The sequence below is a fragment of the Pelecanus crispus genome, chromosome 5, assembly GCF_030463565.1.
Source record: "Pelecanus crispus isolate bPelCri1 chromosome 5, bPelCri1.pri, whole genome shotgun sequence".
Lineage (NCBI taxonomy): Eukaryota > Metazoa > Chordata > Aves > Pelecaniformes > Pelecanidae > Pelecanus > Pelecanus crispus.
This window is the reverse complement of record NC_134647.1, coordinates 1,546,406-1,689,382: the sequence shown is the minus strand read 5'-3', so window position 1 is coordinate 1,689,382 and position 142,977 is coordinate 1,546,406. Positions and strand designations below refer to the sequence as shown.

Here is a 142,977-nt window from a genome sequence, read left to right as displayed (position 1 = left end):
AACATTGTGCTGTTACCGACACAAGCGTGCTCAAAAACGGTTCCAGAGAAACCTCTATGAACCCTACGTCAAAGCGGTTGGGATGGAGGGTGTTTCCATGTGTCGCACACCGCTACGGAGAAGTCGCCCAATGTAAAATGCCTTGCGACACTAACTGGCTCTGGGAACCATCCTGGCAGGCGTCTCCTGAGCTGGGTGTGTTGGTGCTGATCTTTCCTGGCAAGGCGGTGGGGAGATTTGCCGTTCTCTCGTGTCGAGTGGGTCTCCGTGAAGAGCCACGCTGAGCAGCAAAGTCGCCAGACAGAGCGAAAGCTTTGTGCTTTGCGCTGGGAAAAAAAATGGGATCCGGCGTTTGGAAAAGCAGCAAAACTGAGCAAAGACTGCACTCAGAAGCTGAAATTAAATCAAATGAGGCGACAGCAAAAGAGGCTGGAACAATGTTAAGAAGGAGCAGCAACACGCGTGGGTAACTCGGACCGATGCAGATTGAAATGTCCTCTGCAGTGGGAAGAGAAAGGGCTGGGGCTGACACCTGGGGAGCTGCAGGGGGGTTGCAGGTGGAGGTACCAAAAACTGAGACCGCTGGAGACTGGGAGTTGGTCTGGACTCGATCCCTAGCTGCTACCCTTAAGCATTAGTATATACCTGCATCCTGTATAGGACACAGACGAGAGCTTCATCCGTGGATCCCCTACGGACAGAGGATAAAACTGGATCGACTCTGAGTTCTTGCTTCGATAGCGATGACAGATGCTTATTTATATTTTTAATAATTTTGTGGCTTAATCATTTTGTTAGCGTGGTTATTAAAAATGTGCTGATGGGACGCAGTCGTGTCGGAGGCGTTGTGGGAACTGATGCTGTGGCGGCCCACGGTGGGGTGTGGGGAAGGGTCCTGTACGTACAGGTGACATTTCCTATATGTACTGGTGACGTTTCCTTCAGTGACCCCAGCAGCACGTGCTCCCCAAAATGCATCTGTGGCACGGCGGGCTGGGCTGGGTTTTCGGCACTCATCTAGCTTCCCATTGCCTAGAGGGTTCAAGAGACCTAAATCACAGGGCAGCAGCCGCAGCGTGATTTCAGCACGGGTAAGTGGTGAAATGGTTTCCCGTTATTTCACTCACAGTTCCTCAAAAGGTCTGTTTATGCACTAGGTCATTAAAAATGACAATATTTTCTGTATAATGCTCTGGTTGTTATGGATTAATAGTGGCATATATATGTACGTATTATAAATTTATAGATCATCCATATTTTCTCGACGCACATCATTAAATGACAAATACGAGGGTATTAAATTGGAAAAGTGATTGCTGTGCATGCATGGGAGCTAGAGTGTCACAGACTAACTCAGACTGGAAGCTCACCTGGTCCAGCCTTCCTGCTTAAAGCAGGGTCAAACACTGCCAGTTCTCATCTTCAAATCGCCACAAAAGTATACAATACGGCTTAAAAGCTAGCAAAACAGGAGAAGGCTGTAGTTCTCCTTCACAGGAAGAGCATGCAAACATTGCAAACAAATCTAAACACCAGTCTCCATGCAGAAAAAAAATTAATAAATTGTTTCTTCATCTCCTTTCCAAGGGTTTTTGCCACATGAACAGCCACTCAGGCTGGTAGGTCACGTGTCCAGGCACATGGCTTTTGCGTGTCATTGCAAAAGTCAATGTTGTGGAAGGTCTGGCAGCCTCCAGGAGCGTTAGGAGAGGGCAGCTGGTGGTGCCGGCGCTCCTGGGTGCCTCCAGTCTTGCTTATGAAGCAGCCTGGCCGCGAAGGGTGAAGGCTGCCAAGCCTCCTGCACCGCCCTGTCCAGACCACGAGGTCTTCTTGACGTCGTAGCTGGAAGGCGATGGCAAGGTGCAATCGGTGTGCAACTGGCTGGGCTTGAAGTGCAATCTCAAAAACAGGTCAAGAAAAGAATATTTGTCCCCTTAGAATTACTATACAGGTTAATATTCTTGTGGAGTGTGTAATCCCTTGACTAAGATAGCAAGCTTGCGGTGTTTGGGTATGGTTGGTGCCTGCACTGCTGTGTCCCTGCTTGGGGGAGAAAAGAAGGGAAATGCCTCCGTGTTTGTACTTACTCAGGGGCACGTATGCACATCCCTCATTGCTGTACGTCTTCTGCACGCTAGCAGGATGGCCTGACATCTAGAAATTATCCTCAGACGTAGAAAAAAGCACTGAAGTACCTGTGTAACTTCAGTCACGGCGAGTATTTCCATGGGCTTCAAGGGGCCGGATCCTGGATTTACCTCCTGGGTAAGGATACAGAAACCCCATGAGTCTGACTGCAGAGGATTTTCACAGAATCTTAGAATCGTTTAGGTTGGCAAAGACCTTTAAGATCATCCAGTCCAACCATTAACCTACACTGCCAAGTCCACCACTAAACCAGTTCAGGGGAGAGGAATAATTAATTGCATGTTGCCTGGCTTGCTGGCTGCATTAGTTTTTAATGAAAGTAAAAACTAGGAATCATTAAGGTTGGAAAGGAGCTCTAAGATCATCAGCCCAACCATCAACCCAACACCCCCATGCCCACTAAACCATGTCCCCAAGTGCCACCTCTGCCCGTTTTTTGAACCCCTCCAGGGCTGGGGACTCCCCCACCTCTCTGGGCAGCCTGTTCCAACGGTGACCGCTCTTTCTGTGAAGAAATTTCTCCCAATATCCAACCTAAACCTCCCCTGGCGCAGCTTGAGCCCATTTCGCCCAAAGCCTCATTCATGGAGAGTGAGGCGGTGATGGTGAGCGTGCCTCCAATGCTGATGCAGCATCAGCGATGGCCAGTGATGGGGTTTAAAGAATGAATGTGAGTTCCTGCGCGCTTGGACCCCTGCCCTTCCTCCTGCCACTGAGTTCAGGTGTTGCCTTGACAAGTCGTTTGGGCTGAAGTCATTTAAAATAGCTCCATCGGTTGCCTCTGCTGGTGAGGGTCTAAAGTTCGGTGCCCACAAATGGACCACAGCCCAAAAACATCAGCTGGTCCTTGTTTCCCTGTTTATAAAAGGTCTCAGAAAGGTGTCGGGAGCGTTGACTTCTGTTTGTGCAATGTGTTTAAAATATAAAGAACTCCACCAATGCAGAATACTTACTGCTTTCGCTGGAAAAGTGTTGGTGGTTCTGATATTTTTTTAAGACTTGCCTTGGTGGAATGAGAGCGAGCTGTGATGCAGGGTGGCATCAGCGCAGGGAACGTTTTGGGAAGCGGAACAGTAAATGCTGTGAAAAGCTGTGTTCCTTTTTATCTCCCGGTGCCTTCTGGCGATGCACGGAGGCAGGGGAAGCCAGGGACAGCCCCGGAACTGAAATAGGCTTTCGGATCAGCCGGCCTGGGTGGGTTTCCGTACCGATGCGCATTTCCCAGTCGCTAGGAGAATTTATGCATTTGTTGCACTCGAACGTGAATAGTGCTTTGAAGAAAAGCTGCAAAACTCCACGTTCTGATTTGGTTTTTTAGTTGAAAGCAGAGCTCTTGCCTGATCCCGTGCCCTTGGGCTGCATCTCGCGTGGGGCAGAGCCTGACACGAGGCAATTCTGGTAAAGTCAGAGCTGTTGAACAGCTGGGAACGATCAGGGGAGATCCGGAGGAGCCGGGCAGTGCCGGGGCGTGCCACAGCCCGCCGTGCCGGTCTGCATTTTCTGTTGGGTAGCTGACCGCCTGCCCGCATCCCCTGTGCACAGCTGGTGAGACTACCCCACGCGTAACCTGCTACGAACTACGAGCTGCTGTATGACCGGCGGTGTTGGATGAGCACCAGCGATGTGTTTTAATGCTTCCGTGGCTTTCCGTGTCCGTGCGTATTCTCCAGCGTGCAATGACGTCCAGCCAGAACCGTTGCTCCCGTATGTAGCCGCCCCCGTCTTATTTTATTTTTTTTCTCTCTGCGAGCACATATTCAGGACAGCTCGGTAAGCGATGCCTTGCGAAAAGGCCCCGGTGCTCTGAGGCGATACAAAGTTTATTTGAAAGAATGTTGGAATTCTGCTCGGTATTTTCCGAAGCAGGGAAAAAAAAAAAAAAAAAAAAAATGAGGTGTGGTGGTTTGGAGGACGCGCTTACAAAGGCTCCTGAATCAGTGCTGGGAACACAGATTTAAATTAAATTTATAAAAGTAGATTGTGGATAAAGAATTGCACATTTTAAATGTTGTAACGGTTATTAAATGGTATACTGGTACTCTTTGCTGTACAGTTAAATATTTATACATTTTTGTAGAATTAAAATATACTGGTTTAGTTTTCTTCTGGTGCGTTTTGTCTTTTTTCTGAACGTCCTTGGTTTTTAATACGATAAAAAAAAACAGGCTCTCCGCTACAACCCCTGTATTTTTAGATCCTTTATTTACAGGTCCACCTCCAGAAATTGGCTGGAGAGCTTTTCCCGCTGCGGTGGGGGTGGTGGAGAGGTGGCCGTACGCGAGGGGCGGCGGGGCAGGTCGGCACGCGCGCGTTCGGCTGTCCTTCCGTCGGCGTTTTTAGGCTCAATTTTCCAGGCATCCCCTGGAAAACATCGTCCCGTGAGAAAGCCAAGCTCGGCCACGCGTCCGAGCGCGAGGAAGGAGCCCGCGGTCCGCGTCTCACGCTTGAACCCCTGGGGTTTGCCCTGCTGTGCTCAGTGTCGCCCGCACGCTGCATTAACCGGCTGTGTTTCGGAAACAAAAAAAAAATAATAATTCAGTGGGAAAGACGTAGTGTCCGCATTAACGCTGCTTCAGTTCTCCCTGCAGCGGTTGCACAGCCACGTATCCGGAGTCCCCGGTTATGGAGCTGCGAGGCAAATAAAGAATCTGGCTGTGTGTTACAGGCAGCGTGTGTCGGTAACGGAGCTTTAGCCTTGTTTTGGCCGTCGGAGGATTTTCCTAAGTCCCATCTTGAATCCTGGAGCGGCTGGGTAAGTTCTGGTAAGAAGGGAAGAGGGAGAATGTTTTAAAAACCAAAGGATTTATAAATATAAAGGAAAATTAATCCTCGGGAGACTGAGAGGGAGAGACCGGTTCGTGTCATCGCTGTAGTGGAAGTGATTCCCGAGAAATCTTAGCACAGATAATAGCATGCCAATATTGAATTATTTCAGATTTTACTGTTAAACTGCTGGACAAAATCCAGCCTTTTTGTTACTAGCCTTACAAAAAGGTAGGCAAGGTGGTAAGAGTGTTATAAATGATTATAACATTTATGTATGTAGCCTTCATCTACGTTACGTCAGAGTTACTGACAAAGAAATGATGACATTGAAGATGATAAAAAAAAGATTTTTGTATAATAGCAATTTTAGTTTCCTAATTCATCCTTCCACACTGTTGCAGTGTCTTTGATCAACTCATTTACAGAAGTGCTACCGGTTAACGTCTCCTTTAACAAGATCACGTCCTTCCACAGTTGCGTCCTTGCTCATGCAACTACAGAGAAAAAAAAAAAAAATTAAAGCCTTTTTATCAAGGTTTACCTGCTTCAGGTTGCCTTCAGGGCAATATGCATTTGTGTATTTGTTTCTGATGAGCCGCAGTTTATGTAAAACATTCATCGCATATGTGCGATTAAAAAAAATGACTGTCAGGTTTCTACTCTGATTATTAAACTATTTTCCAAAGATGCAATTAGCTGTAGAGCTCGTGTTAATTATAGTATGTGAATCATTTAAATGAATCGTAAAATAATCTCGTCGTGAGTAATGAATGCAGACATAGAGGTAATTTTTTCTTTTTTTTTTCTTTTTATTTTTTTTTTTTGCATTTCGCAGAAATGTTAATAATTAGGACTGATTATAGAGCTGAAATTACAGGGAGGGAAACAACCTCCATCTCATTTGCCTTAAAAAGCTGTACGTGTGTTCACCCCTTGAGGCGTTAGGGAGGAGCCTGGGGGTCTCACCGTGGGTTAAGGACGGGGCAATGCCGCCCGCTCAAACCGGCATCTCGAACCTGAGCTGGAAAGCATTTTTTGCGGAGTAAAGACGGCAGGATCCGCCCTAAAATCCGTATTCAGGCAGCTTGCAAGCCAGGGGGACTGGATGACACAAGTTTGGGGACCATTCCCGTAAATTCGGGGCATGAATAAACAGCTTCCTCACTTTGTCACCAGCTCACCCTGCTTCTCAGCCGCGCGGTTCCCCGCGTACCTGCGGCACGTGAGCCGCGTGCCGTGATGCTTCCAGCTGTTGAAATTCAGTGACTGCAGGTGCTACGTGGAAATAGGCAGAACAGCTCCAGGGGCGACTACGAGGCGAGGTTGAATTGAGCCAAACCCGAACCCCTGCCCGTCCCCGACCCCGGAGCGCCGAGCTGCAGGCCAGGCTGCTTATTCTTCCAGGAACCGAGGGGTTAAAATGAAAATACCTCCATCCCTACCTGTAATACGCACGCTTACGCATCATCACCCACGGGCTTTTCTCCGGGCTGTTGCTGGCGATGTCTTGGATCGTGGGGTGGGCAGGCAGGGAAACGCCACACGTAACATTCTCTTGGCAGGGAATATGAAGTTTGGGTTTGAGTTAATTACATTTCTGTTGGCTCTTTAACCTTGACAGTTCCAAAGCTTCTGCTTCTCCCACTTCGATATGAGCGTTTTAGATTCTCACCAATATAAACTCAATTGGAAGAACGCATTTTATTTCATTTTCTCCCAAAAGGTTATTTTCTTTCTTCATTTTTTTCCAGGCCATTCCATTCGCAGTACGTACGGAGGAATAATGTTAATTATCGTTACATTAAGCTGTGAATGAAACCTTTAAGGACCACATCTGAACACCCTTCTGCGTGTGACTTGCACCACGGTGCGTTTTAATGGGCGCAGATCTCTCCGCACCTGCAGCCGTGGGGCGGGCAGAGCCGGGGCTGGCGGCGGGGAGGTGCCCGTGGGGGAGTTGGGTGTTTGGCCAGGGGCTGGCAGGGAGCTGCAGCCGCGCCTCATCCCCCCCTTCTCCCTGGGCACTTGCGTGTTTATCTCTCTTCTCTGCCTACGCTACAGATCGTTACTCCTGCCTACCGTGCGCCTTCTCGGCCGCTCACCCCGGGACCTTCCAGGACAGCTAATAATCACAGGATCATAGCATCCTGGGATCGTTTAGGTTGGAAAAGACCTTTAAGATCATCCAGTCCAACCATTGACCTAACACTGCCAAGTCCACCACTAAACTAATTAAGGGGAGAGTAGCAACCCCACACCTCCTGGCTTGGTGGCTGGATCATTTTTAATGAAAGTAAAAACTGGGAATCATTAAGGTTGGAAAGGACCTCCAAGATCATCAGTCCAACCACCAACCCAACACCCCCATGCCCACTAAACCATGTCCCCAAGTGCCACCTCTGCCCGTTTTTTGAACCCCTCCAGGGCTGGGGACTCCCCCACCTCTCTGGGCAGCCTGTTCCAATGCTTGACCACCCTTTCCGTGAAGAAATTTTTCCTAATTTCCAATCTAAACCTCCCCTGGTGCAGCTTGAGCCCATTTCCTCTCATCCTATCGCTGTTCCTCGGGAGCAGAGCCCAGCACCCCCTCCCTGCCCCCTCCTGCCAGGAGCTGCAGAGCGATCAGGTCTCCCCTCAGCCTCCTCTTCTCCAGGCTGAACACCCCCAGCTCCCTCAGCCGCTCCCCACCAGCCCTGTGCTCCACACCCTGCCCCAGCTCTGTTGCCCTTAATAATAATAAAATAATAAATTGTGGGAGCGCTAAACAGCGTTGGTAGCGTCACAGCTCATCGATTTGGGGCCGCTCATGGGGTTCCCTTGCTCGGCGCTGGACCTTCGATGGAGCGGGGCCAGGAGGCAGCGCGAGGAAAGCATGCTTCGTGTACTGCCAGCTGCACCCTGCGAGGCTACCGCCCGTAACAGGAACAGAGACCATTGGAAAGTGAGATGCATCTCCAGGTGCTGTAAATTTTAGCCCTGGGTTTTTTTACTTTCAAAGAAGCCGGCAGAGAAAAGGTGATCCTTTTCTTGGCGAGCGAATGGCACTTGGACGTACCACCGGCTGCAAGGTGCGCGTGGGCAGCCAGGCGTTCTGCCGGGAAATCAGGCAAACTGCTAAGAAAGAGCAAGGGTTTCCTGCGCCGGGGAAAGCGCGGGGCTCCCTGCGGTCCCCTCGGCTGGCAGGGGCTGCTTGAATCCAAGCTTAATTACAAAGCTCGTTGGCGTTAAGTTGCTGGTGCAAAGATAGGTTATTAAAAGGGTGCGTTGGGACAGAACTTACGTCGACTACCCACGCAGTGACCAAGGATCTCATGAGGATGGAAGCCTCTTGAGAAAGGGCACACACGGACGTAACAGGGAAAGGGAGTCCAGGTTCTGCGGAAGCAGCTGTCCCATATGGATTTGCCTCTTTTTGCCCACAAACGCTGATAACATTGGGCGTTTTGTTGGCTAGGAATGCATCAGTAATAGGTTTGGTCCTGCACATCCAACGTATTTTATCTGCTTGAAGGTCTTAGGCACTGAACAGGAAGAATTCAGTTCAGCTCTGCTCTTATCATGGTAATATCGCCTTCGTAGTCTGCGGGGTTGGATCTGCCACAAGGCTTGAGTCATACTTGGAAGTGATTAAATTGCTGCTCTATAATTCAACTTTCATTAATACCGAGAAGTTTTTCCTTTAACCATTATCCTTTCATTGTATAAATAGATCTTGATAATATATTATGTGCTGCCTGCTGCAGAGTGAACGTGGGAGTTTCAATATAAAGCTGCCAGCGGGGAGTTACAGCGGCGGGGGAGGCAGAGCCCTGGTGACGGAGCAGCTGGACGGGCAGCAAACCGCGGGTTCCGCCGCTCTTCCCAGCATGCTTCCCACGGTCTCTGCCCAGCCTGGGGTTTGCCAGCTGATACGAGGTGCTTTTATCCACGGCGGCGCACGCTGCCAACTCCTGTAAGCGGGTCATCGCTGGTGATAAATCCGCGACGGGGCAGCGACACATGCCAAGAGAATGACTCCGGGGTGAACTGAAATTCCTGATTGTGTCTAAGCCCCTTCTCTCTTGCCACAACAACCACTGAAGTTTTATGGTTAAGTCCCAGGCAGTGCTGGCAGGAAAAGAAAAACAAAAACTGGAAGTTAGCATCCAGCCCAGAAAACCTTGCATTTCAAATAAGAATATTTGTTGGCTTCGGTTATAAACCAAACTGGAGTAACTTGTTCTGCTCTGTGCATATTAAGGTCCTAATTTTGGTGTGAGCCCTCACGTTTAAGGGGCAAATACTCTCTGTATGATCTTTCTGTGGATTTGGGGCTGGCACGTGTGAGGAGCTGCCAAAGTGTTTATGGCACAACGCCACAGGACGTTTCAGCTATTTCTGCTGATGAGTTGGAGGTAAGAATCCACAGCGTCTTTAGGAGATGTGTCCGGGGGTAGGCAGGGGCACTGTGGCCCTGCGTGGGGATTTCAGCTCATCGGAGCCCTTGTGCCCCATCTCACACCCTTTCCGCTCTCCGTGCCCATGTCCACGCTCTCCTGCTCCCGGCAGACCCCCTGCCCCATCCAGTCGCCACAAAATGCAAACGAGAGAGGACTTAGAATCATAGAATCACAGAATTGTTTAGGTTGGAAAAGACCTTTAAGATCATCCAGTCCAACCGTTAACCTACCACTGCCAAGTCCACCACTAAACCAATTAAGGGGAGAGTAATCATTAATTGCATGTTGCCTGGCTGGATTATTTTTTCATTATAATAAAAACTAGGAATCATTAGGGTTGGAAAGGCCCTCTAAGATCATCAGTCCAACCATCAACCCAACACCCCCATGCCCACTAAACCATGTCCCAAAGTGCCACATCTACCTGTTTTTTGAACACTTCTAGGCATGAATAGCACAATAATACAATCATAGAATCCTAGAATTGTTTAGGTTGGAAAAGCCCTTTAAGATCGTCCAGTCCAACCATTAACCTACACTACCAAGTCCACACTAACCCAATTAAGGGTAGACCAGACTGAACCATGTCCCGATAATAGCACTTAAGAGCACAATAATAATATTAGTTTCCAGCAAGCATGTGTATCTAAGTTTGCTAGCAAGTTTCTTCTGTCTTGTTTTGATACTCAATTGGATTTGCTCAAAATCCTATCGCTTACCCCCGCAAGCACCATACAGCAGCCTGCCGGCCCTGAGGGCTTCAGGCAGAACTCAAGCTTACCTGAGCAATCAGGTAAGACATCGGGTCAAGTCCCTTTGATGGGATGCTGTTATTGAAAAGTGTTTTAATTTTCCTATCTGGCAAGGATTATACCAAGTTTTTTATTATTAAAGACACAAATCTTCTCACCTAGGATATAAAAATTTAGAGAGAAATAAATCCAGGGTGAGCGGGAGGTTGGACTTGGTGACCTCCTGAGGTCCTGCCCGACTTGAGTTGTTGTACGAGGCTGTAAAAAAAGCTACAAAAAGTGGTGTTGAGGAGGCTGATTTTATTTAATGACAACTCTCCGTGCCCTGGTCAAGGGCATTCTCCTGTAGCATAAGGAGCTTTCTTTACAAAAAGCTGTCCTTGCTAGCAACTTACTTACTGCAACTGCTCAATGTTGTCAGCATTATTTATTTAAATGATCAACTTAAAATACTGATGTGAGCCCGGAGAGGCTCGGTGGGAGCTAGCAGAGCATTACAGCATTGCATGCATTTTTTTTTCTGTGTGTGTCTGTGTCTGTAAATAACTGCCTTTACCAAATCCTGCAGTTTTCCAACCCAGTGAGGCACCTGCGCCTGCACCCAGAGCTGTGCAGGGAGCCCCACACCGATCCCGGGGTGTCGTGGGTATGTCACCTCTGTCCCCAAGCTGGATGGTGAGGGCACCCCGAGGGACCCCAGTCAAATCCACGCACCCCATTTCCCAAGTGAGAGGCTGTTTTGGAGAGGCTGGGGACTCATTCTCCAGCAAGCACAGGCATGTTGATAGGATGAGAGGAAATGGGCTCAAGCTGCACCAGGGGAGGGTTAGATTGGATATTAGGAAAAATTTCTTCACGGAAAGGGTGGCCAAGCATTGGAACAGGCTGCCCAGAGAGGTGGGGGAGTCCCCATCCCTGGAGGGGTTCAAAAAACGGGCAGAGGTGGCACTTGGGGACATAGTTTAGTGGGCATGGGGGTGTTGGGTTGATGGCTGGACTGATGATCTTGGAGGTCCTTTTCAACCTTAATGATTCCCAGTTTTACTTTCATTAAAACTAATCCAGCCAGCAAGCCAGGCAACATGCAATTAATTATGACTCTCCTCTTAATTGGTTTAGTGGTGGACTTGGCAGTGGTAGGTTAATGGTTGGACTGGATGATCTTAAAGGTCTTTGCCAACCTAAACAATTCTATGATTCTATAAATTTACATTTTGAGCAATTTCTTGGCTGTCCCCACGTGCCGCTGACGGGTGGCGGAGGAGTGCTTCTCGCTGCTCGCTCACGCGGTGGTTTGCTTTGTTGCTCTTCCAATAGACCACATGGTATTTCTGTCTGCGGGCAAAGGGTGAAGATGTGTCCAGCATCTCCCGAGAACTGTGCCGTGTCTCCCTTGTGCAGAGTTTCTGGGCAGCGCTGAGGTCCAACGTGCGGATTTCAGACGCTAAATGGGAACCAAAGTCTTCGGAGATGGCACTTGGTTTTAACCCCTAGGACTGATCTTTCAAAATCCTGGTACTCGGAGTTTCTTTTTCTAAAAACCAAATGGATAGACACAACTTCCCGCACTCTGGGGCTGGTTTTAGGGCTGTGAGGGCGAGCGGACCTCCAGCAGGAGCAGGAGCCTCAGCCGGTTTCCCTCCCGGGCCGATGCCGCAGCGTTTGGGCGCTGCCGTGTGCCTGGGGCTGGAACACAGCCGGAGCAGCCCAGGTCCACCCTGCCCTCCCCCGGCAGCTAGCAGGGAGCAGCGGGTACAGAGGTTTCTGCTTTTTGAATTTTCTGAGCTTTGCACTTAAAACAGACAGGTCTTACAGCACTGTCCCTTCCCAAAGTGCTCCACAGTGAATGTTAAAGAATCATGTAATTAAAGGCAATAGAAAGGTGTCTTATTAGATTAACCTACGTATTTGCAATATCTTTAATCTCTTGTGGTGCCTCGTGTTGAGACGCAGCCCACAGCCGGGGGAGAGGCCAGAGCATCGCTCTTCATCCCATGCAAGGCAAGAAATACAGCACCTTAGCAAGATGCTTATCGGTGAAAGGGGGTTTATTCATACCGAATTGTTGTTCTTCCTGAAGGAACTGTGGTTAGAATCTGTTTCTTTCGGAAATGACGATCATTTTGCTCTTTGCCTTTGTCCTGGTTTGGGCTGGGATAGAGTTAATTTTCTTCCCAGTAGCAGGCACAGTGCTGTGGTTTGGATTTAGGAGGAGAATAACGCTGATAACACACTGATGGTTCAGTTGTTGCTCAGTGCTGCTTATGCCAGTCAAGGACTTTGCAGCTTCCCATGCTCTGCCAGGGGCACAAGGAGCTGGGAGGGGGCACAGCCAGAAGAGTTGATCCCAACTGCCCCAAGGGCCATTCCATACCATACGGCGTCATGGGCAGTATGGAAACTGGGGGGGTTGGCCGGGGAGCAGCGATCGCTGCTGGGAACTGGCTGGGCATCGGTCGGCGGGTGGGGAGCAATTGCATTGGGCATCACTTGCTTTGGATATTGTTATTATCATTATTATATTGTTATTATTATCATTACTATTTTACCTTATTTCAATGATTAACCTGTTCTTATCTCACCCCAGGAGTGTTTCTCACTCTCACTCCTCCGATTCTCTCCCCCATCCCACCGGGGCAGGGGCAGCGAGCGATGGCTGCGTGGTGCTGAGCTGCTGCCTGGGGCTGAGCCACGACACCTTTCATGTGCTTTGCCACGCTGCAGCTGGCGAGACGTTGCGGTGCGCCTGCACGGGATATTCCTGCTGCCAAGCAGCTAAAGCTGCAAGAATCGGGAATGTGTCAAACTGACTTTGCACAACCGTGTTTCGCTAAGTTTGTAAGTCCCGTCTCCACTCCCACACACGTTATGTGTTTTTCCAGAAAAAAATCAGTATCAGCCTCTCCTCATTATGTTGTAACTGAGCGTCAGAGCCCTCACATGCCAAAGCAGGATGTTTAAAAATAAGCTAGTTACAAGTGCAGATTTTAATCTCTACATAAATGGTTTCTAGCCAAAACCGCAAAGACAACTTTTTGTGTAGTCTATCAATGAAAGCATGCTTTATTTACCACTTTTCAGATTCTGAACTATCTTTCTATGACACAGAAAAAAGCCTAAGCAGCAGTAGTGCTGCTGGCCCGGCTCCTGAGGTGACATGCGTTAATTTGGATATACGGCAGCGTCCCACCGCATCGTGGAGAAGGCTCCTTGGCTGCAGCGAGGGGGTGAGAAGGTCTCCGAAGAAACTGAAAAGGCCATTTTACCAGGTAAGTGCTTCACTCGGTTTTTTGCACCTGCTGGGCAGATGTAAAAAGACAGAAATAGAGAAAATGTGAGAGAAGAGGGGGAAAAAAAGTACTAAGGAGATGCTAGGGTTGGAAAATGGCTGGTGAGTTTTGTAGAATGGCATCATCTTCTGGCAAAAAATATGGAAAGGCTTTGACAACTGGGTTGGAAAAATATACTGCAGGGAGCTTTTAAATTTGTGAAGTAGATGAACTGAATAACCTCATAGAGCTCTCTGTCTCTAGTAAATGTGTCTATATATTATATACGTAGGTGGATATATACGTGTATATATGCACATATGTCTGTATATTTAAATGATGCTACTTTGAGCAGATCCTAATGGACCTGTTGCAGATTGCTCCAGGCTAAAGCTTGGCTTAAGACATTTTCAGACCAAGAAAGAAGAGGCTGCTCTTCACCGAGTTACAGCTGGTAACGTTTTATATTTTTGTTAGCAAAAGGGAGAAAGTGCAAGGTATCGCCACAGTGTTAAGATTAGCGAGTTTGTTTTGAGATTTTTGAAATCTCTTTTCTTTATACCCGTCATGTATAAAGAAAAGATTCTGATGGCTAGCTCCTTAGAAGCATTAGTAACATACTCGTTAACTGTTTTTAATGCTTACAATATTGCTTAATGAAGACTATGATCAGATTTATATCCCAGTAAATTGCAGTTCCTTAGGATGGGAAATGTGTTGGAAAGTAATATTCAATGGGAAATCCTGTTCTCAGAGGGATCCTAGTCTACCCTTGATTGGTTTAGAGTAGACTTGGCAGTGTAGGTTAATGGTTGGACTAGATGATCTTAAAGGGCTTTTCCAACCTCAACGATTCTAGGATTCTATGATTCTATGGTATATTTAATTTTACAAAATCTGGTTTGGTTTTTTTTTTCCTGATACCCTGGCATTTCTTCACCACGTAAGAGAAGGCAGAATTCAGCCATGCAAATAGTGCTGTTTGTCATAAGCATATTTTAAACCCTTCTGCTCGGGGCTGGGATGTGGGAAGCGGGCACCTCTTGCCGAGCCCTTGCCACTCTTCTGCAAGGAAATGCACATTGTGCTCCCTCAGATGCTTTGCTGCTCCAGCTCTCCGTCTCCCCACGCGAGAACCGGGACAGGACTTTGATGTATAAAAGTGGGACTTTGGCAGGATTTGGCTGCAAAATAGTGGTCTTGCAGAGCAGCGTGAGGGTTGTAACCTCACCCGTCTGGGCTGGACGGTGCTGCTCCCCGCTGAAGGATCTTTTCTGTATGGAAAAGAAAGCTCATGGGACAGGAAATCCATATGGAGATGGAACCCATCTCTCTACCAGATCAAGTGCAGCTTGTCCTGCGTAGGCAAGTTTATATATTAATAAAGCAATACATTTTTGTCAGCTTTTATGGTGGTACCAGTTGTTTCTCAACAGCTCAGTGCCGTTCCCAGAACATCAGCGGTTAGAGCACGCGACTGCGTAATAAAGTGCCCTTAACGTTAGAAGTGCGTCCTTGGCCGCGTTAGAGCCAGCTCTTGGGGAGAGAAGCGCAAGAACCTGGACCAGCGAGCATGAAAGCCTCCTGCATGAGAAAGTAAATGAGTTATTGTATGTCTGAGACTATTTGTCCACAAATGTCCTTTTTTTTGATTGCCCTGGCTTTAAGTGTGTGGTTTTGTTAATCCGTTGAACAAGCCTTCCCCCGGCACAGCCATGAGCCCCAGGGCACGGGCGGGTTTGGGTGAAGAGGGTGGGTGGTGTGTCTGCGGGGTCCCTGGAGCGGGGGCAGCGGGACCCCCGTGCCGGCACTGCCCTGCTGCTCTCTGCGTGATGGTGGGGTTCCCCATGGGGAAAACAGCCAAGACCCAACACTACCTTTTTTTTTTTTTTTACCTCCAAAGTTTGCTGTAATTTCATCTGACAATGAAATTTCTTTGATGATGTCAAAGGAGCTGGAGTCCAGTGTGGGAATTGCAGCAGATGAGCAAGTGATTTCACGGGTTTCTCTGGCACGGTGGGGAGCACCCCATACGTGAGCAGGGGCCCAAAGACCTCGGTGCTGTCACTGTCCACCTCGCTTAACCCCACGTTTCATAGAATGATAGAATCACAGAATCATTGAGGTTGGAAAAGCCCTTTAAGATCATCCAGTCCAACCATTAACCCAACACTACCAAGTCTACCACTAAGCCAATTAAGGGGAGAGTCATAATTAATTTCAAGTTTCCTGGCTTGGTGGCTGGATTATTTTTTAATAAAAGTAAAAACTAGGAATCATTAAGGTTAGAAAGGATCCTAAGATCATCAGCCCAACCGTCAACCCAACACCCCCATGCCCACCAAACCATGTCCCAAAGTGCCACCTCTGCCCGTCTACCATTTTATCATTGGATTTAATGCGATCCACGTTTCAGCACTGGGAAGCGTCTGAGAAAAAATTGCCCTTTTAATCTGTTACTAAAGCTGGATATACAATTTGCATATGCTGAAAATATAGGCCTAAATTCAAACCCTGCTGTCACTCTGGGGTGACACTGAATTTGACGTGAGGAAGCAGTGTTACCAGCGTGCTTGGTGCGGGGGAAATCAGGCGCTGCAGCAATGGCTTGGAAAAGATCAACACAAAAGGACAAGAATTTCCCTAAATAACCATATATTGCAACAGTGCTGGCACCAGGCAGACTTGGAGGATCTAACTAGCAAAGATAAGTGATGGGGGATTTTTCATGTTTGTATTTTTAACTTTTTTTTAATTTATTTTTCTTTTTTTTTTATTTTTTTGCATCTCCTCTCTGGTCTCTCTTTCTGTCCTACACACCCTTTGCTGTTGGGTGTCACAAGCTGCCCTGTGTGGTTTGGGAGGGCCACGGCACCGCGGTGCGTGGAATATCCTTGGTACGCACATGTCTAAAGTCGCCCAAAGCTTTTAAAAAATGCAAAGCTGTCCTGGGCACCAGTGACCTCTCATCAGGCAGACCAGAAGCGCTTGAACTAGTGAGTGTTTTGCTCTGGAGTCAGTAGTTCAACGTGGTAACACAGGTTTTGAATAAATGTGAATATGAATAAATCTGAGCAAGTCATGTTAAAAAAACCAAACCAAACCAAAACAAAAAAACCCCAAACCCAATTTCTCAATAAGTTTGAAAGGAAAAGGGAGAAATTCTGTATGAGAAGGCTGGCAGAGCCAAAGAGCTGGTTGCACGCATCGGTTTGAAGTTTCCAGACTAACGCCAGCAGGTGAGCTGAGCAAACGCGGAGGCACCCCTCTTCCAAATGCACGTGTGCTGCTCTGCGGACAGAAATGCCAGGTCGCCTCGGGTGCAGCCTTTGGTTTTCACACCAAAGTTAGCCTCTCATCTAATCTGTTCACGCATTCCTAATTCCTGCTTCGCCGTAATAGCTAGTGGCTATTTATTTTATCTTAAAAAAAGTGTTATTTCTTTGCAAAGACAGCCTGAATATTAAATAGAGGGATTGTATGTCTCTGGCAAGTAAATTAATTCAACTCCAGGTTCATCCATGAAGGACGGAGTCCTGCTGCCCCTGCTCAAACCCTGGGCAAACTGGAACAAACGCAGGCATCAATTCACCGCAGGCTTGCTTGATTTATGGTGTATTTCCATGCAACAAAAAAACCTGTTCTCCATTTACTTCCCTCTCTCAGGGTCTCCTGGAGAAGTAGTGGCTTTGGGACCAGTATTGCTGAGGGCCGTCGGACGGTTCGCATATCCCCCCTGCCCGGTTTGAAGGGCTTTCTGCATCAGGTAGAGCCTCTGATTCGGGTGCTCAGAAATGACTGTGACCACAGCCGTACCCACTCCATGCTATTTCCTCTGTTACTTACGTTGTGCTTTCTTCTGTCCTGAAAAAGAGAAAGGGGATAGAATCACAGAATCATAGAATCGTTGAGGTTGGAAAAGCCCTTTAAGATCATCCAGTCCAACCATTAACCTACACTGCCAAGTCCACACTAAACCAATCAAGGGTAGACCAGACTGAACCATGTCCCCAAGTGCCACCTCTGCCCGTTTTTTGAACCCCTCCAGGGATGGGGACTCCCCCACCTCTCTGGGCAGCCTGTTCCAATGCTTGGCCACCCTTTCCATGAAGAAATTTTTCCTAATTTCCAACCTAAACCTCCTCTGGCGCAGCTTGAGCCCATTTCCTCTCGTCCTATCACTAACTACATGGGAGAAGATGTGCACCATAATTAAAGGTGATTAGCCCCATGTAATGTAAACAAAAGAAAAACGTTGAAAGCGTCAAGTGAGGTTGCACAGAATTTGTCTTTTGCAACGCCTTACCCCTGGTTACAACAGAAAAGTCCTTTATGGGTCTGGGGTCCTTTGATTCTTCCTGATGGGAGTCAGAGCATTAATCATGTTTTGTATTCATGTTTTATTCTTTATACACGCCGGCATTATTCGCTGGAATTTATTTTGGAGGTCAAACTAAAGCTGAGGGAATCTGCTAATGTAACTGTTGCCGGTGACTCGCTTTGCTTTCAGCAAATTCAGAGATAAGTGGTCTTATGAATATTGCATGAAAACACCTCTGGTAATGGCTTTTAAATGATCTAATTTTGAAAAACAGCAGAGTTTAGCAGAAGAACGGTGTTATCTACACAGGGAGCCAACGCAGCAGCGCGGGACCCTGGGTCATGGTGCTCTCGCAGCCGCAGTGCAGCAGCCCCCGGGGCAGGGGTACAGCAGGGCACCCCTCCCCGCAGGACCAGCTGCTCGTCACCCGGGGCTTTGCCATCCAGATCCAGTAGATAACGATTTAATGTCTGGAAAGCCTTTTCCTCCCAAGGAAAGAGCTGTTAATACGTGAAGATTCATACTAAGTTTGCATAACTCGGTGTCCTGGTTTCGGCTGGGATAGAGTTAATTTTCTTCCCAGTAGCAGGCACAGTGCTGTGGTTTGGATTTAGGAGGAGAAGAATGTTGATAACACGCTGATGGTTCAGTTGTTGCTGAGCAGCGCTTACACTAAGTCAAGGACTTTGCAGCTTCCCCTGCTCTGCCAGGGGCACAAGAAGCTGGGAGGGGGCACAGCCAGAAGAGTTGACCCAAACTGCCCCAAGGGCCATTCCATACCATACGGCGTCATGGGCAGTATGGAAACTGGGGGGGTTGGCCGGGGAGCAGCGATCGCTGCTGGGAACTGGCTGGGCATCGGTCGGTGGGAGGTGAGCAATTGCATTGGGCATCACTTGCTTTGGATATTATTGTTATTATTTTATTGTTACTATTATCATTACTATTTTACTTTATTTCAATGGTTAAACTGTTCTTATCTCAGCCCAGGAGTGTTTCTCACTCCCACTCCTCCGATTCTCTCCCCCATCCCACCGGGGCAGGGGCAGCGAGCGATGGCTGCGTGGTGCTGAGCTGCTGCCTGGGGCTGAGCCATGACACTCGGGTTGCAAAGACCACCAGTCCCGAGCCCAGCCGCAGTGCTGGTCGTACGCTCATTTGGCAATGTTCGGCTTCGAGCTGTTCCCTTTCCATTTAGGCCTGTAGTGCAGCATTAACGAAGAGAAATAAATCACATATTTGGTCTGGCACCGACTCGCAAATTCCCATTAAATATTGCTCTTGGCATTTGAGTGATTCGCATTAGCGCAGCGCGCACCGGCTGGGACCCAGGCTTTGGAGACGGATCCGCCGGCGCTGGGTCCGCCTTTGCAGCTGCCGGGTTGAGCCTGAGCAGCACCCTGGGCGTCTCGGCCGTGTGCCCGGCTGCTAAAAGCAAACGGTAGTGCCGCCTTCCTGCAGAGACTCACGGATTTTTAGCCAAGAAGGGATCATTATAGTAAAAGTCAGGCTAGCTAGTATAGTCTAGGCTGGAGGGCGTCAGCCCATTTTTCCTGTGTTTGGGTAAAATGCATCTTTAAGAAGGAATCAGCTCTTGATTTGCAGAACTCCAGCACTTCAGTTGGAAGACTTTTCCGTAACGAATCGCCCGCAGTCCTGCAGGTGAGCTTATTCACTGCAGTCGTGCTCTTCTAAACGCTGCTTATGAAAAGCCCTGCCTCGGCATGTAATACTCCGAAACTCTTCTTGCAACAGATCAGTGCGTTTTAAATTACACTCCCCTCATTTGTGTGGAGGCTGTGCAGAGAGGCTTTTTTACTTTTTTCCCCTCCCTTTGTGTTTGCAAGTGATTTGGTGACAGTCCAAAAGTCTCTAACTCCCGAGTCCCTGTGTCCCGCTCAGTTGAGTTGCTTCTGAGCACTTACAAACCTTCACGTGGTTATGCCACTATAACAAGCTAAGTGAAAAGTTCCTTCTTTTGTCAAAGAAGTGCTGAGACTCCATTTAAATGGATTTAAAGCCAGCTTAGGCAGTCCCGGTCCCCCCGGTCGGAGCGGAGGTCGCTCAGCAGCCTGGGTTTCCTCCCTGTTGAGCCCAGCCCTCCTCGGTCCATGTGCGGAGGAGGTGGGGATGCTCTGCGAGTACCGCTCGGCTTTACGGGGCTGCGCTTTCGTGGTGGTGGTCATAAAAGATGCATGCAGCGGTGTGATTCAGGGCGGCTGGTGCTAAAACGGGAGCGGGGAGCGGCGAGGAGCAGCCCGCGGTACACGACATTCCCCTTTACTGTCCCGAGCGGCTTGCCCAGCTCTTCCTTGCTCGGGGTGAGGCGTGTTTCTTTGAAAAAAAGTTCAAGCAAATGAAAATGCTGGGTCTCTTCCTTCTGCCAGAGGCAGCAGCAAGAGCAAATCGTCACACTGATTGAAGGGCCTGAGCGGACACCCGCTGCTCGCTTCAAGGAGGGCTGCAAGCCCCTCGACGTTTATACATCGCCGCGCTGGGGTTCCCCCAGGCGCTTTGGGGTCTGTCTTTTGTTTCCTATTCCCTGGCCGTATTCCCCTCCAGCGGTTCCTCCTGCAGCCCCGGGAGCTCACCACGGCATCCTGGAGAGCCGGGCATCCCCCGGGCTGCACGCACGGGCCACGGCTCGACCAGCTTCAGCGTGCCGCTGACCTGCGGGACTCCGGCCGCTCCTTTCCAGCGGCGGAGGGACTCGGGGTGCAGCCCCACGGGAGCGGATCCTGCTGAACTCACAAAAAGGCATTGCCCAGATCTCACCTTTTTTCTCCCGTGAGCAAAACAGAGCTGCACCACGCAGCGCGCGTCAGGTAGCGCAACACCGGCGACGTGCTTGGTGCACGCTTCTGAACGGGAGACAGCGTTGCGATTGCAGGTCTCCACTGAGATAAATGGAACCAGGATGGAAACATAAGTTCGATTTCAAATCTGTGATAAAGGCTTCCAACAGACTGTTAATTATTTTAATGTTAGAAAGTCACAGAATCCTAGAATCGTTTAGGTTGGAAAAGCCCTTTAAGATCATCCAGTCCAACCATTCACCTACACTGCCAAGTCCACCACTAAACCAATCAAGGGCAGAGCAGTAATTAATTTCATGTTGCCTGGCTTGGTGGCTGGATTAGTTTTTAATGAAAGTAAAACTAGAACAGAATCACTAAGGTTGGAAAGGCCCTCTAAGATCATCAGTCCAGCCATCAACCCAACACCCCCATGCCCACTAAACCCTGTCCCAAAGTGCCACCTCTGCCCCTTTTTTTTGAACCCCTCCAGGGATGGGGACTCCCCCACCTCTCTGGGCAGCCTGTTCCAATGCTTGACCACCCTTTCCGTGAAGAAATTTTTCCTAATATCCAATCTAAACCTCCCCTGGCGCAGCTTGAGCCCATTTCCTCTCATCCTATCGCTGTTCCTTGGGAGCAGAGCCCAGCACCCCCTCCCTGCCCCCTCCTGCCAGGAGCTGCAGAGCGATCAGGTCTCCCCTCAGCCTCCTCTTCTCCAGGCTGAACACCCCCAGCTCCCTCAGCCGCTCCCCACCAGCCCTGTGCTCCACACCCTGCCCCAGCTCCGCTGCCCTGCTCTGGACACGCTCCAGCACCCCAATGTCCTTCTTGTGCCGAGGGGCCCAAAACTGGACACAGCATTCCAGGTGCGGCCTCACCAGCGCCGAGCACAGGGGCACAATCACCTCCCTGCTCCTGCTGGTTACACTATTCCTGACACAAGCCAGGATGCTGTTGGAAACGTCTGCAGGAATATTTTGAGCAGCCTAGGTCTATGCGGGAGGAGAGAGGCTTTTGCACAGTCGCAAGGAAACGCTCGCTAAGATCAGTAATGAAGCTCCTCCGCAATGCCTTAAGAAAGTGGCAGCTTCAATACAATTTCTTGCACAGCCAGTGACTGCCAGCAGATAAGCCCCACTACTTTTCAGCTGGTAAACTGAGGCACGGTGTGTAAGATTCGCTGCGTTCTGTAGGCTTTAGGAATTGCATCCCAAAGGTGTTACCCGGGGAGCCTGCCAGGCTGAGAAATGCTGAAAAATTCCTATTAGATATAAATTAAACACGGGAGGCTTAAGTTGAAGCATTGCTATTATGCTAAACTGAGCGCAATCCGGAGGGAAGCCGTGCCTTGAATCCGATAAAATGGAAATGGGCAGCTTCTCTGTCTCAAATTAAGTCGCTAAGATTAGTACAGATATCCGCTAACCAGCGCCGGCCCGCGCTCTTTCTCAAGCTGCTCTAAAATCAGATTTTTCAACCACGTTTAGCCTGACCGATTTTTCTGGCTATTTGGATTCTGTTCCTGATCCTGACTTAAGACCGGAACAGAGGAGATCAGGGACGGGGCGGTGGCGGAGCAGGCAGGTTACAGCCTGGGTGCATCAATGCTGGGAAAGATGTAGAGAAGTAGAATAAAGACTTTTCTGCAAAAAAGGATGACCCCTCCTCTTCCCCCCCGCACAGCAGTTTTGGTCCCAGGACAGAGAAGAATACATGAAGAAAATTTTTTTTTTTTTTTAATGTTTTTGTGGGTGCAGTATGTGTGCCTAACTTCCTCCACAAAGCTCAGGCTTTTTTTTTTTCCCTCCTCCCCGCAAACTTAGGGAAGAAGCCTGACCCGTGCCCAGATTCACATCCACTTCTCTCCCAGATTTCAGGAGCAAATAAAACTTCCCTCCAGAAAGGAGACCTAGGCTAGTTTATTTAAGATGCGATGGGAAGGGAATAATTTCCAGACCTGTCTGCACTGACATTTCAAGCAGAAATAATTGGGTATATTTTTAGCTACCTACATTCCAGCAGAAACAGAACTAACTGCACATTTTCGCAGGGTGTGAGTTTATTCGGGGAAGAATTAATGATTTGAGACATCAAATAGGAAGCTCATAAAAGCCTACAAATGACCTAGGGTCGACTCTCTGGCACTGTAACTTTGAAAAAACGTTTATAAAGGAAGTCAAAGAGCTGGAAACACACACACTTTTTTCTCTCTTTTAGCCTGCGTGGATCCTTTTGTTCTGTCAGATGTCACCGCTGCATCTTGCAAACTTTAGTACGAGCGGTGGAAGGGTTGAAAGGGAGGGCAGGAGTCGAACCGCCGCAGCAGGAAGAGGAGGGATGACAGAGAGATCGAAAATAACAGTCCTCACAGCCTGGTGCGGTTATATATTGGATGGGGTTTGTTGTTGAGGACACAGATTTTAGGCTTTAATTTAAAGAGCTGGTGTATTGGGAATCAAGGCGGCTCAGACTGGGAATAATAGCGGGTAGCACACCGGCACGTCCTTGGGGCCCTCGGTATGGAGGGCTGGTGGTGGGTCAATGGAAACGAGAACGCGTATCTGCTTCCCAAGGCGTTCCTCACTTGCCGATCCCAACCTCAGAACCACCTTCTCATCCCCGTGCCTCAGCCCATCCGCGCAAACGTCCGTATGGCCCGCACAGGCCTGTGCGCAGCCCCTGCAGCGCCCGCCGTAAAGCCCTGCCCTTGGTGGCATCCATTCCCTGCCCCGAACCATACTGGTGCGTGCGGTTCAGGAGTCCAGACTGGAGGGCTGGAAGAAACCCTGTTTAGGTATGTATTTCATACGGAGTTGTGTATGTGGGTGTGCGTAGGTTGGGTACATACCTTAAACACGGCTGGAGAATGAAACAAATCCAGCTTTCCACATGTATTTAGTTGTCAAAAAGAGGTACATATGTAGAATCATAGAATCGTTGAGGTTGGCAAAGACCTTTAAGATCATCCAGTCCAACCATTACCCTAACACGGCCAAGTCCACACTAAACCAGTCAAGGGGAGAGTCATCATTTCATGTTTCCTGGCTTGCTGGCTGGATTAGTTTTTAATGAAAGTAAAACTAGAACAGAATCATTAAGGTTGGAAAGGATGTCTAAGATCATCAGTCCAACCACCAACCCAACACCCCCATGCCCACTAAACCATGTCCCCAAGTGCCACCTCTGCCCGTTTTTTGAACCCCTCCAGGGATGGGGACTCCCCCACCTCTCTGGGCAGCCTGTTCCAATGCTTGGCCACCCTTTCCGTGAAGAAATTTTTCCTAATATCCAATCTAACCCTCCCCTGGTGCAGCTTGAGCCCATTTCCTCTCGTCCCATCGCTGTTCCTTGGGAGCAGAGCCCAACACCCCCTCCCTGCCCCTTCCTGCCAGGAGCTGCAGAGCGATCAGGTCTCCCCTCAGCCTCCTCTTCTCCAGGCTGAACACCCCCAGCTCCCTCAGCCGCTCCCCATAGGACTTGTCCTCCAACAGTGTGTAAGCTCATGTCTGGAAAAAAGGACAGATGACCCAAAGCGGTGGGACTAATGGTAAGGATGAGGTTACTCATGCAGGACAGCCCGACTCACTCGGGAAACCGGGGCCTGTAGGAACCAAATGCATTTTTATTTGGCTAAATAGAAAAATCGCATTTGGAAATGAGGGGTGTGGGAAATGCCTGCAGACCGAGAGCAGGGCTCAACACTGCCACACAAACTGGGCGACGGGTGTCACACTGCTCAAAGGGCCCGAGACGCCTGGGCAGCAGTGGGCTGCTGGTCTGCACCCGCTGAAGGGGATTACGTGTGCTGTAACAGAAATCGGTGATATTTGTGGAGGTCGATCGCGCTCCTCCTTCTTTAATGCCATCCAAGCTCTTGTAATACACTCTTCTTAGTATGGCTTTAAAATATTCCAATCATATTTAATCTCATGCAAATTGAGGCTACGTAGCCCTTCTTTTTCCCGCGAGCGGCTGTTCACCGAATGATCTAATTTGGCGGATGGGGTGTAATAGCGAATTACCATTCAGGCTGCTGTCTGCACTCCTGTGCTCGGGTCAAGCCCCAGGGATAATTCGAGGCAGTTCCTGACCTCGGGGCTCGGAGCCGTGCTATTGCATGGGAGAAAAGCAGATACTGCTTTACGTGGGAGAAAAGCAGATACTGTTTCGGCGTTCTCTCATTCATTACCCAGCGGAGCCGTGTGCTGTACCACTGGATTTGATGTTCTGGAGGAATGCAGAGCCCTCTTTATTAGACTGGGATCGCTTCTTTTACTGCCAGGCTGGAGATATCTCAGCCGAGCGTTAAAAACAAAAGCCTTGCAGTAGGGTGTATCCTTCCAGGTCTCCTGGATGTTTGGTGAATAGCAGAATACAAATTAACCTTGCGGAATTTGAAAAGAAGGAAGCAGGGCAAGGGAAGGCTGGTGCTGATGTTGCTGATAGAAACTGTCCAGAAGTGGATCACGCTTTTAAAAAAAATAAAAATAATCGATAGCTGCAGTTGCCAATCTCTATTAATGGTGACAGTTTGTCTTAGCTTTTCCTCTTTCACCTGATTCACTGCAAGAGCTTTTGCTCTAATACTAGAACAAGTTATTTTTTCCATTCTTGTCTTCGCCGCAGTATGTTGATTTAATGATTGTATTTTTTTCAAGATTTGGTGGCGGAAGGAGAGAAGACAAGCTGAAACGCTGGCATGGGGCAGACCTCTCTCATTCATTCTGGGGATAAGTACAATACAAAGCAGGCAGTAGGACATTTTGGTTTCTTTCATTAAGACTAATTTACTGGAAGAAAAATACGCAGCACAGTGACTGCTGCCACACTGCTCGGGGCTCCCGTCCTCCCCCAGGAGCAGAGACCCTGATATCGCCTTCTCACACCATTTCTTGTATCCAGGGTCCCATAAGCATCTCCCAGGCTCTTCTCGTTGCCTGTGCGCTCCCCTGCATCTTGAGGTCTCCTCAAGGTTGCTTGTCTTCGCACCAAAACTGAAACCATGAAAACACATAAAAATGGAATGGAATGGAATGGAATGGAATAGAATAGAATGGAATGGAATGGAATGGAATGGAATGGAATGGAATGGAATGGAATGGAATGGAATGAAATAGAATGGAATGGAATGGAATGGAATGGAATGGTTCAGTTGGAAGCGACCTACAATGATCATCTAGTCCAACTGCCTGACCAGTTCAAGTCAAAATACTAAAATAGTTTCGGCTGTTTTTTTTTTAAACTCATCATCACATCTTTGGAACAGGGAAAGAACAATCTCCAGAGGGTTTTTGTTGACTTTTGTAGGTTTTTTTGTTTGTTTGTTTGTTCGTTTGTTCGTTTGGTTGGTTGGTTGGTTGGGGGTTTTTTGCTTTCTACTGGAGGCTTTTTTTTCCTAAGGAAAATCCAGGTATTTCTTTACTAAGTTACTTCCTCTATTTTTTCTGCCTCTGCCAGGACTGGTTTTCTGCCTGGGGAGGAGAGCGAGCTGAAAGCAGGGATGTTGCCAGCCGTCACTGAGCGATGGACCGGCTGCTGGGGCTGGCAGGGGCAGGGGGGCGCAGCCGCTAGCAGGGCAGGGGCTGCTCCAGGTGCCCGTCCAGCCGGGTCCCATCTTTGGGACCTTCTTTATGATAGGAAGGAAAGAGAGCAGCATGAAAAGAAACGGGATTCCTGGTTATCTGCTGGCGAGACCCTTCCCGCAGGTGTGTTCCCAGGAGCCGGGCCGCTGCCCTTGCCCACGGGCAGCACCGCAGGGTTTATTCACGACCCGGGCACGTCGATGCTTTTTGCTGAGCTGCAGCTTGCCCATCGGACTACAGGAGGGAAAATGTTTTCCAGCCCCAGTAACAATTTCTTACAGCAACATAATTTTTTGTCATGATTTACAATTCTTTTATAGGAAAAATGGGGGAAAATGCTAGTTTGCTAATAGCACAGATGGAAAATTTAGAGATGACTTGAGTGCTTGTCTTCAGCTAATAGCCATTTATTCTCCGTAGAAAAAGACGTTTGCTGCATTTCTGTTTTAACTGTTTATCTGAAATGAAGCTTGATTTCATTTTCTGATCAACACAGCCATATTTTTCTATAACTTGCTAGCTTTACCTGTGCCTTTTGGTGAACTATTGTTCTAAACTTGAGTTAGTTGTAAGTGTATGCCATGCTGTCTCTCTTTTACGGGACTACTGTAGTCACTCTTCCCTTTCACTGTGTCGGTTTGAAGGTGATTATTCCTCCCCATGTCTAGTACTTTGAATTTCTCCTTATTGAGTTGTACTCTTTTTTGAAAATTCCAAATTATTATTTCAGTTTGCCAAAACATTTTAAATTCTAGTTTTGTCCTCACTCTTCTTCCACTGCCTCTGCATTTGGTATTGTCTGTAAATTTAATAACCCTGCTTATACCTTCTTCACCCATGGCTTGACCTGGAACCAAGAGAAGCTGCTGCAGACACTCGGTTACCAATCTCTCCAGTCCAGCCCTAAGCCTCTAAATCCTGGCAGAGACCCGGCTGCAGCTTTTCAAGAACTTGCACAATAGACACTGCACTTTTTACAGGAAAGAAAATATTTCAGAAACCATGATGGCTGTCAAAAATTCAGTGGCTGGTATTGTAATTTTGGTCTACGAGGGAGGTGAAGCACAGTGCACTGGAAGAAATGCAGCTCTGGTGATGCTTTCTGGTAATTAGCATACGTACATCCAGCGCAGCATCTTCACAGAGCAATTCCATCTTATTCCTCAGTGAGCGTTGTTCTGGCACCAGAACTATTTTGAGCTAAAAATGTGAAAAAAAAAAGCATCTATGTGAGACTCGCATATGTCAGGGCAGGACATGGCAGTTCCTACCTCTGGGCACCCTGTGCTCTCGTTGGGTTAATACTCGTATGCAGGTAGGAGTGGGAGAAACGGGATTTGGTGACAGTTCTCCCAAAAGCTGATAGAACATCCAGCCCTTGTGCCTTGGGGCACCGACTGGAGATGGTGTCCGTGTGCCCACTCCTCCGGGATAGCTCTTCCTTGAAATTCCCCTGTTGCTTATTGAGCCCAGGTATATTTTTAGCTTCCCTGATACCTTGTGAGGAGTCCCACAGGGCAGAAAGGGTCGGCACATGCAGCATGTGAAGCAGTGAAGCAACACTTCATTTTAATTTTTTTTCCCCTTTGGATGTCGGTCTATGCCTGACCTCACAAGAGCAAAGCAGCAAATGGGCATCGATCATTACAGCAGAGGTTCCTAGGTGCCAACGCAAATGCACGTGCTGCAATCAAATCAATAGCTCTGACGATCTATTCAGGGCAACCTAATGCCTCCTCCAGCCAAATAACGCTGCCCTCTTAATGGAGGAAACCCATCCTCGGCGAGGGGAGCCTCGGCACAGCCAGCAGCTCATTTAAAACCTGGAAAAAAAGAAAAAAAAGCATGGAAGCAGCATGGATGGGGAAAAAACCTCCACAATGGAAAAAGTACTCTTTTGGTCAAGACCATCTTTTGAGCAATATTTTTACCATATTGGTCAAGACAAGTTTTTAGGGTTTTTTTCTTGTTAAAAGTGAGATGGAGGGAATACTGGACTGCGACACGTGTACGTGGGCCATGCTGGGGTTGTGCTGGGAGCGCTGGTGAGAGCTGTGGGACATCTCTGGTCTTCTCCAGTGGCCACAGCGGTCTTCTCCGCACGCCCACTCCTGCTGCTGGGCTCCCTGCCTTGTCCATTTGCCAGCTGTTAGCTTCTGCCTTCCAAAAGGAAAATTCAAGGAGTAAGTTTGGACTGGATGATCTTAAAGGTCTTTCTCAACCTAAACGATTCTGTGATTCTAAGTAAACCAGACCCAAGCACGATGCACAGGCAGCAACAGCCATCGTGTCAGACAGCCTGTGTTTTTCAGTAAAATGTTTCATTTGGCTTCTCAGCCCAGCAGAAACAGGATTAAAAATATTCTAAATTTGGAAAGCGAATACAAAGCATTCTGAATTTGCCAGGTTTTACCAGTAATCATAAAACTGACGTTAGCTTCAGAACAGCAGGGGAAAAAAAAAAATAATGTTTGTGTCCATTTGCATTTGACAGCTCAAAGTTTTGAAGCCTGTTGTTGCTACAAGTTAGATGGGCATAAATCAGGAGTAGTTCCTCTGAAGTCAGCAGAATTACAAGTGCCTGAAAGCAGCGCGGGTGGCTGGGGGCTTTGCATGCCGTCAGGGCAGCATGGTCCTGCCGGGCCCCTGAGAATAACTCCCTGCCTCTCCAAAATGGACCATGTAGCAAATAATGTGAATTAATGTTAGCTGTGATTTATACTTTAGAAGATAAGGAGATGTTGATCGAACTCGCTGTGCCACGACTGCAGTTCCTGGTTTGTGAGCCCTGCTGCAAACGAGTTCATTTGCCGTCTTTCTGCTGTCACGCGGCGGTGTAAGCAAAATGGTTTCATTTACTGCCATGCTGCTGGTACAGTGGTTTTCTGGCTCATGGGGGAGAAGTGAGAGATAAAGTGCAGTGCCTGCCCTGAAGAGAAGACTCAGAAACGTGGCCCTGGGCGGCAGCTGGAGATGCCAGCGGCAGGGGAATATCCTGCCCCTTCCCTGAGCTCTTTAAGAACCAGCAATACACAGCTCCTTCGGCATTTTCCTGCTGCGGGTGAACCTTCCTGGCTGCAGTCAGTGGCCTTGGACTGCAAAAGCGTCACAGCTTCACTTCCAGTTTTCCTTCTCAGCCTTCAGATATACCAAATGTTCAAACAGATGAACGTGACCGCACGGTACGATTGTGGCCGTGTGGTTAAGTGGAACACCCCAGTCCAGAAGGGTCTTCTTAGGTAGACCACGGTAATATTTCAGAATGCTTGCCCTTGTATTTGACATTCTCTTTCACCGCATGGGTTTTCTTTGGATTTACCCAGTACAAGAAGGACATTGGGGTGCTGGAGCGTGTCCAGGGAAGGGCAGCGGAGCTGGGGCAGGGTCTGGGGCACAGGGCTGGTGGGGAGCGGCTGAGGGAGCTGGGGGTGTTCAGCCTGGAGAAGAGGAGGCTGAGGGGAGACCTGATCGCTCTGCAGCTCCTGGCAGGAGGGGGCAGGGAGGGCGTGCTGGGCTCTGCTCCCAAGGAACAGCGATAGGACCAGAGGAAATGGGCTCAAGCTGCGCCAGGGGAGGTTTAGGTTGGATATTAGGAAGAATTTCTTTACGGAAAGGGTGGTCAGGCATTGGAACAGGCTGCCCAGAGAGGTGGGGGAGTCCCCATCCCTGGAGGGGTTCAAAAAACGGGCAGAGGTGGCACTTGGGGACATGGTTTAGTGGGCATGGGGGTGTTGGGTTGATGGTTGGACTGATGATCTTAGAGCTCCTTTCCAACCTTAATGATTCCTAGTTTTTACTTTCATTAAAAAAAAAAGCCAGCCACCAAGGCAGGAAGCATGAAATTAATTATTACTGTACCCTTAATTGTTTTAGTGGTGGACTTGGCAGTGTTAGGTTAACGGTTGGACTGGATGATCTTAAAGGTCTTTTCCAACCTAAACAATTCTAGGATTCCTGCAAAAATGGAAGCAAATTCATTAGTGCAGTGCAGTGCTGCAAAATGCCGCCCCTGCAGCAGGGGGTCTGGGACCACGTCCCATGTGTCTGCTGCAGGTGCACCCCACTGTGGTTAGCAGGCGTTTAGATTCGTGACTTTGATCTTCAGGTGAGAGGCAGAGGTAAAGGTTGTTTATGCTGGCAGAGAGCGCGCCGGGAGGGCAGGGGGCACTTGCTGCGGTTGTAGCGATCCACAGAAACGTAAAGGCTCTAAGATCACTAGCGTTGACCCCTAACATAACCCCTGCTGAGCTCTGCCATAACTCCTAGTGACACAGGACATGGCAGTCTGTCCAGTCCGTCCCTGGTCACCCTGAGGTGTAGCTACGTTGCCACTCGGGATGCAGAAATTCAGCCAACCACGCAGTTCGTTAGCCACGTTTCTGATTTTGGTGTGCATTTGCCTATGAACTGCTTTGATGAGTCACGGTGGAATTTTCTGTTCTGCAACCCAAGAACATTCAGAACCTCAATTTGAATTTGAATTGGAAATCCCCACATGGGTTTCCTGAGTGGCTTTGCATCCAAATAAGCGTTTCATTGCACTGCCAGGCACCATTGCCTCCCCCCGTCCCGGTGGCAGGACTGTTTGTATCAATGGCACACCTAATTGCTGGGAAAAAAAATCAGTCGGCTTGTGGTTTGGATGGCGAGAAGAGTGTCCTGGGCTTTTCCTTCCTGACTCTGTAGCTGCTGAGGTCTGGACCGAATCGAGGAGCAGGCGTGAAGTGCATAGCGTCACGGACATCAGGAGGAATTAGAGGTTGAGACACAGTTGGCTCCTGGGTGTTTTCGCTTTGTCCTGCAGCTACGGCGTAATGAAATTAGCAGGGACTTCCATCAGTTTTGGGCTCCTGGCTGGGAGAAAATAACTCCTTCCAGGGCGTTCTTGAGAGCAGAGTGTTCTTGTCACCAAGATCATTCATATGACGGAGGATTTTTTTTTTTTTTTAATGTCTATCATTTTCCTTTCCACTAGCATTATTTCCTTACCTCACTGTGGATGACAGAACAAGTACCTTGTCAATCTGCTTGTCTCCCCAAAAGCAATAATAATTTTGATTTTGATTTCAGTAATTAGAAGGAAATAGCTCCCCTTAGACTATTGTAGTTCTGCAACCGTAACATTGTGATTAATAACGTAAAATCTTTGCCTACTTCCAGCCTACAGATGGGAGAGAAGAGGCGAGATTGGCCGGTCTGGGAAAGCAGGGAGGGCTGCAGGAAATAAAAAGAAATACCTGAGCACAGGGGAGGGGAAGCTGGAGAGGCCAGCGGGAGCACCGGAGGGTTCTGGTCGCGTAACCCTGCGTAGCTGTAGCTCGGGATGAGCTTTACCCAGCTTTGGTATGAAGTGTGGGGGGAAGGTGAACAGACAGCAGGCACTGCAGGAAGAAAAGTAAGGGAGGGGACCTGAGAGGTTAAGCATGTGAATAGGAAACAGCAAAGGAAGGCTCGTTTCGGTGAAAGTAAATTCATTTTGCAACAAAAACATAACCTGAAACATATATGTGGTGGCAGTGAATCATAGAATCATAGAATACTAGAATTGTTTAGGTTGGGAAAGCCCTTTAAGATCATCCAGTCCAACCATTAACCTACACTGCCAAGTCTACACTAAACCAGTCAAGGGCAGACCAGACTGAACCATGTCCCCAAGTGCCACCTCTGCCCATTTTTTGAACGCTTCCAGGGATGGGGACTCCCCCACCTCTCTGGGCAGCCTGTTCCAATGCTTGACCACCCTTTCCGTAAAGAAATTTTTCCTAATTTCCAACCTGAACCTCCCCTGGCGCAGCTTGAGCCCATTTCCTCTCGTCCTAATCATGGAATCACAGAACGGTTTGGGTTGGGAGGGACCTTTCAAGGTCATCTGGTCCAAACCCCTGCAGTGCCAGGGACAGCTTTAACCAGCCCAGGGTGCTCAGAGCCCCGTCCAGCCTGGCCTGGGATGGTGCCAGGGATGGGGCCTCCACCGCCTCTCTGGGCAACCTGGGCCAGCGCCTCACCACCCTCAGCGTAAAACATTTCTTCCTTATAGCCAGTCTAAATCTATTCTTCTGTAGTTTAAACCCATCACTCCCTGTCCTGTCCCAACAGGCCTTGCTAAAAGCTTGCCCCCCCCTTCCTGCAGCCCCTCTCAGCACTGCCAGGCCGCACTCAGGCCTCCCCGCAGCCCCCTCCTCTCCAGGCTGAGCACCCCCAGCCCCCCCAGCCTGGCCCCGCAGCAGAGGGGCTCCGGCCCTCGGGGCATTTCTGTGGCCTCCCCTGGCCCCGCTCCAGCAGCTCCACGTTTTATCGTGGAAAGGGCCGGAAATTAATGCTGAAGAAGGTGAAGCGGTAACAGTTAGAAAATTTAACATTTTTAATTTATTGTTTTTAATATTTTATTTTAATATTTAATTTAATTTTCTAATTTAACAATTAGAAAATTAGAGGAATGGGCTTGACAACACGACTGACGGCGGACAATGCAAATTTGCTCCCCGTAGCCTCTTGGTGCAGCGTCCGGGAGCAGGCAGCCGGCGCGGGCGGGCGCCCGGCCCCGGAGCACCGGGAGGAGGAGCAGGTGAGGAGCCAGGACGTCGGGGATTCGGAGAATCGCCAGGACGCACCGCAAGGAGAAAACACAAACGGTTTCTCGGCAGGAAAATGGAAAGGTTGTCAGGGAAACACAACGGCAGCACGGATTGTCGAAGAAAAAAATATCAGGTGGAAAAACATTGTTAGGTTTGCATAAGCTGTTATAAAACTTTATTAAAGCTATTGCAGAAAAGAAATGTGAGAAAGAGCCAGAATAGTTAAGTGCATTGCAAACGGCCAGACAGTAATGAGGGTGATGGACATCCCCGGTCTCCCCTCCTGGTAAAAGCCACCCGTTTGGGCTACTGCAGCAGGGTTTACACCAGGGCACGGGTAACGAGCAGTAGGGACCGAGCGCTCAACCAGCGCCCAGGCACGGGCACGGTGCCTTCGCCTTCCCCAGCGCATGCCCTGCCGCTCGCCCGGCAGCGTCGCCCCATGCCGTGGAGTGACGGGCTTTTCTTTTTCACTTAGCCTCATGAGCTGACTGTTTGAATCTTTTTCCGTGACTGCTCATTAACAGGGAGCTGCTAAGTCCGTCTGTCCTGGCTAGCTGGCAGCTCAGACACCAGGCAAGCTGAACCGCACCAAGGTCTAGGTAGTGCTTACACCATATAAGTTCTCATTGAGTATTTCTGCAAGGTAATTTCATAAAACCCCCTTGAAATCGAACATTCAAACTGCATTTTAGATTGGATATTAGGAAAAATTTCTTTGCAGAAAGGGTAGTCAAGCATTGGAACAGGCTGCCCAGGGAGGTGGGGGAGTCCCCAGCCCTGGAGGGGTTCAAAAAACGGGCAGAGGTGGCACTTGGGGACATGGTTTAGTGGGCATGGGGGTGTTGGGTTGATGGTTGGGCTGATGATCTCAGAGCTCCTTTCCAACCTTAATGATTCCCAGTTGTACTTTCATCAAAAACTAATCCAGCCAGCAAGCCAGGCAACATGCAATTAATTATGACTCTCCCGTTAATTGGTTTAGTGGTGGACTTGGTAGCGTTGGGTTAATGGTTGGACTGGATGATCTTAAAGGTCTTTCCCAACCTCAACGCTTCCATGATTCTATGATCCTGTGATCATTCTAAGCTTGCTCAGCGTGCCACCTTTTCAAACGCACCAGCTGCGTGTTGCTGAACGAAGGTAACTTCCCGCACGTCGCTGGTGAGGGCTCGGAGCCCGGCCGGTGCCACGTCGAGCCGATCGCCGTGACCTGCTGCTGGCCCTGCTGCATAATCAGGACTGCGCTGACCTCAATCGCTTCGCCTCTGAATTAGATCATAGAATCATAGAAAGAATCATAGAATTGTTTAGGTTGGAAAAGACCTTGAAGATCACCCAGTCCAACCATTAACCTACACTGCCAAGTCTACTCTAAACCAATCAAGGGTAGACTAGACTAAACCATGTCCCCAAGTGCCACCTCTGCCCGTTTTTTGAACCCCTCCAGGGATGGGGACTCCACCACCTCTCTGGGCAGCCTGTTCCAATGCTTGACCACCCTTTCCATAAAGAAATTTTTCCTAATTTCCAACCTAAACCTCCTCTGGCGCAGCTTGAGCCCATTTCCTCTCGTCCTATCGCTAACTACGTGGGAGCAGAGCCCAACACCCAAGATTGTCCCCTTCTTTTTCTGGTTTGTTTTTGTTTGGGGTTTTTTTTTTTTTCCTAAATAATTAAAAGTCCCCAGTAGGCCAGCATCCACCATACCCTAGATACAATTTCCAGCTTTGGGTTAGTTTTTCGCTCTCGGTTTGAAAATGTGTACTTGTCTGAGTTTTTGGAGCGGGTTTTCCGCCACAGGCGAGGGCTGCGCTTTGCAGCTCTCTCCTTTCACGTGCCACCTTGCTGCTCTTTTCCCCTTCCCTCATCTCCCCATGGCTGCTCTCCAGAACCCCTCTCACCCGCACCTTTTTTCACCGATAGCTACGAGGACTGGACGCGATCTCCCGTTTGCACTCCTGTAATTGCCAAGTACAGAGATCACGATGCATTCCCGGTCCCGCTTCTGCTGTGCGTTTGTCTGCATACGGCCACCACATGACGCTTTCGGGTCACAGCTCAATTTTTAGGTATTTCTGCCCAAGTCTTTCGCAGCCCCGGGCTCCCGCGCGGTGAGAGCGACAGTGTGCCTCCGTCCCGCCTGCGCTCGCAGCCGGCTGTGTTTCACCGGTCCGCTCCTGGAACCAAAAAGCAGAGCGGGTTATTTTTACACCACGTATCTTCCGTAAAGCTGAGCTGACGGACCTCCTTTGATGCCTTACAAATAGTTACCGATGGGCTGTTCGGTTCTTTTGCTGGCCATCATCGCCCGTTGGAAAGTCTGTAACTCTCGTTTAGTGTTTGCAAATACGGGAGCTTGGTTCGCTTCTGCTCTTTATCGAAAATCTCTTTTGAAACTTACGCGGTAGTTTCAGAATTGTTAAAAATGGGTATTAGCGATCCAGAGATACTCAAATCCACCAATTTTAAAAAAAAAAAAAAAAAATTAAAATTCCCCTGAAATACCTCCAAGTGGAAAACGTGCCCTTGCCCGGTGGCACGACCGCATTGCCCAGCTTTTCCATAAACCCATCAAGAAAAAATTTTCAGCCTCCCGTGTGTCCTTTCGGCAGTGCGGTTGGCAGAATTTTCGCTCTTGCTGAGGTATGTTTTGAACCCCGATAATTGTCTTTGCTGGCGATCGGCCTTCCTTGCCCCCTCTGGTACTCTTCACAACTCTCTTCCAGGCACCGAGCCAAGTGCAGGGATGGAAGGGTGGGAAAAATAAAAAATAAAATAAAATGGAGCGCGGAGGAGCTGGGGCGGGGGGGGGGGGGGGTTCCCCGGGCTCCGCGGGAGCTGAGTGCCGCGGGCGGGGGGCAGCGGGAGAGGGCGTGGGGGAGCCCGGGTGTGGGCGAGGATGAGGAGGGTGAGGAAGAAGAGGAGCGTGCTGGGGATGCGGGGGGGGGGTGGTGCGCGGTGCGGAGCGGGGCGTGGGGGGGGGGCAGTGCGCGGAGAGGGGGGGCGGGGGGCTGAGTGGGGGGCGTTGCGGGGGGGGCAGGGGGCGAACCGAGGGGCGTTGCGCGGCTTGGGGCGGGCTGGGGGGCGGCGGGGGGGGGGCGTTGCGCGGGGTGCAGCGTTGCGCGGGGTCGAGCTGGGGGCGTTCCGCGGGGGGCGTTGCGCGGGGGGGGGCGTGGGGGGGAGTTGCGCGGGGCGGGGCAGAGCTGGGGGCGTTGCGCGGGGGGCGTTGCGTGGGGCGGTGCGGGGCGGGGGGCGTTGCGCAGAGTGTTGCGCGGAGCGGGGCGGGGGGCATTGCACGGGGCGGGGGGTTGCGGGGGGCGTTGCGCGGGGGGGTTTGCGCGGTGCGCAGCGTTGCGCGGGGGTCGTTTCGCGGGGCGTAGCGCGGGGGGCGGAGCTGTGGGCGTTGCGGGGGGCTTTGCGCGGTGCGCAGCGTTGCGCGGGGGTCGTTTCGCGGGGCGTAGCGCGGGGGGCGGAGCTGTGGGCGTTGCGGGGGGCTTTGCGCGGTGCGGAGCGTTGCGCGGTGCGGGGCGGAGCTGTGGGCGTTGCGCGGGGGGCGGAGCGGGGCGGGGGGCATTGCACGGGGCGGGGGGCGTTGCGGGCGGCGTTGCGGGGGGGGCGTTGCGCGGTGCGGAGCGTTGCGCGGGGAGGAGCGGGGGGCGCTGCGCGGTGCGGGGCGGAGCGGGGGGCGTTGCGCGGGGGGCGTTGCGCGGTGCGGGACGGAGCGGGGGGCGTTGCGTGGGGCGGAGCGGGGCGGGGGGCATTGCACGGGGCGGGGCGTTGCGGGGGGCGTTGCGCGGGGGGCGTTGCGCGGTGCGGGGCGTTGCGCGGGGGGCGTTTCGCGGAGCGTAGCGCGGGGGGAGTTGCGGGGGGCGTTGCGCGGTGCGGGGCGTTGCGGGGGGCGGGGCGGAGCTGTGCGCGTTGCGCGGGGGTCGTTTCGCGGGGCGGAGCGCGGGGGGCGGAGGGGGGGGCGTTGCGGAAGGCGTTGCGCGGTGCGGGGCGTTGCGCGGGGGGGAGCGGGGGGCACTGCGCGGTGCGGGACGGAGCGGGGGGCGTTGCGCGGGGGGCGGAGCTGTGGGCGTTGCGCGGGGGGCGTTGCGCGGGGGGCGGTGCGGGGGGCGGTGCGGTGCGGGGGGCGTTGCACGGGGCGGGGGGCGTTGCGCGGTGCGGGGCGTTGCGCGGGGGGCGTTTCGCGGAGCGTTGCGCGGGGGGCGTTGCGGGGGGCCGTGCGGGGGGCGGTGCGGGGGGCGGTGCGGGGGGCGGTGCGGGGGACGGTGCGGGGGGCGGTGCGGGGGGCGGTGCGGGGGCTCCTCGGCGGGGCCGCGCCTCCCCTGCCGCCGGCTCGGCGTGGGTGGCGGCCGCGCAGAGCGGTGCCTCCGCGCCCGCAGAGCGGCGGGGCCGGGGCCGGGGGCCCTGCGCGGAGCAGCGCGGAGCAGCGCGGAGCGGAGGCGCGGAGCGGAGCATGTCGGCGCTGCGGAGGAAGCTGGGGGACGAGTACCAGGTGGTGAGCACCTCGGCCAGCGGCGGGGGGCTGCCCCCGCCCCGGGCGGCCCCGCGGGGCAAGCGGCAGCGCTTCGTGGACAAGAACGGGCGGTGCAACGTGCAGCACGGCAACCTGGGCGGCGAGACCAGCCGCTACCTCTCGGACCTCTTCACCACGCTGGTGGACCTCAAGTGGCGCTGGAACCTCTTCATCTTCATCCTCACCTACACGGTGGCCTGGCTCTTCATGGCTTCCATGTGGTGGGTGATCGCCTACATGCGGGGCGACCTGAACAAGGCGCACGACGACAGCTACACGCCTTGCGTGGCCAACGTCTACAACTTCCCCTCCGCCTTCCTCTTCTTCATAGAGACCGAGGCCACCATCGGCTACGGGTACCGCTACATCACGGACAAATGCCCCGAGGGCATCATCCTCTTCCTCTTCCAGTCCATCCTGGGCTCCATCGTGGACGCCTTCCTCATCGGCTGCATGTTCATCAAGATGTCCCAGCCCAAGAAGAGGGCCGAGACCCTGATGTTCAGCGAGCACGCCGCCATCTCCATGCGGGACGGCAAGCTCACCCTCATGTTCAGGGTGGGCAACCTCCGCAACAGCCACATGGTCTCCGCGCAGATCCGCTGCAAGCTGCTCAAAGTAAGTGCGGTCCCGCCACGCTTGCCCCGCTGCCGGTGCCCCCGGGGACGGCCCGCCGGTCCCCTCCGCCTCCCCGGCTCTGCGCTGCCCCGGAGCTGCCGGCCTCTCCCAGCGCCTTTTCGGCAGCCGAGCTTCGCCGTCCCTCGCTCCTGCCCGGGGCCACCTCCGTGTCCCTGCGATGCTCTTCAGGCTCGGCCGTCAGGCACCAGATTTACCCTCACCCATCTGATTTACCGGCAGCCTTGTAGGATAATTTTTATATTCAGCGCTGGGTTTGCATGCATATTTATATATTTCTATCAAATGCTAGATTTCCCTGACAAGTAAATACTTCGTAGCGTGAATTCCTCGGCGTGCGTTTTAAAAGGAAGCTGTTTGCCTTTCTGGCGTATTTCTGTGCTGTCAGGCAACGGTGACTCCGGTCAGGCAGAACTTTTTTATTTACATGGTGCATGAACTTCACGGGAAGCAGAATGCCAGGGTTAGATGTTTAAAAATCGTGCTAACGGCCCTGTGTGTCTGGGGAAAATTGCGTGTCTATTTGAGACTTGCTACAGCGGCCGCATATACACAGGGGGGATGAAGTAAGCACCTCGGGGTGGGTGCTCTGCCCTTGGGGTGGGTGCTCTGCCCGGCATGTGGGTGCTGTGCAGGGGCAGGCGGGGTCCCTCTGCTTTCCTCCCCGCTTCTCTGGCTGCCCCCCATGGAGGGATGCTCGTCCCCCGGATCCGGCAAAGCACAAATGCATTTTGCTCAGAGGCTTCTGAAGAAGCACAAGTGCATTTTGCTCAGAGGCTGCTGAAGAAGCACAAATGCATTTTGCTCAGAGGCTGCTGAAGAAGCACAAGCGCGTTTTGCTCAGAGCCTTCTGAAGTTGTCGTGCTTTGGCCCCAGTATGCGTTTCCGACGGGGGTTTATGCAGGTGGCATCGTCGCTGCGGTCGGCGAGGGTTGCAGAGCCCTCGCTGCATCCCAAGCTGCGGGGGAGCCCGTGGCTAAAAGGAGGGGTCGTGCTCGCACTCAGCAAGCCGGGGAGGGGGGAAGAGGAATTTAGAGAATCTCCATAATTTCATTTGCCTCCGTCGTGCCGTGCCCAGATGGTCGCCGTAGCGGGAGACCGGCACCGGTGAAGATGCACTCGCTGCAGCTGACCTGGAGGCGTCTGTTCCCGTTCTTTCCCTTTTGAACAGTCAGCTGGCATCTCAGTTATGCTTTTCCCTGATAGGAGCTAGCCCTGATCGTTTCCTCGTGGCAGGAGTTTAGACGGGTAAATCGCATGCCGTGCAATTAGCCTGGTAAGTAATCAGCGTGTCTTTAGCGGGCACCGCCGTGACCCCTCCAACTGCTTCGTGCGACGAGGCCATCCTCGCTAGGGAGAGGTCGGGCTGGTGCGTTTAGCATCCACCTTTAATAGCTTTAAAGAAGCAAAATGAGTCATTTCCATTACAAATTTTGAAATGAGCCCCCCCTTTTTTTTTTTTTTTTTGAGGCGCCGCAGTGGGAGGAATTGTAAAAGCCGGCGCTCAAAACTTCGGCGCGGACCCAAAAAATTCCCTGAACTTTAAATACGTGAAAGAGCGGCTTCGCAGCTCGCCGTTTCTTCTGGTTTTGTGACAGCAGCGCTGGGGTCCGAGGGGTGAAGGTTTTGCAGCTGCGTAAAAAAAAAAAAAACCCAGCGAGAAACCCAGCGGAGCCCGGGCAGCCGTGCCGTAGCGGCAGCTCGAACAAAGCCAGCCGTGCTTGCGTCGCGGGGCTTCGCTTGCGCTAGGCAAAGGAGCAGGCTGTTTGCGAGGCGTGCCGCTGAGGTGGTGCTCCCCGGCCAAAAAAAAAATAAAGAGGGGAGAAAAAAAGAGGATCGCAGCAGGGAGAGCGATCTCTCTTCCGGTGGGTCCTGCCACGCACGGACGGTCTTTTGGGCTTGCGGGAGCACGAGTGTGTGGCGGGGGGGAATTGCTGCTTCGCTGCTTTGGTTTGCGTATCGCCTTTATGGCAGGCTGATTGCAAAGCCGGGGGGCAGAGCTAATTGTAGGGCTGCTCACGGATTTTCTGCTGAAACGCTTCTTTTTTGGCAAAAGGTTATTCTGCTTGCAAAGTCTATGTAAAATTGGAAATCCCAATACACTCTAATTTTTTTTCCCCTCCGGTAAGCTTAGACCATACTGGAATAAAAAACCAAATACAAAGCCTTAAAAGTGGCAAGTTAGTGCAAAGACCCCTTCACTGTAATATTCACTTTTTTAAATGAATCTCAGGGATTGCAAAGAACTTGAATGAAACTTAGAAGCCCTGTACTTTCCTCCCTACATTACCTTGAGTCAAAAAGAGTCACTCAGGGCCATCTCTTTTGACCAATGTATTGGCTGGAATAGCAAAATAGTCGATAGGACGAGTTCTGACACCCTGCCGTGGGTTGAATGCTGCCTGTAACTCAGGGGTAGCTGTAAAATAATATTTGGTTTGTCTATAACATTTCAGCTCTCAATCTTTCTCTCGATTCCCTTAGAGCAGAAGCAATCCCGCTTCATGGGTACGGCTTCACAGCTGAATAATGTAACACCTGATTTTACTGCGGCTGTAAAATAGGAGGTTTTTCTGACAGACGTGATAGATTGCCCGGGAATCCCGCGAGCTCCAGTGCAAGCGGCGGTAGCGTGACGAGCAGGGGGTGCAGCTCATGGCACCCAGCAGCAGCCCACCCATTTTTAACCTTTTTTCCCCATCCTTTCCTTCCCCCATCTGTGTTCAGGCCTCTGTCTCTGGCCTTTGCCGTGTCCCGCCAGTGCCGCGTTGTCTTTAACTCTTCTTTTTCATCACTATTCCATCTGTCAAGATGTCCATTATATAGGAATTTTTTGCAAATAATAGTTCACCCTGCTTTGTCGTCCTCTGCTGTGCATCGGTAGGGGGTTTTTTGGCTCTTTGGTTCAGGCTAAAATTTTGGGGCAGGTACCGCTGGGTATTCCCCGGATCTTGCTTGGAAAGCATCCCCGGAGAAGCACCACATAAAGCCAAAATGTTTTGGACAGTGGTAGCTGAAGTCGTAGACAGAGGAGCCAGAGCTTTTACACCCAGCCAGCCCTGTGGAGGTCTTCCCCAAACCATTAGCGTCCATAACGAAGCCTGGCGCGTGCAACCCCTAATTGCATTTCCCCGGCTCTGACCTGGGGCCACCGTTTTCCTCTCTCCCAACGCCGAGCCGGGCCGGGGGGGTCCTCGCTGTCCCCCGAGTGACGGCGTCACCCCAAAACGGGCCAGCCTTCGCCTCCCCTTGGCTGTCGCAGCATCGCAGGGGTGCGGGGTGTCTGACGGAAGCGGTCCCCTCCCTCGAGCTGCTCCGTGCCCTGCTTACGGGTGTTACTCGGTGCTCTGCATGTGTTTTCGTCTTTTTGTTGAAAAGTAGACTTCTCTCTAAAGAAAGAACAAACAAAACCCCGCAGGCAGGATATTTATGCAGATGTGCTCTAGATGTTTCTCGGCTCTGATGGCTTTATGTAAAACCGCGCGGCGTGTGCTAGGACGGGATGGCAGAGGCAGGTGTGATGAATCTGAATTTTCACACACAGAAATTAAAGCCCACTTCTTGGCCGAAACTTCAGGGCAGCGAAACACGCAATTGTTTGCTTGGGATTAGATCTCCTTCAGACCCAGCCAGCGTTCAGGGAAAATTTTAAAAATAGAAACCAAATCCTGAGCGAGGTAATCCGGTTTTGCTCTGTCTGCTGCCGTTCGCTCCGAGCCTCCCGACCGCTTCCGACCCTGGGGGGCTTGGCTGTCGCCGCACCCCTCACACCCTCGCTGGGGGCTGCCCCGGGGGCACCCAGTGTCCTCCCACCCCCCCATGGCTGCCAGCGCAGGGATTTTTTTATGGGAGGCGCGGGACTGGGTTTGTCTGGGAGCTGCTGGTGTCACTCGTAGGAGCGCTGAGAGTCCGGAGGTGACGGCTGCGCCGGTCCCCGTCCAGTGGGGCGTCTACCCCCCCAGTTACATACGTAGCACGGCAGATCATAGAATCACAGAATCCTGGAATTGTTGAGGTTGGAAAAGACCTTTAAGATCATCCAGTCCAACCATTAACCCAACACTGCCAAGTCCACCACTAAACCAATTAACGGGAGAGTCGTAATTAATTGCATGTTGCCTGGCTTGCTGGCTGGATTAGTTTTTAATGAAAGTAAAAACTGGGAATCATTAAGGTTGGAAAGGATCTCTAAGGTCATCAGCCCAACCATCAACCCAACACCCCCATGCCCACTAAACCATGGCCCCAAGTGCCACCTCTGCCCATTTTTTGAACCCCTCCAGGGATGGGGACTCCACCACCTTGAAATCTGAATAATGAGGAGAATGGAAACAGAGTTAGAGGAAAAGTTCAAGGAAAGATTACTCTTCTTCCCACAAGCCTAATCGTGCTCCCATTAAAAAAAAAAAAAAAAATCCCATTTCAAGTCAGTGGTATTGCACGATATGGGAAGTTTCGCATCAGCTCAAAATGTCGGGAATGGTGGAGGTGCATCTCAAGTAGAGATTTAACGCTGGGGTTTGGCTGCGTGCGATGAATACAACAGGTTGTACAACTTCTTTTTAAAAATCCTAAAAGCAAATAACGGAAAATAAGTTCTATAATAAATGACCAGAAAGGGCTATGGTGGTCTCTTCCTGCCTATTCATAACATAGGGAGAAGAAATAAAAAGTCGGAATAGCAGCCGGGGAGGGAGCGTTTGGGCAGGGCTGTGCTGATTACAGTGCTCCTTGGGGAGCAGGGATGCGCAGCGCAGCTTGCAGCGAGGCGCACGAGCCGGAGCGCTGAATTTGAGGTTTCAGCTCCGGGCGTGATTTTATGGACCTGTTAGGTAGCTGTTAATTCGTGGTTTATAGTGCCTTAGCAGGCAGCTTGGACCAAAGCGGTAACAGCATCCCCTTCTCCAAGCTTCTTTTGTCAAACGGACAGCGATGTAAAAACTGCCCTGGAGAGGTGTGTGCTCAGCTGTTTTGGGGCTGATGTAGGTTGTTGTTAGCCAGCGCTGGGGAACTCTCTCTTAGGGGTAAGTTGGTAATTAATTTACCCGCTGCCACTGTCTGCAAGGAGTTTCTGTTCGTGGAGGGAGCCTGGAGGTGGTTGTGAGCCCTTGCCTGGAGTCAGTGCGTCGCAGCACGGATTTTGTGAGGTTTTGAGGAGCTTCTGCTTGCCAGAGCCTCAAAGTGCGCTGGCTTCTTCTTCTCCTGGTGGGTGATGCTGCGGGTCAGTGGCAAAGCCATCGCTTGTGTCGGCGGCCGGGGTCCTTCCAGGGCTCCTGTGCTGGTGAGCCGCAGCTGTGGTAAGGTGTGCGTTAGTGTCCTGGTTTTGGCTGGGATAGAGTTAATTTTCTTCCCAGGAGCAGGCACAGTGCTGTGGTTTGGATTTAGGATGAGAAGAATGCTGATCACACGCTGATGGTTCAGTTGTTGCTCAGCGCTGCTTATGCCAGGCAAGGACTTTGCAGCTTCCCATGCTCTGCCAGGGGCACAAGGAGCTGGGAGGGGGCACAGCCAGGAGAGCTGACCCCAACTGCCCCAAGGGCCATTCCATACCATACGGCGTCATGGGCAGTATGGAAACTGGGGGGGTTGGCCGGGGAGCAGCGATCGCTGCTGGGAACTGGCTGGGCATCGGTCGGCGGGTGGTGAGCAACTGCATTGGGCATCACTTGCTTTGGATATTATTATTGTTATTATCATTATTCTATGGTTGTTATTATCATTACTATTTTACTTTATTTCAATTAGTAGACTGCCCTTATCTCAGCCCAGGAGTGTTTCTCACTCTCACTCCTCCGATTCTCTCCCCCATCGCACCGGGGCAGCGAGCGGCTGCGTGGTGCTGAGCTGCTGCCCGGGGCTGAGCCCCGACAGTCAGCAATAATTCATCCCTGCTCTGCACGGCTCTGGGTTTCCACCCGTTTCACGGCCGCGTGGCTGGAGCGGGGTTTGCCTCGTGTGCCGGGCGGCGCGGAGCGCTGGCAGAGATGCGGGATGCTGCGCGGGTGCCTCGGTGGTGGCTGCTCCAGCAGTGATGTCTGTCTTTCTGTCTCTCCCCTCGCTGCCTGTCCAGTCCCGCCAGACCCCGGAGGGCGAATTCCTCCCGCTCGATCAGCTGGAGCTGGACGTGGGCTTCAGCACGGGAGCTGACCAGCTTTTCCTCGTGTCCCCGCTCACCATCTGCCACGTGATAGACGCCAAGAGCCCCTTCTACGACCTCTCCCAGCGCAGCATGCAAACGGAGCAGTTTGAGATCGTCGTCATCCTGGAGGGCATCGTGGAAACGACGGGTGAGTAGAGAAAGCAAATGCTCGGCGAAGCAGATGTCACCCCGCAGGTCTTACCACCCGCGTTCGAAAAACCGGGTGCTTTGGATCGCCCTTTAATGCAACCACACGGTCAAATTTTGCAAATGCTTTGAGACAGCCGAAGTTGTGCTTTCCTACGAAGTGGAAGGGTTCGGGGGGATTTTTGCCAGTGCGTCTGTTTCCAAGGCGATGCGCTCCGGTGCTCCCAGCCAGGCGGAGAAACCTCGGTGGCGGTTGCCGCCGCGGCTCGGCGGTGCGGGGCAGGGGACGCGGCGGCGGGGTCGGTCGCGCTGTGCTCCCTGCGGCATCGCCCGGCAGCGACGCTGCGGCTCGGGCCAGGGCTGGGGACGGATGCTCCCGCAGCCGGCGAGCGCCTTGCTTCGCTTCCCAGGCTCGCTCCCTGCCGCAGGGGAAGTGCTTCGGGGGGATATTCAGAATATCTTTGATCATTTTTTGCGGTCCATATGCCGGCGTCGCGGTGTTTCTGTGCTGGGCTGCTTTTCCAGCGCAGGAGGCAACCTCCGAGAGCCTGAGACTGCAGTGTTCCAGTGTTGCAGGGAGGCTGGGCGCAGCAGGTGAACCGTCCGTGCCGTTCAAGAAATGCTCCCTGATATTTCCAGAAAAACTCCCTGCTATTAGCATAGCTGGCTCGTGTACGGATTTCAGGGCTGACAGGCAGACCAAAGCGCTCCAAGTTGGTTTTTCTTTTTTCTAGCAGAACCGTTTTAAAACAGAAAAGATTGAAGAAAAGGGATTTTTGTAAATAGCTCATTAGAATTTTAAAACAAAGTGGCGTGTTTGTATACTTTTGAGTTTATTTTTGTAAATATTTCAGACTTAGGCATTATACATGGAACAACAACAACAAAAAAAAGGTATTTTCTGGATCTGTAAAGCCTAACTCGTATAAACTTGCAAATTTTGTGCCCTAGTTTTATAAGGTGAGATGACTGTTGGGTAAAATAGAGCAAAATGTGCTCTACCTTGATAAAACATGGGGGGATGAAAGGGTTTTAAAGTTAAAAAAATATTTAAAAATCATAGAATCATGGAATCGTTGAGGTTGGAAAAGACCTTTAAGATCATCCAGTCCAACCATTAACCTACCACTGCCAAGTCCACCACTAAACCAATTAAGGGGAGAGTCATAATTAAGTTCATGTTTTCTGGCTTGGTGGCTGGATTAGTTTTTAATGTAAGTAAAAACTAGGAATCATTAAGGTTGGAAAGGATCTCTAAGATCATCAGTCCAACCATCAACCCAACACCCCCATGCCCACCAAACCATGTCCCCAAGTGCCATGTGCCATATGTGAGTAAATGGGAGAGGAGGAGGCTATAGAGCTGGAGGGCGGCTGGACTGGAGGAGAACCAGTATCAGCGGTGGCGAGGGCACGTAAATATGGAGATGGAGGTGCTGGAGGTGGTGGTGAGGTGGCAAAAGGCCTGGCTTCATGGCACTGCCTTTGGCACAAGCACTGGGGGGTTATTTTAAGGTGCAGCGCTTCTCACCGATGGTTTCCAGTAGGTAGCTTTTGCTGAGCCTGGTTGAGGTAAGGAAAACAAGAGCAGACGCGAAAGGAAAGGGCAATCTCATCTAAAGGATGCCCTGTTTTTTAAAGAGAGGAGGGGTGGACACTTAGTAGGTTTAAAACCTGCAGAAAGCCAGGATCCATCTCTCTATCCTGGTGCTCTTCCAGCAGATCCTTTGTTGCACTTTCCACCTCCCCTATCATTCACCTTAAAGCCAAAACGCATCTGGCAAGACAGAGGTCTTGCTGTGGGAACAGACAGGAATGCATGTACAAAAGTGTGCAATTCTTGTTTACTAATGTACATTATACATGTCAAGAAAATGGGAAAGGTTTCATATGGGCTGTGTACCTGAATACCTCTGCTAAGGTAAAAGGGATTTAATTCAGCGGCAGTTTTCTGCGTTGGGTCTGACGCTGTGAAGCGTGACCGCTGGAGCTGGGCTGACTGAAGGTCAGGAGACATCAACCTCACCACTGATAGCACGTCTCATGCAAAGTAGGTTTCTTCTCTTTGTGGAAATAATATATTGCCGAAACGTTCCATCTAAGCTGTCTTAACTTATGGTTTGCATCTAACAGCCCACAGCCACCCCAGAACAGAAGGAATAATTTGAAGGGGACTGTTCGAAATGTCACGAAATAATTTGCAGCTTAACTCTGTTGGATGTTTTGTAGATGAAGCCAGGAGGAGACTTGGTCTGTGCTTCCTTCCTCCTCGGTGTAAGGCAGCTACCTGCCCTCGCTGTAAGGCGTAAATGGTGTCAGAAGTGCAATACTGGTCTTAAATGTCTGCCGGCATGGAAAGAACAGAAATAACTTGCAGTTGTTTGGAAGCCAGGGCGCTATTTTTGGTTAGGTGTAAAAACGATGCTTGTTTTTTTTTTTTGTCTCGGAAAGTCCGTGAGTAGGTCATACATTTGAAAAAGGCTTTTCCAATTAATTTCGATTGCGTGTGGCTGGCGAGAGAGCGGTGGTGGGAGCGGGGGGGTCTCACGGGGGCTGAGCGAGCCCGACTGATCCGCGGGTAGTTCAGGGGAGCCCTGCAGTGATGAATACGCAGCCTGCGGGAAGCAGGTCGGAGGAAGATTAAATAAGCTGTGGTTGATTTGCAAATGAGCCAAAGTTACAGCTGCGAGCGTTTGAAGCGGGGAGTGATCCGAACCGAACGGGAGAGGGGTTTTGGGTCTCTTTGTGTGCCTGGTCCAGGCGACCGGAGGAGAGGAAGGCTGGGTTATGTATGGGATGACTTCTGCAGCTAGCACCAGCCCAGCTGGTCCTTCAGGCAATGCTCCTGCCTGCCTTTCAGCCCCTCCGGAGGTATGGGCAGCCTTTCTGATGGATGCTGTCTTAGCCCTCGGCTGTGATGCCTTATATTTTGAGTTCTGAAGTACAATCACAATGTTCTGTTCGCCCTACTGGGAGCGGTATTTAATTTAATTATGAGTGAAACCCCTGCAGATAGGGCAGCAGCCTCCAGGGAGCAAGTCTCTCCTACAGCCCTCTTCGTAGGACGGGTTTCTCTTGCATAGGTAACATAGATGTTCACTGCAGAGTGAAGAACCTTCTGCCTTTGTAGTGGTTATCCATTACCCTCCTATCAATTACTGCATGAAAAAAACCATCATGGCTTTGTATCATTAAATTGAATTGAAATTGAATTGGATTTTGAAACTCAGAAGACTGCATTTCGATACTGGAACGCAATGGAAATGGATGCATTTGTACAATGGTGCAGTCTTGGCATTTGGTTTATTTAAAAAGGCGAGAGGTCCAAAAGTTAAACTGAAGTCGGGTAGCGATGCGCACCCCTTCCCGTGCCGACGTCGTGCCGGCTGCGTCCCCATGCTGCTGCAGACCAAGGCAGCGCTCTCCTGGGAAACCCTGCCTGGGAACTGTTCTTTGAGTTTAAAATTGGACTCCAGCTCTAATGTTTGCCTGTGAAAACAGTTAATTTCACTTGGATGTCTTCATTCCCAGCTGGGGAGATGTGTACTGGGCAGAGTAGCCGTTTTAGGAGAAACTTTCCACCAGCGCTAGATGTGCTGCTTGGCTGCTGTGCCGTGCCTCCTGGCTTGACAACCAGTTCAGAGGATCTGATAAAATAACACAGCTTCTGCACGTAGTCATTAAGCAACCTTATAACACAGCCAATTTTCGAAAGCTGCTGTCTTCTTTTTTTTTTTTTTTTTTTTGTAAAATTGACTTGAAGAGCACCAATACCATGGAGATAAATTGTTTTCTGACCCGCTCCAGAAACGCGGCGCAGAGGAATTGTGCTATTTGCTCCCGCTGCCGAGTCCCTACAGCGTTGCGCAGCGGAGCAGCCCCTGCCTGGGCTGTTAGGAGGTTCCTACCCCGAACCTTTGCTAATGGTAATTTGTAGCATATTTAACAGAAAAGGCTTTGATATTCATCAAAGTTCTTCAACTTGCAGAGTTTAAAGGGGGAGCTAGTGCTTTCAGCCTACACTCCTGGTTTGTTTTTCAAGTAAATTATTTTCTGTGTCTGCCTGAAAAGTGCTGTGAAATTGCGCTCAGATCTACAACATCCTTTGTAAAGCAGCGAGTTGCGCGCGTCTCTGGTGTCCTGTGGAGATCTACTGGCCCCAACGTCAAGAATTAGATGTCGAGCAAATAATAATACATAACAAAAATACTTATTTCATGGTATGCTCTTAGCACTTCTTGTTGTAGTGACGTGACAGAAGCAGCCTTTAGTCTGGAACTGGAGGAGGCAGAAATATCTGTAAAAAATAAATGCAGGCTTCTTGTTCAACAAAGAAAAAATAAGAGAGAATTGAAGTCGCTGGAAGGATCAGTGGGGTGGATTCAGGGCTCTTGACGTGTTTTGACATGCTTCAGCCTTTACCTATTCTATAAATCATGATTTCAAACTATATTTAGCAATACTGTCGCATTTCTGCATTCATGTGTGATCGTAGGGTGCCATAGGACGTAGCGTTTGGGAGGCAAATCATGTCGGTCAGGTTACGCCAGGACAGCACAGTTGAAGGGAAAGTCATCTGGTGCTGCCATTTCCCATATTATTCCTGTTCCGGTCCTCCGGCATCTCCGTCTGGTGCGGGCCAGGGTGCAGGTGTCTTACACAGTATAAAAAATAGTAGTAGGTATTGAATATTTCTCTCTCTAATATAACCTTGTATTTATAATAAATAGGGATTTAGGAATCCTAATAGCATTTGATTTGAGTCAGCTCTGTCTTTTGATAGGGACTTAGAGCCTCTTGGTTTTCTTTAGCAGGTGCTTATGAAGACGTGTTTTTTTTTCTCTGACTGTTTTCTGCTTTAATCAGTTGACTTTTGATATGCAATGTTACCAAGGGATTTACAGAATTAGTAAATATATACAATAAATCTTGTTTTGACTGTCTGCGGGGACAGTAAAGATTTTTTTGAGGAGTCTAATGAGTTGTTTAAGCAGGATCTTCTTGCTTATAAATCCCATTTGGCTGATTAAAATCACCATTTCCGATGCCTTCTCTCATTAAATCATATAAAAATGATTTCTCATAGATGCCTCCCAACTTGATTAAGTTCATTTACTGCCTCGTCACTGAAATTTTAATTTCTGGAAATATAAACATTTCTTTATGCTTTCCTTACCCTGCTTAATTACAGCTTTTAGGTTGTTTAGATAATAACACGTGGAAAGCGGGAAGCGGGCCCAGCGCATCGCTAGAGGGGAGGAAGCTGGGGGTCTTCGGAGCCCTCCGGGCAGGGCTGAGCTCAGCAGAGCCCGCCCCTCCTTCCCTCCCCGAGGGGAGGTGTCCCCTTCCAGCCAGCCCTTTCTTCTAGGAATGTCGTGGCTCAGCCCCAGGCAGCAGCTCAGCACCATGCAGTGCTCGCTGCCCCTGCCCCGGCGGGATGGGGGAGAGAATCGGAGGAGTGAGAGTGAGAAACACTCCTGGGGTGAGATAAGAACAGTTTAATAATGGAAATAAAGTAAAATAGTAATGAAAATAGTAAACAATAAAATAATTATAATAATAACAATACCCAAAGCAAGTGATGCCCAATGCAATTGCTCACCACCCGCCGACCAATGCCCAGCCAGTTCCCAGCAGCGATCGCTGCTCCCCGGCCAACCCCCCCAGTTTCCATACTGCCCATGACGCCGTATGGTATGGAATGGCCCTTGGGGCAGTTTGGGTCAACTCTTCTGGCTGTGCCCCCTCCCAGCTCCTTGTGCCCCTGGCAGAGCATGGGAAGCTGCAAAGTCCTTGACTTAGTGTAAGCACTGCTCAGCAACAACTGCACCATCAGCATGTTATCAACATTCTTCTCATCCTAAATCCAAACCACAGCACTGTGCCTGCTACTGGGAAGAAAATTAACTCTATCCCAGCCGAAACCAGAGCAGCAAAATATCTCAAGTGGACAGATTTTCTTTTTTTTTAAGTCACGGGAAGGGTCATGGCCATGGATGCTTGAGGTGACCATGGGTGGCTCCTGACTCTCCTCTCTACCTCCTGCCCAACCCGCAGGCTGAAACTCATGCGTGGGGAGTGCTCTGAGGTCATCCCAACATCCCAGGAGCGTTCCCTGGGGATGCTGGAGGGTGCTCAACGCTGTGGTTTGTTTCCATTTTTCTGGAATGTCAGTCAGCAACGGGAGAGTTTCACAGCTGAGATGTTCAAATGGCTTTTCAGAAGCCAAAGATGGTTATGATTCATAAGGGTAATTGCTAATCAATTAGAGTTACTTTTGATATATATTCAACCCCTCCATTATTATGATAGCATATAATTTTGAAGAACACTCAAGCATTTATTTTCAAAACCTATTGTCCTGATTTCACATTATTGTGATGGAGAATTTTAAGCTCTGTTGTCAGCAAACCTTCCCGGTGGTGTTCGTGGGGAGAACAAGTTTTGACTCTTAGGCTGGATTCCCCTTCTGGAGCTTTGCCTCTGCATGCATTTAGGAGTACGTAGCCTTTCACAATTGCTGTATTATCCTGCGACTTACCGATAAGCTGCTGAAATGGCTAAAAAAATGAACAGTTAATAAGAACTTGAAATGTACAGAAATCTGGCAGGAATGGTATATGCATCCATTTTCAAAACTCATTAAATGTTATTTTGGAAACCTTTTAACATCATTTTCTGATTAAAGAAATCAAACAGCCTGCCAGGCTTTTTAATTAAATAAATAGAGATGGAATCAAAGGCTTATTCCACTGGTTTTACTTTTAAAAACATGAATATCTTCAATTATGAAACTGTGGGCCTCCCTAGGAAGGTTTCTCTCAGAAACAGATACACGGGAATGATTTCAAAGCCGAAACAACTTGGGTGAACAAAGAACTGTAATACAGATCTGAAAGCTAATGTGATTTAGAGACTTTCTAGGGCTATTTAAAAATGTTTTTCCTCTGCATTATTCTCAAGGTCGCTTAGCTTCAAAGAAACCCCAGTACAAAATTAGCAGCTTTAAAGGTGGAACATAAAATATATTTATTCTGGTTTTATCTTGCCATTTGGATGTGGGGGGGGTTGTGCAGATGTGGGAAAAGTGTTGTGGGCAGAGAAGAGGGGGAAAATACTCTGGAGTTAATGGAAGAGCTAACCAGAATCAAAGCATTGCATCACTTGATAGTTGGTAGACTTCATAAAATATACCTTGTTCATCCTCTCGCTCTCCTCCACTGTCTTACAGTAGTTTTTGTGACCAGATCTTGCTGTTCATTAGGTGTCATCAATCTCATTGTGTTGACAGGATGGAAATTCGGATAGAGAGGTAGAGCGAGGAGCTCAAGGTCCAGAGCAGACTTTTGCGCAGCACCGGGCACGCCGGCATTGCTCCACCGTTGATGGCTCTTGGCTTGCTCTGGGTTTGCCTGGCTGCACCAGGATGGCATGAAGCTTTCGGTGGCTTGGGTTTGGTGGAGTATGGACCTGCACATGTGTCGTGGACCTATTCGTCATGGTCTTTGGCAAGGGATGAGGGGAGTCCTCGCCTTCTGCATCGGTGGGAGGGGACCAGGGTCTTGGGGAGCCCAAGCCAGCTTTTACCAGGGATAACTCAATGGCTGAACTCGCTTAGAAATCATCTCTCCGAACCACTTCTCTGCAAAATATCACAGAATCACCAACAGTTGAGGTTGGAAGGGACCTCTGGAGGTCATCTGCTCCAACCCCAAAGCTCAAGCAGGGCCAGCCAGAGCTGGTTGCCCAGGACCGTGTCCAGACAGCTTTTGAATATCTCTAGGGAGGGAGACTCCACCACTGTTTTAGTACCGAGACATCAGTATGGTGACAGGAAAAGAACAGTTCAGCAGTTCTACATCATGAAAGTGGCTTTTTTTTTTGGCTTTTTTTTTTCTAAGCATAACCTAAACATGATAAAACAGCCATTTAATATCTCGTGGTCTTAGCAGTTCAGCGAATCTTTTTCCAGTGCTACCATTATATAAAATCTGTTAGTGGAAAAAGCAATATTTGTTGGTCATGCAGGCAAACACGTTTGTCACTGTCAAAGCGAGGATGTGCTGAAATTGGGACTTTCATCGCCCGGCTTCCCTCTGCCCCTCCTGCAGCTGCTGCTCAGGTGCAGCACAGCCAAAGGGCTCAGCTGGACCAGAAAAGGGGGAAAAAAAAGCATTTTTTATAATGCTAATGAAAAGGTTTAAGGTTCTGGGAAAAATGTAGCAGAAGTGTATGGGTTTGCGTGCTAGTTCTAAGGAGGCACAACTGGGAGGGAACGGTTTTGGTAAGTGCATCCCTTACATAACTCGCAGCCGTTGCGTAAGGCAGCAATTCCCCAAAGTACTGAATTTCACTGCATAAAGCTTCGTGGCTCCTTCTCCTTTTTTCCTTTAGATCTCTTTGGAGATACAGGAGAGAAAAACGATAGTGGTTTTAATCTGGAGCTCTGCAGGAGCTTTCCTTTCACCATATATAATCTGAATAACCGGTGATTCATCAGAAGTCATGTCTTTGCAAAAAATACTTGTTCACGCTTAATCAAACAGAATACATTCTCCTTGAACAAGCCTTCTTGTGCTGATCTTGCGCTGCGTGTGCTGGCACAGGCGGACCTTGTGCCATCAGTCTACGCATCTAGTTCCATTTTTTTCCATGAATAAGTATTGGAGGGCTGAGCATGAGCTAGTAATCTCTGGGGGAGTGACATGTGCAATCATCCAGAAAACTCAGGAGCACTAAAACTTGATCTCTGATATCAATCTGCACCACGCCTCTGATAGCACTCTGCACCATGCCTACAGGAAATCGAACGTATCTGAGAAGAAAAATAGGAATACCCGGTTCCCTGCGAGCGTGCGAGCTACGTCCCTTCTGCAGCTGGAGGCATTTGGGTTTGGTTATGGGGGTGCTGGGGGGCAGGATCTCCCCGGTGGGGCTGGAGCCCGTGCCGAGCCCTGGCAGGCCGGAGCTGTTGCCCAAGCGCTGGTTGGAAACGCGTGGAAGGCGAAGAGCTTGGATTTCTCGTGCAGCGAACGCGATGTGGTTGCGAGGGGTGTTGCTTTCTCCTGCTGCAGCGCTGGGCAGGGAATACTTTGCTCCTGGAAACCCACCAGCAGGCAGGGACGTGGAGATGCTGCTTGCTAAATATAGACCCGAATTGCTCCTCTCTGAGAAATTCATAAACGAATTAAGAAAACCCTACACTGCTCAAATTGTGCTGTTCCTCGCCTAGTGTTTTTTTCAGTTAATAAGCATAAATTGGAGGTCTTAATTTTATTCCTGTCCTGTTACCATCACTGCCTCTCCTACTGAGTTGTATAAATGATTTAGCGATTTTTCGTGTTTCTGGACAGAAAAAAAGCTTTGGCTACAACAGCCCCGGTATTGGAGTCACAAGGCTGCTGTTGTGGATGGCTTAAAGACGGACTTAAAGACCTGTTCAACTCGCACGTCAGGGTTGTGCCAGGATCTGAATTTGAGCCACCGTGAATCTGAGGGACGTTTTATTTGCCCAGATCTGGAAGCGGGGCGCAGCATATCCTGAATAAGAAAGTTCCTGCAAAATAGTTTGAACAAAGAATGAAAATACTCATCTGAGGATGGCTAATTTTATCTTAATTCAGGAAGCATTTTAATTGCTGATGCAATTTGAATGACTGGCTTTGCCGTGTCCGTATTTTCTAGAGTAGCTCTTTTCGTGGTAGCTCTGCTTGGGGTTGTCCCCAAATCTCCTTTCAGTTCTGAGCAGTTTTGCCCCAAAAAGAGCAGCTCCCCCCGACCCAAGTTTGGGTGGTGGGACCCGAGGAGGAGACGGCTGGCTCAGGAGTTTCTGTCGTTTGCATCAAATGACTTTACTGTTTAACCCTGCCCTAAATGAGGCCCTCAAAAGTGTCACTTGCTAGTACTGATGTAATTTAAATCCAGTTGGGCCAAGTTGCCTGTTCCTGTTGCTGCATTTGTGCAGAAAAAACCAGGTCAGGAGCAGCAGCAGGAAATCCCAGTGCCGGGGGTCCATGGGGTTAACCCCGGAATGGGAGTGCCTGAGGGGCTGGGGGGGCTTTGGTCCTGGACACCCCCCGAAATCCCCGGCGAGGTCAGTATAAAGGACGGAGCCGTTCATTTCCGAGCAGCAGTGCTGCAGCAGGGACCACCCTGGAGACCAGGCTGGGGTTTCCAGCAAGGCCATTGCCTTACGTGGAATTTAATGGGAAATAAATGCAAAATCTTCCATTTTCTATTGGTGCAGCAAATGTATTGCTACTTCCAAGAGCTGCGCCTTTTAGCCATTTCCTCGTATACAGCATCTCATTTTTTCCTCTAGTTTGTTAATATATTATTGTAAAATAAGTTTTACAGATTGTATTCTGGCAGGCAGTCCTGTTCTCTCCTAATTCAGCAGCCCCGTTCCTGTGCCTTAGAACGAAATTAAGCCCATTTGACCTGATTTGCTCTGACAAATCCGTTTTTGCCTTTGCATGCAACCTTGCTATCTTCTAGCTGATGAAAATTGTTTGATTACTTTGTGCGATGTTTTTCCGTCATTTGAAGTTAGCGTGATGGGGCTGTAATTACCCGTCCTCTGCCTTCGCCCCTCGCGGGTCTCCGCACCCACGTGCTGCTCTCTGCAAATGAAGGGCGATGGGTGCGTCGGGCACCATCCGCTTCCGAGGCAGCGGGGGAGGAATGGGGTGGCAAATTGGCAAATAATTTTGTGATGTCAACAGGTGAAAAGCAAAGCTGTAAATACCAATAGTTCCTGGGAAAGGCTTGCACCCGGTAGCCAGCTCTGCGAAGCCCTGCTAGCTTGACTTCAGTCTCTAAAGCAGGATTAATTAGTATTGCATTGATGCAAAACAAGGGGTTAGAGCAGTTTGTACTTTGCTGTGTTCCTTTCTTCCACGTAATGAGAATTTTTCATATTTTCAAAATTTAAAAATTCCTTGTACCTTTTCATTGGAAATTCTGGAGAGTCACTGCTGGGCAGCAGCATCCTTCAGTCTGCAGAGGGTTTTTCTTGCTATTAAATCTTACTTGTTACAAAACCGAGGTTTTTATTCTTTCGCCTGAGAATTCAGCTACAAAGACACAAAGTGCTCATTACCGAGCACTCCCTAGCTAGACCCAGTAATCAAATCCTACCCCGTTCACATGAATAAGCACAAAACTGTTGTTACCCTACCGTACGCTTACCTGTTAGAAATATCCTCAGGATATTTCTTGGGAGCGGTCTGTAAAGTGGCAGCAACCAGATGAACCATTTCTTACCTTTTCTGTTCAAATGCATTTGCTCCTTAGAGACCAAGGCTCGTCATTTGCTGTGATCTTTGCAAGCGTAGCTGCTGCAGCTTACAATTTACATCCTTCTGTTTGTCACAGTGAATACACACAAATTTTAAGTGACCTGCCCTAATTCGGAAGGGCGTGATCCAGGTGAGGCCAGGCCGTGTATTGACCCCCCAGCCGCTTGGCATACAGCTGTCCTAGTGCATTATTTGCAGGATTTTCCGAAATTTTGCACTTGTGCAATGACGAGGAATGATCTGCCCAGGGATATCACGGGCGGGGTTGCGGATCTGCATTGCATGGAGTTTCCTTGGGATTTTCTCAGCCAACGAGTGCTTTTATCAGCCAGGTAGCAATTTTCTTCTCAGCCTATTGGAAGGACATGATGGTGGGAAGGGCGAAGGCCAGCAGCATCCTGGCTTGTGTCAGGAATGGTGTGGCCAGCAGGAGCAGGGAGGTGATTGTGCCCCTGTGCTCGGCGCTGGGGAGGCCGCACCTGGAATGCTGTGTCCAGTTTTGGGCCCCTCGGCACAAGGAGGACATTGGGGTGCTGGAGCGTGTCCAGAGCAGGGCAGCGGAGCTGGGGCAGGGTGTGGAGCACAGGGCTGGTGGGGAGCGGCTGAGGGAGCTGGGGGTGTTCAGCCTGGAGAAGAGGAGGCTGAGGGGAGACCTGATCGCTCTGCAGCTCCTGGCAGGAGGGGGCAGGGAGGGGGTGCTGGGCTCTGCTCCCAAGGAACAGCGATGGGACGAGAGGAAATGGGCTCAAGCTGCGCCAGGGGAGGTTTAGGTTGGAAATTAGGAAAAATTTCTTCACGGAAAGGGTGGCCAAGCATTGGAACAGGCTGCCTAGAGAGGTGGGGGAGTCCCCATCCCTGGAGGGGTTCAAAAAACGGGCAGAGGTGGCACTTGGGGACATGGTTTAGTCTGGTCTGCCCTTGATTGGCTTAGTGTGGGCTTGGCAGTGTAGGTTAATGGTTGGACTGGATGATCTTAAAGGTCTTTTCCAACCTAAACGATTCTAGGATTCTATGATAAGGAGCAAGTCTGCACTTCCCACACTTCCTACACGAATGTGATGTCTTGCGGGGTTCACTATGAATTGTTACCGGGAAGAGTGATAGTGGCAATTTCATTTTAATATCGATGAAATCTTCAAAAATACTCTTTAGGAGTTGCCAGGATGCATCTGAACTGTCAAAGATTTGCATGTGTTCCCGAGAAGAAAATCAGTGGTCATTCTTGGTGTGCTTTGGTTGTTAGCAAAGACTTTCCGTTCTCTTTAACTCCTGCATAATCACTTACGTAGACTTTTGAAACTCGTTCAAAAATTTACAGGTATTTTATTCTATATTGAAATTACTGAAGTGACAATATTGCACAGCCCCTCCCAAGGCTGTTGATAACATAAAGGCACTAGGATGAATTTCAACTCTTAGAGAGGCTCGTGCTGCTTTTTTATGCTTACTGGGTCAGGTTTGCTGGCTGATATTAGGCCAGATCATGGCGTGATAATGTAGTGTAATAAATACAGTATAGAAGTATATATAAGTAATATATGTATTTAAGTATTTAAGTATAGTAAATTCAGTCCCCTGGAGGGGTAAATGCGGTGGGCACCTCTGGCTGAGGTACAAAGCTGTGGTCCGTAGCGTACAGTGTATTGGGTGTATTGGGTGTATTTGGCGCTGGCAGGGTGCAAAGGGGTGCCGTGTCCTAACGCAGCCTTTTAGCTGCTGGCGTGAGTGAGCGTGTGCGTGCACGCGTGCGCGTGCGTGTGTGCATGTGCCACGGGAGCAAAGAGCACGTGGAGGTGGAGGAGCAGAGCTGTCCGGCCGCTTGCCACAAAGATGCTTTTTTATCGATGTCAAGGATGCGAGTTGAAATCTGGAGTGCAGAGAAAACCCGTACTGTTGAAGGTCTGCTGGTTCACCATCACGGTAGAAGGCTCTTGTGAAGATGTATTTCTTTCATTAGGTACAGAAATGCATTTTCTTTCTTAATTTCTGTCGCTGCAGCCAAGTCCCTTAAGAGTCATTCTGTTTTAATTTTCTTCTCATAGCGAAACCTTGATATTGAAACTATACTAACAACAGTGTCAGGAAAGAGAGAAAATGAGATTTTCTTTTCCCACCCCCCACTGTTTCACATGTTGCACACGTCAGTCCCGTCCGCACGTGCACCGCGGCATGGGTGGGTGATGTTTCTGTTTTCGGGGACAGGACTGCCGTTTGTCTGGGTGCTGTTTGCACCCAAGCAGCACTGGCATTTCCGATAGCAGCACGGACAATCACAATCAAGCCGTGCCCTTGAGGCAGGGAGGGAGTGCCCTGAGATACCTGAATTTACCACCTTATTCTGAAGGACCACCCAGCTACCCATATTTTCACCATAGGTGGAATGTCTTGGTACAGGAGGGAAGGCATTAAATAAAGTCTCAAGACATCGGTGAATGCTTCAAAATAACTCATTTGAGTGCCAGTAAGAATTCAGCCTCCAGGACTAAGTAGGAAAAAGGTTTGTGGTACCAACAGAAGACGATTGTGTAGCAGATTGTTAATGAAGACATGTCTCCAAACATATCGATAATGTCCCTTGTGTAAAGCATTCAATGATATATTCTGTATATGTATCTTAATTTCTGCTTTAGGTAGAGAGAGGTTGTTTGGTGGGAAAATACATGTCCAATATCTAGAGTTTGTTTCATCCTGGGGAAAAAAATGGAATAAGTAGCTGCATTTTACCCTTTTTAAACTCAGCCTAAGCTCCTCCCAACTTGGGCTCTTCAATGACGTGCAGCAGAAAGGGGCGGTGGGTCGCTCCCTGCAGGGCTGTGGCCTTCCCGGTGGGAAGGATGGAGGGAAGAGTCCTCTGGGATGAGGGAGGAGAGGAGGAAGGAAAGGCAGAACCGTTTGAGAAGGCAGAAACAATGAAATTAAACCCATTAAACTAGGTTAAGGTAAAGAATTGTCTGCTGACTCTGTTTCTTGTTTTGCTGCATTTTATTAATCATGGACTTGCTTGTCTTTGTTGCTCTTGAGAACTCAGCTTGCATAGCCTGGCCTTTCCTGGATTTGTAGCTGCTGGGGAGCTGCTCGGGAGGACTAGATCATCGTAGAGGTCTTTTCCAACCCTGAAAAAAAAAAAAAAAAGAAAGAAAAAGAAAGGAAAAAGACAGCGGGGTTTGGGTCATCCTGAATCCTGCGATGCCTTTGCTGGGACAGTCCCGGCCAGGAGGCTGGGGTGAGACCACAGACCAAATTGATGGCCCATTGCCCATTTGTCTCTATCATCATAGCTGGAATGAGGCCCTAGAGCTGCCCTGTTAGAAAAAGCACGCGCTTCTCTTTGGGAAGGAAGACAGGACCTGCAAGCGAGAAATAAAATCTGTCCCCTACACATCCTGTATTGATGCTGCAATTCAATTTGGAAACTATTTCAATGTTGGAAATCATGGGCATAGGTCAGGGGGCTCACAATTAAGAATATGTCTTTGAGATACTTAGCTGGAAAAGAAAAATAATGAGCCATCAAGTGTTTCGTGATCACTGCTGGGAAATAAGGAGTGATTTACTGTGCCATCTCAGAAAATGAGTATTTTGCCACAAAAATTCTGTCTTTTAGGTTGAGATCAATTATTTTTTATATTTAACAGTCTTACTGGGTCATTTGTAAAATTTCCAAAGCCCGGTTGGACAAGGAGGAAGGTTTTCCTCTAGTTCCCCTTCCTCTCGGGGAAGGTTTGGTGTGAACAGCGCGCTGCAACACCTGCCCGACGGGGAGTGCAGTTGTACTGAACGCAGTGTGTATTTTTTCTGGTTTAATGCACAGTGTTGTTCTTCACCATTAAGTACCTTCTCCAAGAAGAGAGCTTTGTTGTGTTTCTTAGAATCACAGAATCGTTTAGGTTGGAAAAGACCTTTAAGATCATCAAGTCCAACCGTTAACACTGCCAAGTCCATCACTAAACCATGTCCCTAAGCACTGCATCTACACGTCTTTTAAACACCTCCAGGGATGGGGACTCCCCCACCTCTCTGGGCAGCCTGTTCCAATGCTCGACAACCCTTTCCGTGAAGAAATTTTTCCTAATATCCAGTCTAAACGTCCCCTGGCGCAACTTGTGGCAAAGGGAGGGTTTGTGTTTGGTATTTATACACCTGCTGGTTTGGTACCCTTTAAGATGTATCCCAGAGCATCCACCCTCTGCTAAGCATGGTTTTCAAACAGCAAATATTGTCTTTTTAACTATTTAATATGGAATGAGCGGTATTGTGTTAACTTCCCCCCAGTTCTCTGTTGTCTGAGACATCAGCTCACACAGCGAGTCAAGGAAACGTTTTACCTGGTGACACAAATGTCCTTCTTTTAAGAATCTGATGTTAATAAATTTGTTTTCTGTAAACATGAGCGCCCATACACTCTTTGTTTGCACGTAAGCTAATGTGTTCCATAGGAGAGGAAAACCAGTAAACTGTTTCTATTCTGAAAATATTCTTATGGCATGGAAATACAGTGGAAGAGAGATGCTGGCATGAATTTCCTTGTGCTGTGTGCGGGGCAGGGTGTATGCATCCTATACTTGCACATGTGGATGGCTTCCCGGGCTGGAGAGCAGGGCTTGGGTGCGTTTTCCGCAGATGTGCATCCATGGAGGCAAGGGCTGTGCATCAGGGTTGGTTCCTCGGTGCACGTCCACGGCTGCTCCTGCAGCTGCTGCCCCGTGTTTCTTGCAGCGCTGAGTCTCCTCGAGCAGAAAGGCGGCTGGGCGCTTTCTTTTTCCGTGTGCATTTTGCCCTTTTAAAAACCATGTTAAATGTTCCTGGGCTGGCGGGCACAATTTGTATCACAATTTGCTGAAGTTTTTTGTCCTGCAAGATCTGCAGAAGGCTGGGGAGGAACGGCAAATTTAGGCTGAACTCAAAAAATGAACTTAACGTAAATGCAGCGATTAAGAGACAAATGCATGACAGTCAAATTATAGAACATTCATTTTCTGCCTTTACGTGAAATAGAAATGATAAAAAATTAAGTTGGAGAATGAAGTTTTTTAGCCAAAGGACTAAATCGTTGTTCATTGGAATGGCACGTGCAGTTTTCTGTTTTAACAATGCACCTTTAGGCAACTGGTTTGAAACCATTTGCAACGCGTCTGCCCAGTTGGCGCGTCAGCCCTCTGTTGACATTCTGCATTGTTTCCCAGTGCTTATTCTGGGTTTTTTGACCGCGAGCCAGTAAGAGCCTGTCAAAAAGCAGCCTGTTCTGGTCTGCTTTGTTCAGCCCAGCTGCACGGTAGGTGTGTAGCTGTCTTGTTCTTCACCCCATTGCAGAGCTGGGTCTGCCCGGGCTGGGTGATCGCGGCTGCTGGCACTCGGGGATGTTTATTGGGCTGGTGCTCGGGGGCAGAGCAGTGACCCGGGGCGGTACCAAACGCAGATCAAGGCTTAGGCTGCGTGGTCAAGTGGAGGCATAGTACCGTTTCTAGTGGGTTCGTATTTACAAGAGCGAGTTTCTTAAAAAGAGGAAAATGTAATTCAGTGGGATTGGGACAACATAAGGAACAACACGGATCTTTGGGACTAGGAGTGAGGTCACGTTCTGCACACTGCTGGATATTTTAATACAGCTGTGAACTATTTAATAAGGGTGACCTTATCGCTCTCTACAACTCCCTGAAAGGAGGTTGTAGTGAGGAGGGTGTTGGTCTCTTCTCCCATGTAGTTAGCGATAGGACAAGAGGAGATGGGCTCAAGCTGTGTCAGGGGAGGTTTAAATTGGATATTAGGAAAAATTTCTTCACGGAAAGAGTGGTCAAGCATTGGAACAGGCTGCCCAGAGAGGTGGGGGAGTCCCCATCCCTGGAGGGGTTCAAAAAACGGGCAGAGGTGGCACCTGGGGACATGGTTTAGTGGGCATGGGGGTGTTGGGTTGATGGTTGGGCTGATGATCTTAGAGAGCCTTTCCAACCTTAGTGATTCCCAGTTGTACTTTCATTAAAAACTAATCCAGCCAGCAAGCCAGGCAACATGAAATGATGACTCTCCCCTTAATTGGTTTAGTGGTGGACTTGGTAGTGTTAGGTTAATGGTTGGACTGGATGATCTTAAAGGTCTTTTCCAACCTAAACGATTCTATGATTCTGTGATTCTATTTCCTCATAGTTTTAGATACTCGTTAAAAGTACTGTGTGTGGTGAACTTCAGTATTAAGCCTATTTTAATGCTTTGTGTCCCACACCATATACATGTCATTTGATGCCTCACAGTTGCACCTACCTGGAGTTATGGTCTATTACTCCATTTTTTTGTTTGTTTTCTTGCTTGCTGTGAAAAAAGACTCCAGAGCTAAGATTTCCCGGGGTGGTTTCCGTTTGGAGAACAGCTCCCCAAAGGGCAAAGCCTGGTTTCGGAGCCGCCGTCCCGCCTCTCCTGGGAGGCAGGGTCAATTATGGCCATTAGCAATAACGCCGTAATTACCTCTGCCAGACCTGCGTGAGCATCAGGCTCAGTCTCCCATGCCCGAGTGTTTCCGATGGTTCGGTGTGGCTGTAGCAGGTGGTGCTGGGGCTGCTTGTCCCTGTGTAATTCCCCGCACCAGGCAGGGGGTGTTCGGTGCTGGTCCTCTCATCCTGCCCACGGTTCTGCACCAGAACCCGCACAAAGATTTCTTTTTCCTAAAGCAACGTCTTGTGGAAATGAGCCTGAGTATTCCCTGTCCTCTTGGCTTTGACATCTCAGTCTGAGTACTCAAAAGATGCCGTATCCACTTTTTTTCTTTTAAATCCGTCGGCTTTGGCAGCAGGACAAGACCTGTCAGTGTCCTGATCGCAGCAAGCGATGCGCGTTTCTTTCTGTTTCTCGCCAAGCCTTGGTGAGGAATAAAAGGAAATATCTTAACCCTTAATTGGTTTAGAGTGGACTTGGTAATGTTAGGTTAATGGTTGGACTGGATGATCTTAAAGGTCTTTTCCAACCTAAACGATTCTATGATTCTATGATCTTTGGGTTTGGGGCGTGCAGCTTATGGGATCTTTTGCAAGCGAGATCCCCAAGCCCAGTGCCTGTCGGATGGCTCGTGGTGGCCGTGGGTTGTCTCGGCCTCGGGGATGCTCAGGGTTTGGGTCAGAGCTTGAAGCATCGTTAAATGTGTTCTCACCTTCAGACCTGGCAGAAGTGATGAATCGGCGCAGGCGATGCAAGCTGCCACATTCTGTGGCAAATGTGTTTGCAGTCCTACCTACATGGAGAACTGTGCTTGACTGAAAGCAGAGCCCTTTGGCCATACTGAAAGCTTAACGTTAGTTTCTTTACATTTATAGATACCCACATGGCCCTTCCTTTTACAGTTTAATCTGTGGTGGTCTGGATTTTTGCGTAGCTGGCGGGGGAAGGCAGGGGGAGAAATGTTTTTTCCTGCACTCCATCGCACTTCTGTGATCGGGAGGGAGCAGCCCTTCCTCGGAGGTGTACGAGCTCTGCTGAGCAAACACCTCCGTGGCAGTGGCCGATGTCTCCCGGGCTGAGACGGGGTCTCTGGTCCCCAGGGTGCTGCGGAGCAGCCGCCGTCTGGGGCTGCTCTGCTTTAAAGAGAGTATTTTGTGTATCGTATTGAAGTCTTAGCCATTAATTTTTATGTAGCAGCTTATTTCCTCTCCTTAGTTAACATATCAGACCAACCCGCAATGCAGACTTTCCCTGGATGGTTATCCTGAATAAATGGTTAATGATATTGTTGGCGGTTTTTGTCAGCAGCCAATTGATACCTCTTAAGTTTGTTTGTGGTTTGTTTTTTTTTTTTAAAATAATACTCAGCAGGGTACTTGCCTCCGGCAGATGTTCTCTCTGTTTAAAGCCTGGCAGAAATGCCCAGCTGTCTTCTCCATAGATACCTGTTCCTTGTCCTGGATACCTTTATGCTCACTATTCTTTATTTAGAGCACTGCATAATGGGAGGTTTTTACTCAATATTTCAGCTCACAGCAGCTCCCTCCTGGCTGGTTCCTCATGCACTTGCTCACCTAAGAGATCATGAATTGCAATCCAAGAGAAAAAAAAAACATATTAAATATCCCTGAAACCTCTCCCATCAGCATTCTGCAAACCCCAGAAGAGGCCCCTTCTAATATCATTTCTGTGTTCAGATTCCTGAAGGACACTTATTTTTTTCTAAAGAGCTTATCTGGGGTGTGCTCGCTTTGAAATAACGTGATGTACCGGGCTGTTTGGATGAGCTGAGGTGCGGCTGGGATGCGTGCTGCTTGGGGAAGGCAGCGCTGGAGAGCCCGCCCGGGCGGTCGTGCACGGAGGGCTTTTCTGCTTACAACTACAAATACTATTTATGGCAAAGCTCTCCCCGTCAGAAACCTGCGTGCTGGGTTTGTTGTCGGCGTAGAGACGGCTCGTCAAGCCAAAACTCATAATCGTCAAGCAAAAGGCGCGGTTAGGTGAAATCTTACAGTTGCATTGAAGAAGCATCTGGGCGTGGAGGGATGCGGTGCCCTCGGCATCTCTCGCTGGCGCGCTGAATGTGGTTATTTTGTCGGACCGTAGTTTACAGCTTCTTCCCCAAAACCTCTCTTGTTTGCGTGGGGAGCCTCTTGGGCAGCCCTCTGAGGGCTGGCGGGTTGTGAAAGCAAGCTGCAGCCGTTGCCTGAGCTGGAAAATTGGTGGAACTCCAGGATTGCATCTCCCAGCGGCTTACACGGCTTTCGCTGCGCAATTAGTGTAATCACTGAGCAGCAGCGCTTGATGGACAATTTTGAAAAAGACTCGATTGGCATGTAATCCCAACTTCCTCGCGATTAACTTCTTTGTTTCTTTCGCCTTGCGGAAGTTTGTAAACCCGAGGGACTTTTTGGAGAGCGTGCGGGGGGCACGTGCGAGGGGCTTTGTGCCACGGCAGGGCTGACCCTTACAGCTGAGCATCGCTACATCCCAAAGCAAATCGAGCAAAGCAACCCTGCCCAAGCAAATAACTCCAGCCTCCAACACCTCCCAGCACGCCATAACCAGGTTACAAAACCGGGGGGTTCCTCTGCAAAGGAATAACCTCATGTCGTGGCTCAGCCCCGGGCAGCAGCTCAGCACCACGCAGCCATCGCTCGCTGCCCCTGCCCCGGTGGGATGGGGGAGAGAATCGGAGGAGTGAGAGTGAGAAACACTCCTGGGGTGAGATAAGAGCAGTTTAATCATTGAAATAAAGTAAAATAGTAATGATAATAATAACAATATAATAATGATAATAGTAATAGCAATATCCAAAGCAAGTGATGCCCAATGCAGTTGCTCACCACCCGCCGACCGATGCCCAGCCAGTTCCCAGCAGCGATCGCTGCTCCCCGGCCAACCCCCCCAGTTTCTATACTGCCCATGACGCCGTATGGTATGGAATGGCCCTTGGGGCAGTTGGGGTCAGCTCTCCTGGCTGTGCCCCCTCCCAGCTCCTTGTGCCCCTGGCAGAGCATGGGAAGCTGCAAAGTCCTTGCCTGGCACAAGCAGCGCTGAGCAACAACTGAACCATCAGCGTGTTATCAGCATTCTTCTCCTCCTAAATCCAAACCACAGCACTGTGCCTGCTACTGGGAAGAAAATTAACTCTATCCCAGCTGAAACCAGGACACCTCAGCAAAGATTCATTCTTTTTCCACAGAGGGAGGGATAATTTGCAGCCTGCTGCTGCCGCTTCGTACTCGCTGCAGGGCTCGCACAGTTTTATGGGCGAAATACGATAGTTGTAGTTTCTGTTTAAAGCCTTGTTATGTTGTTATGTGTCTGCTTTTTTTTTTTTTTTTTTTTTTTTTTTTCCCAAGCCAAGGTGAGATTTAAGCTGAAGAGGACAGCTATTTTAGCTGCGTGTGTTAACAAAATAAAATCTTCACTAAGTGCTACTTTCAACTAACTAAATTACAGTAAAATTGTTTGGCAGGAAAAAGGGGAAAAAGCCTGTGATGGGGAAAGTGCTGTGATGTTTCAGGAGAGCACTGGGGAAAGAGTCATACGAAATGTATTTAGGAGCTGCTGAATTTTATGGAGGGGAAAAATGTGCTTTTTTAAAAAAGCCCGGAGGCTCTTGCAGCGCAGGGCTGGGTTTGGGGGTGAGAGGCGCAGCCCCGTCCTTTCGGGCACTGTCCTTCCGGGGCGCAGGCTGGGAGGCAGCGCACGGCGGGCTGTAACACCCTGCCTTTCGGGGGCCGTTCCTCCTGCCTCCCTTCCCTGCCCCTTTGCCTGGGCTTTGTGGGCTTTGGAGACAGCAGCTAGAGAAGCAAGCAGTGAGGTGGACAGGCTGTGTGCCCCCCCGGGATGGGGCGTGCTGCCTCCCGGACCACGGGCTGCATCCCTGCATCCCTGCAGGCACGATCCTGCATCCCTGCATCCCTGCATCCCTGCATCCCTGCAGGCACGATCCTGCATCCCTGCATCTCTGCGGGCACGATCCTGCATCCCTGCAGGCACGATCCTGCATCCCTGCATCCCTGCGGGCACGATCCTGCATCCCTGCATCTCTGCGGGCACGATGGTCCTGGGGCTGCCAGGACATAGCCCCTGCCCACCCCCAGCTCCAGCCTGCCCGCTGGCTCTCCGCATGCAGGAGCCATCCTACCTTGCAGAGACACGGTTTGACCGAGTTATTTAGCAGTGATTTGGTATTGGAGGCATCCAATAAAGATTATTATCTCTGCTTGTTATACTGAATTAATTTTGAAGTCAAAAATAAACCCATTAGCAAATGTGACAGGGTTCAGACATTAATGCATTACTGATAAACGGCAAACTACGGCTGCAGAAGTAGTTTATAAAAAAAATAGTTGAAGAGAAAGGAAGGTGAAAAACAGGCATCTGGTATTGCGCCCACAATTCCCCATCCTTTTCCGTTCTGCTTGTACAAAATTGCCAGCTACACTAGAAATGAAGGAGGTACTGAGAAAACTCGCCTGTGTGGTGATCTGCACTGGCTGCAGAACTGAGCCCTTTTGATTTGCCCTCCTTATAGAATCCTAGTGTCATAGAGTCGTTCAGGTTGGAAAAGCCCTTTAAGATCACCCAGTCCAACCATTAACCTACACTGCCAAGTCCACACTAAACCAATTAAGGGGAGAGTCATCATTTCATGTTTCCTAGCTTATTTTTTAATGAAAGTAAAACTAGAACAGAATCACTAAGGTTGGAAAGGAGCTCTAAGATCATCAGCCCAACCATCAACCCAACACCCCCATGCCCACTGAACCATGTCCCCAAGTGCCACCTCTGCCCGTTTGTTGAACCCCTCCAGGGATGGGGACTCCCCCACCTCTCTGGGCAGCCTGCTCCAATACTTGACAACCCTTTCCATGAATTTTTTCCTAATTTCCAACCTAAACCTCCCCTGGCGCAGCTTGAGCCCATTTCCTCTCGTCCTATTGCTAACTACATGGGAGAAGAGCCCAACACCCCCTCCCTGCCCCCTCCTGCCAGGAGCTGCAGAGCGATCAGGTCTCCCCTCAGCCTCCTCTTCTCCAGGCTGAACACCCCCAGCTCCCTCAGCCGCTCCCCACCAGCCCTGTGCTCCACACCCTGCCCCAGCTCCGCTGCCCTGCTCTGGACACGCTCCTGGCATATCACCTTGCAGTGAGTAAAAGAGCTCAGGGTCGGCTGGATTCATGGAGGTACAAAGGATGGTTTTTTTATCTGTGTGTGTTATCACAGCATGGGCAGAAGATGCTGGGGATCCTGGGAACAGCTTCCTCCTCCAATTGCGTTATTTATCATGGGTTCATTGTCTTTTTTTTCTTACTTATGAACTCTCTGTAGGTCTTCAACGTATTACTTGTGCAGTAGATGGCAAATCACAAAACGCACTGTGTAGCAAAGCCAACCCTTCTGTTTGGAGCCGCGGTGTACAAACCCTTGCTACTGCAGGCTGAATCTGGGTACGCTGGCATGAAGGGTGGTGGGATGCGGTCGCCAGGAGCAAGGCGCGGGGTCAGGGTGTCGGGGAGCCTCCGGCGGGTGTGCGGGGGGCCAGGCTGCCGCGGGGGGCGGCTGGCTGGGACCCAGAGCACCCAGGGAGGAGGGCTGGCGGGGTGCTGGTCCCCACCGGCGTCGGACCCTCCACCCACCCACCGTGGAGACGACAGCAGCCGGGTGAGGCACCGCCGCGGGGAGGGCAGCGCTGCATGCCTGCTGCCAGCCCTGCTTTCAGAGGATGGTCAAGCCTAACGCCCAAAAGTACATTTTTCCCCTTATTTCAGTAAATTCTCATTGTCTGAGTCAAGGTTAGGAACTTTTATTCTTGTTGGGAGATCTGCGTACTCACTGGCTGCCTTCCTCCCTGACAGGGTCAAGTGTACTTTAGCTGTAATTCTCTGCTTCCAGTTATTTATAACTTTCCAGTCAATTAACTTCTAAGACCGGAATTTTTCATGCTTGGTCTTTGCTTGGAGGAAAACATATTTTGGCAAGTTGGTAGACAAAAAAATATTTGCATTTTGTGGATTATGCATTCATGGTACACAGCTGCACGTTCCTGGCCAGTATAGACAGCTCTCTTGGTAGGCAGGGAGCAGAAATGCAGCAAAAGAGGTAGAATTAACATTGCTAAAAGACTTTTTTTTCTTAATCTGACCTGATTGCAATCTCCTGTCACATAATGACTTGCTAAAGAGTTTCTTAATTGCCTGAGGATCCCTAAATACTGAGAGGCGTTTCATATCATGAAGCACAATTTCCGATGTATTTCTGTGGAAAGATGCTTAGGAGCTCACGGAATTCGCCACAGAACTTCCAGAAAGTTTCAATTTTCTTAAAAAAAAAAAAAAGGTCTAATGTTTAATAATTAATTTCTTAGTGAAAGTTAGGAAGAGCCTTGCTTGTTGTTTGATATTCAGTGTCCACAGCGTAGATGCTTTTTGATAGGAGTTATTGGTTTGGATTACTTATGTAAAGATCTAAGGTGGCACCTTTGTGTGCCCTGCTGGGGTGACAGCGCACATTGTTGCTGACCAGTTATTTGTGAAGGGGCTTTGTGCAATATATTGATTTTTGAGAGACAAATATGCAACGTGCCAGGCCATTGCCAAGGGGATGCATGATTGTAGGGGCTTCAGAGGGGTCTTTGATCGTCGTACCGTAACCGCTGCTGCGTTCAAAAACATTGATAAATACAGTAATTGGGTAACTGGTGTGCTGGTAGGTGCCTGGTCTGATTTTTCCAGCTGAATACAGCCACTGGAAGAGTTATGACTAGCCTTTGCTATTTCCTATCTGCCTACGGTGTGGAGGTTAAGCATCTGAGAGGTCACCTGAGTATAGAGGGCTTCCTTCTGCACACTCCAATGCTCCCGTCCTCTTCCCACGACCAGCTGGACCTGAGCCCCCTCGGCATCGGCAGCATCCAGCGAAGCACCGGTGGCAACGTGGCAGGTCACCAGAGGTGTGGTGTGATTTCCTTCGTAACGAAGAGACAGAGCCCAGCCCCGTTTTCTGTTCCTTGGGCAAGATAAACGCACGTTTCCCGAGAGGAGATAGGCTTTAGGTCCATGGCGGTATCACAGGAGCAGCGTTCACTGGCAGTGCTATCCGGCAGCGGCTGGCGGGGAGTGGGGAGCATCCCTGCTGCCTGCGTTGCAGGCAGCCCCCGCGCCGCTCGGGGATGGCTTATCACAAAAATGTTAACTTGCTCTTGTAGTTTATTAGCAAAAGTCAACGCTCGTGCTTTATCGGGGAATTTGGGAATTCGGTTTGGATCTGATCATCATGGCTGAAACACTTCCTTGCAGCTATTGCTGATCTAATTGTCAGCTCCTGCACACTTTTCCGGTGATGCTCCTTGCGCGTCGTGCCGTACCTTGGGAGCCAGTGGCGTGTTCTTCGTGAGGCCATGGTCCTCCTTGAGCCCCAAAATGTGAACCGTGGGAAGAGCCGCGGGGGTTATTTTCTACCTCGTAGCAGTGGGGAGGCAGTCTGGTTGTGCACCCCAGCTGTCCGCTGGAAGGGACACGTCTCCAGCACGGTGATTTGGCACTGAAATATTGCAAAACAGAGGAAAAAAATCAGCATTTTGGGTTTTCCCCAACCAATCCTTTAGAGTATGTACTATTTGCATTTATTTCTTTTTATCAGCCCTCACAAATGTCATTGGTCCCGAACTCCTTGGCTGGGTCTGTACTGTGAAGCTTTGGGATTGATGCTACTGAGCTTTTCTTTGTGAGGAGTGCCTGGACTTAATGCTTAAACTATCGGTATCTGTGCTTGGACACAGGATAACCGGACACGTTATTGGTATTTTGTGTATCAGGGAGCACTACGGTCCTGTAAACACACAAAATTCACTGCCAAGGTCTTAGCATCTTTGTCATACAATGATTCCTTGAGTCTTTATCATCCATGACAAAACCTGAGCACAAAGAATACTTCTAGGAAAGAAACGAAATAAATCTCTAACGACAGAAAGAGTTTTAACACAATGGGTAGGGCGCATGCATAAAGCAAATGCAGGAGCTGAATAAACAGCGGATGATTTCCAGCCCAGGACTGCATCGTGTCTGCCACAGTCTCACACAGATAACACGCTGAACCAGCTCTAATCCCACAATCAATAAATCTCCAGATAAATAGACTTCATAGACCGTTTTACTGTCTGGTGGCGGAATTGCTTGTTTCTTTTGGGTTTTTGCTCTGCCAGCTCCAAATGTGCTTGCAAAATTTGTATATTGACAGAAAGTCAACTCCTTGGCATAGTTAAGACAAAAAAAAAAAAAAAGAATTGAACACGATACGCGTTAAATATCACTGGCAATTACAAGAATGCACGTGTTGGTGAGAGGGCGTTAATCAGGAGGTGTGACGTGTCTACTAAGATTTTTGCAGCCCAGCGTAAGCACAGGGAACATCCGCAGGCGTGCAGATCCCCACGCCGCCGCTGCCCACCCCCCGCGGCAGCACCCTTGGGGCACAGCGAGGTTGGGTTGTGCTCCATAAGGGAAGAGAAATACACCTAAATGTCCTGCTGAGGGCTAACAGAGGATGCTGATTAGCAACTCTTTTTTTTTTTTTTTCTTTTAATGTACATTGTCTGCAGTCGGCTCTGCCCCTGCAGAGCAAGCAGGGCTTCTGCTGGCTTAAAAAAAAATAAAATTAATGACCGACGGCTGAGCTAAGCAAACAACGTAAAAAGCCTACTTACTAAAAAGGCAAAAGTTTAAAAAAGTAATTGCTGCCTTAAGTCGTTCACCCTAATGGGTTCCCCCAGCGCAGGCACTGTCTGGAACAGCTAATTTTGGCAACAAGGTGGTGCTGTGAACTGCAGGAGCGCTGGGTTGGAGGCGAAATACACGGAGGTGGTGGCGTCCCCATCCCTGGAGGGGTTCAATAAACGGGCAGAGGTGGCACTTGGGGACATGGTTTAGTGGGCATGGGGGTGTTGGGTTGATGGTTGGACTGATGATCTTAGAGGGCCTTTCCAGCCTTAGTGATTCTGTTCTAGTTTTACTTTCATTAAAAACTAATCCAGCCACCAAGCCAGGCAACATGCAATTAATTATGACTCTGCCCTTAATTCGTTTAGTGGTGGACTTGGTAGCATTAGGTTTAATGGTTGGACTGGATGATCTTAAAGGTCTTTTCCAACCTAAATGATTCCATGATTCTATATGCGTGGATAGCGGTCAGGGCTGCAAAGATACCTGAAAAATGGTCAGAATGTCTGGGAAGGGCGAGCGCTGCCCTGCCCGGCTGCTCTCAGCCCATGCCCGGAGCTGCGGCGCGGCGGCGCTGGCGCGGGAGGGGACTCGCTTTTTGGGTAAAGCTCTGAGGAAGGGATGCTGTAGCTGCACTTGTCATTACTGCTGTGGGAGGTAGCATCTGCATCCTTTCCACAGGCAGAGAAGGGATTTTATGGAATATTTATGGTTGGACTGGATGATCTTAAAGGTCTTTTCCAACCTAAACGATTCTATGATTCTATGATTTGTGGAAGTGATGACTTTGAGATGCTCTGGGGTCCCACGGCTACTCCGGTGTGAGTCGGGCACCGCAGTCCCATTGGGAATCGCCACGTGTTTAATTTGAGCAGGTCTGAGGAAAGATAACACAGAAATGCAGAAATAAATGTAGTAAAAATGAAGTGGCCTCTTGGAGCAACAGTTTTTCAAACACGATTTCCTCTGCTCCTGGTTGAGATATTGATCTGTGTCTGCAGCAGGATAATTCAGGACGAAGCTGAGCGCTCCCATCTCCTGCATAAATAACCGAGGACACGGCGTGACTAATTGTTTGTGATTAAGGACATGTGTACGCTGCCATGTCCGACTAGGCTGTGTTGTGTTAAGGTCTTTCAATCTTTCTTCTGTCGATTGCTGTTAGCCGTTTCACGGTTTTGCATTGCAAAGTGGCTTCTCCAGCAAACCCACGACGCTCTCCCTCCCTTCTGCGGTGTTTTTAACGTAGGGCGGATGCGGGTTTCTGGCTGATTTTGGCTTCTTGGAGTGCTTTTGGGACCGGAGTTGGAACAACTTTAACGTTAAAATTATGACCTCAGCATATAGGAAGGTGCAAGGGTAATGAAGATGACGCCCAGACAGAGCTGTGAATCGATAACGTGCTGCTTTCGGTGCTGAATTTGGTTTCCTTTCCACGTGGAGAACTGCAGACCAGTGTTCCCAGCCCATCGACCGCCTGGGCTCTTTCTGCCGGTCATCCCCCTTTCACCTTCGCTCCTGGAGCTGCAATTTTAGTTCCCACATTAAAAGCTACGTTTCCACCAAGTTCGCAGCTGCGGTGATAAATGCTGTAACAGCACTGGAAGTGCAAGATCTCTAATTTAGGCATCATTACCCGAGATAAGGAGCAGTAAAGAGGCCAAAATCGGTCCAGAGGTAATCCAGCTGCAGAGTGCCTGTGCAGCCGTGGCGAGCCCGAGAGGCTCTGCCTCTGTACCCCCTCGTCATGCTTAACGTGCTTTGCAAAGAGGTATTTGTGAGTTATCAGAGAAATACGGAACCGCACAAAACTCGACAGAAATTTCAGCAATTACTGAAAAATAACAAGATACGTTAGAAAAGGTTTGTGAAAAGTAAACTACTTTTTGTTCGGCGTTTTGTTATGCCTGTGGCTAAGTATATGACAGAGAAGGCATTCATTTCAAAAACTCCAATTTTTTGGCTGTGTCTGACCAGCAGCAGAGGGGTGGATGCCCCACTGAATTCTCCCCAGTCACTGCCGTGTCTTTAGGCAAAGAATATCCAAAGAAGTGGGTGGTTTGAGGGTGCCCTGGGGCCATGGAGCAGTTAATCGCTAGTTAGCTGGTAGCTGGTGCCATCCTCTGAATTCCTCCCTCCCTCGGAGTTTTGCTGCCAGATTGGAGCTTGAACGTGCCAGTAAGTATTTTGCTGGTGAAGGAAGGAAATGGCATAAGAAAGAGAAAAGAATTAGAAGAATATTTAAAACCAAAAGGATTGGGGAGGAATAATGCATAACAAACTAAATTGCAAAAATATTTTTCTTAACCTAAGTGAGTGCAATTTTGGTGCTTGAAGAGCACGCAGGTTGCTGTGTTCCTAATGCTCTGGCATTGAGATTTATTGTTCAAAGCATATTACTACCATTACTCCTAATGGAAAATCGTGTTTCAGAGTGGTACTATTGGTGTTGTCATTTGGATATGAATTTTCTGTTCTCTCATGGTAGCCTGCCTTTCCTCTGGGAAACCACAACTGGGAAACCTGGGAAAACACAACTTTTTTCTTCACCTCCTGTCTTTTCAGGAGAACAACGTAGAGAGACTTTGCTCAGGAAAAGCTGAAACCCCTCTGTTGCTTGTACGAACACCTTATCAAGGCAATATAGAAACAGCCTTTTGGCACCTGAGGCACTAATGCTTTCTGAGAATGATTTTCTATGTCTTAAAAATTTAAAGCCGTAATATTCCAGGAGGATTTTCATGGCTGCTGATGTTTTCAGCTCGTGGGTCGCAGGGTGGGCTGGTTCTGCAGGTCCTGGGGGTCTGGCCGGGGCAGGTGACAGGGGTTGCTTTCCTCCTCTGTCTGTACCGGACCACTCGACACAGGTGAAGACCCTTTTCTCAGTATTTTGGAACCTGACAAGTGTGGGCATGTGAGATTTGTTAGGATGTCCCAAAAGACGCGGGGCAGGGATAGGAAGGAGAGCCTCCTGTAGCTTTCACTCTGCAGTGATGTGCAAGTTGCAGTCATTGCCCCCAGGATTTCCCATTTAAATTGCTGTTGCCCACAGGGGCAAATACTTAAAACGAGTTTTTAATATCTAACTGCAGCTAGAAGCTTGCATCTCCATCCCATGGTGGGCATTACTGTCATATCTTTTCCAACAAATTGTGTAACGCATTGCACAGGAATTATTCTTGAGCAATCCATGTTCACCAACAAGTTGCTCTTTGAAGTTTTTATGCTTTTCTGCCCTTACAGAACTATTTATATTTACATGAGTTCCAGTCACGACAAAGCCCTTGTGGAAAGCTGAGCAGAATTGGTTGCCTCCCTTATTTCACGCAACTGTCAAAGAGCCAGGCTGGGGTTGAGGCAGGGACGTGTTTCTCAATAGTCTGTTAAGAGTTTCTGGAGACACCTTAAAGATGCTAAGCTACGATAGCAGTAAAACAGCAAAGCCAGTGCGGGCATACTTCGAGGTTTTGGTTTTCCTGCCCTCACTTCAGTACTCAAAGTGGTCCCGCAGCTGTCGCTCCGCAGGGTGCAATAAGGTGATGCTACGCCACGTCCGTGGGGCACCCGAGGGGTGGGAGCGAGTGTCGTGCCGCTGGGTGCCCCCTTGGCTGGGCTGGCAGTTTTCTGGAAGAGATTTCATCTGCCTTTCCCTTAATCTCAAAGTAGCTGAACCTTCTGTCTTGTTTAAATTATTAAATCCTTTCCAATGCACTTCGGGACATGGTTTAGTCTACTCTCCCCTTAATTGGTTTAGTGGTGGACTTGGCAGTGTAGGTTAATGGTTGGACTGGATGATCTTAAAGGTCTTTTCCAACCTAAACGATTCTATGGTTCTATGATTCTATGTATATTTCCCATGTACGCCTACTTTGCATGCTGTCATGACGTGACCAAGCCAAGAGTATCTCACAGTTTTTGCTTCCCAGCCAGCTCCTGCAGTGCCATAATTAGGGTTTTTTGGTTTTTTTTTTTTTTTTCTTCTTAGTTCCTTGTCTCCAGTTTGTCACCTTCCATGTAACACAGAATTTGCTCCCAAGTATTTTACATCTCGGAATGACATTTTCAGCTCTTGGAGATGCTGATGTCTACAGTATGGAAACTTCACTGGGAAGTATCGGGATTATCCGTGTCCTCTGGGGCTACCTGGGTGTTCTCCTTTTGCAGCAGGGTGCCCGCAAGCCGGCTCTTGCCGTACAGCCATCAGACCAGGTACCTGGCGCTTTGTGCCAAGGAGCGGTGCTTCGGCATAAAGGGGCATCGCTTCTGGCTCATACGCGCCTCAGTGCCTGGAGAGCATCTTTGGCCTTACCTTATTAAAAGATGGTTGTCTGCAAAGCTGTGCTTACATTGCTCAGTCCCCAGGTGTTCACAGCAGCGGTGGGGCAATGCATGGCAGCACGGCGCTTTGCGGGGCGGCCGGGGCGCTCGCTCCGTCTGCAGCAACCACGGGTCCAGAGTGCAAGTACGGGATAGAAAGCAGACGCTAGAGCCTCTCCCTAAATATAGCTATCTTCCAAACTACCCCTCAGAGCCCTATTAATTATTCATTCTTCTTCTGCCTTTTTATTCTGTAGCGTGACGCTCCACATATATTAGCCGCAATCATCTAGCGGGACGCAAACCGTAGCGCTAAGCATATTCGCAGTGTTTCACCGGAGCGCCTTCCGTCTTCCTCATTATGCTGCAGATGCTTTAAATTCACGCGGCACGCGGTAATGGGGATGAAATTTCCCACAGTGGAACATTGCTGACTTCATATTGCGTGATGAAATAGCACAGATTTATATTTAATATTTCTTTCCAAGCTGGCAGCGCAGTGCAAGATTTCTCTGCTTGTGGCTATTTCTCGCAGTACTGCTCAGCAGCCAGACCTGGGCGGGTTTTTAAAGCTGTGGAAAATTCATATAATGCTTTATACTAAGTGCCTCATACACCACAAAAAATGGATTTTTAATTTTTTTTTTTTTTTTTTGTTACCTGGACGAGCTTAAGAGTTTAAAACCTGCCTGACGAACATGCCTCAAGATGTTGCTTGATTCATGATACCCGTGAAACCATCCCATCTTCCCACACTAAGTGCATTTGTGGGTATATTCATCAAGCATTGGAACAGGCTGTCCAGAGAGGTGGGGGAGTCCCCATCCCTGGAATTGTTCAAAAAATGGGCAGACGTGGCACTCTGGGACATGGTTCAGTCTACTCTGCCCTTGACTGGTTTAGTGGTGGACTTGGCAGTGTAGGTTAATGGTTGGACTGGATGATCTTAAAGGTCTTTTCCAACCTAAATGATTCGATGATTCTATATATTACCCATACGAATGTGTCACTAGCAGTAGCATTAAGGCAAATAATATTCTCCAGGTGCCGTGGCTCAGGGGACCTCGCTCCGAGGGGAGGAGAGGCTCCTGCAGAAGGCTGAGCTCACGTTGTGATTAATTCATCAGCAAAACCCGCTGGAATTAGAGCTCTGTTCTGAGAGAGGCTTCTAATTGAGAGTAAATGGCTCATTAGCGTTGAACAGATCAACCTGAGAACATCGGTAAACACAAACAAAATAATTAATGACTTTCAGGTAGCGTATCACGCTATTCCGGCTGCCGCGACTGCTCCCTGTGAACACGGCGGTGGGACTGGCCCGGGCGTGGTTTGGAATGCCTGGATTTTTGGGGACTAAAAAGCGAACTTGCCGGGGGTTTTGGAAGGCGCTGAGATGACGCAGGCTCGGCGCCGCGCAGCTGGGCTGGGGTGGCCATCGCCTCCTGCATGGCTGCCTGCAGCGTGGATGGCTTCCCCCTGTTAGACTCCAACTAGGTAAATGGAAATAATAGGCATGTGGGGTTTAGGAAAAAAAAAAAAAAAAATATATAAAATGAGCAGCGGTGGCTGCTATCCAGAAAGTTATAACAAAATATTAACGTGAGTTAGTTTGCTGGTGATAATGAAGGAAGGGGTGGGAGACCGAGGTGGTGAACCCAGCACGGTGGGATGAAGCAGACCCTTGGGCTTTTCCAGTGCTACGCAAAATGATGCTCACGCTCACCTTTAGTGCCGTATTCTGTCCCTGAAGTGCACGTATACATCCGGTTTTGTATGAGGGGCTGCAACAGAAAAGCAGCAGCAGCCCAGCAGCAGAAGACCCTGTCCGTCTGTCTGGTCTCAGGAACATTGCATCTTTCAGAGAGGGAAGGGTAATCGCTTGAAAATGCATAAAATGGTTTTTCATACCTCAGTGCACCAAGAAGTGAGTAATAGACAAAAAAACAAAAAAAAAAAAGGGGGAAGGAAAAAAAAAGGACTATTAATTTTTTTGCAAATGGAAAGGAGAAGAAATACATTCTAGAGAGTATCTGGTCACGTCGGTGCACGGCTCCTGCCAGAAGCCAAGGATTTTTGAGATGTAGCTGGACTGGTCTTAGAAAATTATTAAAGTTAGCACCTTCGCTTTGCATTGGTGCAAATGTAACTGGATTTTTAAATGTACATAGGAAGCCTGACATGGCAGATGAAAGTCCTTCGGGTGGGAGAGAGGAACTGGGGAGCGCTGACAGCCACGCTCCAGCTTAGCTGTAGAACGCCTTCTTCCTCAGCCGAGCAGCGTCCGCAGCAGCTAAACCTCCACGTCAGCTTTTCCACTAGACCAGTCTGCACCTTGGGCTCTGCTCTTTATTTTCTCTAACTTTGCTCTTGCAGAGCAGGGGTTTCCCTCTCCAAGCTGCAGACAGGAGCTGTGTTGGCAGCGCTTGTGCCTACAGCCTGTTGTGGCGTCACCTGGCTTTCAGGTGACGAAGTTGGCCTTGCTTTTTTATTATTATTTTTGCTTTGCAAGAAACCAAATAGTGACCAGGGAGCTGTCGTCCTGCCGTGATGTGCAACCCCAGCTTTGCAGAGGCGCCTGCGGGAGAGAGCGGCAGGGAAGGTGAGCGCTCTGCCCTCGGTGCTGACTGCCCGCTGACAATGGCAAATTGCAAATTTGAATTTGCCATTCACATTGAATCAACATTTGCCATTCAAATGTTAATTCAGGCTGTCCCCATGCAAGCATCCCGTTTATAGAATGACAGAATCAAGGAAAAGACCTTTAAGATCAAGTCCAACTGTAAGATCGTTATGACAAAGTTGAGTACGTTAAGTGTAACATTACTGCTTAAAACTGTGGAAGCTTTGAACAATGGCATTTTTATTGTGCACTTCTCACATACGAGAAGCTGAGATGCAGACTTTGTGGGGAAAACCTGCAAGCGACCGTGCCTTTATAACAAAACGTGCGCAACGCTGTGCATACAGGAGCTTGTAAGCTCTTTTATTTTTTTTTTTCCGTCCATTTAATGCATTCCCCACCAAACGACGTTGTCACTTCTCCATGCTCTCTGCCGCACCGCGCTGCTTAATCCCGACGAGGCATACCTGGGTCGGGTGAGCGCCGGGGGTTCGGCTGCAAGCTGCGCTGGCTGGCCGGGGGCAGGCACCGAGCGTGGTGTCCCACGATGGGACCTTCTCCTCCTCCTCCTCCGCGGTGGAGATGGGTGCTCTGACGCATGGGAGCGTGAAAAGCAGCAGCATCGGTGCCGTAAGAGCCGGCACGCTGGGGGTGTTCAGAGGGGAGGTGTTGCTGCGTGGCTGGCAGAGAGCCGGCGGCGAAGCCTCGGGGCTGTGCTGAGACAGCAGAGGGGAAACCCGGAGGGAGCACAATTTTCTCAGTTTCCTTCTTTTTATCCCATTTTATTCATTCCACGCATTAACCACAACTCACGCCTGCAGTTAACGTGGCCACTGCATTTCACTGTGGATCATTTTCCCAGGGTTCTCTGTCAGTATAGTTTCTGATTATTTTTAATGCGACAACTATAACTGGCTATGTCCAGTCTGGATTAAATCCTTGGCCTCGATGATCTTGAAGGTCTTTTCCAACCTAAACCATTCTATGAATCTATGCATTTGACTCTTGGTGTGCCAAGGAGCGTGCCAGCTGGTGCCGGCGCCGGGCAGCCCGTGAGGCAGGAGGTGCTTTGGCTCTTAGAATCATAAAATCATAGAATCCTAGAATCGTTTAGGTTGGAAAAGCCCTTTAAGATCATCCAGTCCAACCATTAACCTACACTACCAAGTCTACTCTAAGCCAATCAAGGGTAGACTAGACTAAATGCTTTTTGACAAAATGCTTTTTGATTTTTCTTTTGTACAGTGTATTTGCAAGAAAAACCCGTAGTGGAGTATCTCAGTCATTAAGAGTCAGAATCCCCAGGGGAAAGATGCTATCTAATACAAAACAATTAATCTGGGCCAAGTTTGCGGCTGCTGGAGCGGTTTTGGGTCTGGAGGGGGGATTTGGCCGCGCACCCCTTTCCCGTGGCGGTGCAGGAGGGATGTGCTCGATGCACCCGACAACCACCAGCAGCCTGGGTAATGCTGCGGGTCTGGGAGAAGGGTCCGGCCGTGCGCCATCGTACTGCTGCCACGGGCGGTATTACGGCGAGGAGCGATGGGTAGCGGAATGTGGATGCAGTTGTCATCTCCAGGCTCTTCAAACTCCCCTCCTTCGTCCCCAAGCCCCTCTTGCTTCCTTGGGTTCATTAAAGACCCTCCGAGATCTGAGCATGGGGAGGTTTGTCCTCTGCAATTCACCAGTGAGCGTGTCGGTCTGTGCTTATCCTTGGAAATAACACACTTTTTTCCTTCTGTTGGCTACAATTTGTGTTTCAAAAGTGGCTTCCCTTTAATACAGGAAAAAATTGCAGTAGGGAGGAAGAAGTGGTGAAAAATGGCAATAGGATCTGCAAATACCACTTGCTTCATTCTCTCTCAGGACGCTGATTATTCATTAAACTGTGTGTTTTCTATTAAACCTGGAAAGTTACGTTTTCCTAACAATAACATAGCTGCAAATTGGACATTGATCTGCTAACAGCTACACCTCAGCTGCTATCGCAGTCCACCTGCGTGGCAAGGGATTGTTTGCTTTGGAGGGGTGGGGGGAGAATTGTGTCAAGGGCAAAATTATTTGCAGTGTTGATCTACAGAGTTAAGTTTCCTCCACTTCAGCCTCTACCAAGCATAAACCCTAAAATACAGGTAAATACGGATTTATCTTTTCCCCAAGTGAAACCTTGATTAGTCCTCAGAGTGTGGTCCCAGGTTGGAAGCAGCTGGCGTGTGCGTTGCGCTCTTTCCTTCCCTCCGCCCGACGCCTTTTGAACTAAAGATGTGAAAAAAGTCTGGGATTATAAAATCAGCTTCTCGAGTCGGAGGCTAATGCCGTGTTCCCTAGCTGTGGCATTTAGCCAAAAAGGCAATTGCAGTTTGATTACGTGCATGATGCCAGACGACCAAAGTGGCAACCTTTTTCTTGGTTCGCTTAGCTTTAAATTACTCTGATGAATGGTGTATTTATTGCATGGTTGTATTAATTTCTTTCCGGTGTTGTTTTTTACAAGAATCACTGAATTTTGCCGTGAAAGTGCTGAGTCCCTTTGCTTGCTAAGGAAGGGAGGTACGTGGCGACTCCCTCTGCCCCGCTCCTGTGCACGCCGGGAGCACAGGCACCGCCCGTCGGGCTGTGTAGGAGGAATTAGCTGTGAAGAGCTTAGCAGCAGGTCCCCCACCTTCAAAAACGAAGTGAGCTGCCCATCTTCACCGGCTCCAGCACATGGAGTTTGAAGTAGGAGGAGAGAGGCTTGCGTTTTGTTGTAACTCGCCCTTTTTTTCCCTAGGAATTCAGAATATTTACATCATCCTTTATTGTAATGTCTGCACTGGAAATCTAATTAATTTCAGCTTAGCATTTCTGCTGCTGCATTGAAAAGCAATGGCTGGGGAGGGGATAATCAATGCCCTGCAAAACTGCCCGTATCAAACGGGCTCTGGTGAAAAATTGCAGCAGCTAGAAATGCTCATAAGTGCTGAGGAAAGGGGAAGAAGACCCGATGCCACGGTGCTGGCACGAGGTTGCGGGGCCCTGCTTGGACGTGGAAGTAGCGTGTTTATGATTTGGCACAAAGAGTGCCAAATTATAAGAGGGCCAGAGTCCATCAGTGAGTTAAAAAGCTGTATTTCTCAAAAGAAGACTCTGCGACGCCTTTACATGACTTTTCCGTGGCAGAGAATGATAATTCACGCGGTCCTGGCAGCGTTTGCGCCTGCTGTGTTGAATTTCTGAATACAACGGTGTCACACAAGAGAGAAATTGGGGTGGGTGGAGAAGGAGGAGTGTTCTTCCATAGGGTGCTTTGTGGCGGTGGTGTTTTTTCAGAGCACTTGTTGGCGAACTGAGTACTTTCCGTCAGCCTCTCCTCCTCCTCCTCCTCCTTCTCCATCTCTCTTGCCCGTCCATCTCCACCTCTTGCCCTCCATCTCCATCTCGCCGTCTCGCCCTTGCCCACGCGGGTCTCTCCGGCAGCCGTGGACAAAGCCAATGTGCCAGCTCCCCTGGGCGGCATGGTGCGTGCCCAGCCCCGAGGGTTCGACCAGTTCCACCAGCATATTTTGGGAAGTAATTAGCAAATCTTTGAGTTGGGAAAACTGTTTAGCTCTGAAGTGCTTGCTAGATTTTATGTGTTCATCAGAGGCTTTCTCAATACTTTCTTGGATTTTTATTTTTCACATTTAGCCTAAAACAAGTGATGGGAACTGATGAATGCTGCTCTTGAATTTGAACAGGCCTTTCGTGATCATTGCTGTCTAAACATCTCAACACTTCATGTTAACTCCTTCTGCCTCATCCTGTAGGAAGGTACGGGGGCACTTCGGGCAGATGTGGCACTTTGGGATATGGTTTAGTCTAGTCTACCCTTGATTGGTTTAGAGTAGACTTGGCAGTGTCAGGTTAATGGTTGGACTGGATGATCTTAAAGGTCTTTTCCAACCTAAACGATTCTAGGATTCTATGATTCCATGGCCCAACAGGTCTTTTCGCAGAACAAAAGCAGTACACTGACATTTAGGATTGGAAGTGAAGAAGAATACCGCACAAAATTCACAGGGAGATGTCAAAAATAGTGACTCCCTTTTTGAAATTTTCAGAAAGAAAAGGCATGATTTTCCCCAAAATGTCAAAAAGGGCCCAGACATACAGGATTTTAGTCTAGTCTACCCTTGATTGGTTTAGAGTAGACTTGGTAGTGTAGGTTATGGTTGGACTGGATGATCTTAAAGGGCTTTTCCAACCTAAACGATTCGATGATTCTATGATTCTATGATTTTAAACTAGCCCGGTGAGAGTTAATATCAGTGCAACTCGAATGCAAGGAAGAGGGTTTGTATATATAATTAGAAACACCTCATAGGCATATGGCTATTTGTACCATACAGCTTTGAGTTGTGGATTATTTATTCTCCTGGGGTGCACATGGAAATAACAAGTACGCTGCATGACATCACATTGCAATATATATAGTCACTAATTAACCTTTGCTGACTGCTGTAATAGTCTCACTCCTGTGCACGCCACAGGAAATTATCTTCTGCTATATTATCTTCTTGATGCTTTATATAAACTGTAATGGAAGATGGGGCCATATGAAGAAAGCAGCATTCAATAACTCTGAGCCTTATCTTCCTTTCCTGCCTTTGCATCAGGAAATGTTGGTCCTGTTTTATTTTGGGATTTTTATTTTTATTTTAATACGGGAGAGGCTTGGTGACGCCACAAATGAAGGAACAGCTCTGAAATGTTGTGCACCTGGTGATATGAATGCACCTGTATAATCTGTAGAGATCAGTCAAATATATTACCAAGGGGAAAAAAAAAACCAACACAAAATTACTGAATGCATGAAGACCTTTTTTTAGACGTTTGTCCAGAGGGAAGCCTAAGTTTAGCAGCGTAAGAGCTCGGTAAGTTGGGGAGGTAATGGGAAGATGCTCTGCTCACCGCATAGGAAGGGGAGACCTTAGATTTGGGCCGGCTCATTTTCACATCTCAGATTTGTGGAAAGCCCCAATGTTTATCGGTTACAAGTGGTAAGGCTTCTTTACATCTTCTCTACACGTACCATTGAGACGTTGACCCAGTACATTAGTTCAAAGAGAAGAAAGCAGCTGCCAGGTGGTCCCTGTACCTCTTCAGGTCCTTCACCCCAACACCAGCCAACTTCCACCGCGGCTTCTCCAGGACGACGGCGAAGTTGACAGCTCTTTCCCAAGGGAAAACTCACCTTTCCGGAGCGCGGCACAAGGCCTGCGCACTCCCACGGTCCCACGGGAAGGGGTTATGGATGGGTCCTCCAGCGACCTCCATGCAGAGGGTGGGACGGCCAGGGTGGGAGGGGATGGAGAAGGACAGACCAGGGCACCTCTGGGCAGGAACACTGAAGGCGAGCTATCCCTTTAGCTTCTTTTTTTGTCTTAAAGCTGCTCACGTGTCAAGAGCTCCAGTCTGAGCCTACCTCCAAGCCACCAGGATAAAATACCTCAAGCAAGAAATAACGTTCATCTTCTAGGACCAGTTGCACATGGAAACGGGATGCTCTTCACTGGCTCCGGCAAGGACCCTGGGCCAGGACCATCCATACCCTGTAGTGGCCTCCTGCTCGCTTGCTGGATTAACGCTCCCACCACCGCGTCCTTCGCTAGAAGGGGTGGCGGGGTGCCGTGTTTGTAAGGAGGAGCCCGGGGCTGAAGTCGCAGAGCACCTTTGCATGGGTGAAGGGCGAATGCTGACACCACTCACCAGCTGGAGGGCTCAGCCCACCGTTGCCCACCCGAGCTCTTCTCTGGGGCTTGCACCTGAGGCTGCCAAAGCTGTGCCACAGGCATCAGAGGCAAGAGGGTGTGAATCTTTCTGTGCTCGGTCCATTTTAAAATTGGTTTTGTTATTAAGAAAGCATGTTGCATGGCTTCATGTAGCCGGCATCTATGTGATAGCAGCTCCAAAGCTCCGCGCGCTTTCCTCTAAGGTAAGGGGGAAGTGAACCAGTCCCGTGGTTTTTCCAAGAAGAGCATCTTTTGTCTTCTATCTTCTCTGCCTTAAAGATAAGAGTCATCAGGCCAGGGCTTAGAGACTGTCCTTGGATGGCTTCGTGTAGCCAGCATCTATGTGGCAGCAGCTACAAAGCTCTACACGCTTTCTTCTAAGGGGTAAGGGGAAGTGAACCAGTCCAGTGGTTTTTCCAACAAAAACATCTTCTGTCTTCCATCTTCTCTGCCTTAAAGATAAGAGTCATCAGGCCAGGGCTTAGAGACTGTCCTGGGACAGGTACCAGCGTGGTAGTGCACTGCTGAGCAAGCCCCATCTGCAAAGGCTGAAAACCCAAGGTAATGGGCAACTTATTTCACTGCTCTTTGTGGCCAGGGACTGCTCAGATGGGAAGAACAAAACCCAGTTATGACCTGCCGGGTGCCTGGGGCTCAGTCATGGCTCTTAGGAAAATTAAAGCAATTGCATTCCTGTTAATTAATGCTAAAAAACATCCTTAAAAAATATTGCCGTTTCAGGTTTATATTTTAGCAGCCTTCCCAGCTGGTGAGGCTGAGCAGAGTCTGCAGAGCTGGTAACAAAGGCACGCAGTGGTGTGTGCCGGTATTTGGGACTCACACCTAGGCAGAGGGTTTTGCACTGAGAGTACAAGTGAGAACATTGTTTTGCCTCCTCGCTAGCGGCTGAGAGATGTAGCATCTGACTTAAACCAAAAAGTGCAATGTCCTGATCAAAGCGAGCACAGCAGATTTGTTCAAGCTTGTACCGAGCCTGTAGTGAGGCGTGTACAACACACCAGGGAGGGAGAGAAACCCGGAATGAACGTTCATTACCTCCCAAAATGTAAATAGCTGTTGGTTAGATGGGTACGCTCATACATATTCCAGGAGCTACCTGCAACACCATCAACAAATTACTGCATAAAGATGAGAAAATCCTCATTTTTAAGGTGCTCCCCTTTCTAAAGTTCGTGGTTATTTTGAAACCTCAGAAGCATTTCTGGACCTATATAGATATAGAATTGTCATGAAAACCTGAAATTGCTGCCAGGAATGAAAGCCTAATGAAGAACTGTGTATTTGCAAGGACTTACTGCCTGGTTTTCCACTCGTATTCATGCAGCTGTGTTTATTTTCTGTGGGAGCTGCCGGCACTAAGAGCACTATTTAAAACTGCGTATTTTGGGTGGGCACCTGGCTGGGCGTTGGCTTCTCCTGGCAAAGCATCCCGTTTCTCCCAGCCTTCGCACGGATGCTCTTCTCGCGGATGGCTTCTGAAAAGCTGTACAAATACCATGGCTCTTGTGGCTTTGCTGTAATTTAAGTGTAATTCTTGACACTACAGAGCAGTACAGATCATTGATGCTGGTGCTTGGGTCCCTGTAGCAACCTGTGAGGCCACTCTCCTGCCAAGGGGCATTCAGCACTATGCTGAAGAGCATAACTTGTCTTCTAAAGATATATATGGTATGTATGTGTATATATGTGGTGCAGCAAGCTGTGCCTGGTGTCCTGAGGAGGCTTTTACAGCCCAAAGCCCATCCTGACAGTCATTTCCCCCAGCGCTGACAAAACTGATGCATCTCTTCCCTAGGAAATTCTGTGTGCCTGACGTGTTTGCAAGAAATGTTTGTCAGCTAAAACTGAAGACGGTGCGGCAAATGCTATGTTTAGTTCAAGGGATCTTGTGTTAAGCACGGTGCATTGATCTTAAATACATGACAGAAGCTGTACCAGGCTGGGAGATGCTGGTGATGGAGCTGGGAACTACGAGCATTTCAAGTGCAAGACAGGTACTCGTGCAGAGGGTAGATGCAGGTGAAGGAGCTGTAGCTAGAAAAGCTGGTTTAAACACAGCGTCAGAAGTTATCTGTGTAGCAGAAAGGAACAGAATATTCCCTCAAAGCAGGAGGTGGTGGTTTGGGGTTGTTAGGGTGGCCAGCGTTAGGCAGTCCCCTTCTCCTGGCGTTTGCTGTGGGTTTGCTGCAGGCAGCCCCTTTCCCAAAGCAGGAGGTCATTTGTCCCGCATCTCCCCTCTATTTTGGGGCCATCCCCTGGTTTCCAGTGGCCAAATACCTCCATCACCCTTGGATCTAGCCCTGAGATACCTTTGGGCTACACAGGAGTACTAGGGCAGTCGGTGATCACCATATTTAAACACTGGTACCCCAAGAGAGGACAGTAAATGAGTTTTTCCCCCTTTCACGGGAGGCTCACGGTCTGTATGGGGTGTCTCATCTTCAATTTTCTGTTTGGAGCGGCCACGGACCAGGAGCAGGTTTCTTCGAAGCAGTTCTGGGGATGAATCGATTGCCTCAAAACGTTTAGTGTTGCAAAGATATTCAACAAATTAATACATATGCTAGACCAACAACACTAAATAAGGAAAGTTTATTTCCAAACACAGCTCCGTGTTGCATTTCATCCTTCTATTGATACAGTTCATGCCAAATGGCACATTATTTTCAGCTTAGAAATTGGCTGCCAGGTTTATGGTGTATTTAAGTAAGTCTCCCAGGCATCCCCTGAGCGCCTTTTCCCGTACCGTGGCTGCAGGCAGGGAAGCTGGGAAGGAGGAGCCGGTGCTGCAGCAGGTTGCTCTAAAGCTGCCGCCGCTGCCGTGCTCCCTCCTCTCTCTGCAGGCAGAAACTGGGAGACGCTCCCATAGCTTGGAGCCCAAAAATGCAACGACCGTGTGGCCATATTGTATAGCACCGGCAAATGGTACTTTTCGATATGAAGAGAAATAGTTTTTCCATCCCAGCAAGGCAGTCTCTAACATGAAATACTTCTTCAGGTTTTTTTTTTTTTTTAAGGCCTGCCAAAGCCCTGAAGATTAAAGCGCTCTATTTTGGTGCTCAGCGGCATATGGCTGGGTGGGTGTGTGGAGAAGCATAGGGCTGCTGAGGAAATCGTGTATTCAAAGGGAAGGGTTGGGGTTTGGGTTTGTGTTTCTTGCCTCAGAATTAAAATGTTCTCATTTGAAGAGGATAATTTATTTTAAATGTCTTTTTTTCTTTTTTCCCCCCCTTTTCTAAATGACCGATTGGCAGACTTCTCTCGTGTTTCACTCTAGCCGTATGTTCCAGAGGCATCCTCTGACCCCAAACAATTTTCTGCTGGTTTAACAAAACGACCCTTTCTTCCCGTGCCTCTTCCCCAGCATCCCCAATGGACCGTTGCGTTGTGCGACAAATGAAAACGCTGCATTTTTGGCTGCGCTTTGGAGCCAAAACTCCGTTAATTGCAGAACCCAGCTTTTTAATGCTTACTGAAGAACTGTAGGTGTGATTTGAAGAGAAATCCGGCACAGAGGCAGCTACCCCGGGCTTTTCTGTAAGCAGTCAAGGAGAGGAGGGGATTCAGGCAGCTTGGAGGCTGCGGGAAATCACTTCTGATACTAAACAAGGGAAGAAAGTTATGTTGAGATTAATTAAGGCTCATTGAGAACTTCTTGCTTTTAAAATTGAAGCTTGCTGTTGACGGAGCAGGCATGAAATAAGAAGAGTGGCGATTTCATCCCTGCCCTCTGGCATGCCCGTGCTCGCGGCTGCTGCCGCAGCAGCCGCGATGCTTCTCCAGCCACCGCTCGGGGCGCGGAGGAGCAGGACGAGCTTCCACAGCTGCTCTCCTCTGCAGCAAAACCCCACTGAATTAGGCCCTAATTCTGCAGCACCCGCGGCAGATGGGTCCTGAGCCCGGTGACGACGGGACTTTGCCGTGTGGGACCTGGCACGGTGCTGCTGCCGCCGGCGCTGCGGGAGCTGGGGTGCGGCGGGGTCCCGGGGGCACTGCCTTTCCTTACAGCCGAGGAAAATGCTCATCGCGGTGGGGAAGTTCCAGCATCGCCTTATGTTGAAATGTGCATTTCATGGTAAGTGTTCATTTTTGACACCGTCTCCCACAATATTCTCCTTGGGAAGCTGGCAGCTCATGGCTTGGACAGGAGTAGTCTTTGCTGGGTAAAAAACTGGTTGGGTGGCCGAGCCCAGAGAGTAGTGGCGAATGGAGTTAAGTGCAGTTGGCGGCTGGTCACGAGCGATGTTCCCCAGGGCTCTGTTTTGGGGCCAGCCTTGTTTAATGTCTTTATCGATGATCTGGATGAGGGGATCGAGTGCACCCTCAGTAAGTTTGCAGATGACACCAAGCTGGGTGGGAGTGTCGATCTGCTGGAGGGTGGGATGGCCCTGCAGAGGGACCTGGCCAGGCTGGACCCATGGGCCCAGGCCAACTGTGTGAGGTTCAACACGGCCAAGTGCCGGGTCCTGCACTTGGGTCACAACAACCCCATGCAACGCTGCAGGCTGGGGGGAGAGTGGCTGGGAAGCTGCCTGGCCGAAAAGGAGCTGGGGGTGTTGGTCGACAGCGGCTGAACATGAGCCAGCAGTGTGCCCAGGTGGCCAAGAAGGCCAACAGCATCCTGGCTTGTGTCAGGAATGGTGTGGCCAGCAGGAGCAGGGAGGTGATTGTGCCCCTGTGCTCGGCGCTGGGGAGGCCGCACCTGGAATGCTGTGTCCAGTTTTGGGCCCCTCACTACAAGGAGGACATTGGGGTGCTGGAGCGTGTCCAGAGCAGGGCAGCGGAGCTGGGGCAGGGTGTGGAGCACAGGGCTGGTGGGGAGCGGCTGAGGGAGCTGGGGGTGTTCAGCCTGGAGAAGAGGAGGCTGAGGGGAGACCTCATCGCTCTGCAGCTCCTGGCAGGAGGGGGCAGGGAGGGGGTGCTGGGCTCTGCTCCCAAGGAACAGCGATAGGACGAGAGGAAATGGGCTCAAGCTGCGCCAGGGGAGGTTTAGGTTGGATATTAAGAAACATTTCTTCACGGAAAGAGTGGTCAAGCATTGGACCAGGCTGCCCAGAGAGGTGGGGGAGTCCCCATCCCTGGAGGGGTTCAAAAAACGGGCAGAGGTGGCGCTTGGGGACATGGTTCAGTCTGGTCTGCCCTTGACTGGTTTAGTGTGGACTTGGTAGTGTAGGTTAATGGTTGGACTGGATGATCTTAAAGGGCTTTTCCAACCTAAATGTTTCCATGATTCTATGATTCTATGATTTTTATGTTTAGAAATTATTTCTGCTGTGATACAAGTAACGCATAGACTAATGCTGAACAAAACACCTTTAAATAACTTGGGGGACCCAGATCTGGGAAGAGTTACTGGATTATCGAAGATGTGTCCCCTTGCCGGTTGCGACGTGTCCACATCTGTGCAGAATTGCAGGCGTTGATGCGGCGTGCGGTGCCCGGGCTGGGGCTGAGCTGGACGAGGGCATCCCGGCCGTCCCGGCACTGCTCGGCTCCCCAGGGTGGGAGGGCTTTGCTGCCGGTGGTGAACCTTCTCGGACTGCTCCAAGGTTTTGAAAATACTGCCGGCTGTTAGCATGAGGAAAGTTATCATAGGACCGTGTTATCAGTAAAAATTACGGAATACTCGAGGCTGGAGGGGAGCTCTGGAGAGCATCCGCTGCACTTTGTCAGGGCATGGGTGGGCAGCTCTATTTTACGTCAGAGTCCCACTCCATAAGCATTGCCAGCTCTGGGTATGAGCATCCCGTAAATATCCCCATCCAGTGAAAACAGGTGCGTTGCCTCTCCCCGCTACCATCCCCTCCCCTCCCTCTTCCCCTTTCCTCCTGCCCCTTCCTCCTGCCCGCACCCGATGCCGACAACGCTCTCGATGCATCCCAGCAGAGAGCTGCATGGAGCGGGGAATTAAATACTTCCATTTTGGTGCTGCTGCTGCTTATTCAATAACATCCCAGTAGGAGGGAAATGATGCAAAAACGGGAATGTGGCAGATGGCTCCGCAAAAAAAATCTGCTCAAAGGAAGGAGCTGAAGGGGCTGAAATCAGCCCTGACGCACTCCTGCACGTAGGTAGAAGGGAACGGATCAGTCTTTCAGAATAATATGGGGGTTTTGGTTAACAAAAAAAAGAGATAATAAAAATACCAGGCCAGATTCTCAGATAGTATGCATTTCTGTCACTGCATTGAGTGTGCGTTAGGCAGTTTTGTTCAGATAACTGCGCTTCTGGCTCTGTTTTTTCAAAAGAATGGAAAATACTGCGGCAGACGTCTGCGGGCTGAGCACAGAAGGGCAGCACTGAAGGCTGCCCTGCTTTTATTTTTTCCCCTTTTTTTTGGTAAGTGGCTAGCACAAAAGAGGGGAGGTGAGCTCACCTGACAGTAGCCTGTTGCATTCCTTTGCAGGGGAAACAGCGTTAGCATGTGCAGTGGTGCCTTGCTTTTACATCCTGGTTTTATGACATTTTCAAAACCTGCTGTAATTTGTGCTAATGACGGGTAGCTGTGGTCCTGGTAAGCATCAAGATGAGCTGTCTGCAAGATGTCAGAAAACTATGTCTGTATGAGCGATTAAAAATTGCCCTGAGAAGAGGACCGGCTGATAAGAAAAATACCTTGGCTGTCACCGCTATTTTTTAAGTGTCAAGATAGCTCCTGGGAGAACAGCACAGCCTGAATAAACCAGGAGGTATTTATAGTGCCGGAGCATAAACAACGTGTCTAAATTGAGTAGCAGAGCAGAAGCCTGGGTTTGCTATTCAGTGCGATGAGAAATTAAAATGTTTAGCATAAGACTGATGTCTGACTCTGGCATAAACGCGTGCGTTGCGTTCCTTGGTTTGCTCTGCTCCCTCGGTTCCCTTTTGCATACATGCTTAATTTGTTTAATCTCTGACCTCCTGTTGTTGGGGCGATTTCTAGATCTCAGTAATAAATGGCGATTAAGCATTAAGTGTTCTAGAAGGGCCTGCTGCAGGTTGGAATGTCAAGGGAAACGATGCTCTCGCTTGAGTTGGCCGCTTCACCCTGCCCCACCGTACGTTGGACACCCTGAATTCCTCGTCACCCGCAGTCTGTCCCGGCGGTGTGGGTGCTGAGTGGGTGCCCGAGCACACGCGTGGACCTCCGCTCCCGTGTCTCCTCCGCTGGTACCACAGGCTCGTGGGCAACGGCAGGCTCTCCACGGTTTTTCCCACTTTTTCTTTCTGCTATGAAAAAGGGACGCGGCTCTTGCGGCGCTGATCCGTGGGTCTGCTGCTTTGCTTTGTATCTCCTCCCAGGACCTATCTCTGTCATGACATAAGAAACCAGAGATAAGTTTAAAGAACAAAATGGGCAGCGTATCTGTTCACTCATTACAGAAAGGAAGAACTCAGATTATCCACAACTACCAAAATCTGAACTATTTTCTTCTTCTTAGCAGTGCGCTCATCTCCCTCTACCCCTCTCCTCTGGCTTGGGAGAGGGCTGGGGCTGTGATGTCCTTGGCGATGTCCTTGCCTGCATCCCGCCCCCTGAAACATCCCCCAGCAGCCTCAAGCAGGGCTTGGGATTCACATACTTTTATTTCCATGAATTCGCAGAGCATCTTTTTACAGTTGTTACCTTTAAGACTCTTTCTGTCTTTCGCATTTCAGGAAACACCGTATTTTCTTTCAATTTAACACAAAGGTTTTTTTAGTGAAACATTACTTTAATCAGAAGCATTAAGTGCGTAGATGGCAATGTGGCTGCCCATCTCCCTTCCACTAAAGAAAATCAGGCTGCAAAAGTACCAGCGCGCTAAAGCAGACAGTGGCAGAGGCTGACAACCCCAAATTGACAGAAAGTTTTATTGCGCTTCGAACTATCATCAGTTTAATAAAAAAATACCCCCTGAAATTATGATGGGGAAATGCTAATGCTAAAAATAGCTGTTCTTTCCAAATAGATGGGAAGTGTTAGAGTTTAGACACCACGCTGTCTGCGTCGAAGCCCTCCCATCAGGCTGGACGATTCTCAGCCGTGCCTAGTACAGCTCGTCATTTTAACTTACATTAAAAAATAATGTGACAACGAGCATTGAGAGGAGAGGCTTGAGAGCATCCTTCACTCTGAGTTTTGGTCCTGACCTCCCATTTCGGGCGCCCATTTTCTGGCTTCTCGCGGACCTCAGGCATCTACTGGCGTTTCAGATGCAGGGTGGCGCAGGGGCCAGATGTTAACATCTGGGTATCACGCTGTTACTGAGCTAAATGTGATAAACCCAGCTTCTCTTCCCGTATCTTCTCTACAGTCCTGGAAGAGGAGAGAAGGCTGTGGAAATCATGCAACTCTTTTTTTTCTACAGCGTTAAATCTTCCCTTTGTCCTGCAAAAGTGCAGGATGAACGTGGTGTATTTTATATCAAGTCTCACATCAAGTTTGACTCTTGCCTTCACGGGCCTTAGGTTGCAGTTGTCAATTAGCTTAATTCTTAGTAATTGATTTAACATTGCTGGCCGATTAATTTTGCACGTATTTTTGAGGCTTTACAGATAAACTGCAGGTTTAAGGGAGGTGAACACCCCCCGAAACGCGCGGTAAGGCGTGCGAAGGGACGAGCCACCCGGCTGCACAGCCAGCTTCTTGGACCCGGCTCAGGTCCAGGCGTTTTAACATGCAGCGCCCTAGCTCTTACTAAGAAAAAAGGAAAAAAAAATCTGATGAAACGTAACCGTATTTGTGGATTTTTGCCAGTAACTTCTGCTGGAGGATTTCTCTTCTCGCCAGTCCTGGCGGGTGGGATGCCAAGATGCCCTTTTTGGTGCCATTGGGACCATGCGCTCTTGAGTCGTCGTAATGCCAAAATAATTATCTCTTTCCCCGACTGGTTAAGATTAACTTTTCCATGTTTCCCTGTTAAGAAGGACACCTCCTGGTGCCCCTGCGCCCAGCCCTTGGCCAGCAAATTGCAGCCCAGAAACACAAAAAGATTTAAGGTGAAGTTGCTGGCATTGCCTTGGAGAGAGAAAAGAGCCATATAACCTTCGTATGCCTAAACTGCTTCTGAAGACTTTCACGGGGGGGCTGTTAAAAGCTTATTAGCGATCTATGATTTGCCAACTATCAGCCAGCTTCTGTAATAAAATGTAAGAGGGCCATATAAATAACAGCACGCCTGTGATTTTTTTTTTTTTTGAAGGCAGCGTATTACGAGTTCTAGAAATTGCCTGAATACAGCCAGCTCCATCTGGGTACTTTAGAAATTTAGAAATAATTTGAGGGTTATTATAGGGTGGAATTAGTCAAAGCGCTTATTTACAGATTTTTTTTTTGTCCTCCATCTGCCCCCTTATTAATTCGGGGAGGCAGCTCTCAGCTGTGCTGACAGCGAGTCGCAGCGGTAGGGTGCTTTGTATTTTGGCCGTTCTCCGGCCGCTTCAGGAGGGACCGCGTACCGGGGTGCTTTAGGACGCGTCTGATCTGCCTCAAGCCGGCGCTGACCGCAGCCATGGCTGTAACTGAGCCCAGGCTTACGGGGCCAGCCCGGCTCGTGACGCAGGGCGGCTTGGTTGCCCACAGGCAGCTGTGCCAGATGCCCGCAGCGATGGGGACATCACGGCCAGCGTACACGGGACGGGATTTCGGGCGAGGCGAGATGATGTTGGGTTTTGGGTGGCTGTGGTGGCAACAGCCGTTGTCCTTTGGGATGCCTTCGCCCTCCTGGGGAACTGGCCTTACCCTCTAGCAAAGCGAGAAGCAATCAGGATCATTAACTGGATTATTAGCATTTCAGATGCTGGGGGATTCGGACCCCAGCATCATCCTGACGGCACCAAACCTCTGCATTACGTGTGTCTCGAGCGAGCACGCTGCGAGCTCCGCTCCCTGTCGGCTGTGTCTGAGTGTTTGCACAACCCCACTTCTCGCTGGTGTTTCCTGGAAACTGAATATTCAGTCCGAACCTGCCGTAGCCAGAGACAGAGAAAAATAAAAGCTTAAATAGTCTGCTGCTTGGCTGAGGGTCGGATAACTGCATCCCCTTTTTCAGCTCGGCTAGGGCTCTGAACCCAAGAGTTCTGCCTCATTAGAAATAACAACTTGTAATTAGCAACTTATGATATGACAGATAGATGCATTTTTCTCCAGTATAGCACTTGCTTCAGATAGAGTGAATGCTGAAAGAAGGCATGATTACTTTTTTTTTTTTTAAAAAGATAGTCTCATATCAAACTTGAGGGAAGAATGACATCGGTTTAGCCCGTGCTCATCCTCCAGAGCTGTTCTGCTGTACATTATTTAAGGAAGTTAATGGAAAATTTTCCTAAATATGCACGTCTGGGATTTTCCTGTGTTACGGACTGTGGCATTATGTGCCAGACTCTGCAGAGGGATGCCAGATCACTACGGGTGGGTGTAAATGACTGAATTTAATTAGTAGCAACATTTCTAATAATGTCTAATACTAAAACTCTCTCTAACACCATTTCAGCCTCTGCCCGTGAGGAGTCCCAAAACTTTGCCCTTGCCTTCCTTTAAGCTCATTATTCATAATACTTTGAAAACAGAGTCAGCTCCTGGTTTCTGCAGAAGGAATATAATTCCTGGAAACAGCGAGAGATGATCTGGACAGGGGTGGTCCCAAATATGCAGGAGTGGGGTTTGTGAAAGTACGGGGTGTTCAGACAAAATAGCGTTGCTTGCCCCCTTTGGAGCAGTGCTTCTGGATGAAGACCTCTTCCCTTGGACATACTGAACGATGGTTTTGCAACATCTGTTTTTGAAATAATAGAGAGGGGTTTTATTGGGCATTTGCTTTGGGTTTTATGCTGGAATATAGGCATGAGCGTAGCTCTTTTTCAGGTGTGTTGTTGCGATTTGCATGCAGGCAGAGCTTTGCTAACGTGCGTGGCAATCACCGGCCGTTAACAGCTCTGGAGAGCGCTTTGTGATGGGAACGTGGGCTAGGGGTGATGAACAAAACACATCGAAACCTTTTACTTTGACAAATGGATGGCTTTTTCATTATATGCACTGCATACAGCGTGTTTGCTTCCAAACGAGAGTTTAAAATTTATAGTGCAAATGAATATTAATAATATAGACAACTTGGTAAAATTTTAACAGGTCCGTTAACATGATGAAGGCATCGAAGGATCTGCTGGCTGCGTACACTGCTGATGCATAACTTCTTAGGGAAAAAAAAAAAAAGGCACAAAAGACCCGAAAAACCTTTCATACCAACAGAAGGAGAGGAAAACGTATGGCCTGATAGTAATGGCCTGATCTGTCAGAGGCTGTTGGGCGCGAGGCCGTGCCCACCACAGCGTGCTTGGCATGGCCCCGCACGGCTGCCGGCCTCCTGCTGCTTTATGCATCTTATTTGTTAAAGGTCAGGAAGAAACTACATCTGCCTTAAAATAGGAGGCCTATATTTATCTGGGCGTGAATTAATGGAAAATAATCCTGAGGTAGTCATCATAAAGGGCTGTGGGTGGTGGGTCACACCCAGGTGCTCCGGCTTTTTCTATAGGAAAACATGGAAATACCTGCTGAGAGGTGGGGGAGTCCCCATCCCTGGAGGGGTTCAAAAAACGGGCAGAGGTGGCACTTGGGGACATGGTTTAGTGGGCATGGGGGTGTTGGGTTGATGGTTGGACTGATGATCTTGGAGGTCCTTTCCAACCTTAATGATCCCTAGTTTTACTTTCATTAAAAAAGAATCAACCACCAAGCCAGGCAACATGCAATTAATTATGGCTCTCCCCTGAACTGGTTTAGTGGTGGACTTGGTAGCGTTGGGTTAATGGTTGGACTGGATGATCTTAAAGGTCTTTTCCAACCTCAGTGATTCTATGATTCTCTTTTCGGTTTGGTGCTTTCCTGCCCAGGCAGCCTGTTGAAGGCGCAGCTCATGGTGCGAGTAAGGGGAGAGCCGAGCTGTGGGCGATGCATTTCCCCCGCCACGCCGCTGCTGCGTGTATGGAGCTGCCTCGGCTGTGGTTGGTTTTACCCATGCTGTGGGAAGCGGGTAACAGCTTCTGGATGCCCTGCGCACAATGAGCTGCTCCCGGCGCGGGATGCACACTCTTTCGCTCTTCTGGCTGGCAGCCCCGAGTCCCGTGCCTCTCCCAAGCACCATTGCCAGCTTTAATTCTCCCAAAAGAGCGAGCACGGGCTGTGCGTTGGGATGCTTGCAAAGAGCTGCTGCTCATTCTGCGCAAGGATGTGGATAATGGCTCCGGTCATCAGGTGCCTCTGCGGCGCCGTGGTTACTGCCGTAATAATACAAAGGAGCTGGCTACAGCCGGGGCTGCTGTGAGCTGTGGCTGCTCGAAGCGTGCAACAGCAGCAAGGCATCGCAGAGCTTATAGCTGGGAGTCTGAGAAAACGGAAAGGGAAGGAAGAGCTGGGAAACGCAGCAGAGCTGGAAGAAAACCTGAGAATTGTTTTCTTTTCCAAGGGCTTATCAGAGCATGTTAGCACCTCTTAGCATCGTCTGCTTAGCGTGACAGGTATTCCCTATAATGACAAGCGTATTAGTCGCTGCTGTTCACCCCAAGAGGCTATTAAATAATTTGCAGCCTCGGGTTTGTTAGTGAATAAGAGAAATTGATTTCAAAGGAAAATTATATGCCTGCAAATGTTTGTCTCTCAGGTGAGCTTATAAAGGGTTACAACAAAATGTGAAGCTGGCCTTCCTGAGATTCAGCTGCTACATTTTTTTATATTAAGCAGGTATAAAGCTCCTCCTGTGAAAGGAGCAGCAGCAGGTTTGGTAGGTGGTCGATTGGGGGGTGCAAATAGCACGGCGGCTGGTGGCGATGGGAGAGCCTAACCCGGCAGGCAGCGGGTCCCATGCCCCGGCGTTGCCCTGGGCATGCAGCATCGGCCATGGGATCGCTTGCGGATGCGGATGGGGATGCGGATGCAGGTGCTGGCTGGTCCTGTGTGTTTGTCCCCTTCCCCGAGCCCTGGCAGTGTTGCTGACCCCCGCGTTTCCCCCACGCCCCTTGCTACACCCCCCATGGCATTTTGGTAGCACACCTTTTACAGTAAAGCTCAATTCTTTTTTTTATTTAGTGTTGCCAACGCAAAGGAAAAGCCGTGCAAGTCATTTCCCCACAGCAGTCAGCTCTCTGCAGAGCAGCGTTGCTGTGGCCGGGGTGGCCGCCCCGGCAGTGTTCCCATGGGATCACATCGGAGGTGCGGCTCCAACCCCCTCAGCAAACCCTGCGGTGCAGCAAGGTCGACAATTATCAACTGTTCTGTACGGAGAGATTTGCATTTTAAGCAATTTGTTGTCCAAAGCGTAGGTCACGGACGTTAACCAGCCATCTGCTTCCCAGGCACCGTAGACCCAATTCCAAGTGCGGCTCCCGCCATTTGCATGCATTATCAGATGCATTCGTCCCCTAATGAGGTCCCCCTCGGAAGTCAGGTCTGAAGGAGCAGAGGGGGAAAGGGCTGGGCTTTCGCGGCAAGGGTACGGGTGATGAACAGCTACGGGGTAAAGGCCACAGATGGAAGAATGTAGTTAACAATAGGACGAGAGGAAATGGGCTTAAGCTGCGCCAGGGGAGATTTAGGTTGGAAATTAGGAAAAATTTCTTTATGGAAAGGGTGGTCAAGCATTGGAACAGGCTGCCCAGAGAGGTGGGGGAGTCCCCATCCCTGGAGGGGTTCAAAAAACGGGCAGAGGTGGCACTTGGGGACATGGTTCAGTCTGGTCTGCCCTTGATTGGTTTAGAGTAGACTTGGTAGTGTAGGTTAATGGTTGGACTGGATGATCTTAAAGGGCTTTTCCAACCTAAATGATTCTATGATTCTATGATTCTAAGTACTCATTCTAATTACCATTTTTCTAAAAGTTGCACTTTTTTTCTAAATCCATTGGGTATGTGATTGCTCCCACTTCACTTTTAGTAAACAGAACAGAAACCCATGGTGGCCAGGTGAAAACGCCTCACAAAGTATATAAAATATATATCTATATATGTAGATATAAAATACTGTCCTGTCTGAGGCTGTGGGAAGGGGGTAGGGTTGCTTGGTCTCAGGGTATGCTCCTGCAGGTGTGCCAGCTCAGGTGAGGCGCCTTCGCGGGTGGTGGGAGCGGCGTTCAGTCCAAAAAAAAACCCCTGGGTTCATATTTTTGTCCTAAGAGATAAAACAGAACACTGAGCTTTATGTCTTGTGATACGCGCAAACCTAATAGCAGTAGAAGTCACTATGCACAACAAAAACTTTGATCCCATTAGCAGTAACATAAAGTGTAATAAAATTTTATTTTTCTGGCTCTATGTCACCAGGCGCATAGCCATCCCCCGCTCCCACTCGCTACAGTGCTATGGTTTTTCTTGTGGCTTCCAACGTTTCCTTTAATTTTCTCCTGACTTAAAGGCATTCCTGCCAGCTAAGCAGAGGATGTGTTTGCAGAGCTAGATTTAGCTTCCTGAAAACCAAATGTCGTATCTCCAGTTTGCTATACTAGGATAAAATGGCAGGGTAATTCTATTTACAGATTGCTACAGATACCATTTAAAAAATAATAAAAAAAGAAGCAGCAGGATTTCTTCTAGAAGCCTCCAGCAATCTGCAATCATTATTTCCCTCTGATTTCCAAGGTCAGATGGGTCACTGGGATGGCCAAGTCTGGGTGCTCAGGAGGAGGACTTTTCTCCACGCTGGGAGGCAGTGGAAGAAGAGGAAGGGCAGTGTTGTGCCTCTTAGTCATATTTCTTCTTCCCTGCTAACTTTTTGAAGCTTGGATCTCAGCCTGGCACCGATGGATCTGCGAGCAGATTGCTGGTGAAGCCCTTAAAGAGGAATGAATGCATTGCATAGGACGTACCTACTGCTCGCTGGTGGGTTGGAATGCACTAACACGGGCTTGGTTTGTGCATACGATGCGTAAAGCGTAGGGTCTGGTTTTGTATGCATTCGGCAATACGATGAAAGTATGGAATAACTTACTAATACTTTAAGACCCTGGCAAGTCCAACTTTACACCCCAATTAGTGGCTCTTGCTAATTTAATACCGGCGTTATCAGTTAGCCCTTTGTCAGCAACACCTTCAAAAGTGTCCATAGTAGTAGGTGTGAATTATTCAGTTACAGTCCTTCCTCTCTTGTTGGCCTCTTTCACCTTGAAGATGACAGTTTAATAGCTACCGTAGGTAAATGGTAGGCATGCCAAGGGCTTTTCTTTTATATGTTTAAAAACATAAAATACGGTGCATTGAAATGTTCAAAAAACCCCAAGATTTATCTGCACCCACAATTGTCCATAACTGGTGAAAGTTTTTCTCCCTTGGTCGTTGCAGGGATGACGTGCCAAGCCAGGACATCCTATACCGAGGACGAGGTGCTCTGGGGTCATCGTTTCTTCCCTGTTATCTCCTTGGAAGAGGGGTTCTTTAAAGTTGATTACTCCCAGTTCCACGCCACGTTTGAGGTCCCCACCCCACCGTACAGCGTGAAGGAGCAGGAGGAGATGCTGCTCATGTCCTCTCCCTTGATAGCGCCTGCTGTGAGCAACAGCAAGGAAAGGAATAACTCGGTGGAGTGCCTGGATGGTCTCGACGAAGTTGGCACAAAACTACCTTCAAAACTGCAGAAAATAACTGGGAGGGAAGACTTCCCCAAAAAACTCCTCAGGATGAGTTCCACCACCTCTGAGAAGGCCTACAGCATGGGGGATTTACCCATGAAACTCCAGCGGATCAGCTCGGTCCCCGGGAATTCGGAGGAGAAACTGGTGTCTAAAACCACAAAGATGATGTCGGATCCCATCAGCCAGTCGGTGGCCGACCTGCCGCCCAAGCTGCAGAAGCTGTCGGGCGGCGGCAGGATGGAAGGGAACCTTCCGCCCAAACTGCGAAAAATGAATTCGGATCGGTTTACATAACCCGACGGGACTCCTAGCCATCGTTTAGAGCCTGAACTGCTACTGGCAAGGGCGGCGTGGGCAGGAGCGCAGGCCCTCCACCAGCCATACGGAATGTGTGCTGAACTCTGTGGTCCCCGGCGCGCCGGGAGGCGGGAGCATCCCCTCGGTAGCGGCAGCCGCGCTGTGAGCACGAACGACGGGACGATCGGCGAGCTGATGTTCGTTGGCATGTAGTATCACAACACGCATGCAATAATAGTGTGCAATTTTTGCATATAGTTTTATGGCATGACTCCTACTATATTTATACTGTATATTCTGAAAAATATGGGAAGGGGCGTTCCTTTCCCCTGTATTTCTTACGAGTAAGTAGTAGGTAAAACACGCGAGTGGGTAACTTTCAGGGTAAGTTATAATTTGATTTGAAAATGTTCGGGTTTTTTTTTTTTTCTGATGTGGATCGTGATGTTTTGTTCAACAAAGTAGTTATGGTGCATGTCTTTTTTCTTAAAAGAAGGTGTATTAGTTAATTCCTAAAACTGAATCTGCTAGCCTTAAATTAACTGCTGGTTTCTCTTTTGCTTTAACATTTTCTTGGGGTTTCTTTTCCTGCACCAAGGCTACTGGAAAAAAATTAAAATGTATTTCGTAAGGCATTGGTTAGAGAAGAAACTTGTCTTAATAAGCCTAGGCAAAACAATGAATAAATGAATGAAATTCACACTTTAGGTACGATTAGTAAAAATTTTTTTAAATCTTCATGATTTATAATACATGTGCAAGAAAACCATTTTAAATAAGCAGGACGTGCTTGATTTCTCATGTTGATAGAATAGCTAAACATGAAAAGAGCTGAATGTCTCCAGGAAGCTAAGAAGGCATTTATTCTAGACGAACTGCACCCCAAAGGCAGAGTCACAATTCCCCCTAATTCCGCAGTGCCCGGATTTCGCTCCCTCTTGCTTTGATGGCCCAGTTGGGCCAGTAGCCATGCAGGCGATGGTTGCGTGAGCCGCGGTCTCGCAGCCGGAGCTGTGCGGAGTCGCGGCGAGTCCCAAGCCCGGGCAGGCACACGCTGCCGGTGGCATCGCTCCTTACTGCTTTCTCTATGGTGAAAATAATGTTTAAACATGTTCTTAACTGAAGTTGACCCTGTGGGTTTCAAAATGAGTAATACTTTGTATAAATGTTTGGTTGGATATCCTTCTGTGCTTGTGTTTGGGTTTCCTTTTCCATCTTGTTTTGCTCCGGCGGGGTTGAGCCAGGAGGGCTGGGTGTTGTGCAGGTGCTCTCGTCATCGTGGCTTGAGGTGCTGGAGCACCCCGTGCCGCCCCAGACCCTCCCCAAAATGCTGTTGGCTGTTACGGTGGCCAGGGACACCCGTGGTCTGTGGTCTGTGTTTGGGAGCCAGGTCTCGATGGTTTCCTGGGGGCTCCTTCTTGGAGGAGGAGGTCTGGGTGAGGTGGAGTGATGGGCGGCAGCATCAGAGAGCCGGGTACGAAAGCCACTGCCAACAGCAGCCAGGAAAAGGGCTCTGCGTGACATTGTCTGTATGTAAAACCCCTGAGACCACAGCCAGGTGGTCCCAGGCACGGACACGCGTGGGTCAGGAGGTGCACGCGTAGCTGCAGTCATGGACGGGCACTTCTGACTTGCACGCTCTGGACCATCCTGCACAAATGCTGATGCTTGCTACATAACTAATAACACAGATCTGATGATCTTTGAGGAAAAAATTTGGTTTGTTATAGATGTTGGCATGGAATAAGAAGTCAGAAACTCAGCGCTGCTGGAGGGTTGGCTCAGACACCGCTGTGGCTCAGTGCTTTCCATGGAAGTTGAGGTGTATGACCCGACAGTTGTACACCCAAGGACTTTATACTAACTTCCAAAGTTTCTTTTCATCGTTGATCATGATTTTTGAGTGGCACTGCATGCTTTTTACACCTTTGGCTATTCTTCAATTCTCTGCACGTTATTGTTGAAGGGAAGGGCGTACATTGCTCCCTGTGTGTTGCTCCCGTGCTCTACACACCCGGTGGGCGGGTTGCTGATGTGGCGAGGTAAAACCTGGACTTCTTTTCCCTTGTTTGCTAACACTTCCTCAGGTTGTCTTGTAAAATACCGCTGATTTTTGTACCACACGTAACTCTTCTACCAGTCCTTGACTGACAGCAAAAATAGCCATGTACAATTGCCAGGTGTCAACGGTGAAAACACCACCAAGTCCAAACCAGAGAGCCAAGAAGGTTAATTGGCATGGTAAACACTCAGCCGGTGGCACAGCTGAGTGATGAGTCCTGCCAGCAGGCTTGAGCAGATAGCTCTGCTTTTGAAAGAAGGGTCTGCAGCAGGTTGACCTCCCCTCAAAAACCTCTTTGGTTTATTCAGGGTGGGTGGAGGACCACTGCCTCCTTCCCGGGATGCTGCCGGAGCGTGACCCAACCAACCCGCCGCCGTTGGGTGATGCTGCTGTGGTGCTGGCGCTCCCAGTTTTGTGGCTCTGGTGTGAAAGCCCAGCTGCAAGGTGGGGTCCCCTTCCCTGGGACATCGGGGTCCAACCTGGGGGCTGCCCATCTTTTCCCATGTCTCCCACCACCTGAAGGGCTCAGCTTGGGGGATGGCTCATGGCCCAGTTGACTTTTCTTTATGGAAAAGTAAATGTGACCTGTCCCCAGACTAAAAGCGATGGTGTTTCCACCAGCGTGCCCCGGGGCCACTGGCATCCTCACTCCCAAAAACCGTGGGGAAGGTGCCTGGCTGTCCGTGCCTTGGCAGGGCGGCTGCTCAGCGGCTGCAAAGTCCTGCCTTTGGGAGAGCCCAGGGGCGTTTTTCTTTGGGAAACCTTGGGTCGAATCTGCGTACAAGGTTGAACTGAGTAGGGGTGGTGTGGATGCATTCTACAAAATGAACTTAAAATAGGTGACAGGGAGAAGTGCCGCAGCTGTAAAATGCACTGGCAATCTGAGTGGCCGCAGCTTCCTCAGTGGCCTGTATAAAAAAACCTGGAAGTCTGTGAGACACTGCGAAAGTATGCTCACTTTTATTAAATTAATGCCATAGAAAATGTTGTTATGATTAACTGAAAAGTTTGATTTTTTTTTTTTTTTTTTTAAATCAAAATATGCACCTGTCCTTGCTGGATGCAAGATTTCTGAGGTTAGTGGCTTGTGTTGCAATGTGTTACGTATGTTACGGTGACAGTATATGCGTCTTTCATTAATAAGAGTGAAAGTACAAACATGGATGATAACTTTCTTTAGTTATTCATTTTAGGAAGTTATTTCTGGTTACTATTTCATTTTTATTGGTGTGGCCACTTCTTTTTTTTTCCCTAATTAACATTTTAGCCCAGCCCTAACGCTTATGCTAAGACAAAGTAACTGTTTGATTGCACAGCCGGTCTGTGTTCTCTACTGCTGAATTTATGCTTGAATTATATTGTAAATTGTACATATTCAAATTAGAATAAACTAAATGCATTTTCTGGCATGCAGTCTATAACTGTATAAATGTACAAGTTTATTTGAATTATACAAGATAACAAACTCTTGTATTCATTAATACTGCAAGCTCAGTTTTATCTAAAGCTATATTAAACTTTCAAATATTGTTCAGTTTAAATGTGTTTGTCTTTTATCCACTCCACTTCTTATTACTTTAATAAATTACTAAGTATTCGAGATCTTTAAGTGCTTCTGATTTCACATTTAGCATGTGCAAAAGGCCAATCTCTCGATTGCTCTTGAAAGCAGCAAAAATAAAACCTCGGTTTAGTTGAGCTGCACTTCCAGGGTCTTTGGAGGTGGTCTGGCTGAGCCCAGCCCCAGAAATGCTGAGTCAGGAGTCCACCGGCTCCTTCCTGAAGGACAGTGATGAGCAGAGCCCAAGGTATGTGCTGAAAACCGATGGGCTCTGTAGTTGAGGCAGCCCCGATATGCCAATGTCCTGGTGAATTTCTGAATTTTGCATTAATTTATGAAATGCCATTTCCTCTGTAGCACAGAGTCTGGGAAGCTCTCTTTCTCTGTTAGATTGGATATTAGGAAAAATTTCTTCATGGAAAGGGTGGTCAAGCACTGGAACAGGCTGCCCAGAGAGGTGGGGGAGTCCCCATCCCTGGAGGGGTTCAAAAAACGGGCAGAGGTGGCACTTGGGGCCATGGTTTAGTGGGCATGGGGGTGTTGGGTTGATGGTTGGACTGATGATCTTGGAGGTCCTTTCCAACCTTAATGATCCCTAGTTTTACTTTCATTAAAAAAGAATCAACCACCAAGCCAGGCAACATGCAATTAATTATGGCTCTCCCCTGAACTGGTTTAGTGGTGGACTTGGTAGCGTTGGGTTAATGGTTGGACTGGATGATCTTAAAGGTCTTTTCCAACCTCAGTGATTCTATGATTCTATGACTCTCTCTGCACAGAGAAGTAGGAATTTTTATTGTTATCTCCCCCATCCAGCCTGAGGAATTAAAGCTCCAGAAATCAATAGAGGCTATCAGATATCATTAGGGTAGACCTTCCTGTTTGGTTTTTACTATAAATTGCCCCCTTAGGGGCTGGGTGTCACCACTCAGGGTGGGCAAAATATGTTCTTTGCTAAGAAAATAAAAATAATAGAAGAATGACAAAGGATGTGTGGCAGTCACTGACTTTCTAACTCCCCTCAGGAGGCGGCTGGATGAAGGTTACTAGAGCATAACCATATTTTGTTTTACCCAGTTAACTGCTCACCTTGCTCTGAGCCCCGACCTTATATTGCTGGTCCACTGTACACTTGCCCCATACGCTAATATAGATATATTTTTTCCATACTGTTAGAAGTGGTAAGATGGTAAAAGTTGGAGATTTCTTTGCTCACGCACCTGGTTAAATTCAGAGTTTTATTCTCATTCCTATTTCCACATCCCCTGATACTGCATAACTGGAGTCACCCGGGAATACCTGCATCAGCTAGCGGATATCCCGGCTTGCGAAGGGCATCCGTGGGGAATCGAGGAGCCGTCAGGCTGCTGCCTGCGTCGGGAGCGCTGCAAACCGCGGCGTCGGTGCTGCGCTTGCTGAAATTGAATTACCGCGTGCGGCGGAACAGACACGACAGCACGGGGCTGTATCAATCATCCCGTGTCACCGGCCGCAGAATACATTGGAATTTATTTCCTCAGCCGTGGCTGAAACAAAATGAATTTGCGGTGCTTACTTGGAGGTATGAAAATGAAATTGCGGGCAGGTTTTGAATACCTACGGAGGAACAGTATCTGCCAGGGAGGAAGGGTGAGAAAGGAAGAGAAGCATCCCTGGCATAATAGCTTGAAAGGAAATAGATTCTCATTGTGTATTGGGGCAAATGGGGAGAATTTAAACACCTTGAAATGAGGTGCGAGGGCTTTATTCTGCCCACAGCGAGGAGGGAGGCGGGGGCATTGCCAGGGAAGAGGGGGAGCTCCGCGACCGGGCAGCCCGGCAGCAGCCCCGGCCCCGCCGGCGGGTTGAGCTGTGAACCCCAGCACGGGCAGGATTTATGGCTCAGGTCGCCACTGAAGGCAGCTGCATCCATATATTTAAAAAAAAATATTAGATGGGGGTGACAGGCTGCTCCTGAGCTCACACCAGCCGCCCCGTGACTGAGCAGCGGCGCGCAGGGGGCAGGACGGGCGGTTCGGTGTTCGTGTGTGATGGGAGAATTAGCAATTCCATGGATTCGAGGTGATTTACAGCCACGCTTCTCACATTTCCCCTTCATGAAAAGGGGGAAAAAAGGGAAAGAGCGAGCGAGGAGGAGACAGAGAGGGGGAAGAGAGGGCAGAGAGAGAGAAAACTCATCCTTTTATAGCAGCCTAATTTTTGTACAGTCGTAAGTACTGTTTAGCCTGAGTGCAATACTGGTTTTGTTAATCTGTTTACACCACTTCCAAGCACTCTCTGATTGCTGCAAAAACACACTTGAATTATTATTCCCAAGACAAACATCTGCGGATCATCCATCAGAGGCTGGAAGGCTCAGGCTGCTGTTGGGCTGCGTATGACCCCCCGCATCCCACCCCACCGCAGCGTCGAGCTGCTTCTCCCAACCTCTGGAGCCCAGGTGAGCTGCTTCTGGGGGGGTGAGCAGGTTTGTGGACACAGCTGGCCCCAAAGCCGCAGCGAGAGGAGGGCTGGGGATGTGGTCACTCCCACCCCGGCTGCCCTTCTTTACGAGCAAGGCAAAGAAATAGGATTCTCCCATTTCATAGCTATATATGTTTTGACTCCAGATATTCACTATCCACTGGCTGAGACTCCTCTGATGGTGTGATCCATCAGAGACCCGCACATGCATCTCCCTGGGGGGAAGAGGCTCTCTTGACCCACATATTGTCACCACGTGGACTCCTCCCCCATGCCGAGAGGTCTGTTCATAATGCTGACGGACTGTGGGCATCACCAAGTGATGAATCCTAGAATCCTAGAATCATTTAGGTTGGAAAAGACCTTTAAGATCATCCAGTCCAACCATTAACCTACACTACCAAGTCCACACTAAGCCAATCAAGGGTAGACCAGACTGAACCATGTCCCCAAGTGCCACCTCTGCCCGTTTTTTGAACCCCTCCAGGGATGGGGACTCCCCCACCTCTCTGGGCAGCCTGTTCCAATGCTTGGCCACTCTTTCCGTAAAGAAATTTTTCCTAATATCCAACCTAAACCTCCCCTGGCGCAGCTTGAGCCCATTTCCTCTCGTCCCATCGCTGTTCCTTGGGAGCAGAGCCCAGCACCCCCTCCCTGCCCCCTCCTGCCAGGAGCTGCAGAGCGATCAGGTCTCCCCTCAGCCTCCTCTTCTCCAGGCTGAACACCCCCAGCTCCCTCAGCCGCTCCCCACCAGCCCTGTGCTCCACACCCTGCCCCAGCTCCGCTGCCCTTCTCTGGACACTGCTCCAGCACCTCAAGTAAGACACAAATAGGCCGTGAAAAGAGGTAATAATGGAGATAAGCCCAACACCATCAGCATTTTCTCACTAGCAAGCCCAGCTCGTGGTGATGGCAATTGGGCAACTCAGTGGAACCACCAAGGCTACCATCACTTTCCTCCCGTTGGATGGGGGATGCTAACAAGAAGCAAGCAGAATATCTCACATGACAACCACTTAGGCTATTTGTCTTTGAAACCTCTTGCCAGCCCATGCCGAGAGGTCCACCGGCACTCGCCATAGCCAGCGCAGCCCCACACAGCAGCTTGCGTTTCGGTGCCCGGCTCCGTTGGCGCCCAGTAATGGCCTTTCCCATCTGCTGGAGGTTTGAGGAACAGCATGAGCATGACGTGAGGATGAGATGTGCTGGTGACTGCAAACGCCATGGGCTCAGCAGAGCTTCCTCGTCTGTGTACCCAGGTAAGGGACGCAAGGCCATATACCAGTAAGAAAATATACAGTGTGCACATAATTTATACGTTTATATATAGTCTGTGGTGTCTGTGTATCCATAGTACATAGGTAACAGCGGTCAAGGTAGCTGTTTGCTTATTCTGATTTATTCGCCATTTCCACTCTCCAAACTTGTAAATTTATTTCTGTCTAAAATATTTGTAGGTTTAAACAAGCTTTTTGGGCACTGCCTTGGGAATCGGGTCTTTGGACTCATGCCACACCAACTGTGTGCGATGGACATCTCGTGACAGATGGACGAGTGTGCAAAAGAGGGAGAGCGAGGGAGAGCACGGGCACGGCAGCATCGCTCGCTGTGGAATAACCTGGGGAGACTTTTCTCTTGGCATCGTCCAGACTTTTCCTGGGAAGGCTCCAGGCATCGTTTCCTTAAGCGTTCTTGGAGCCTCCGTCAGTAACAAAGAAAAGCCGCGTTACTGCATGTCCCAACATAGGGACAAAATTAAGTCCTATGCTGGGATGATGCTGAGGGTGGATAGAAACACAACATTACACACTGCTCTAAGAAGGACCTATACAAAATATTGGATACTAATTGACGATATTGATAAATCCACACTTTATAGCAAAATTAATTTAATTTTTAAAATAAATTAGCAAAGCTCTCCTTTGAGACGATTAAAAAAATCATTTTGTTCTTCTTTTAATCAGCACATTAAAAAATTGTATTTTGCATTTCATGCAAATTGGGAAAAACTCTCAACATATTTCCTCAAATATATTATTTGATAATAGCTTGTTCCTTTAGTCACAAAACTCTCCTTGCTAATAAGAAAAAAATGGCAATGCTTGTACATTGAGACAATTTGAAAGTAATCGTGGAATGCTAGAGAGCCAACACAGGAATGTTTTTTCCGACTATCATTACAGTTTAACTGTGCTTTTGGATGCCTGAACCAGATTGCTTTAATAGAGCTCTGCGTAAGTGCAACGTTTGCTGCCTGCATGCTGTAAACGGGTCGCAGAAACCCCCCAGCCTGCTGACAGAGCCTCTGATCGGGGTGACTGCAAGTGAAGGCGATGCGATGCAATGTGATGCTTCTGCCTTCTCCACGGGACACAGACGGTAAAAATGATGGCAACGTGACATAAAGCATCACAGCAGCGGTACCAGGTGCCAAAAGCATCACAAGAGACGCGTTCAGAACCGAAAAAAAAATCTCATAAACACGTCTGTCTCTTCCATCTTTCTATCAAAGCTGTTTAATCTTACAGTCTCGGTAAAGAGTTTATCAAATCCTAAAATACAAATGTGCATCCAAAGAGCGCATAAATATAATTTCCCATTGATGTTTATAGGAATATAGTAATTTATTCTGCTTCAGCCGTTCCCTGTGGCACAAGCGAATGAAAAGCTCTGAGTGAAGATAATTGATTTCTCTTTAACTGACTTTTGCTGGTATGCAACGGGGGAGAGCCAGGCAGGCTGCGCGCATGGAGCAGCGGTTAAACGCTGCAAGGCAAGGTAGCGACGTCGTGCTGGCTCCCTGGAACTTCAGATTTACGTGGTATTCCCCCTTCTGACAATCAAAAAGCAGCAGACTTCAGCTCACTCTTGCTAAGGCTCGACAGTATTTTTTTTTTTTTTTATTTTTTATTTTAATACTGGGCTGCAGCTGGAGAACACATGAACTGCCTTATGTGAGGAGCTAAAAACAGGGCGCTGCTTTCGACTTGGAAGATTTGAAGATGGATGTGAAAAAATGATGCACGATAGCGGCAGGGCTCGCACCGGGTTAAGCTTTGGGAATCCACCTGTTGGCCAAAATCGAAATGCCCTAAGCTTGCCAGGCTGGATCCCGGGGATCCGGTGCCCAAGCGCCCAACACTCGGCCCTGCGAGCGCATCTTCCCTGCAGGCGCTTCCCCAGGCAGGGCTTCTGCACGGGTGGCTTTTAGCCCGTAAGCTGTACGCTTAGGCTGGCACAAGCACGCTTGGGGCTTTCCTGCGGGCTCAGGGGAATTCGGGATTGCTGAAACCCTTTGGGAATGACCCACGGAGCGTGTGTACGCTGATACCATATGTACTCTAAACATACATGCAAGCACACGCAAGTGAAAAACCGCGGTGCACAAAAATATCCGTTTCATACAGCGACTAGTACAAATGCAGTTTTTCTCATTTCTGAAGATGCTCTTCAGCATATCCAGCGTTGCAGTGTCACAGATATAACCATCGCAAATACTAACCCCCTCGGAAGCGCTGCCACCTTTATCTCCATAGTGATAGGACAAGAGGAAATGGGCTCAAGCTGCGCCAGGGGAGGTTTAGGTTGGATATTAGGAAAAATTTCTTTACAGAAAGGGTGGTCAAGCATTGGAACAGGCTGCCCAGAGAGGTGGGGGAGTCCCCATCCCTGGAGGGGTTCAAAAAACGGGCAGAGGTGGCACTTGGGGACATGGTTCAGTCTGGTCTACCCTTGATTGGCTTAGAGTAGACTTGGCAGTGTAGGTTAATGGTTGGGCTGGATGATCTTAAAGGTCTTTTCCAATCTAAACAATTCTATGACTCTATGATTCTATATACTGAATTTCCTCCTATTTTCGTTTTCCCTGCTCAACACGCAGCTCAAGCACCTTTTGCGTCTGGTCCTAACACCAGCACTTGTATTGCCTTGATCGCCAATATTTAGTGATGCCGCAGGGCTACAAATGTCAGCTGCATCCTCCAAGGCAAGGTCGCTCCTCCTCCTTCTCGGGGAGGGGACCTGTCCTCCTTCCCGCAGAGGAGTGGGGACCTCACCTGACAGAGCTGCCAGCACGCAGCTTTGCTCTGCTGGGTGGATGAAAGGAATGTCACTTCATAGGGGACACAAAATGCAATTTCAAACGTGTGCTAGCCGCTACTGATAAACATTCAGAAAAACTCGGTGGCCCCTTCCTCATGCATAATTTAGAATTTAATATTATAAAAGCAAGAAACAACAGGTTCTTTGACAAGACCTATTCTTAACAGTCCTAAAGTATCTGTTTACAAAATTAGGGTGTCATGTATCAGCTCCGCGGCAGGTCCTGCACGGTGCAAATATTTTATAAGCAGTCATTTACAACTCTGCACACACACACTATTTGACTAGACCACGAGGCCTCCATACAGATACCTTAATGCTACTGCATAATTTATGTATTTTATATTATATTTTTCCTTGTGCATACATACTTAGTTTGCTTAGCCCTCAGGAAATCTATGCTAAGGAAATGGCACACTCTGTAAGAAATGTCAGATATTGCTCTGATACCTCAGTACCGAAGTTAATGGAGCGGAAAGACAATAGTGGAAGAATGTTCTTAAGTGCTTGTAGGTCTAGGTGTTGTGAAGACAATTTATTGTCTTGTTAAATCTAGACATCAGAACCTTAACCTATAAACAACTGCATGTGCAAAAAAAAAATGCTGATGTAGCTGTCAGTCCCTGTCCTCTCTGCTCTCGCTGCCTTTTTCTTTCCAGCAGCGAGTTGGAAGTGCTCGGGCACTTGCCGGTGCTCCCCAAGCATTGCACGTCATTCTGCCCTGGGCTTAAAACCCCTGCGTGGAAATAAGATGATGAGCCATTCGCTTCCTTCTGCAGAGGTTTTTCACGAATGCCTGTGACTTGAGGCTCTATGATATGTGGCTATTGAGTGATTAAAAAGAAAACTATTGAAATGAGCCTGTAAATGAACTTGTATCAACTGCAAATACTTCCCTGGTTTAGAAACGTATTTTAAATACTGTGCAATCTGCTCGGTGACATCCCTTTGGCTTTTGGGTTGGGTTTTTTTTTTGCATAAAACCCCTTGCTCTGGGAATTAACAATTCTCATATTTCTTAAGAAGTGAAAAAAAAGATTTTTTTTTACATTTTCCTTGTTACCTCCCTTGACTGGCGGGGAGCTGGGCACGCAGGCACGCTGGTGCACCCGGTCAGTGTGTCCTAATGGTGGGGTTCAGTGTTCTGTCCTATCTGTCATTGCATTGCAGGTGAGCAATCCCAGGCAGGGTGCAGAGCACAAAATAGTTCCTATTTCATTAAACCCTTTTTTACAATTAAAGGAAAAAATATTTGCGTGGGGTGCACAGGAAGGAAGGAGGCAAGCAGTGACAGGTTGTACGCTCCGGCAGGACGTGCCCACGTGGGCTTCGCTGGTGAAGCTCCTTACCTTTATATAAATAAACAATTACTAACGTAATTATTGCTATCGTAAAAAGTTCTGTTAGTCTGGTTAGGCCAACTGCCATAGAAGTCAGGTTGCTGCTTCCATAAATACCTAATCTTCGTATTAAAATGGAAGGGATTTAAGAGAAGAAAACTTGAATTACATTTCTAGCTCTCGCTTCAGTGCCTCTTAGGTGGTTTGGAGCATATAGCCGGCTTCTAAGGAGTCAAAAAATAGAAGTAATGTACATAAGATATTTTAAACGAGAGCTGAACTTCCTCTCCAAATTTGGACGAGCTAGCATATTAAATATAATTGGAAAAATCACTGTTCCTCAGGTTGGAGAATGAGGCAGCCGGCATTTCCCCAGGCTCTGCCTCGGGGCAGGCTGCCCATCCCGTCCAGTCTAACACCCCGGGACTAACGCGCCTGGAGCTTTCCATTCAAGCCGTGAGGTTTCCACAGCTGGTTTGGTGTGGCAAAAGCATTTTACAAGCACTCATTCCGAAATCCCGTTAGCCCACGCCACCCTGACGGGGCTGCAGAGGTGGGGGGTTCCTGCAGCCTGCCCGCGGCCGTGCAGACCCCTGATGCTCCTGCAGAGCATCCTTTCTTCCATCTTATTTATTCTCTGCAAAATATTGCGCTAAAGCAGAGGAAAAGATTTTTTAACTTGATTTATGACCCTTTTCCTGCTCCAGACTAGCCTTTTTCTTTTTTTTTTTTTTTTTTTTCCCCTCTTTTTAATAAGGTTGCAAGTGGCTGTATTACAGCTTAAACAAGACAGTGCAGGCTGCAAGGCTCCCTTCTTCCCTACCCAACGAACTTTCCTCCTGAAGGATGCCCTGTATCAGGCCCTACAGTTTTGCAACACCTGGGTAAAATGTGAGCAAAGCTTTCCGTGACAGCCCTAAGCTCCCAGGAGAAGAGCAGAACGCACCTGGACCGGGATCTGAGCCGGCCCTGGGCTGCAGCGGCCGCTCTCCTGTGTGAGGTTCCTGGGTCTCGTACATAGAAATTCATATACAGGATCATCACAGGGATTTTCTTGGTCCCTGTTGTCACCAGCGGATGATTAGTGCAGGTAAAAGCCACCTGGTCTGTTGGGGGGTGTGCCCTGCATCACCCATGCATAGGTGTCGAGGTGAGTTATAGATGTAAACAGCTTTTTCTGGATTTTTTTTTTCCCTCGGGTGCATTCAATACGGAGCGCCAAGTGCTGTTTAATAAGGCAGCCTGCTCACTGCTCCATCTTGTAAACTGGGTTTGTAGAAATGGACCATTTGTGGATTATCTGTTTCTATGGTGGTAGATCGGAATAAATGTGTTGTGGTCCTGGCTGCCTTCAGCTGCCTGTTCTCTGCAAGGTCTCTGTTATCAACAGTAAAAATACAGCATCTAATTCCCTGTAGATCATCAGCTGAGACTTACGGACAAGACCACAGGCTTTAGCCCGTGAAAAATCACTGTAGCAAAACTGCATATGAAAGTTATAGGCTGTAGCAGCGCAGTTAATAATAGCTTCCATCCTGATGCCAGGGACATAGGAATTACTATGAGGGAGGAAAAAAAAAAAAAAAAAAGAAAAAAAGATGGGTTTCAATTTTGGTCTTGTAGAGCCAGAAATATCCTATTGTCACGGGCAGATCAGAAAGTAGAAAATCCACAGATGCCCTACATAGTAATAAAAAAGGAGGCGGATGCAGACATGAGTTTTAAACGCTATAACATTATTTGGGGGGGAGTAAATGAAAAAAAAGGCATTTTTAAAAATATTTCCCTTTCATCCCTAGGTCTGAAATCTGCTGTTTCCAAATTTGGCTCGCGCATCAATGTGCAAAGGCCAGCACTACCGGTGGGAGCTGTGCAGCTACCAGGAGAGTTTTCTACCTTGTGTGTGGAGTCAGTAGATTTTAAAATGGAAATGCTATCAAATCCTTATACACCTGTAAACACCACTGGGAACTGAAGTTGTTCTTAGCGTTATCTAAAATCCTGGAATGCGAGTTTTGCTGGAGTAAAAACCGAATTATTATCCTCCTATCCTCTTATGATTCACATCACAACTGGCAGCCACCGTGGATATCATCATGCCGCTGCTAAATCTTTAATATTTCAAATGCATATTTAGATACCTCTTCCCTGATAGGAGAAACCTCAGCACAGCACTTGGGAGGATTGCCCTTTGGAGCGAGGTAGAATGGAAATATTTAAACGTGCTATACTTCCAAATGCTAGCTTACCGCTCGCCTCACTTGTAGAAATAAGTAATACAGAATAGAAAAGTGAATCGCGTGATTACTCAGTCCCCAAACTACTGAAGTCACAGAGTGACTGGAAAACTACACTTTGACGGAGCAGGAGAGTTCGCTATTGTGGTGAGAAGTGTCCGTGCTTACCTGGAGTTAGGTACAAAGACGAACTCCAGCAATTAAAGCCAAGAGCCAAACCCAAGCAGCAAACACAGCCAGCATGCTGGAGGAATATCTCCGCTTCAGGTAGGGTATTTCTGGTCAAAGTTACACTCGCCAAAGATCCCACGTACAGCAGATGCGAGGTACAGGTTCCTTAGGATCTAGCCAGTCTTTGAAAGGTAAAATTTAATGTTTAATATTTAACTGCTGCAATGCAGCACATCGCTTTGGAAAGTTTTGACGTTAATAGCAATTGTAAAAAAGCAACAAGCTGCTGTAATGAGAAATGTCCTGTATATCTATTCATATATGCGTAACAAAGTCCCAGAATCACGGAATCACAGAGTGGTTGAGGTCGGAAGGGACCTCTGGAGATCATCCAGTCCAGCCCCCCTGCTAAAGCCGGTTCACCTACAGCAGGCTGCACAGGATCGCATCCAGTTGGGTGTTGGATATCTCCAGAGCCATCGTTTATGGAAGCAGAACATAGACACACATGCACGTCTGTGCAGATGCCTATATAAGCTAGACTTGGGGATGGAAAAAATGTTTTTCTCTGACAAAGTAACAACCTTATTTGTTTTGATCAGACCTTTCTCTGCCTTACCTCTTTTCACGGCCTATTTGTGTCTTGCTTGAGGTGCTGGAGCGTGTCCAGAGAAGGGCAGCGGAGCTGGGGCAGGGTGTGGAGCACAGGGCTGGTGGGGAGCGGCTGAGGGAGCTGGGGGTGTTCAGCCTGGAGAAGAGGAGGCTGAGGGGAGACCTGATCGCTCTGCAGCTCCTGGCAGGAGGGGGCAGGGAGGGGGTGCTGGGCTCTGCTCCCAAGGAACAGCGATGGGACGGGAGGGAATGGGCTCAAGCTGCGCCAGGGGAGATTTAGGTTGGATATTAGGAAAAAGTCCTTCATGGAAAGAGTGGCCAAGCATTGGAACAGGCTGCCCAGAGAGGTGGGGGAGTCCCCATCCCTGGAAGTGTTCAAAAAACGGGCAGAGGTGGCACTTGGGGACATGGTTCAGTCTGGTCTACCCTTGATTGGTTTAGTGTGGACTTGGCAGTGTAGGTTAATGGTTGGACTGGATGATCTTAAAGGGCTTTTCCAACCTGAACGATTCTATGATTCATGTTTTGGTGGAACAGCGCAAGTAACCCTTATCCACAGAGTGAAGGTGCACCCGAGGCGGTGGACGGAATACTGCAGAGAACAGCAACCGCGGCTGGAGCAGAGGTGTGTTAACGCTGCTGCTGCTTGGAACCCTCTTTGCAACAGCACACGCCGTACAGAGCTCACGCCGGCGGCGTGCTGACGACGCTACTGCAGTAAAGATAAAAGTCCTTCGACTCCGTATTTACCTGACCAGAAGGTGAGGTGGAGCTGGCAGGCAGCACTTGTCACAAATGCAGGGTTGTGAACCCTGCTGATTCTGTCAGTTTATCGTTGTCGTGGCTCAGCCCCGGGCAGCAGCTCAGCACCACGCAGCCATCGCTCACTGCCCCTGCCCCGGTGGGATGGGGGAGAGAATCGGAGGAGTGAGAGTGAGAAACACTCCTGGGGTGAGATGAAAACAGTTTAATCATTGAAATAAAATAAAGTAAAATAATAATTATAACAATATAATAATGATAATAATAATAATGATATCCAAAGCAAGTGATGCCCAATGCAATTGCTCCCCACCCGCTGACCGATGCCCAGCCAGTTCCCAGCAGCGATCGCTGCTCCCCGGCCAACCCCCCCAGTTTCCATACTGCCCATGACGCCGTATGGTATGGAATGGCCCTTGGGGCAGTTGGGATCAACTGTTCTGGCTGTGCCCCCTCCCAGCTCCTTGTGCCCCTGGCAGAGCATGGGAAGCTGCAAAGTCCTTGACTGGCATAAGCAGCACTGAGCAACAACTAAAAGCATCAGCGTGTTATCAACATTCTTCTCCTCCTAAATCCAAACCACAGCACTGTGCCTGCTGCTGGGAAGAAAATTAACTCTATCCCAGCCGAAACCAGGACAATCGTGAATGAGTGACTTTACACAGTTCGATTTAGTAGCAGTTTAGAATTTACTTGTGGCAAATGCCAGGATTTGATTGTGATATTTTAACAGCACTCAGTCATCAGTGATCAACAAAGCGATCAGACAAAATTGATCAAAACAGCGACTTAGTTACAGATTCAAAGATGGCAAGATTCACTCTATTACTACATGGAAGTGCATAAAGGCAAATTAAATTACACTGAGTTGGCATGATTCACAGAGAGATCGTGGGTGCAGGGGATAAGGGGGACCCTCCCGTTGAGTCACGACGTTCAGAACAGACCCCCTTGCTTTCTAAAGTCCTTCTCAGAGAGGAGTTGAGGTGCGGCTGGGTCCAAGCTTAGTCTCAGACTTGGTCAACAGTTTATAGGAATAAGGGTAATGCAGCAGTATAAGACTCACTTTGAGATTAAATCATGCATCTACAGACTACTTAAACTGACTCACACATAGAATCATAGAATGCTTTGGGTTGGAAGGGACCTTGAGAGATCATCGAGCCCAACCCCCGTGCAGTGAGCAGGGATTGAACCTGTGAACTTGGCGTTATTAGCACCATGCTCTAACCAACTGAGCTAACCCGGCTGGTCATGCAGACACAAATGCGCAGGTATACCTGTTAAAAATTCCCCTCGAGCTCAGTGAAATACTCACAACGACTTTCCCAACAGGCGAGGGTTGAGCCTCAAGGAGTGAAGGGTTTCAGCCCAGACTCCACCATCAGTCTTTGGCAATGGACCATCGATTTTAGCAAACTTGGAGAGTTTGCTGGCTCTGAGAGGAGTCCCGCTCAAAAGGAGATGCTGGTGCTGCTGCTGCAGCCCAGGAGAGCTCCAGGGGCCTCACTTGGGACTGCTGTTTATAGGATCGTGCAGTGAGTGGCTTTAGTCATCAGTAAATTTCCATCCGAGCCACAATTCGGGTCAGTAACTGCTGGAATTCCAGTAACGATGACACCCCTCATTTCAAGGCTGTCAGGGGTAGTTCATAGAATCATAGAATCATGGAATCGTTTAGGTTGGAAAAGACCTTTAGGCTCATCCAGTCCAACCATTGTTAACCATGGTTAACTGCATGTAGCTGTTTGTCTGGCTCCCCTCATTAGCCACCATATGGAGTTTCTGATAAGGACAGGACTGCTCTCCCCTCCAACCATGTAGGAGTTTCTGGTAGAGTTCAGGGGTGCTTAACTGACCAACTCACTACACAAAGGCCGCAGTCTGGAATTCCTGAAATCATAAAGTAGTCAAAGAAAGAAAAAAAAAAAGGGGTGTGTGTGTGAGGATGCACAACCACAGCACTGCAGAGCACCATGCAGCACAGGGGTTGCCTTCTTGGGTAAAGCAAAGGCGAGAAACCCTGTATGGGAGCGTTCGTCCCAGGTCCTGCCGTAGCTTTGGGAATTGCTGCTGTGCCGGGAGAGAGCAGGGCAGCGACGGGGCCGAGGGAGGGCGGCTGGGATTTCCCAGCACCCAGCAGGGACGTGTCAGGGGACCAGCCGGCAAAAAGCACGGCTAGGTACACCACCAGCTGCCTAGAAAAATGCAAACCATGCCCAGTGGTGTTTAGAGGAAGCGATTGGCCATTGGAACACCCTGCCTGAGGATTTGACCAAAGATATTCAGATTAAGGCTTCTGAAGAGCAGCAGGTCCAGGCTCCATGCAGAGATGCTGGCAGCATTTTTGGGGTGCGCTCAGCAGGAGGCAGCTGATCACCGAGCTCCTTGCCAGGCTTCCAATCTATAGGTGCACATTTTTCAGTCCTGCTTAGCTATTTCTCACAAATATTGCGCTAAGATCTTTTAAGTTAACGTTACCATGTATAAATCAAGTATTCAGGACAGGAATGTAAGACATATCTGGTAAAAGTGATCAATATGTAATAAACACTAATGAACCCTTACTAGACTTCCTAAAACCCTTTTCCAATTTTCTTAGTTTCACTCTTGCCTCTATGCTGGGGAAAGCGGTAGCAAGTATTCCACATTTGATGCAGCATTACGTGTACTTTCCAGTTTTTTTCTGCTCTCAGTAAAAACTTCTGTCAGGCGCATTGTTATGCGCAGCCAGGCCAATCTGAAATGTTGTCGCTATTTGTAAAAGAGCTTTTCCCGGTATTTTGTGTAGAACTGTGTTTTTATGTAGGTGGTTGTGATTAGAGTTGACATTAATTAGAAGAAATTCTAATATACCAGATGGGTTTTTTAAAAGGCATAGTGGCGGAGCACTAAGCACAGTACATGTGCTTATGGAAAAGTAGGAGTACGATTTGTTAGCTATGTATGCACGACCTACGCACTACAGCGTTTAAGAGACTGGTATAATGTACTTTATTAATAGTACAGAATTTTAGCACACATCCCTTATTTACGGGTGCGAATTTATCCTCGCGCAGCACTGGCACCCTGCCCTTGACATATCGCACGCCGCAGCATGCAGCGCTGCAATTAGGCGCGAGCCTTCGGCTGGTGCAAAGCCGAAGGGAGAGAAGAGAAATTCAAATGTCAGACCTCGCAGTGGCTTTTAAGGCTTAATTTCAGACTTTTTTTTTTTTTTTTTTTTTTAACCAGCTGTGTAACTGGGAGCGGACTCCCGACTGCACTGCAGCTCGTGCTTGCTTCAAGGCACCGGCCAGAGCTGCATCCCCCCAGCACCAACCCAGCCACCCCTGGGTACCCAAACGGGTTTGGGGACATTGTCCAGCGCTCGGCGGGCACGCCGGGCCCGGGAACCCCCTTTGCCACCCCGAACCCTGAGCTGCCTCCTGGCCTTGAGTTGCTGGCGAGACAAGCCGCCCCGGCGCGGGCAGCGCGCGTGGGAAAGGATGGAGCCAGCCCCTCCTGCAGTGCCATGGTAACAGCTCCCCTTCCCCACCCCCCGCCACTGTTTTCCATTTTGCGTTTTGAAATTAATTATTCAGCATAGAGCAGGAACAAAAAGGAGATTACCTGCCCCGGTCCCGCAGGTATCCAGGAAGAAAGAGCTTCCCGGGGTTTCCAGGGGAGACCGGGATTAGGGAATGGTTTTTCTGTAATCATTCTTCCAAAACAGCGGCTGGGGGTGCACTCTGAGCACGCTAATCATCCCCATTTCCCCGTGAATCGAGAGGTTTTTGTAACAACACACGTTTTATTAAGGATTTGCTACAGCTGTAAAAAAACCCATCAAACTGTGTTTGTTTTCTCAGCACAGCCAAGCATCTCTGAAGCACGGCCAGGTTCATTTGGGATCAGATTCCCAGCTCCCCGGGGTGCCGGTGACGCTCCTGCTGCTGCAAGAGCAGTGTTGCTGCAGCGTGACCTCACAGTCACGCTGGAGATTTTGTCCTTCTACATCCTCGCCCTTAGAAACCCTCCCTATCGCGGCCGAGCCTGCCGGGCTGGCAGAGCACCAGCTTGACTTTCTGGACGTGCAAACAGCGTTAAGCATTGGTTTGGTGGTGAGGAGCTTTGCTGGCTTTTCTTTATCCTTTCCTTTTTCCATTCCTTAACCCATCCTTGAAAACGGCCTTTTTAAAAATGGTTTAGGGGATAGTGACACGAAAGCCACTTTGACTTCGTGTTCAGAAAAGGGCAACAAGGCTGGTGAAGGGTGTGGAGCACAGGGCTGGTGGGGAGCGGCTGAGGGAGCTGGGGGTGTTCAGCCTGGAGAAGAGGAGGCTGAGGGGAGACCTGATCGCTCTGCAGCTCCTGGCAGGAGGGGGCAGGGAGGGGGTGCTGGGCTCTGCTCCCAAGGAACCAGCGATGGGACGGGAGGGAATGGGCTCAAGCTGCGCCAGGGGAGGTTTAGGTTGGATATTAGGAAAAATTTCTTCACAGAAAGGGTGGTCAAGCACTGGAACAGGCTGCCCAGAGAGGTGGGGGAGTCCCCATCCCTGGAGGGGTTCAAAAAACGGGCAGAGGTGGCACTCTGGGACATGGTTTAGTCTGGTCTACCCTTGATTGGCTTAGTGTGGACTTGGTAGTGTAGGTTAATGGTTGGACTGGATGATCTTAAAGGGCTTTTCCAACGTAAACGATTATAGGATTCTAGGATTCTATTTATTTACCAAAACCATTTGGGCCGTACAAGATACACTATATATGGTGTATATACTACATCTATACTGTATCTTCTGAGAAGCATCAAAAGATCAAATCGTATAAGCTGTGGGCTTTATAAAAAGTGTACGCAGCTCTTGACAGACTTACTGTGGAGGACTCAGACAGAAACCACAATAACCTCCCCTTTTAGCAAAATCTTAACATTTTTTCAGTCTACCAATATGTCCAGAATTTGATAAGCATTTGAAAATATTTCTGATAAATGTTTTACTTAAAAGCATTCTTTTTGGCTAAAGAGATCCTTTTTAAGTAATGGCTGCTTTAGCAAACATTTTTGGATGCAAAATTATTTTAAGAGTAAACTGAGCTTGCTCAGCTGGGGAGGAAGCCCTGGGCAGCCCCTCGGGGAAGCCCCCCAGAAGTAACGCTGATGAGCCTCTGGAGTATTTAATGAAAAAGAGGTTACACCTCAGTTCTTGTACCGCTAGACAATGCATTACCCCCGGGATTTTCTCTTTTTAGACTTCAGCCCCGCGAGCAGCTCTTGGAAGGGACCTGGCAATCGATGCGTGCTACTGGACTGCACGGGAAAACACCGCGGGGAAGCGGAGCAAAGGGAAAATATCCTGACGGCACTGGACAAACACTTAAGCCAAGTAGACTTTGCTTTTCCTTGGGTTATAAAGTGCTGGTTATTCTGTAGTTCAGTTTCATAATTCGTTGCATAAACCAGAACTAGCTAAATTGAAAACTTTTCTCTTAGCTAGCGTAAGGGAGCTGGTTTTGAGGACATCTTAGTGGCCTGGAACTTCTTCCCTGCTCTTAAACACAACAGATAAAGCTGCTCCAAGATCTCTGTTTTTCCCCTGAAGTGGTGAGAGGACCGGTGCAGGGATGCATCAGCACAACTTTCTGCAGCTCTCCAATCCCCCCGCCCTCCCGGAGGACTTCCAGCGGGACCAAGCCAGCTCCTGGCAGACCAGAAAAGCCAAGGACCCCCGTCCCGCCGCACCCCGAATGGCCGAAGGCTGGGACAGCACCCAGCGGGCACCCACCGGTTGCTCTGCCTGTCAACTGTCCATGTTGTCCTCTAACACCCAGCTTATGGTCAGCCGTGGTGTGCAGACAGCTAATGCCAGTCCCAGTCCAAATTATTGCACCTCATCGCATATCAGTGAGAACAAAACTTTGCTGAATCAAAAGAAAAAAAAAAGAAATCCAAAGATTGGTTGGATGGCGATGAATCTAATGTACCATCGTGCACACTCGCCCGAGGAGCAAGGGTGTTCTCGTATATATGATACACTGGAGGTTTAGGGAACCATACTCTTGCAAACCCTGGCTGTGAATCCTATCAAGAAACATGCGTTATACAATTAGGGAAAGCTTGCATAATTGTAAGGCGTACGTGAAAACAGTTAATTGTTTTGTAAAATACATTTTTTAAGGATATAAAAATAGCACACTTAAAATACCCTGTTTTCATCTAAGACTATTTCGCTTTGGCATTATTAATCACCTTGGTTTCTAATCTGTTAATTAAAATAACAAAAAGCACCTATATAAATTTAAAGACCACAAAGCCCTACATCTTAAAGGTGGGTTACATTTCCTTAGGAAGAACCACAGAAGTTTTGAAATATATTCACCTGTGTTTATATTTTATCTGCACGTACTAAGTGGGCAACTGCACGCATATCAATATATATTGATAGAAAGAGAGCAAAACCCCATTAATACTGCTACATTAAAAAAAACATCTATTTCATGCATCTGCAATTATATTTAAGAAAAACCCCTTTCTGGTAGATTTTGCATTACAACTGACCTTAGAGAAACAACAAAAGGAATCCTCTAGGAAAGAGTAAATCCACAGCCCTGCCGAGTGGGCAGCTGTAATGCCTTTTAAATGCCATTCCTGTTCTTTAGAGTAAGAAGCTAGCACAGGAATGAATTATATATCGCCTCTCCGAGATGACATTCACACTGACTCAGCCAAAGAGCAGTCCTACGCGCAGTACAGGAATTTTCCTTTCCTATGGCATAAACGGAAAAAAATCATTAATTATCTTCCCAGGTTCAGAATAATCATTCTGACTATTACACTTTGCTATGTAAAATAAGGATGGAGAAAGGAGCACTGACAAAACAGTTTCTAAAGCTTCATTCCTTATTCTAAATGTTAACTGTCCATTGGAAGAGTGTCATCCCTGGGTTCATTGCGCCGGCCTGTATTTGAGTGTCGTGCCACTGACCTCGGGGGTTTCTGCTCCGTCCTGCAGATGTGCACGCAGTCTGCTGGCCTGGCTTTGAGGACTCAGGGTTAATAACAGAATAGCTGAAAACTGTAAAAAAAATTGATCAATGGGCTTCAGTTGACTGCAGAAGCTAAGGTCGTGGTGCTAGATTGATCCGGCTTTCTGCTGAATCAAGCTTAAGCAGCGGGGGATGTGGTATTCATTTGCGTTGGGTAATATTCACTTCACTTCAGCCACAGGAAAATTCAGACACTGAGCAATAAAAAAAAAAAAAAAAGAATAAAAAAGAATTCTGTCTGGAACTCTCCAGGGTCAATCACCAATCAAGACCATAATCGCTGAAGTTCTCTTTTTGCCAATTTAGAAGTGAGTCTATTTATAACAGGTAAATGTTATTATGTAATCAAGAGCAACAAACAAACCCGTTTTTTAGGCATCACAGTAATTCCTATAAGATTTTATGAAGAAGCAGCACCTCCAGTTTTATGTCCTTAAATGGCATCGAGAGCTATGTATCTGCTGCAGGTATGCTGCTATCAATTCAGGCTGAGAAAGGCAATAATCTAAAATGGCATTTCTAGTCACGATTCGTGTTACGTGCCGCATCTCCCTTGTCGGGGCTCAGCCCCGGGCAGCAGCTCAGCACCACGCAGCCATCGCTCCCTCCCCTGCCCCGGTGGGATGGGGGAGAGAATCGGGGGAGTAAGAGTGAGAAACACTCCTGGGCTGAGATAAGAACAGTTTAATCATTGAAATAAAGTAAAATAGTAATGATAATAATAACAACAACATAATAATTATAATAATAATAATACCCAAAGCAAGTGATGCCCAATGCAATCGCTCACCACCCGCCGACCGATGCCCAGCCAGTTCCCAGCAGCGATCGCTGCTCCCCGGCCAACCCCCCCAGTTTCTATACTGCCCATGACGCCGTATGGTATGGAATGGCCCTTGGGGCAGTTTGGGTCAGCTCTCCTGGCTGTGCCCCGTCCCAGCTTCTTGTGCCCCTGGCAGAGCATGGGAAGCTGCAAAGTCCTTGACTGGCACAAGCAGCACTGAGCAACAACTGAACCATCAGCATGTTATCAGCATTCTTCTCCTGCTAAATCTAAACCACAGCACTGTGCCTGCTACTGGGAAGAAAATTAACTCTGTCCCAGCCCAAACCAGGACATCCCTTCATCCCTCTTCCTTTCTCATTCTGAAATACCTATGCGGTTTGGTTCTGTGCTGGTCTCGCTGCCGGGAGGGTGCCTGTGGTCAAACTCCTCCGTGCTGCAGCTGCACCATGTCTGGCCGGGCTCCCCGCTGCCAGAGCGGCCATGGCACAGCCCGGCGGGGGGCAGAGCCTGCAGGCTGCAACACGCACGTGTTTCGCCCAGTTCTGCAAGCAGCGGCTCGTACCCAGCGCTTGCAGGCAGAGCCCCGGGGAGCCGGCGGCTGAGCTGGCTGGGGTCAGGGCTGAGCACGGCGTGCCCAGGCATCTGCTCCAGGGATGTGAAGGAATGCATCCTTCTTGCCTGGAGAGTAGCTGGGAATAACTCACTCATTAGTTGGTTGGATATTAGGAAAAATTTCTTCATGGAAAGGGTAGTCAAGCATTGGGACAGGCTGCCCAGATTGGTGGTGGAGTCCCCATCCCTGGAGGGGTTCAAAAAACGGGCAGAGGTGGCACTTGGGGACATGGTTTAGTGGGCATGGGGGTGTTGAGTTGATGGTTGGACTGATGAACTTGGAGGTCCTTTCCAATCTTAGTGATTCCTAGTTTTTGCTTCCATTAAAACTAATCCAGCCAGCAAGCCAGGCAACATGCAATGAATTATGACTGTACCCTTAATTGGTTTAATGGTGGACTTGGCAGTGTTAGGTTAATGGTTGGACTGGATGATCTTAAAGGTCTTTTCCAACCTAAACAATTCTGTGATTCACTCTCCATTAGTGCATGTTTCTATGGCTTTCCTACAGTACGGTGTAGCCCCAGGGGACCTTCCCTGTCTCCCAGGAAGATGCAGGCACCATGAGTCAGATCTTCAGAGGCGGTTAGCTGCAGAAATCCTACTCATTTGAGGAGTTAATAGCAAAAGGATTTCAGATTCAAATGTCTCAGGCTTTGACTTTAGGCAATGGAATCACTGGAATAATTAAACATAAAGTCAAGTAGGAGCAGCTGTCAGTCCGAGTGTCCACAGGCTGTACATTTGTATGGTATCTCCCCCTTGCTTTGGCTGCCTGCCCGTAGGACATTTCATTGCACTGGGTACTCGTCATCAAGGTTTGATTGTTTTCTAGGGAGTCTCTTAGCCTTGAGCGCAATCATTTATACCTTTCAAATAAAGAGAAGTAGAAGAAAGCAAGCTTTCATTTTCTACATTACAATAACCACCAAACCTTGTGCCGTTTGCGAGAAATGTGGGCTAGATGGAATAAGCTCTCCAGACTTAATTAATGAGTCATTAATAGCTTTCCACCCGCAGATTGCTAGCACACCCACAGCGTTACCGCTCTGCTGTCACTGGCCCGTGGCACAGTCACTCTGCGTTCACGTCACAGCTCTACCCAAACTCCTCCCGCACAGCTCCCAGCCATCTCGTTTTATTCACTGGAGTCACTTTGGACGCCCGTGCCACGTCGCATGCACAAGGTCAAGACCAAAAAGGACGTCCCGGCAAGAGGGGGAGCGCAGGGCTCGTTTTCTCCGTGTGATCCATACATTGAGCGCTGAGTTCTCGCCGCTGTCTGAATCACGTAGCTGACCCCACAGCAGAAAACAAAACTCGAGAGGGTTTAGAGTCACCCGACAGGTCCCGGCGGTACCGGGTAACGCTGCAGAGGTGGTGCTGAGCTGCACCAAGGGCTCGCAGGACCCCGGAGGGGCTGAGCCCAAGACTGTGCTGACCCCCTTTGCTGAGCAGCCAAGTCCAGAAATGAATTCTTCATTAAACAACTTCGCTACACCCTCCCGACATAGCAGTCTTAATCACATTTTTATTTATTAGACACAAACTTCCCTGCAAAATAATATTAACTGGAGTAATAATAAGCCTACGTAAACGAATTTGCTCATGACTTGAATTATCGCCACAGCGCCGATAGCGGCTGGATTCCTGCTACTTGTAACTGCAACAACCTTACACGTAATGATCTTTCCATTAGTCCCTGCTAAAATAGTGTTAGTGAATTCAGTATATCACAGGGCGAGATATGTAAATGAAAATACAAGCATTGGTCATTCTGGATGCAGTTTTCTCTTACAGCCCCCACCCTTCTAAGCCAAGTTCATCCTGTTCTAAACTGGCTTCAGCTTCCAACTTTTCCTCTTAAAATTTTGGTCTGGGAGCGGGATTAAAACAATGTTTTTGTGACTGAATATCACAATACTAAATATATAACACTAATACTAAATTGCTCCTTTTTTTTTTTTTTTTTTTTTGCAAGCACTACCTGATTTCTGTGTCCTTCCCCGTCGCCCTCAGGTTTCTGCACATCTGGACTGACACAGGGACACTATTTTGGGGCCCAATGTAATGGAAACGGCTCCCAAGCTACAGAAAACACAAAGTGCTCATCCTGCCACGGACCCCTTCCCTGCACCCGGCTGTGTCCCATGGAGCCAGGGGGTTCACACACAGCTGAGCAGCCAAGCAGCAGATCAGCTAGGGAAAAATCAAGATAATTTAAGGAAAGAAGAAATGGGAGGTGGGAGAGAAGGTGCTCGGCAGTCCGGGTGGGGATGTGAGATGTTCAAACAACGCCCTGGGCCAGGGATTCAACCCCTGGTCTGGTCCCGGTGAAGAGAAAGCCCCATCCGGGTTCCTCCAGGAGACGTAGATCATCCAAGGGAAGATACTGACTGCTTTAAATAACTTATTCGACAAATAAAAATGATATCTCTCTGATCATTGACTTTTAGGGGAAAATCTTTGCTTTTTTGAAAAATTGTACTACAGTCGCTTAGCAAAAAAAAAAAAAAAGAAATAGATGAGTTATGAAGGTCTACGCACCACAGTCACCCACATGCCACCGCCGAAATGAAAACACCATTTTTAATTAGCTGGGAGAGCAAAGTGTGGCAGGTACAAGGCAGGCAGGCCTGATTTCTCAGCAGTTCCCTGGCAATGCTTCGTCCCCCCAGCCCCCCGTAATTAACTCCATCACAGGGAGAGAGGCAAACCGCAGGAGGTGATGGGCGGAGGGAGAGGGAAGAGGCAGAAATGAAAATCCCCACTGCCTGACATTAATTTTGGTTACAAATAGCAGAAAACCTTAACGCCTCTTTTAGGAAGGAAAGGAGACGTACCTGCCCGTGCTGGCGATTTTTTTCTTCCCCGACTTCCAGCTTTAAGAGGCCTGAAGATGCTCCCAGCACGGCCGCAGCCCGAATTCCCAGGCATTTCCATAAGTGCTGGCCAGGACATACTCAGTTCTTGCTTCTTCCCCTAACTGACGGCTGCCTGCCTTAATTTTTTAGTTACTTACCAGTGTTTCTTTTAAAAAAGAATTTTCTGAAAATTAAAGTCAAATTCAAACTAAATATGAACCAAACAAAAAGTATGGTGCTATTCCTGAATATATGTCACCACTAAAAATTCTCATTTGAGTTTGTGCAATATGACCAATTTGTCACTTTTGGCAAAGAGAATAAACTAAAAGAACAGAATATCTGGACAAATTCAGAGGGAGATTGAAAAGAAAAAAGAAAACAGAAAATAGGAGAGAGCTTAATTTCCCCGGGCTCCCTCTGCAGCCGTGGGAGATGGGGAGGGAAGGGCGTGACAGACGCAGACCCAGGGCTCATAAGTCAGTTTTCCAGCTAGCTCAGTTGCCAGCTGGAGTAGTTTCTCCCTCTCTGCTGAGCGCTGAGCCAAGGCAGGCTAGTCCCTCAGCACTGCGTTTAGCCTGCGCAAACACCCGTTAACAGAATTATCTAATATTCCATTACGTTCAAATACTAAGAAGTTTTCTTATTTTCTGTCCTTGTAGTGGAATAAGAGCACGCAGCGCTGTCCCACTAAGGGGCTGGGTAACCTATTGCATCCAGGACCGGGTGCTTTTCTCCCTGCTGATTAACCCACGCCGGAATTTGGAGAAGCACAGCCCTGGCCAGGGCACCGAGCGATTTCCACGCTGCACCGGGTAAGACAGAAGGTGGAAAACTGTCCACGTCTCGCAGATGCACTGTTCCAAATTATGCTGATCCCATCTGTCCCTGGGAAACCATGTGGCAGAGCTGCCGGGGGATGAGGCAGCTCCCGGGGCTCTGCCCGCGCTGCCCTGACGCCGGTGGGAGCAACCGCCGGCCGGCACGCTCGGGGCTGATGGCTGCTGGATTGCCGGCTGCAATTAGCTACGTGCTGGCTTCAATCAGCAATCCTGCTCTCAGAAGAAGAAAAGAAAAAGCCATGGTATACCTGCAGGGAACCATTAGATAAACTTCCCATGTAAGAAGCAACAAAGCTACATTATACATTTGTGTGTATATATATATTTATATATACACACACACATATATATCATAGAATCATGGAATGGTTTGGGTTGGAAGGGACCCTTAGAGCCCACCCAGCCCAGCCCCTGCAGTGCCAGGGACAGCTTTAACCAGCCCAGGGTGCTCAGAGCCCCGTCCAGCCTGGCCTGGGATGGTGCCAGGGATGGGGCCTCCACCGCCTCTCTGGGCAACCTGGGCCAGCGCCTCACCACCCTCAGTGTAAAACATTTCCTCCTTATAGCCAGTCTAAATGTCCCCTCCTTTAGTTTAAAACCATTACTCCTATATATAACCCTTAAGCTGTCATAGATGACAATTTTCTGTGTAAATCTGATAGGCAAGTACCATAAATATGATGAGAAAACAATAAAAGCAAGCAAAATGGTTGTGGAGAATGTCTGACCTGCAGGGAGGCAGGCAAACGCAAGCCGCAGCATCCCCCAGCTTTTTGGGGGACACGTTGCCCATCAGGGCAGCTCGGTCTCTGGCAGCGTTTGGCTAGAGCTTGCAACAACTGCAGAGTGATTTTATATCCTGTCAACATAATGGAAAAGCCGCGTAACTGTCTGAGATGTGGATGCGCACAAAGAATATGGAGAATGTGCATGACTTCAAATGCGGTGCTGCTTGGAGCAGTCTGCAAGTCTTTTTTTTCTGACGGATTTAGTTGTGAACGTTGTGGCTCCCATGGGAAGACAGTTCTGCTGGACGTCTGGAGAGGAGCTCACAAGCTTCAGGCACGCAGTGTGAAAGGTGGCTATCCAGCATTTCTGTGCCCAAAAGGTTTTTCCTCAGGACTATATTTCACCATTTCTGTATGCCTTTTACCTGATTAAAACTCCTGGGAAAACAAATCACTTTTAGTGTTGGGATCTGCAAAAGTTGCAGGCTTAGTACTTGCGTTGTAATGGCTCTTTCTAAAAAAAAAAAAATGAAAAAAAAAATCTTAATTCAACCCATTCCTTTCCCTTTTAGTTAAAAACATTCACTGAAATACATTTTCTATAAAGCAGCATCTAGTGGCTGAATTGACTTTCCTTGCATATACAAAATTTCCGCTGAAACAGGCAAAGGAGAAGCAAGCAGAATCCCTACGGTACAGGAACAGCGTGCAGAACAGAGGTCTTTGCAAACCGTAATAAAAAAAAAATGGTTTCCATTGTCCGATTTAGAGAAACCTTGTGGTATTCCTTGATTATTTCTTCAATAATACCGCTGCGCACGGCCTCTGCTGAGGATGCACAGGGCACTGTGGGCACATGCACAACACATTCGGAATGACCCATGCGTGCACAGGCACATACACGCACACGCGTGCAGCCACTGGTGCCTTCCCCTGGCACATACACGCACACGCGTGCAGCCACTGGTGCCTTCCCCTGGCACGTGACGCTACCCGAGTGCGTGCAGGAGGGCGTTAGGAGCACGCCAGGGTTCAGCACCCCAAAATAACCAGAGGCACTTGTGGGAGTAACAGGGGAGGGACGCAGCGTACTCTGCACCCCCTCAGGGTGTTTTTAAGCTTCACATGTCCCCAGGTTTGCCCACTCCTCCCATAGGGTGACTACCTAGAGAAATAAAAATAACTTTTCCCAATGGCTGCTAGAACATACCGGCAAAGGTCACGCAGCAAGGGCGTTCCAAGTCCTGCAAGGCTGATTTCTTACCCCTCATCTGAAAGGTATATTTTAGCTGTTAATGCGTGACTGAACAAAAAAAGATGTTTGTTAATCTTTTTTTCAAATGCGCAGTAATTTCAGAGCAGTGTCTGATAAAAAAGTGTTTCAGGAAAATTGCAGGAGTATCACAGACCCATTAGAATGCCTGCAATCCTTTGCTATCACTGTACGTGAACAATTTTATTTCTCTGTCGGAGGAAGCTGTTAATACCATCGGCAGCTGCCTAATGTCTCTCAGTAAATTCTCTCCAAAAAGCACGGGGCTGACACAATTCCCTGTGCCTTTTCTTCGCAGGAAAGTGATTCAATGAGAAAATGTTTGGCACAAGTGTAAGAATTAAAACAGCTGGTAAATGCGCTGTTCGATTTGGTACCCAAGCCCGACCGCGGATGGCCCGTAACGCAATGCAGAAGGAGGAGCGGTACATAAGAGTTATGTTGAGGGCAAAGCACGACGGATATATTTTCATTTAATACGACTCCAAACACAAAGCCAAGCTAGAAACCAGCCTGCGGCCAGCGCGGCCAATCTGTGTGTGTCGTCTGTCCTGCTGGGATCATCACGCCAGCCGTTGCCTTCGTGACTTGCCAGATTTCTCCTCTTCACCCATCAGATTTGCAATAAAACATAAAGGCGACTCATTATAAAACTCTTAACTCACCCTCCTGCCAGGAGCTGCAGAGCGATGAGGTCTCCCCTCAGCCTCCTCTTCTCCAGGCTGAACACCCCCAGCTCCCTCAGCCGCTCCCCACCAGCCCTGTGCTCCACACCCTGCCCCAGCTCCGCTGCCCTTCTCTGGACACGCTCCACGCTAAATAGAATCATAGAATCGTTTAGGTTGGAAAAGACCTTTAAGATCATCCAGTCCAACCATTAACCTACACTACCAAGTCCACTCTAAACCAGTCAAGGGTAGACCAGACTGAACCATGTCCCCAAGTGCCACCTCTGCCCGTTTTTTGAACCCCTCCAGGGATGGGGACTCCCCCACCTCTCTGGGCAGCCTGTTCCAATGCTTGACCACCCTTTCCGTAAAGAAATTTCTCCTAATATCCAACCTAAACCTCCCCTGACACAGCTTGAGCCCATCTCCTCTCGTCCTATCGCTAACTACTTGGGAGAAGAGACCAACACTGGCGAGCCAGCCAGGAGACGAACTCAGAATCTTCTGATTATATGGAGCAGATATTCACAATACCCAGGGCTGATATTGCACAAGGTGCTTGGAAAGTGGTCAATGGTAAGAGCAGTTTAACCATGACAGTTCAAGCATCCAACCTGATGTTCTGGATTTAAAGAAACCAAAACTCTTCCAAAAGCATTCAAGTATGAAAAGTCATTTTAAAATGTGATTGTAACTTTTCTCTGTAATTGAATATGTTCACCTGTTCCCATTATGTTTGGTTTTCCTCAGCATCCCAGTAGCTTTGTTTTTATTTATTGTCTGCAGATACTAGTTTCAAATTCCCATATGAATTTCTAAAAACATTTAATTACATGCATTTTTCCACCAGTAAATCACATGTATGAGCCAAATCCTTTAAGAATCCTGCTTGGCATTTAAATAATGATTTCATGATGACACAAAAGCAGCCTTTTGTTGTTGTTGTTGTTTCAGCTTTTTTCAAAGGGACACAAGCTGCAAGAAAAGCAGAACAATTTGGAGCAAGATGTTCGCTAACAATTTACTCAGCAAGACCCCAGGTACGAAAACACGTCAGCGCAGGAGGGAGAGAAAAGACAGGCAGAGAAAAGATCAGCAGAGCTCGAGAAGCCGGTCATCCCAACCTTGCGACTCTGTAGGTGCCTGAGACCTATAAATCACGGCTATCACTACGATAACAGCGCTCAGGCTACGCTCCGGAGAGGTCAGTTTGAGAAGTGGCTCTAAATGAGTATATTGGCACAATAAGATATTATCCTACAGGAAGCAGAGAAGGAAAAAAAAATGTTCTTTAAAATGTGAAGGCCAGAGCGTGGGCTCCTGAGCGTGGCTCACGGCCACGGTTGAGACCGGGACATGGCAGCTCCTCGGGTACCTCAGGCTGGACCAGATGCTGAGCGCTGCCGTGGCAACGGGCGACCGGCACCAAACCAATGCGATGGAGAGGATCGCTTTTAAATTATTCATTGGTTGCAAATTACTATTAAAAAAAAAAAAAAAAGGTGCAATAGTTTTTCCACTCCTTTCAGAAAGGGCTCCTCTCCATTAGCCCAGGGCCACCGCATCCCTCCTGGCACCCGGCACTCCTCACTGCGCCCGTGCCCCTGCCTGCCCTCAGGGTTGCCCATGTGCTGGGGGGAAAGAAAAACAAGGGAGGAAGAGTGAGAATTTAAAATATCTGACTCTGTGTCCTTAATTTCGGCTCTGACTGTAAAACTAATTAGCAAGGGCCTGAATATCAACAGCTACTTGGGAAAGGAGCAACGCTAGTAAACAGCATCAGCATTTTTTTATATATATATGCAGCATTTATATATATTTCTATTTTTATATATGTGCTTTTATATATTATTAACATTATAGTTATATATAATAGATATAAAACATATTCTGTTTACTAGCATAATGATGTCAAGCATATCTTTTATATCGATAAAACCATATATATATATGTTTGTGTGTGTGCATATGGGCACAGCAGAAGGGGTGACGGGGTGGTGCTGAGCTGACTCCAGTAATTCAGGAGCCAGACGTTACTTTGGGGAAGCCATCCCAGGCGTGCAGGGATTACCCCTCGTTCTGGGGCGGCGGAGCCCTCGAAAACCACACTCAGCCTTTGCATTCCTGCGCTATGGTTCCCCGTGTTTATTAGAGCAGAAATAATGGAAAACCTAAAACCCGATTAAGTTTAATAAGGTTTTTTTTTCTTTCATGAGAGCTTGCAGACACATTAACTGCCAAATTACAGATTAATTCTGTTCATCGAGCTGCAAATGTTTTAGCAGAAATAAATTCTGTCCTTCACAAAGGAGAGAGAATTCTTCCAACAGGTAATGTAGAAATGATAATACAAAATTTATTTAGCTTAATGGTCTGGAACTGCCACCTTTTTGGGGCTTTGCTGGACCTTCAAACCAAACGCTTCTGGCACAGGATGGGTCCATGCGTGTGCAGGCTGGGGGTGCTCAGAAGGAAAGAAATGGTGCTTTTTGCTCGTGCAACTGTCTTTCCCTTACCCACCTGGGCTCCCAGCAGGTCCAGGGCAGAGGCAGGAGCAAGGAGGAGTTTGCGCTCTCAGACGGGAACAAACCTGATCAACGCGATTGCCTGAACTGCTGAAAGCCCCCAGCACCATCCTGCTGCCTGGTTCTGCGCTCGCAGGACATCCCTTGCAAAGGAGAATCATAGAATCGTTTAGGTTGGAAAAGACCTTTGAGATCATCCAGTCCAACCATTAACCTAACACTGCCAAGTCCACCACTAAACCAATTAAGGGGAGAGTAAGAATTAATTTCATGTTGCCTGGCTGGATTATATTTTAATGAAAGTAAAACTAGAACAGAATCACTAAGTTTGGAAGGGACCTCTAAGATCACCAGTCCAACATCAACCCAACACCCCCATGCCCACTAAACCATGACCCAAAGTGCCACCTCTGCCCGTTTTTTGAACACAAATAGTTTTATTCAACTATGGATCATTCAACAATGGATCATTCCATTTTATGCAGGTTTCCCTTATCCCCTATGCACATCTAGGTTGCTCCCTACCTCCCCTATACACATTTACGTTGGTCGATTCCTCCAGGACATATTGTCTCTGCAATACAACCATTATTTACTGATTTCTTACCGGGTCTGTTCATCTTCAGCTCTCCGAACACGCCAAGTGCAGCGTAGCTGCCGTGCTGGTGGGGAGGCAGTGGGAGCAATCCAGCTTCCTCGAGCACTGACAGTGTCTCGTGCCCTATTAAAAACCAACATGGCAGTTGGAAACAAATGATACACCCGGGCCTGCCGCCGCCGCTATATTTAGATTCTCCTGCTGCCGTTTCCGTTGTGCCAGATTGGATTTATTTCTATTAAATAACCATTAAATTGATCTGTTTGGACAGACACAGCATTGTGGTATTTTAAATAAACCTTTATTGCATTTGTTCAGCATAGAACCATTGTGTCGAAGGCAGCTATACCGCCCAGCATCTGCAAGCACCTAGTCATGTAAAAACGCGGGAACACAGACCATCTTTCCTTTAAAAACTGTATTTTTAAATACATTGCATGAGCCCTCCCCTGTGCTGCCCGGAGTGGATCAACTCTGGGGTTGGCTTTTCTTTCTTTTCTTTCCTTTCCTTTTTCTCCCTAGTAGTATTGCTGCCCTGATCCTCAGCATCCTAAACTGCATTTACAGATAGAAAAAATATATAATCTACTTCCTTGGAGTGTGTCACGAGCAAGTCAGGCTTATTTGGCACTGAGAGTGAGCAGGACTGGAAGGGAGTTACTGCCTCGCCGTGCACAGCACAGGCAATGCCACCAGGAAACAAGAAAGGTTAATAATAGTTTTAAAACCACACATTGCTTTGTTAGCTTATCACCCTGCAATCCTCACACGGCGCAGATGATTCTTGCTGAAGAATGTCATCATTTGGAAAACGGCCAAAGTAGGAGCCTGATGTTTTGTAGGTGACTTCTGAAGTCCTCACTTGGACAAAAATTCACTTTAGTTTTGTCCTGGTTTCGGCTGGGATAGAGTTAATTTTCTTCCCAGTAGCAGGCACAGTGCTGTGGTTTGGATTTAGGAGGAGAAGAATGCTGATAACACGCTGATGGTTTAGTTGTTGCTCAGTGCTGCTTATGCCAGTCAAGGACTTTGCAGCTTCCCATGCTCTGCCAGGGGCACAAGGAGCTGGGAGGGGGCACAGCCAGGAGAGCTGACCCCAACTGCCCCAAGGGCCATTCCATACCATACGGCGTCATGGGCAGTATGGAAACTGGGGGGGTTGGCCGGGGAGCAGCGATCGCTGCTGGGAACTGGCTGGGCATCGGTCGGCGGGTGGGGAGCAATTGCATTGGGCATCACTTGCTTTGGGTATTGTTATTATCATTATTATATTGTTATTATTATCATTACTATTTTACTTTATTTCAATGATTAAACTGTTCTTATCTCACCCCAGGAGTGTTTCTCACTCTCACTGCTCCGATTCTCTCCCCCATCCCACCGGGGCAGGGGCAGCGAGCGATGGCTGCGTGGTGCTGAGCTGCTGCCCGGGGCTGAGCCACGACAAGTTTAAAGAAACTTGTGAGAGTGAAGGCCACTCACTGGGTCTTACACCTGCCGGTAACAATTCTGGTTATACACACTCTGAAATATATTATTTACTGAAACAAAAAGGGACATGGCATATACCAAAACTCATTAAGCTGTAGCACAGTATCTAACCCAGATCAAAGAGTTTAAGATTAAATTGAGAGACTGGCCTCCGTGTTATTTCACATTAAAGCCCAGGAAAGTGGACTGTCGCTATTGCAGTGCCATGTTCAGGATAATGAGCTGCAGGGGCAAGATGGAGGCAAAATAAATGGGGAAAGGATGCAGCTGATGAACTGAAGGAGAGAAGGGAAAAAAGGACGTTGTGTGATCGCATCAGGGATGGGTCGTGCCAAACACCCCTTGCACCTCGAGACTAAAGTGAGGACGATGAATAAACGGGGTGCTGGATGCACCCCAAACGCCACTTGGGACCCAGCGCCGGCACGGGAGATCAGGTCCCAGGGCTGCCTACTCCAAAGCACCGTCCCAAAAAATGACTTTGGGACTTCTGAGGGGCAAGGAAACCCCGCGGCATGGCATTGCAGCACGGAGCAGCTAACAGCAGCCACTGCCTGGGAAAAGGAGCGGCGAGCAGGCGCGGGAAGGTTATCGCCCTACAGGGACCTGCAGGGAAGTGGGAGTGGAAATGTGTTTGCAATTCAAGTAGTTGCACATATACGCAAAATGCTTTTTTTCCCCTCTAAGCAAGCCATAAACCACGCCGTGCTGCTGACCCATGCACGCTCACGGCACCAGTGGGATTATTTACCGAAATGACCTGCGCGGGCAGGCTGCTGCAGGGCGAGGAGCGGTCCCTCGCCTTTCAGCTGCGATCTGTTTGTGCCTGCTTGCCGGTGTCTGTGCATGGGTATGTACGCACGGGCTCTCCCTTTCCTTCACCCAAGAATACATTTTATTTACAAAAAGGGCTCTGAAGATTGCATTACTCATATTCTCCAAATAAACAATACCAAAGAACTATAATTTTCAGTGAATCTTCTGATTCCCATTCAACACACGCCTTCAAATCTCCCCAGAGCACCCCGCAGCCCTCCTATCCTGCCTCTCACCGTAAGTTCCAGTGACGATAACTTTCTCTTGCATACTTTATTTTCCTTTTTTGATTGTGCTATTTCCAACAGTCTGCTCCTATAAAGAGTCCTTCCTCCTGAAATAGCATAATCAAGAACTCGAAACACATAGAATATTATTTTTTGTTTTCCTCCTCCCAAATTTACTGACACAAAGGTGAAAAATAATGAAGCCACTCCTGAAGTATAAAAATTCCATGGGAGTTTTCTCCTTTTTGGTGCAATCTCTCTCTCTTGCACAAAAAGCTTCCTGTTAAAGTGGCCTTGGAAGACTGCATTAGGACAGGGCAGGATACAGGGACTGATCCACCCGCGGTGGCTGTCCTCTCAGTAGAATTCATTAGCAAACCAGAACACTAAAAGCCACCACTTTCTCGTTACCGCAGGGAAAAGAAAACAAACTAAGGTCACATGAAATTACAGTCCATTTACTGCACCAGTCATATCTGATTTTTTTGAGAAGTCTGAAGCACTTACAGAGCTCTTTTCTATCATCATTATTTCATAGGGATTAAAAAAAAGAGACTAAAACCATTTTACAAGTATAGCTCAGGGCTAACATTGCACTGGCTTAATATACATTTATTTACAATAAAATCTGGAGCCCCAGGTACGGGACGGAGCCGCTGAGGGGGCTTGCAACAGGGATGCAGCAGGGGCTGAGCAGGGACCCGCAGCCCCTGCAAGCGCTCACAGCCCCGGCTCGAGCTGCTGCCCCGACCTCAGCCACTCTGCAGAGTTAGCGCTGTCCCAATGCTCCTTTTTGACCCAAATAACAGATATTCCAGCGATCCCTAAGCCCTGCCATGCTCGTTGTGCCCAGGCCAGCTGCAAAATTATCCTCCTGGTCCTTCAGCGTGAACCTCGACTCCTGCTGCCCACGCTCTTGCTGTCCCCAGACCTAAACCTCCCCTGAGTTCTGGGGGGCACAGAAGACCCCAGCCAGCCTTTGCTCAGTCTGCACCAACTCCACGCTGAATTTCTCCACCTAAAGAAGTATTCTTCATGCTGACAGGTAAGGACTACCTGGACACGGCTGATTTTTTTTTTTTTTTTTAATTTTTTAAAATTTAAATTAATTAATTCCACTATGAAATATACCGCCAGGAAACATGAGGATGTCAAACACTGCTCTCACAGCAGCAGAGCAGCAGTGCTGCATGGCTCCGAGAAACCACCCCAATCTCAGCCAGTTCCCAGCCAGCGAGGCCAAAACTGCCGGAGCAGCGCATCCCTCTCCCCTGTTGCTGGGGGGAGTAAAGGCGGCCAACATTCAGAATATTTTAAGGAAAGTTAAAAATCATACTCTTCTGTATAGAAAACCAAGTCACGATCCCCAAATCACCTCCAACACAGCTGAGTTATCGTTATTCATCTATAAACATTCTTACCATATTAAACATAATTTTGATGACTGCTTTCCCTCTAAGTATATAAGCTCTGTTTTAACGAGGACTTGCATTCTGGAAGCACACAAGCGAGATGCTGAAGTTAGACAGTTTCTTCCCCTGTCCCCAAAACGCAGCGCGGGAGGGGGAGACGGCAGTGGGCAGGAGCAGGCGGGCGGCTGCCGGGAAGGGGAACCGTGGTGGGGTTTCCCATGGGCGGCGGGGTGGGCGGCAAAACCTGTGCAGCCCCTTTCCTCGATTACCCTCCTCCCTCTGACCTCCCAAAATTCATTACAAAGTTTGTTACCATCAACTCCTTAGAAATTTTGCCACGACTTGAAAGGACCCGAGCAGGGCTGAGGAGCCGAGTGGGACCGTCCGTGCCAGCGCAGATGCTGCTCAGGCATCAGGAGAGAGAAAAAAACGCGCTTTAACAACTCATGACAGTCAATTAGGAATTGAAAGCGGTGGAAGGAGTGGAGAGGTTAGCCAGGCTTCTCCCGAGGAGGTTGCATGGTGAGCATGGGTGGTTCGGAGGAGCGTGGGTAGACGGTGTGACGTGGAGCTGATGGCTGGACACGCCTGGTGTGCCGAAACCACGCGGGCACACGTCCTCGAGGGGCACGGATGCAGCTGAGAAAAGAGCTGAGAGCACGGAGGGTGGTAACTGGGATTGTTCTTGGCTTTGAACCGCTTTTGCATCGTCCTCCATCCCCTTCCCCCCCAAACACCAGTGTCACCATCCCTGAATTGTGGCCAGCCCTTTGGTCCTGCTGGAAGATGGCATCGCCATGGTGACTGCCCGGCGCGGTGGCACGGCCGGACACCGCGGCACCGAGCTCAGCCTGAGCTGCCGGCTGCTGCTTCTGCAAGGGGCGGCAGACACCAGAGCAGACAACAGACAAGGGCTGCTTAGTTCCCCCCCCCAGATTTCCACTGGATTCTTTGCAGATTCACGTCTTAATCGAGCTGTGATAAATGCCTCGCATTGCTTAATTGGATTATATCTCCTGCTAAACGCATGCAGGCGGGTCGGAAGCCACGGAACGCGATGAGCAGCAAGCAGCAGAGCCGGCCGCGGTGCAGGGCAGCAGCCCGTCGCGCGCCAGCGCTCCCTCTGCTCCTCGAAATCAACTGCAAGAAATAGCATTAGGGAAGAGGTTCATGCCTGTTGCCAGGGAACGCGCTGGCCACCGGCTGCAACGAGATTGTGACTTCATTTTGTACATCGGTTAAGTAGTGAAAACTTGGTTTTGCTGTTTATTTACTCTACGGGGCTCAGGGGGACATAAAGTCCGATCCCCAGCAGCCGGGCTGGGCTGCAGTCCCGCGTTACAAGGACACCTGTATATAGCTGCATGCACGAACATACCAGGACAAAGTATTTCCTCGCAAAGGTTCCGCGGTGTAACCTAATGAAATGGAGTATGTGGTCCAGCTGCAATAGAAGCGATTTAACCTAAATCTCTGACGATACCAAGGCATATCCAGTATTGATCAGAATAGGCACTAATTGCACCCGACACTGAGCGCAGGAAGGAAGAAGCCATAATTCTGCTGAAAAGACTTTTTCTTTCCATTATTGCTAGACGTACAGCTCGGACGTCTGCTTTTGCAAATCCATTCAGCGTGAGAAATCACCTTACTGCCTTTAACCACTTTCCACCCTCTGAAAACGACTGAAGAGCTCCCTTCGCAGTTTGACCCCTCTGCGTTTTCCCCCCAGAGAGGTTCAGGCGTGGCTGTGGATATCCAGACGGAGCCGAGCCACGAATCCCAAATCCACACACAGCTGCCAACACAGGGAAGTGGAAATTCACATGTAGATGCAAATTTTAGCTTTGCACAGGGCGTTGGTTTTACCCTAATAGCAAATGCAAAGGGATTAGGTGCTCTCGGGCAGGAAGAGACCACTCCGGGACATGCCTCTTTTGCCCTTTTCTTACCCGTTTTAATACACCTTCAATATACCGCATGCATTTGTGAACAACGGAAGGATTTCGCAATTAGTACCACGTAAAAACTTACACTGTGCTTAGAGCGTGAATTACGTCACTGGAAGTAAGGTGCCCTTTAAAAATTATAACTGAAGAAAAACCACAGTGAGTTAACCAGTGGTGGTGCATTTAAAGGTCTAAAATTCCACTCCACTATATCAAAATACAGCCACGCAACACTGATAGGTCTTCTGAAATATGACCACTTAGGGCTGAAAAATTAAAATACTTGGGTCTTTAAGTTCCTTTTATTCTTCTCATAGCTTAAGGGCAGCTGTTCATTGTGCTCCTATTGTAACGGAGGAAAAATTAATGTAAAATTCCCACATGCAAACCCGTACAGGTACCAGTTGATATTCCTTGCAGCAAGTTTCGTACTGAAATTGGAGCGTAAGCTTCGGAGGAATCTAGAAAGCCTGTTTTGTGGGTTAGGGAACGAAAACTCCTCAATAAACCCTAAAAATGTTTTCCTGGGCGGGTACCAGCGGGAGATGGGGCCCCAGGCTGTGCCGCTGGTGCTGCCGGGGGAACATCACGCCTGGGGTAAACGTTTAGAAGCGTAATTGCATCATTGCTTTAATGACATTTTGTGTCTGAGAAAAATGACATTTTGTGTCTGAGAAAGCACCCCCGGCAGCTTTCTGTCCCCGGTCTCTGGAGCTACTGTTCCTCCACGCCACGATCTCAGACCGTGCTTACGAGGCAGCAGCACCGAGCCGGATGGTTGCAGCTGCACTTAGAATCCTAGAATCGTTTAGGTTGGAAAAGCCCTTTAAGATCATCCAGTCCAACCATTAACCTACACTGCCAAGTCCACACTAAACCAATCAAGGGTAGACCAGACTAAACCATGACCAGCCGGGTTAGCTCAGTTGGTTAGAGCATGGTGCTAATAATGCCAAGTTCACAGGTTCAATCCATGCTCACTGCAGGGGGGTTGGGCTCGATGATCTCTCAAGGTCCCTTCGAACCCAAAGCATTCTATGATTCTACAATTCTATGTCCCCAAGTGCCACCTCTGCCCGTTTTTTGAACCCCTCCAGGGCTGGGGACTCCCCCACCTCTCTGGGCAGCCTGTTCCAATGCTTGACCACTCTTTCCATGAAGAAATTCTTCCTAATATCCAACCTAACCCTCCCCTGGTGCAGCTTGAGCCCATTTCCTCTCATCCTATCGCTGTTCCTTGGGAGCAGAGCCCAGCACCCCCTCCCTGCCCCCTCCTGTCAGGAGCTGCAGAGCGATCAGGTCTCCCCTCAGCCTCCTCTTCTCCAGGCTGAACACCCCCAGCTCCCTCAGCCGCTCCCCACCAGCCCTGTGCTCCACACCCTGCCCCAGCTCCGTTGCCCTTTTCTCACTTAGTCCTTGACCAACCTCCAACACCAGCCCCCTGCAAACCCGTCCAAACCATTTTGGCAAATGAAGGTATGACAGAAACACGCCTGAAATAAGCCTAAACTGGTATTTTACGTTTTGTCGGTCCAGCTTGCCACACCGGCACTGGGCTTTGCGGAAGAGCGATACATCCAGCTGGCAAAACAGCAGCTCCCCGTCGATGCGCTCATCGGTTTTCAATACAGGTGCAAACACAGAACTGGAGTTTCTCAGGGAAAGCAAAATATTTTCAGTATTGCCAGCAAGCCATCAGAGCAAGCTTAGCCACAGCCGATGATTTATTCGGGTGATGGGACAGGAGCAGCCCCGTGCGGACCTGCCCGATGATGGTTGTGCAGTTTCCCCAGCGGTACCCCGATAGCTGCTGGTTTAATCACGACGGGAGACGCTGCGGGAGGCTCCTCGGCGCCGACCTCGCGCCTCAGGTGCTCAGCATCCCTGTTTTCCGTGGTATCTCCCAAGCCCCTTCCCTCCCTCCACCCGCTGCTGGAGCGGCCAGACCTGGATCGCAGCAGAACAGAACTGCAGCAGACCGAGAGCCGAAGAGCTTATTCTCTGACATTTTAGTTTAACAAAGCTTCTCAAGGATTTGTTTCTTACCCACCAGAAACATAGGCTCGGCCTCGAGGGAGCCATTACAATCCTGGCCGGCGCTCGCTCGCCTTCACCGCTTCGCTGTGCGCTCCCGTCAGGCATTTCCATTAGAGATTTCCGTCTCCATTTAACAGCTTTTGACCCGGGGGCAGGAACGCAAGGTTTGAGCAGAGTAAGGAGTTAATCGTGGTTTTTCTGTGAGAAGAATAAAAGGAACTTAAAGACCCAAGTATTTGGAATGTGGAGGTATAACTGGGAATTGATCGTGCTGGCTGGAATTGAGCATATTTGTTAAAAATACATATACTTTTCCCAAGTAGATGGTTTCTCTCTACCCTTTCCCCAGGCCATCCGAATTACAGGGCAGAACAGGCATCCGGCTCGTCACTGATTCCGGCGTGGCTAAGCATTACAAGGGAACTTGAGCACAATTCCTCAGTAAAAACAAATTCAAAGGAGTTTTATTGCTTAAAAGTAGGTCTGTTCCCTAGAAAGTTCAAGACTTAAGATTTTGTCCTAGATACTTTATCAGCTGGAGTTTCCTGCATGAGCGTGTTGCAGCCTGCTTTGGGAACCCGAGTGAGGTTGGTGGGATTTCTGTCATTGCTGGTGCCCTGGCTCACATCTGTAATAAATATTTGAACCGTGATGTACATTTTGGACTTTCCCACTGCCAGCTACAAAGATCTCTGTTGTGAGTTTTATTTTTCCTCATTTACAGGACACATTAATATATATTATTCCCTATTTTTATTTATGGGGTACAACAGAATCCATATTCTCGGGGAGGGTCTATACATTTGGGTAGAAATAATAATTACTAAACCAGCTTATTAGAAGACTTATTTACCTTTATTTTTTTCCTCTACCTATTTCCTTTTCTCTAGGGAGCTATGAGGAGTAAAGCTGACATTAACCACTCATCTTTTTCCTTCTGCAAGTAATGGGTTGTTGAAGAACTTGACTCCACGAGATCCATCACTTCAGACGACAATCTTAAATCTTCTGGTTTATCGGTCATTTGCATCTACTCTGCCTGCTCCACTTGCACAAATTATATCTAATTGAAAGAATTTTATGAAGCTATTATATGGTAATGTCTGGAATATTAAAAGGTGCTAATGTATATGAGGCCAAAGCCTATTTACTTGTCATTTCAAACTCTATTAGAAGCATACAAACAAAATTCGTTTCCTTCAGGGAAGGCAATGTTAGTCTGCAAATTCTAATGGATCCTGCAAGTGTCAAACAAAAATTGACTGCTTTCTTTTTAAATGCATATTTGAAAATTTAATTTAGAAAGGAAAGCCCTGAGTTCCATGAGAGACGTAGAGAGAACTTCATTCACGTCTTGTTACCATTAAATTCTAGAGGTAAGAAGCAGGTGAAATTACTTGTGTAGGAGAGAGTCTCCCCACCATTGAGACGGATGCAAAAGAAATCCCATAAACAGCCTTATTTGCCGTATGGACTGCGCACTTAGAAAAAGCTTTACTTTTTAAAAGAAAAAAAAAATCTTGCTTTTCCTACAAGGAGATGACCACATTTGGGTTGTTAGGCTATCATGCCAGGAGAGGAGACACTAGTGTAGCTCTGGCTACAGCAGCCTTGGAAGTTTCTATTGAAGTTCTGCTTGAAACAGAGGGTACAGAAAAACCTGCAGGATGAACAGTCAACAGAAACAGCAGCCATCATAGGAATTAGGGGGAAAACCAGCAGAGAGGAGAGTAATTAGAGCACAAAAGGAACCGCCTGCAACTCCCAGTATTTTCCTTGATTACCTTGCAGCCGGACAGCACCACCTGACAGCTGGCGTACGACCTCTGAGCCCCGGGAATTACACGCTCACAATTACGATCCCAGCTGGAAGTTAAGGTTATTCAGGAATCTGCTCGAAGGTAGAGTTCATGCCATTTTGCATATGCTAACCTGTGTTTAAATGCATTATAAATACAAGGACGAGACCTCCCATTTGTATAGTCTTTATGGGGGTAACTGAAGTGTTTTTTTAAAAACTCTGAGCATAAGGGAGAGAGCAGCATCTTCTCCAGGCTAGACTGAGATGTCAGAAGCAGCAAATCTTTAATTCCCTGAAGACAGCAATGCGCTGAAATATTTAAGAGGAAGCAAAATACCCAAGTCCTGCTGTCTCAGCTTACAAAGCCAGAAGCACCTGCCCCGAGTCATTTCAGGCTGGAATTGCCAAAATTTGAAGGAGATGCCACATCGTGAAAGTCCAGAGCAGGACTTTAGTCCAAAGACTGGCCTTTTGGAAGTTACTTTGAAAAACTCAGTCTCTTCATTTCATAGCAAACCGAAGACAGTTTAACAAACTACATTATGCTATCCTTGAATTATATTATCATCACCATCATCCCTAGAGAAATTTTATAGGGCCTGTGAACAAAATCCCAGCACATGTAATAATGTGCATAAAGCTCATGACAAAAATGCGAGGAGCAAGGTATCCTCCAGAGAACAAAAAAAACCTAAAGAGGTATTAAAGTTTTTTGTGACAGCCAAGAAAACAATTGGCCAATAAGAAATCAGTTTATTATGGAAATGCCTTTTTTTTTTTTTTTTTAATGGAAAAAACCCATTCATTACCACATAGTAAAATAAATTAGGGTTCCCTGATAACCAATGCAATGAATACTGTGTACACATGGACACCGATTTCTGGC

At 48.7% G+C, this 142,977-nt stretch overlaps 1 protein-coding gene across 1 annotated transcript; it reads left to right on the top strand.

The window, feature by feature from the left end:
- The first annotated feature begins 37,112 nt into the window (after positions 1–37,112).
- On the top strand, positions 37,113–99,126 carry KCNJ3 (potassium inwardly rectifying channel subfamily J member 3). Its single transcript, XM_075710704.1, has 3 exons — positions 37,113–37,790; positions 43,879–44,095; positions 98,543–99,126. Exons 1-3 carry the CDS (start codon positions 37,113–37,115, stop codon positions 99,124–99,126), a joined length of 1,479 nt encoding a protein of 492 aa, XP_075566819.1.
- Positions 99,127–142,977: the final 43,851 nt, after the last annotated feature.

What these genes read in the sequence shown, in the direction of transcription:
- KCNJ3 (XM_075710704.1), top strand. Translation starts at nt 37,113, where the DNA reads ATGTCGGCGCTGCGGAGGAAGCTGGGGGACGAGTACCAGGTGGTGAGC. An exon ending in TCCGCTGCAAGCTGCTCAAA is followed by an intron (nt 37,791 to 43,878) that starts GTAAGTGCGGTC and finishes CTGCCTGTCCAG; the next exon opens with TCCCGCCAGACCCCGGAGGG. An exon ending in GGGCATCGTGGAAACGACGG is followed by an intron (nt 44,096 to 98,542) that starts GTGAGTAGAGAA and finishes TGGTCGTTGCAG; the next exon opens with GGATGACGTGCCAAGCCAGG.